This window comes from Dermacentor variabilis, chromosome 4 (genome assembly GCF_050947875.1).
Source record: "Dermacentor variabilis isolate Ectoservices chromosome 4, ASM5094787v1, whole genome shotgun sequence".
NCBI lineage: Eukaryota > Metazoa > Arthropoda > Arachnida > Ixodida > Ixodidae > Dermacentor > Dermacentor variabilis.
Window position 1 is genome coordinate 134,897,571 of NC_134571.1, and position 144,179 is coordinate 135,041,749.

General features: G+C 46.3%; 4 protein-coding genes and 1 long non-coding RNA gene across 12 annotated transcripts; 2 read left to right on the forward strand and 3 right to left on the reverse strand.

Annotated features, from left to right (window-relative positions):
- Positions 1–29,874: 29,874 nt before the first annotated feature.
- Positions 29,875–58,201, reverse strand: LOC142579805 (uncharacterized). 2 transcript variants are annotated; one of them, XM_075690382.1, is made up of 12 exons: positions 58,014–58,201; positions 57,784–57,839; positions 57,626–57,710; positions 55,188–55,295; positions 54,799–54,848; positions 52,931–53,054; positions 46,708–46,779; positions 43,967–44,036; positions 40,342–40,576; positions 38,521–38,594; positions 35,345–35,488; positions 29,875–30,134 (listed from the first exon to the last, which is right to left on the reverse strand). In XM_075690382.1, the coding sequence occupies exons 1-12, from the start codon at positions 58,068–58,070 to the stop codon at positions 29,965–29,967; spliced, it is 1,245 nt and encodes a 414-aa protein (XP_075546497.1). In that variant the 5' UTR covers positions 58,071–58,201; the 3' UTR covers positions 29,875–29,964. The 2 variants fall into 2 exon arrangements, with proteins under 2 accessions (XP_075546497.1, XP_075546496.1); XM_075690381.1 differs by having other exon boundaries at positions 43,967–44,039; positions 58,014–58,200.
- Positions 58,202–61,526: 3,325 nt separating this feature from the next.
- On the reverse strand, positions 61,527–89,347 carry LOC142579806 (calumenin-B-like). Of its 2 annotated transcripts, none has more exons than XM_075690383.1 (7): positions 89,291–89,347; positions 84,351–84,479; positions 80,400–80,579; positions 76,601–76,760; positions 74,922–75,170; positions 69,533–69,735; positions 61,527–66,666 (listed from the first exon to the last, which is right to left on the reverse strand). In XM_075690383.1, exons 2-7 carry the CDS (start codon positions 84,453–84,455, stop codon positions 66,562–66,564), a joined length of 1,002 nt encoding a protein of 333 aa, XP_075546498.1. In that variant the 5' UTR covers positions 84,456–84,479; positions 89,291–89,347; the 3' UTR covers positions 61,527–66,561. The 2 variants fall into 2 exon arrangements, with proteins under 2 accessions (XP_075546498.1, XP_075546499.1); XM_075690384.1 differs by having other exon boundaries at positions 89,220–89,296.
- Positions 89,348–92,787: 3,440 nt separating this feature from the next.
- Positions 92,788–94,144, reverse strand: LOC142577962 (uncharacterized). Its single transcript, XR_012827118.1, has 4 exons — positions 94,099–94,144; positions 93,736–93,827; positions 93,504–93,662; positions 92,788–92,947 (listed from the first exon to the last, which is right to left on the reverse strand). It is a non-coding gene; the product is annotated as an uncharacterized LOC142577962 (long non-coding RNA).
- Positions 94,145–109,291: 15,147 nt separating this feature from the next.
- LOC142577963 (uncharacterized) lies at positions 109,292–111,686 on the forward strand. Its single transcript, XM_075687391.1, has one exon. It carries the CDS (start codon positions 109,597–109,599, stop codon positions 111,127–111,129), a length of 1,533 nt encoding a protein of 510 aa, XP_075543506.1. The 5' UTR covers positions 109,292–109,596; the 3' UTR covers positions 111,130–111,686.
- Positions 111,687–136,137: 24,451 nt separating this feature from the next.
- LOC142579807 (uncharacterized) lies at positions 136,138–138,908 on the forward strand. Of its 6 annotated transcripts, none has more exons than XR_012827456.1 (4): positions 136,138–136,830; positions 137,603–137,637; positions 138,438–138,512; positions 138,582–138,908. XR_012827456.1 is itself a non-coding variant. In XM_075690385.1 (4 exons), the coding sequence occupies exons 1-4, from the start codon at positions 136,287–136,289 to the stop codon at positions 138,630–138,632; spliced, it is 324 nt and encodes a 107-aa protein (XP_075546500.1). In that variant the 5' UTR covers positions 136,138–136,286; the 3' UTR covers positions 138,633–138,908. The 6 variants fall into 6 exon arrangements, 1 of the variants encoding a protein (XP_075546500.1); XM_075690385.1 differs by having other exon boundaries at positions 136,138–136,449; XR_012827458.1 differs by having other exon boundaries at positions 136,138–137,637; positions 138,586–138,908.
- Positions 138,909–144,179: the final 5,271 nt, after the last annotated feature.

The following is a 144,179-nucleotide window of genomic DNA, read 5'->3' on the forward strand; positions in this document are numbered from 1 at the left end:
ACAGTGCGTCAAGCATTAGGCACGATGAAATAGCCAGAAACCTGCACGCGCATTCGCGGGAGTTTCAGGCTCACAACCGCAGTGTGCATCGCGTCCAGCAGGTGCGCAAACACTGCCGACAATAATTTAGCTTGCATGAAATCAGTGAGCGACTCGATCAGGGTAGGTGCGAAAAAGACGGGCCATTGTCAATCGCGTCGTCACTGCCGCTGCTGGCGTCGTCTCCGTCGCACAATGCCGCCGTCTGTCGAGACAACGATCGCCCCGTCGGAACGAGGCAGCGCTATCTACACTCAGAAACTCCTCCATTGAAGCCCCACCCGCTCCATCGTCAGTAGCGACATGTTCCCAAAGCTCGGTAGTGCCAGTTTCCACCGTGTTCACTCTGGCGTACAAAGTCCGTCGTTCCCGTAGATCGGCGTGGCCACCGGTTCCACCCTTCATGATTGCGGCGTTACCGGTTTTCAGAATCGTCGACATCGTCGACTGCTTGAGCTCGTAGCCTTTCATAATTTGCAGCTTCGTCTCAAGAAACTTTGTCGGCGCCACCTTCTACTAACAGGGTTGCCTGCTGCTTCCCGGCTACTTCCGCAGCGCATTTCAGCGCTCGCTGAGGAAGAACCATGTCGACGGGCCAATCTCGATTTGGTCCGGCAAGAGACACGTTAGGGTAAAGCAGAATGCGTTCGCGGTGCACGCTACGAACTCTGCCACCCGCATTCCTGAAGCTGAGCGCGTCGCAACAGCTGCGCAAGACACTTCGGAGTCGGACCAAACTGCACGTACCTTCGCCAAAGCGACTCGGTACCAGGACACCACTCGCCAACAGGACGTCGCACCCAGACTAATACAGCTATAAGACCACTTTTACAGCTTATAAGTGGTCCGAGTACAGCTCAGACCACTTATAACGTAACCACTTATTAGTGCGGGACTGGATATTACGCGGTCTCTTCTAAATCCCGTTTATCTCCCTATACAACTCAATGCGAACGCATGCATACCGCTTTAAGTGCAGCAGCACAAGACGAAATACTGGTTATGATGCAGTAGTCATGAAATATCGCAGGCAAGCAAGGCAGCGAGCGCACTTCTCAACGAGACGTGCTGGTCGAAGGGAGAGCAACGAGGGCAATGTGGAGAAGGAGGAGGAGATGCGGAGCCAGCGAACATGCAACGGACGAAGGAAAAAACACTCAAAAGCAAAGAGAGTTTCGGGAACTCTCTTCGAGGGAGTATCTGCTTGTCCCATATCTGTCTCCCTTTCCGACCTCATTTGAGAGAGAGTAGAATAACTTTGTTTGACAGAGTTTGATTACTCCACCGCAAGGTAGCGCTAGTACGCTTCTGCAAAGTGCTAATGCTCTTCCCATAAGGGTAATAGTACTCCCCCAGACCTTGTGCTTCTACTCCTCCAAACCGAACACTTGCACTCCGCCAGACCGAGTGTTTCTACTACCCCAAACAGAGTGCTTGTACTCCTAACAGAGGGATTGTACTCATTCAAAACAGACTGCTGATACACTTCCCAATGGTGTGAAAGCTCTCACGATGTAGAGCCATGGTCTAGCTAGAAGGGATTCGCAATACTTCCATGTGAGGAATATTTTATTCCTTCATGAGTAGCTCCTGCACTTATGCTTGGTGAATTGGATGTAATCTGTAGTCGCCGAGTTACTCAAATGAAACATTTTTCTCTTAACATATCAAAATCTTTATTAATCAGTCACAAGACAAACTGAATAATAATTTCAGAAACAAAGTGACACGCATAAAAAATTTGATTACAACGATGCCCATGAACGTTACAGATGTGTAATAAAACATTGATTGATGCAGTGTTTTTAGACTTCAGTAAAGCATTCGATAGGGTAATTCACAAAAAGCTAATTTTATAATTAAGGAACATTAACCTTCCGGACATCATAATTACTTGGATTACAGACTATCTGGATAATCGCCAGCAGTATGTTTCAGTTGACGATCACAACTCGGGATATCTACCAGTCACTTCAGGTGTTCCCCAGGGCAGCGTCCTGGGTCCATTGCTCTTTCTTTTATATATTAATGACATTGTTAGTGTCGTCAAACCAGGAACACAAATAAGGCTGTTTGCAGATGACTGCGTTGTATTTCGTACTATGAAGTTCGTGGATGATCAGGAGGAACTTAACTCTAGCTTGAATAATATATTTTTGTGGTGCGAAGAATGGGGCATGGCTGCAAACATGGATAAAACTATCTCTCTTCGCATAACGCATAAAAAGAATCCCCTGGAGTACGCTTATCAAATGGGATCTGTTTCATTAAAGCAAGTTGAGAGTTACGAGTACCTTGGCATAACGTTCACAAATAAATTTTCTTGGAACCTTCACATTGATAACACATGTTCTTCTGCCTTTCGTAAGCTAACCTATCTGCGACACAAACTAAGAAATGCCTCCTCAAACGTTGAGCTACTCACATACATAACCTATATCCGGCCAAAACTTGAATATGCTTGCGTTGCATGGGATCCCTATACTAAAGTTAATGTTAACAAACTTGAGAGAATACGGAGAAAATCTGTTCGTTTTATTTATTCCAAGTTTAAAAGTTCGGATTCGCCGTCAGAGTTGATGTTGGCTAACGACATTCCTTCGCTTGAACAGGGAAGACAGAAACAAAGGCTAGATTTTTTACATAATCTAATTAATCACAAATTGGCTCTGGACCTTTCACTATATGTAAGTCACCTCTCCACAAGGTATACACGACACTATCGTACGGATACACTGACACCTATCTATGCTAGGAGAGACAGCTCTCCTTCTTTCCCCGGACTATTTCTGAATGGAATTCACTGCCCGCCCCTTACAACATGTGACTGTGTTTTATGAAAGTTTTTATTGTCTTTTTTGTTTTTGCATACAATGTGTTCTCCTTGCTGTTGAATGAGCAAGGCAAATCCTCGACTCTCCCTTGCGTTTGATGTGCAATTACCTTGCTTTTTTTACATCGTTCTGTTTGCCCCATGGATTGATTTAGGTATTGTGCTTTGATCTTTTCACTAAGTGTGTCTGTGACGATTATATCCTTGTAAAATCTATATATTTTATGAATGTATACGGACGTATCTTGTATATGCCTTTTACTTATTGTCTGCCAGTCCTGCAAGGGCCACAATGTGGCCTGCAGTATGTACTAAATAAATAAATAAATAAATAAATAAAACACATCCCTGCCTCCACTAGCATACTTGGTTGGCAAGTAGATTGAGTCACCCTATTTAAAATCTCAAATACCTGCCAGAAGCACTTATATGATTATTTCAAAGAAGGAGAAACCACTATTTTGCATATGGCAAATTAATTTTCCAATTGAAAGTAACTCTGTGGCTTCTAATTGAGATGTAAGGGGCGCACCACGGTGCACACAGTTAGTCTTGCTCCCACTTCGGGAGCCGTGAGAAGTTCTGCTGAACCGGTTTCGTGAGCATACACGTAAGCGATAATGACTTCTTAAACCTGGGGTGCTCTGCCCCCAATGCTTCCCCTTTCTTGAATCTAAGAGGAAGCCATACTTCTAAAATTAGGTGTAGAATATATATATATAAGGGAAGACATGAAAATCTGCCTGCTTCATGTCAGCGTTTAAAATACAGACTGACAGTGGATTGTATTTGCACCCTTGCATTTACGTGCTGTCAACTTTTGTCAGCAGCTGTTGCTTTCTATAGTTAACACAGGTAGCGTGTTAACTGCAAGTATGTATTATGTCACTAAACAAATCTGCAATTTTATTGTACCGCTATTTTTTGTCACATGGATACATCTGTTGATAGGCAAGAAAAAGGTAGTCACTTCTCACAAAACTAATCAGCTTTTCTTTAAAACACATTTCTAACTTTTCAATTATACTTGCTCCTATGTGTTTGTGTCCATAGAGCATACTTAATCTTGACTTTCTCATCAGGGACATTACAAAAAATGCCATGTTGAGATGACTGCCTAGAGCCCGTGAGAATTTTCATCTTGGTGTGACATACTGTAGTTTCAAGTTTTGGTGACATTTAGTCAAATGGTACACCCAATATGGTTTTCTCGTCCAAATTGCATGGCAATGTGTTTTGATACTTTGAAGTGCGCTCCTCTGCACCATGTAGAGTCGTGCTGGGCTGACTCTTTGCGTTATATAAAGCGGGTGCCTGAAAATATCGTGTGTAGAAGTCAGCACGAGGACATGGTGTAAAAACATCAAGAAATTCAAGAAATAAGGTCCCTGCACTAAAAGAAAATCTTAGCTATTAGTCTTCTTACTAAAATACATGCAAAACATCTAAATGACTGCATAGTCAACTGCTAAACTTCAATGTTCAGATTTAAAGAAGAAAGAAATAACCGACAGTTCATCGTCGCTCAACACCAATGTTACAATACTCCTACTAATAAATAGAATATTGGTCATTGTCAAATGGCATGTCTGTCATTAGGCTAATGTGGCACGAACACCACTTGTGACACATCCTAAGCACGTGGCCAGTGCGCCATCCCCCCCCCTCCGCACCATCTCTGGTTGTGCCACTGCTCAAGGCATAATTTGAGGATTATACCTGCAAGCATGATGCTCAGTAGGAATAAAAATATGGTCCTCCAGTTCAACGGATATTACCAGATGTGCCTGTAAGAATGGGCAACAAGGCTTGTTATGGCAAGCTTACCTACATTTTAAGACTAACAAGAAACAGCTCAATGCGGCTTGCATCTAAGCTTACTAAAAGGTATGAGCTTATTTTAATTTTTGATGTACGCAATGGAGTCCATTTTTGACAGACTGGACTATTTCTGCAGTTTTAAATCTAGCATTTAAGATTTTTGAAGCTAGGTAAAAGTTGCAATTAGACCGCAATTATTAGTTTAATTGGCCAACTCTTTGTTTCGTGTGTGGCAGACGACTAGTTACACAGAATGAAGGCAACGTTCTATTTTCATAGTTTATTTCTCCGTTAAGAACATTAGAGCGATAAACACATTTTGATCTGCCATGCAGTAGCAAAATGCATAAATTACGCTTGTAACCCTCCGAGGAAGGGTGATTTAACTGTTCATACGCCATAACTCTAAAGCGCCAACTCATAATTCTCAAATGCACAGGCATGTCCAAAACAGTAAGCATATGCAAAACGCCCCTACAACTGTAATTCCACACAGTAGCCGCTATATTCGATTCCGATGCATAATTCGCCGCTTGACGCTTCGCCGAGTTCGTGCACATAAGCAATCTTTCATACTCGCACTGTACTCGAAAACCGCAACATGAAACATAAGATCAGCCATATAATCCCACCATTTCAATACAAGACCAAAAGCAGCTCAGTCTTATTCAGCATAAAATATGAATCCATCATGCGTTTTCACTAATTTCAAGATAACGCGCCCAAAAGCATGCAGCTGAATGCCTTTATTGCTCTTGAAAGAGTAATTCAGCGGTCAGGCCGGATGTGTTCATCTTCTATTGGTTGATGACGATCTCCGGCCCGCATGGTCGGCGCCCCTATTCCAGGGCACCACTGAGCGTGGCTGCTCATCGGGCATGATCCACCAGCCTCCGTTGGAGGCTAGGGTTGCCGCTGGAGAGCACGCTCTCCCACTGCTCCGCACTAGGATTTTCTATTTTGTGGAATGCCTTATTCGTATTGCACTCCCGTGTGACATGATAAAGTGTAGGTATTGCGCCACACCACGGGCATGTGTCCCTGTATTGACTTGACAACATTTTACTTAGTATATGTAAATTTGAGAAAGTTCCTGTCTGCAGCTTTCGCCAGTAAGCTGTCTGTCGCTTCCTCCGGAAGATTTCCCGTTCCTTACCGCGATGAAAGCTTCGGAAATCGCCGAGCATCAATGGGCCTACACAGAATGTCTCCCACTCATCAAATACCTCAAAGGATACGACGTCCAAGTCCCGCGTATATTTTTGAGAGGTTTATCGTCCTTTTGCCTTGGCGATTATGCCCTCCACAAGAGAGAGAGAGAGGGAGAGACAACTTTATTCCAGAGAGTGGGGAGCTAATTCATGGGCTCGTCAGGCAGGCCAGATGGCCAACAGGCGATGCGTGACGGCGACCTCTTCGGCTCGCTCTAGGGCTCGGAGTTGCACGTCCGGGCTGGAGCTAAGCAGCACTTCCTCCCACGATGAAGGTGAGGGTGGGACCAGGATATCAGGGGGACGGGTGTCCTCCTCACAGTCCCAGAGGATGTGACTGAGCATAGCTAGCTCGCAGCACAGGTGAAAGTACGGACTTACTATGTCCGGGTAAATGTGCAAGTATACGTAGGGGTTCTGGTATGAGTGTGTTTGTAACCTACGCCATATGATCTTCTGACGCTTGTTTAGTTGACTGTGTGGTGCGGGCCTAGTGTGTCGTGTAAGACAGTAACATTTGGTTATGTTGTTTATGAGTGCAGGGCTTCGTTTGAGGTCTACGGTTCCGGCAGGCCCTTCGCTCGGCTGACGAATCCTCGAGCATGTTAGTGGGCCGCTTCGTTCCCTGGATTCCCTGCGTGAGCCAGGACCCATATCAATGCTATTGAGCATGGTTATTATCTGTTGTATATTGACTGTAGGAGCTTTAGTGTGGTCGGTGCCATTATTCCTCACGCAAAGTTTGTTATGGCGGTTTTCGAGTCCCTCATAACTATACAGGTGTCTGTTGAGGCCACAGCCAACGCATTGCCGACTTCTGCTTCGGTGGGGGTGGCAGCGCGTAGAGAGCTCGAAGCTGTCTGCGCCTTGAATCCTGGGCCTGGAACGGCGCAAATGGCGTAGGTGTGGGGCCGATCAGAGTACTGGGCTTTGTCGACGTTCGCCACGGCGGAGTTGGTCCCGTACGTCTTGTGTAGGGCCTGGGCCTTCGCTCTTCTGCCGTGGCGCTGGCCGGCCAGGGTGTTTTGGGGCAGCGGTTTGATGACGAACATGCCCCTTATGTGTGGTGAGATGGTGGCGGGGTCGCTGCCCGTCGGGGATGCTCTGAGGCCCATTCGAGCAAGGATCCAGCGGCCGGTCTTGCTACCTCGGAGACGGTGAACCTGTGATGGGCGGTGTGCTTCAATCAGTTCATCGATGGTGTTGTGAACTCCCAGTTGAAGTTTCTCCGTGGATGTGTGTCTTGGTAAGCCGAGGTCTACCTTATATGCATGTCGGTTAATGCAGTCGAGGTGAGCTCGTTCTGTCTTCTGTAGCCGTATGTATGGTAGTGCATAGGTGAAACGGCCGACGAGAAAGGCCTGGCCTAGTTGGAGCAGGTCTTTCTCCTTCATGCCTTGCTTACGCGCGCTCACTCTGTGTAGCAGTCTTGTGGTCTGGTTCACCGTCATTTGGAGCCAGTCAATGGTGATGCCGTTCTAACGGTTCTGCTGTAGCACCATGCCCAGTACTCGCATGTGCTCGACAGGGGTGACTGGCTGCCGGTTTACGCGTATCGTGATGGGAGGTGACGGGAGGTAAAATTTTTACTCCTCGTGCTGCCAGCCATGCGACCGGAAATTTTGGAAGCTTACCATGATGAACCGTCGTCGGGTCATTTAGGTGCAAGCCGGCCATTCGTCTGAATTCGTCTCAGATACTCCTGGCCTAAATTGTTAGCATTGGTGCAGCATTATGTGAGGACATGCTGCGAATGTCAAAGGCGCAAAACACCACACGTGAAACCGGCCGGCCTTCTCCAACCCATAGACCTACCGAAGACTCCCTTTCAACAAGTTGGAATGGATCTTCTTGGACCATTCCTAACGTCATCGTCAGGGAAGAGATGGATCGTAGTAGCGACGCACTATTTAACACGATATGCTGAAACTCGCTGCCTTGAGCGAGAAACGGCAGTTAAAGTTGCCAAGTTCTTCGTTTGTAACATATTACAGCGACATCAAGGCATGGATGGAAACTCAGCTGGGTTACTGGCAGTCTTGCCTGTTGGCAAAGCGCTAGGAGATGTACAGGGCACTCTCGCTTTTCGAGGTGCAATCCGTGTTTCTTGTGCTTCTTATTGTTGCCAGCTTCTCCGTCGACTTCTTCTTAGCCGAGATCCAGGTAAATATACACCTTCTCAATTAACTATACAAGGTATTCCAGCTACATGTTTAGCCAAGCTCTGAAGATGTTCGGGTTCACTATAATAGGACATGACAGAAAGAAGGCTGTTGCCCGTTCTAAGGATTTTATAACGCAGTTCTTTTAGTTGTTTATGTACGCAATTAAACAAGGTTTCTGAACTTTTTTTGCAGTTCTTTGAGCCATAGGTCAAAGTATTCTATGACAAGATAGCAGAGTGCTTCAGAGTGCTTATTTCTACATCATGAAGAAAGGCCGCGATATGTGAAATAAACGCACAGCACTACACACTTGGTCGCTCTTATCGTAGTTGGCTCAAATGGGCCCCACATGAACGAAAACCACGTTTAACCTAGTAGACAGCCGCTAGTAAAAAGCTATACGAGGCATTGCTGCAGTCATTGGTTTCCAACTTCACGCCCGCGATTCATTTCGGCTGCACCTTTCGAAACCAATGGAAATCATAGGTGCACAATTGCAAATGCGCAAGTGGAAGTCCCACTGTTTTTACAGGATTTTGCTGGCTTTGCTTGTGACTCGAAAAACAGATTATTGCATCATAGGCAGGAATTTAAATATTCCAAAATGACAGGTTTTTTTAAGCGCACTGCAATTTTCTCATTGCAATATTTTTTTTCTTCTGAATTTTGGTCACGCAATGCTGATTGATAATTCTTGGCAGATTATTCAAAACGTCTGGCAGAAATAGTGTCAGGATAACTGTTGACGTTAATGTGATTAGCTACGTGATTAGCTATATGAAGTGGCATACCGTCCTGGCACCGCCAAAACGCGCCATGTATGAGGCGCGTACTACAGTTAGCAAGGCTCCCTTGTCGTGCTTCTTTTGATTGAAGAGTGACACGCACCGAGTGGTATATACGGCATACCCAGTCATCAAAGTTGGCTTCAAACAAAAAACGGTTACATCCGAACGTAGATAGACAGATAGATACAGCAGAGTACAGTAAGTATCCTAAGCATGCTAATCGCATTAATACAGAAAGCAGAAAGTTGAGAAATTTTTCCATAAGGTGGCCAAATCATGGCTTTAGTCACATCCTCTTTTAGTGTGCTCCTCTAGTGTGCTGCTGGATTAAGGGCGAGCTACCAACAGCCTGGAAACACTCGGAAGTAACCCTGGTACCCAAGTCAAACAAACCCATCTCGATCGCAAGTCTCTGCCCCATCTCCCTTACGTCCTGCACCGGGAAACTGATTGAACACATGGTGAACGAGCGGCTCACCACACATCTCGAGGAAAACGATCGCTATCCGCACACCATGTTCGGCTTCCGCCAGATGCTCTCCACGCAGGACGTCCTCTTCCAGCTAAAGGAAGATATTCTTGATTATTTGAGCAAATACACCAAGTCTTCCATTCTAGCTCTAGACGTAAAGGGCGCCTTTGATAACGTCAGCCATTGAGCCATTCTCCGTAACTTAGAAGATATCGGCTGCGGTGCCTAAACATGCGCCTACATGCGCGCTTTCCTCACCAACCGTGCAGCCATGGTGGGTATTGCCAACCTTCGGAGCAAGACATTTCACCTAACAGGGGCACGTCACAAGGTTTGGTAGTCTCGCCGCTCCTTTTCAACGTGGCACTCCTCAATCTTCCCCGCCTCCTAGACAACATCCCAGGGATATTCCATGCTCTATATGCAGACGATATCACACTGTGGATGAGAGGCGCGAGCACGGTCGAACAGGAGGCCCGTCTTCAGGAGGCGGTCAACATCATCGAATGGTACCCCAACACCTGCGGCCTCCACTGTGCCCCAGATAAATCCGAGCTGTTAGTACTCGGGACACGCACCCAGGGCCGGCCCCCAAGCCACGACGCATCGTACCCACAAGTCCTTCTTCAGGGAGTCCCGATACCAAAGCTGTAGACTCACTTCGAGTTCTCGGAGTCCATATACGCAAGGACGGGTCCGGCTCCGCCACACTCCCCAGGCTACACAACATCGTGGCACAGGTTACTCATCTGATACGACGGGTGGCCAATCGCCGCAATGGCCTCAAAGAACACGAAACTTTGCAAATGGTGCAAGCCCTCCTTTACAGCCGCATTACATACGGAACTCAGTACCTCAACCTGAAGACAGCCGAGAAACAGAAGCTAAACCTCCTAATACGAAAGACCACGAAGCTCGCCCTAGGACTGCTGACAACTGCCTCCACTGACCGATTGCTTCACATGGGAGTTCAGAACTCCTGGGAAGAACTCGCGGAAGCGCACCTCATTAACGGGATCGAGAGACCCAAGCTCACAACCACAGGCCGAGCAGTCCTCCGACGCACAGGATACGTAACCAAGTCAGAACACGATGGCGAACGTAAGGAAAAGATCCCGTCGAAGTTCCGAGAATGTCTACAAGTTCTTCAGATCCCTCGGAACATGCATCCTGTTGCGTTTCGCCTGCGACACGCGGTTTTGCCGGCGCGACTGCGGCGGGGCGGCAGACATTTTGGCCCGTTCGTCGTCGCCGCAACGCTCCCCGCCAGGTGTTTCCAGGCGTTTCCAGGCATGTTCCGATGCCACGTGTCTTCATGTGCGTGTGTGAGTGTATGTGCCATTGTGCCCGAACCAGGCGATGCGACAGCAGGGATCACCCTCTCATTCCAGTCATTGTGCCTGAACCAGGCGATGCGAAAGCAGGGATCACCCTCTCATTCCAGTCATTGTGCCTGAACCAGGCGATGCGAAAGCAGGGATCACCCTCTCATTCCAGTCATTGTGCCCGACCGGCAGCGCTACGACAGTGTGCGTCACCATTAGCCCATTGTACATTCACGTGCTCGTCTATTGAGGGGTTCCTTCTTGCCCTCAACTGCGAGAGTATAAAAACAGCTGCCCCCGGACGCCAAGAGGAGGGCTCCGATTTCTTCTGTTGAGTAAAGTGCTCTCCCGTCTCTCTACTTCGGTCAACCTGACCGCCAACTCTTTGCGATGTTAAAATAAACAAGTTGTTTTGTTGTTACCAGTCGACTCATGCTTTGCCGGGACCTTCGGATGCTTCCAGTTGCACCCCAGGCCGCCAGGCCAACGCTACCCTTGGGGCTTGCGACCCAGGTACAACCACGGGCGTCAGCGCCGAGTTCCCAACCGATCGCACCAGCGGTGCGATCCAAACATCTGGTTGGCAGCGGTGAGATCGCCTCCGACTTCAAACAACTGTCTGCCAGCGGTGAGATCGCGACAACGGAGGCCAGCAGCAAAGAGATGCAGTTGACGGTATGCTGAGCAGCTCAACGACGATCCGGGAGCAGTGCAACGAGCCCTGTGTGACGACTGGTTGCCTGCAGCGGAACGACTGCGCGGAATTCCTGCCTGCGAGGTTTGGTGAGTGCGGGACTTTCTTCTTCTGAGCTTTGCCAGGCTTTTGTTAGTGTCAGAAACAGAGCTGGTAATTGTGGTTGTCGTTGCTGCCGGGTTAGTTTGCGGCAAGACAATAGTAAGCAGTAGAGAAAGCAGCATTCAGAGCAGCCATGGATTTGAAGTCGTTGCGCAAACCGAAATTGTTGGAGCTTGCAAGAGAGTTGGGTCTCGATGTCTCGGACAAACTCAGAAAACCAGAACTGCTAAAGGCTATTCTTGAGTTAGAGGCTGAGGATGACGAGCTGTCGGAATGCCTTGAGACTATTGAGGAGAGGTCAAAAAGACAGGAGCGCGAACTTAAAGAGCAAAAAGAGAAACAGGAGCGCGAACTTAAAGAGCAAAAAGAGAAACAGGAGCGCGAACTTAAAGAGCAGAAAGAAAAAGAAGAGCGCGAACACGCTTTGGAAATGAAGCGTCTCGAGGTAGAGATGGAACGCGCTCGTAATGGAAGTCAGGCACACGGTGCAGGAGAACGAGTATTGTTCAAAATGACTGACCTGATGCGGCCGTTTAAGCTTGGAGAGGACATTGGTTTGTTCCTGGTTAACTTTGAGCGAATGTGCGAGAAGCAGGGGTTCTCTCGGGAAACGTGGCCACAGCGCTTGCTAACTTTGTTACCCGGCGAGGCGGCCGACGTAGTCGCTCGCTTGGATAGAGAGGAGGCAGAGGATTTCGACACAGTGAAATCGAGTCTTCTAAAAAAGTACCGGCTGTCTGCGGAGGCGTTCCGTCGGAAGTTTCGGGAAAATGAGAAAGGCAAAAGTGAGTCATATACAGAGTTTGCGTATAGGCTTATGTCGAACATGCAGGAGTGGCTCAAAGAAGAGAAAGCGTTTGGTGACCACGATAAAGTTCTGCAGTGCTTCGGGCTAGAACAGTTTTATAGTCGGTTACCGGAGAACGTGCGATACTGGGTCTTGGATAGGCCAGACGTTTGTACGGTGGCTAAAGCCGCTGAGCTAGCCGAGGAGTTTGTGACGCGTCGGGCTCGCGGAGCTAAGGACGGTCAAAAGGGTGAATTTGGCTCGAAGTTTGAGAGGCCAAAGTTCACACCCATGAGATTAAAGGGGGACACGCGTAGTGCGGATGCGAGCGAAAGCAGTCCGACCAAACGTAAAGAGACGGCGGCAGCCAAACGCAGAAAGCGGTTCGAGATGAGGCGAGCGCGCTTGTGTTATACGTGCCAGAAGCCGGGTCACTTTTCGGCGCAGTGTCCGGAAACAACACCAAAAGTTGTGTTTTTTTCAATAGGCAGCACTGACGAGAACATGAAGCTTCTCGAGCCTTACATGCGAGACCTCCTCGTGAACGGGAAAGAGTGCCGAGTGCTTCGCGATTCCGCAGCTACGATGGATGTAGTTGACCCGTCTTACGTAGAACCCCATATGTTCACGGGCGAGTGCGCGTGGATCAAGCAAGCCGTGGAAGCTCATAGCGTGTGTCTGCCGGTAGCAAAAGTGCTTATTGAAGGACCTTTCGGAGCGCTTGAGACGGAGGCGGCAGTGTCATCTATGCTGCCCCCCCAGTACCCATACCTATTTTCAAACAGGTCCGATCACCTCCTGCGCGAGAAGGGGCTTTTGTTTGGTGAAGCTAGTGTTCAGGCCTTAACCAGATCGAAGGTTCGGGAGCTCGCTGCAAAGGCGGTAGTTGCGGGACCGACGTTATCAAACAACGAAAAAGGGTCAGAGGCGCAGCAAGCTGATATTCAGAGCACGCCCGAACTGAATAAACTTGAGTCTGTAACGTTAAAGGCGCCAGATACTGGAGAGGAAACGCCCGACACGGGAAAGTTAGAAGAGCTATCTACTGATTTGCTCATCGCGCCTACGTCAGACGGACTGGATAGGTTGCTAAAAGTCAGCCGGTCGGCTTTGATAGCCGAGCAAAAGAAGGATGGTAGCCTAGAAAACATACGCTGCAATGTCAAGGAAGGTATCGCCAGGAAAAATGCGCGTTTTGTGGAAAGAGGTGGAGTCCTGTACCGGAAGTATCTAGACCGCAGAGGAGTGGAGTTCGATCAGCTGATCGTGCCTCAATGCTATCGTCAGGATCTGTTGCGCTTAACGCATGGGGGTTCGTGGTCCGGACACCTAGGAGTTAAGAAAACTAAGGACCGTCTCTTGCAAGAGTACTATTGGCCAGGGTGTTTTCGGGACGCAGACCACTTCGTGAGGTCATGTGACACCTGTCAGCGGGTGGGCAAACCAGGGGACAAATCGAGGGCGCCGTTGAAATTGGTACCTATCATTACGGAGCCTTTTAGACGGCTCGTTATTGATACAGTGGGACCTCTGCCGGTAACAGCCACGGGGTACAGACACATTTTGACTGTGATCTGCCCAGCGACAAAGTTCCCTGAAGCAGTGCCGCTTAAAGAACTCAGCTCAGTTGAGATAGTCAATGCACTACTGTCCATATTTGCGCGAGTTGGTTTTCCTGCAGAAATTCAATCAGATCAGGGCACAGTGTTTACTAGCGCTTTGACGACAACTTTTCTCGAAAGGTGTGGGGTAAAGCTACTACACAGCTCAGTGTACCACCCACAGTCGAATTCCGTTGAGAAGCTCCACTCCGTCATGAAGCGCGTGTTGAGAGCGTTGTGTTTTGAACATCGAACTGACTGGGAGCTGTGTCTGCCTGGGGTGATGTTTGCATTAAGGACCGCGCCGCATGCGGCTACGGGGTTTTCGCCAGCTGATCTGGTGTACGGTCGCTCGCTTCGGTCTCCGCTTCGCATGCTTCGAGAATCATGGGAAGGCAGGGGCGACGACCCAGTCGTGGTGGAGTACGTACTTAAGCTCCTCGAACGCTTAAGAAGGGCACAGGAGTTGTCAGGTGAAGCAATGACAAAGGCCCAGCAGAGGGCCAAGGTTTATTATGATCGGACAGCCAGGGCCCGTCGTTTTGAGGTGGGCGATGAGGTCATGATATTGCGCACATCGCTAAACAACAAACTAGACGTGCAGTGGGAGGGCCCAGCGCGAATTGTTCAGAAACTGTCGGACGTTAACTACGTGGTAAGTCTGCCAGGAAAGCGGAAAGCACAGCAAGTTTACCACTGTAATCTGCTCAAACCTTATAGACAAAGGGAAGCAGTGGTGTGCATGATGGTAAACGTTCCTGAAGAGCTTCCGGTCGAGCTTCCGGGACTAGGCTCAGTGACGAACAGGGAAGACACCGATCAAGTCATTAGTGACTTAATCAGTAAAGCATCGCTGTCGCCTGAGGAGAAAACCGAACTACACCAGCTCTTACAAGAGTTTCAAGGTCTGTTCTCTGAGAGGCCTGGTAGGACTTCTGTCCTTACTCATGACATAGAACTTACCTCCCCAGAGCCAGTACGATCCAAGGCGTACCGGGTGTCACCCCGCCAGCACGATATTATGGAGGCTGAGGTAAAGAAAATGCTACAGCTCGGTGTTATTGAGGCAGGTGAGAGTGATTATACCTCCCCTTTGATTTTAGTTGAGGTACCGGGCAAGGAACCTCGTCCTTGCGTCGACTACCGCAGGCTTAATTCCATCACTAAGGATCAAATTTATCCGATCCCTAACATCGAGGAGCGCCTTGAGAAAGTTAGTAGCGCTCAGTTTATTTCCACCCTAGATCTTGTCAGGGGTTATTGGCAGGTTCCACTTACAGAAGAGGCTAGTAGGTATGCGGCGTTCATTTCACCCATGGGAACATTCCGTCCTAAAGTGTTGAGTTTTGGTTTGAAGAACGCGCCATACTGTTTTTCAAGCCTCATGGATAAAGTGTTGCGGGGACAGCAAGGATTCGCTTTACCGTATCTAGACGACGTAGCGATATTCTCCGCATCCTGGTCTGAGCATATGGCACACTTGCGGGCAGTGCTAACCCGCCTGCGCGAAGCGGGCTTGACAGTAAAGGCTCCTAAGTGCCAGTTAGCACAGGCCGAGGTTGTCTACCTCGGTCACGTGATTGGTCAGGGTCGTCGCCGCCCCTCTGAAATAAAGGTGGCCGCTGTGCGAGACTTTCCGCAACCGCGCACAAAGACCGATATTCGGTCGTTCTTAGGTGTCGCCGGCTACTATCAGAGGTACATCCCCAGGTACTCTGATATCGCGGCTCCCCTGACGGATGCTCTAAGAAAGTCAGAGCCTCAAACAGTCGTCTGGGACGAGACAAAGGAAAGAGCTTTTAGCGCCCTAAAGAGTGCCCTAACAAACCAGCCTGTGCTACGATCGCCAGACTATACAAAAGGGTTCATTGTTCAGTGCGATGCTAGTGAGCGAGGCATGGGCGTTGTACTGTGCCAACGGGAAAAGGGAGAAGTAGAACACCCCGTCCTGTATGCTAGTCGTAAGCTGACCAGTCGTGAGCAGGCGTATAGCGCCACCGAGAAAGAGTGTGCGTGTCTCGTGTGGGCCGTTCAGAAATTGTCATGCTATCTAGCCGGCTCGAGGTTTATCATTGAGACGGATCACTGCCCTCTCCAATGGCTGCAGACCATCTCTCCCAAAAATGGCCGCCTCCTGCGCTGGAGCCTCGCTTTGCAACAATATTCCTTTGAGGTGCGTTACAAAAAGGGGAGTCTCAACGGTAACGCCGATGGCTTAAGTCGAAGCCCCTAACGTAGGAATCAGCCTCAAAATTGTTGGTTACTGATGTTTTTCTTCCTGAGGCAGGATTTTTTTTAACATATTGCTTTTGTTTAGTGTTTCAAAGTGATGATATGCTTTCTAGTGCAATTTTCCAATTTGTGGACGCGTTCTGAGTGATGCTAGACTACTGTAAGGAACTAGGCAGTGGTATAAAAAGGGGAAAGAGCCTGGCAGGGCTTAGTGAGGGTTGTGCCGTGCTTGCTGACTGAGCGGTTGAGTTTCAGCGTAGTTCTAACGCTTGCCGGGAACGAGAACAAAAATGTGAACTCTCCCGAAGTCACTTTGCAGTGTCCCGTGCGAACCTGAACGAGAGAACGAGGCCTTCTCTGTGCGCTGCGCTCAAGAAACGTCGAGGGACGCCCGACTTCGGTTATGAGCATCATCGAGCGACATCCCTCCGGACAGCGGATGCAGTCCCCTGTCCATCGGGATCTCCTTCCCCCGGCGGGGCGGTCTGTTGCGTTTCGCCTGCGACACGCGGTTTTGCCGGCGCGACTGCGGCGGGGCGGCAGACATTTTGGCCCGTTCGTCGTCGCCGCAACGCTCCCCGCCAGGTGTTTCCAGGCGTTTCCAGGCATGTTCCGATGCCACGTGTCTTTATGTGCGTGTGTGAGTGTATGTGCCATTGTGCCCGAACCAGGCGATGCGACAGCAGGGATCACCCTCTCATTCCAGTCATTGTGCCTGAACCAGGCGATGCGAAAGCAGGGATCACCCTCTCATTCCAGTCATTGTGCCTGAACCAGGCGATGCGAAAGCAGGGATCACCCTCTCATTCCAGTCATTGTGCCCGACCGGCAGCGCTACGACAGTGTGCGTCACCATTAGCCCATTGTACATTCACGTGCTCGTCTATTGAGGGGTTCCTTCTTGCCCTCAACTGCGAGAGTATAAAAACAGCTGCCCCCGGACGCCAAGAGGAGGGCTCCGATTTCTTCTGTTGAGTAAAGTGCTCTCCCGTCTCTCTACTTCGGTCAACCTGACCGCCAACTCTTTGCGATGTTAAAATAAACAAGTTGTCTTGTTGTTACCATCGACTCATGCTTTGCCGGGACCTTCGGATGCTTCCAGTTGCACCCCAGGCCGCCAGGCCAACGCTACCCTTGGGGCTTGCGACCCAGGTACAACCACGGGCGTCAGCGCCGAGTTCCCAACCGATCGCACCAGCGGTGCGATCCAAACATCTGGTTGGCAGCGGTGAGATCGCCTCCGACTTCAAACAATCCTGAACACCATCGAGGCAGACGGCTCGCCAGGGTAAACGCCATCAGACACAAGCACCGTAACGACCCGCAGGCGCGCTACGTAGACGCAGCCAAGTATCCGGGCCGAAACGTCTTCGCCATCAGCGTCACAGACTACAGGGGGACGACACTGGCGCTGGCGACAATTTTCGCCAGGGGCGCAGACACAGCTGAGGAGGCCGCTATAGCACTTGCCACCTATACAAGCGAGGATGCCATAGTGGTATTCACCGACTCTCAAACAGCGACACGCAAGTACATGAAGGGCAGGATATCCATCTAAGCGATCAACATACAGAAACGTGGCGAAACTCCTCCCCCCTAAACCTGCATCATGTGGGTTCCGGGACACGAGGGACTAGAGGGGAATGAAGCGGCACATACCGCGGCTCACGCAAGCACCAACCGGGCCTCCCCGCACGACATTCTAGACAGGTCCCACCCAGCCAAATCAGCGAAGGAAACGGAAACAATACCGTTAACTTACCAAGCACTACTGCAGCACTATCAGCTTGGACGCAGGTAATACCCTCCACCACATACAAAACTAACGAGAAACGAAGGCACCGACTACAGGTGACTCCAGAGCAATACCTTTACCCACGGAAGCTTACTGCACCATTTGCACCCGACGCTATACAGCTACACCTGTCCACACTGCAACGTGCCAGACACCCTGGCACACCTCCTCCTGCAATGCAAGAACACCCGAGCAAGCATCACAGCGACACCACTAATAACAGCAGACGCAGACCCAAAACTCCTCTCTGAAACGTGGGAGGCTTCGATCTCCAAGCCGGACCTGGTCGATCAGCGCGAACTCGTCGCCCAGGCCCAGAGGGCGATCCAAGCCAGAGGGTTCCTGGAATAAGGGACCCTCCCACCTCGACTGACAAGTCACTGCTTCAAATAAAGGTTTCATTCTCTCTCACAGCTGCATGTGTGTAGAAAGGGTGGAGGGGTATTTAAATAGATTTTTTTCTTTACTACTGCTGCTAGCCGGGGGGTGCTGTCACCCTTGCATTGTTTTCCTAAAGTTTTCCTAAGTGTGTCCTAAAACCTAGGCGTTCGTTTGATAATCATGTATGCAATACAAGTCATAACGGTGTTAAGCGGTGGGGTATCCCCTTTAAACTTCGTGCTATTTCTCTTCCTTGCCACGAGTAGCTTCCTCTTACTTCCTTGGTCAATTCACATTTTCGCACTCGATTTGCATCAACATTGTTAGTTTCTTCACGGAAAGTGTACAAATCTCCGAGACTTCAAATATCCTGCTTCAGTTAAGTACACTTATGAATCTTCATACAGAAAGGGAGAAGCAGGAGAAGGTTAACGACCAATTTTGGGAATCACAACGCTATCAAAATGTTGCAGCACACTGCAATACAGAAACGTCTCCAGAAATAGAAGTTTCCAAACAGATCTAAAGCTTTCACAACGAAAACTGGTTGTCTAATGATTGCAGAGATTAACCTATGAATACGTTTTATATTAGTATTAGGTAATGCCCTATGCTATATAAGGTGTCTCAGCTAATCTTAAACCAGCTGTTAAGAGTAAAAGAAGGAAAAAACAGTGCACAATACGATTATAAGACATCCAGAGTTCGGTGTCAGACCTCTGACAACCAAAAACCGGAGGTTTTGTAATCGTATATTGCACTGTAATTCTTTCTTCCTCTTTTTAACAGCTTAACAGTATTAACAGTATATTTTATTATTTCTTGTTTCCTTCAGGATGGAAGAACGCTGCTTCGGAAAGACATTGTATGCCCAAGTAATCCATGTGACCTCATCGTCCTCGACAACTAAGGGGCATACAAACGTGAGCCTCACAAACGACATAGTAAATTGTAACCGTGGGTATTGATCCTTCGATGCAAAGCAAATCGTATGAAGACAACTTGCAAAAAATTTGCACAATAATTGGGCAATCTTGCTTTACAATATTGCAGTGGTGGTCCAGCTAGTTTTGGATTTGGAGCAATTTTTGGAGCAGGAAAAATGTACTGCAGCAAGCAGTCTAGCAGCAGCCACACCAGCAGTTTCGGAGAAGAAAAAGTTGTCTTTTTGGGACACTCGGAGTAGAACGACAGTAATTTGTAGCTATCTTGCAAAGCTTCTTATTACTGTGCAATCAGCAAGTGCTGCTCAACCATGAAGCATGACTCAAAGGCAACAGCAACCAGTTAGACTTGCCTTGCACGGTATCTTGCAAACATTTTTATATAGGTAGGTGAGGAACTTGATTTTGTAATCAATGTAATAAAATTTTGTAGGCCAACGAGAACAAAGATATGTGACCGGGCGCCAGACAGACATAAAATTACAAGTGTGCTACAACAATTTGCGCCGTCAGGCACAAGACAAAAACTGATGTGCATGTGCAAACTGATGTCTTATGTGCATTCCAAATGACAGATGTGCTTTGATGTGCTTTACCGCACACTAAGACAAAATGTGTCTTACGCCCAACAATGCTAGAAGCTCGACAAGAGACTATGCTCCTATGAAAAGTGCCAATATGAGACGCCTCTGTACGGTGTGTCCCAAAGATGGTGTTGGCGGTGCAGAACAACGTTCATACCATCCCATACACTCGCTTTTGTTGTGAGGCGGTTTGTCGGCTTGCCCTGTGTCGTGTGGATTCTGAGGATACGAGCCGATTCGGCGTATCCTTTGTCGGCGTAATTTTGTCACCGATACTCGACCGACCTTTCGATGGATGGATGGAAAACTTTATTGAGGTCCACCGGAACGTACACTAGCACGTAGCGGGCCGCTCCTACGTCGGGACAGAAAGACCTAGCCTCTCTGCCGCGTGGCGCGCCCGTTGGACTGTCCATAGTTGGGCTGCAAAATCGGGACTGCGTAGGGCAGCCTCCCACTTGGACGACGTAACGTCTTCGTCGCCCCGTAACACGGGGCGCCGTCAGAGCATGTGATCTAATTTCGTAAAGTCTGACCGACCTCTCGAAGTATACAACTGATTAGGCCAAACGGCCAAGGCAGTGTGCCATGGAAAAAATTGTCTGTTGGCCGGTGTGACCGGCAAGCTTTCCACAAGCCTACGCGGAAAGCTTGCCGCTAATATATTCGTATGAGCGGCCAACTGGCGATCCGTTCTGAGATCATGCATACGGGTTTCTGACAACCGTCAAAGCCGACAGCTACAATCATACATACAAGTTCACAGACGGACACAAAGTTCCAAACTACATGCGCAAACGCGTGAATCTGCGTGCATGAACACGCGTATGCGATACCATTGCATGCCTTACAGTGGCTAATCGGTCTTGTATCTACGCACAGGCGCTCCTTTCGCGCCGGTCCGTTTGTTGGCGTCGGGTATAGGAATTGTTTCGATTGGAGTTGATGACCCGGACCACCCTTGTACCAATGCAGGCGTCCCCATAATCAGATTGTGCTTTTGCCCCGTAACAACTTCATAATTAAATTTTCTGTTGTCCCAAAAGCAAATGAGCACCCTGTTAAGGTATGCATGCAATGCATCGGCCTCAACCAAGCATTTCACCAAATATACAAAAAATATAGTAGTAAATAATCGAGTTGCCAATTATTTGAACGCTTACGAATCGATTCATACGGTTGAGAACACTCAACGTCCGATTTTTCGGAGTCCCTATGGGTCGCGAAAACGTCCGAAAAAATTAATGCATGCCTTCTACTGCCCCCAAGGTCTCAAATCGCCACAAGCACATCAGAGATAGGTCTAAAGGCCTGCCAGTACAATTACTAGGCGCATCGGTGCTCGCACTTTGACAGGGGACGGCGGGTCCACGCGTGTATATAATGTGTTTCGCGAGTCTTCCCACTATTGGTATGCTTCACCGCGTATCAATGCTGCATCGAGGCAAAGCTGACTTTAGGGAACCGGAATTGTGCAACGCATCGTGCTTTCCGAGCTTCGAAGCCATTGGCGAGAATTACAAAGGCAAAGTCGGCGCCATTGTTAACAGCGGCGAATTTTTTAAATGAGAAACACGGCACCAAGCAGCAAGAAGCTTGGTAGCGAACGTCGAATCAGCTAGGCCTAGCGTTACCACGGTGGTGGCTACGGCAGCCAGCGAATTTGCGTGCGAGAGCGCCTGTTCGAGGCGACGAGATAAACACAATGGCGGCGGTTGTGGCTACGATCGGTGCCGTTTCGGACTTGTGGTCATGGCAAGAAGTCCCGGAAATCGGACGGCGAAGTGGTTCTGCGTCCGAAATTTCACACGTTCTAATACATTGACTATAGGTGGTAACGTGGCTGTGCCGTGAAGGTGTCCGGAAAATCGGTCGATTACTGTAGTTATATAACCCTACTGAAAAACTGCATTGTCGTGAAAACGCGAAAACCGCACTTTTGCGCAGTTGGCACAAATGTGCTAGAGTGGGCGCAGCCAGGATAAGGTGACCCTAGCCAGGAGCAGGCAAGTTGAACTGTAGAAAAATGGCGCAGCTGCTGGTGAATATTCGTAAATACTGGTGAATGGGCGAGGAAATCTTCAAACACGACAGCGACTTTTAATAATGAGAAAGAAAAGCAACACGCAGAGGCAGTTTTGTCTGCTGCACCTTTGAAAAACATGCCAAACTCATCTCACGAAACCTTTCGATGGTAATGCAATTGGCATTAGAGCAATGTAGGGACACACATTTCTGAAGTCACATTTATATAGGACCTGTAGTAGTCATTCTATTTTTTTTATTCATTATTTATTATACCTCAAAGGTCCCAAAACGGGAAATTACACGAGGGGTGGGCACATATTGAAGAAATGTTGTGGCAGATTAGGTAGTGCGACTTGAAAGATGGTCTTTGATGGCAGCTTTGAAACGAGAAATGCCAGTGATGAGGGCGATGTCAACAGGAAGGGTATTCCATTCACGGACTGTGTGTAAAAAAAGAACATTGATATCTAGTGCAATGGGCACACGGTAGATACACAGCATTAGGATGCGTGTGGCGGGAGAAGCGATGGGCTGGAATGACGATTTGGTTGCCTGTGCGCTGTGAATGAAAAAACCTAAAAAATAAAAGGAGACGAGCACTTTTGAGGCAGAAGGTGAGCGAGGGAACACACAACCTGGATTTTAAGGCTGAAACATTTGTATTATAGGAGTAGTGAGAAAGAATGAATCTGACAGCTCAGTTCTGAACCGATTCAATGGTGTTAATCATATTAACCAGATGGTTCTCATAAATAGCACAAGTATATTCTAGTTCAATTCAGATTAAGGTTTTATATGCAAGTAGTTTGACTGAGGGAGATGCTGAAGACAAGTTCCAGCATAGATAACGTAGTACATAATTGGCTGCAGGAATTAGCTGATCGATATGATGGGCCCAAGATAAGTCACGATATATGCACTCCTAGGTATTTAAATGTTTCGCACTGTGTTAAAGTGCAGTTGTTAAGGTAGTAGGAAAGTACTACATAATTACGACGTTGATGAAAGCACATGTGAGAACACACCGACATTGAGGGACATGCACCATGCCTGGATTTGGAGGCCTTCCTGAAGAGCGGAGCAGTTTAAAGCATTTGTCAGTATAAAAGGCAATCGTCTGCCAAAAGGCATATGTTGGGAGATAAGTAGAAGGTCATTAATATGTGTAAGAGGACAGGCCCAAGGACAGAGCCTTGGGGCACATCTGGTAGTACAGGAGATAGGATTGAGGAGATCGAGTTAGCGGAAACAAACTGAAGGCGATCGGTTAGAAATTCATGGATCCAATTAAAGATGTCTGGTTAAAGATTAAGGTCCGAAAGTTTACACAAGAGAAGAATATATGACACTTTATCGAAGGCTTTTTCTAAATCCAGAAAGAGAGCGTCAGTGGGGATGTTGCAATCAAGATGAGAATGCAAATCGTGTAGGAACAGAGCAAGTTGAGTGTCGCAAGAATGAGCTTTGCAAAATTCGGGCTGGTTAGGATGAAAGAAATTGACAGATGACAGGGAAGTGGAAATGTGGGAATGTATAACATGCTCCATCAGTTTCAAGCAAACAATGACGATGGAAATTGGACGGTAGATGGTAGGATTTGTACGGTCGCCTTTTTTTAAAGACGGGAGTTATTTTAACAATTTTCCAGCCAGTGGGGACTGATCCAGTTGTGAGAGGCTGTTGAAATATTAGCGTTAGAAAAAGACTGCTGATGTGCTTAGTGCTTTTTAATACCTAGGTGTTAATAGCGTCAGTCCCACACAAGGACGAATTTTTTAAGAAATCAATTATTTTAATAATTTCGTTCACATTAAAAGTAATGTTTGCCATAGAGGCATAAGTAGATGGTGGTAATACGAGAAAATTTTCAGGGTAGTCATTAGTAAAAGCAGAACAGAATGCAGTGTTTGAAGCGTCAGCGATCTTTGTTTCGGGGACTGGTAAGCCAGAACTGTCACATAGAACAGGGTTGGACCACTGGGGATTAATACATTGCCAGAAACGTTATGGGTTATTGTGCAACATAGAGGGCAACGTGGTTGAAAAAAAGCCACGTTTGGCCTCTGCGACCTGCTTGTCATATTGTTTGAGCACAAGGTAATATTTCCCCACTTAAGTTCGGATTGAGAAGAGTTTGCAGAACGGAAGAGACGTTCTTTCTGTTTGGTCATTTTAGTGTGCTGTTAAGCCATGGGGATTGTTTCCATTCATTGATTGTTATGGCAGGAACATACAATTTAACCAGACGCGAGAATTCAGATTTAAACAGTAACCAGTTAGGCTCAAGTGAACAAAGATAGAAGTAAGCTGTGAATCTACATAAAAGGTTGGTAAATCTCGGGTCAATTGTTTGATTTGTGTTAGCTATGGTCTCCTGTTTTCGCTACATGTTGTTTCTCTTACCCCCCTCACGCAGTGCTCCAGTTGGAGCCTGTGAGGTACGTGTATAAATAAAAATTAAATAAAAACGTCATGCTGTCATAATCACCTCTGTCATAAAGCGCAAGTGTGTTTTTAGTTTTTGTTTGATTGGACATGTGGCATGAAAAAGAAGCATGCAGCATCTTGTGATCACTAAGGCCATTCAGATAACGAGATAGGGGAAAGATTTTCAGGGTGTGAAGTTATCACCAAAGTCAAGACGTTAGAAGAATGGTTTGTAGTGCGAGTGGGATGACTGACAACTTGGGTTAATCCAAATGTGAGACACGTGCTGGCAAACTCGCTAGCCGTGTTATTTTTTGATACCGAGGAAGCTAGATTTGACCAATCAATGGAAAGTTAAAATCATCTAATAGTAGTACAGGCATGAAGGGATACGAGGTAGCTATCCTGCATAAGGTGTCGTGGGAAATTCTGGAACGTTTGTTGCTTTGGCTGTATGCGACACACAATGGTACTCTTCTGTAGTAATATGCCTAACCTGAATGACATTGCTATAGAAAGAATAGCAGAATAAAGTCTATTCCTACAAGCATACTTCCCACATTACCACTACTTCTTCAAACACACACTGGATATTATTAAGAACAGTAGTATAACCAACTGCTGGGAAAGTGGTGCCCTATAGGAGGCTTGTGGTTTTGGTATCACTGGTGAGCAATAAGAGAAACACGCATACAGCTGGTTAACGTACCATGTATACTTCCGAGATGCAGGATTCAAGTGTCCTGCTTTGTAGAATCTAATACTAAGGTGCTCGCACAGCTATTTGTTTTCCTTAGTGTGGCAGGTTGAATGTACCAAAATACACGCTAGAAATGCAGATGACACACATTGTCTGGTTTTATAGTAATGCAAGGATTTACTGCTGCTGTGAGAGGCAAATGCTTGAAAACATTAGGAGGGCAAGGATAAAAGAAAATTGCAAGTTCAGACATTTTCAAACACCCTACATTGCATCCCCGAAAGAAGGCAGACGAGCAAGGAAGAAAGCACTGCACTAGGACTACATGTTCTCACATACATGGAGCTCAGTAAAAAAGCGTCTTCTCGATATCTGTGCTTGGGTATCCAGTGGGGAAGCCCAACTTTGGAGAGCATTTACCGGCTGGCTCTTAGTAACAGCTTCTCCGCCGGGGTGAAAAATATCCCTATAAACAAAGGTTATCAGCTACTGTCTAGAAAAATCCTTAGTAAAAATGATTGTGGCAGAACCCATCTCATGATGACTGTTGACAGTAATGTGTTAGCACTGAATCAATACAGCGCCACGACATACTGCCACCGTTAAATGAGGTATGACACATACACTGCAGCAAGACTCCTCTTTAGTACTTCCATAAAAACACTCAGCACCATCTAGCACCACCACCGCAAAATGTGCCTGTCGCCTCGAAAATGCATGGTACGCCGCTGCATGAGAACATTGAGAAACACACTATGCGGCAACCTCTCGTGCTTCTTTCTGGACATGCTGCACGATCTAGGGACACTGCCACAAAGTTTGTGCATGGCTTCAAAGATGAGAAGCATGACCTGCCAGTGCCTGCGAAAACCGACAATTGTTCTCAGCTGCCAAGTTGGCATGAGGTTCATTGAAGGGTGGCACACACCTAGTGCATTCATGGTGCAACTCGCTGAAGCATTAGTGTGAAAGCCGTTCTTTGAAAAGCAGCCCATACACAGTGCATTTTTGGCACAGCCTGCTAATGCGTCGGGTTGGTGTCCACGAGGATCCCTTGTTAGGTGGGTTCGATTCGGCTCAGCATTGGAAAATTTAAGTGATCTTTTGCATCATTCTAGAACAGCACATTCCCAGTGTGACATAGCTAGTTACCCAAACTGGTGTCAAAGAAGCTCACAGAAGAGCAGCACGCACCTACTGACCCAGTAACCCAAGTTCGCGTCAAAGATGTTCGCTGGAGACTAGCACACCCCGAGTGGCATATACCCAGTACTTTAAGTTGGTGCCAAAGAGTTTCTTCAAACAGTGGTACCTACCCAGTTTCGCGTCTACAGCGACCCATGTCGGCGCGAAAGAATTGTGTTGAAGAGTGACACACATGTACACATTGCCACATGCTCAGTGACCCAAGTTGGTCCGATGGCTAGTTTCAAACCCTGTTACCTCAGCACAGGAGCCCAATGCGCTACCCACTTCTCCAATGACTACCCAGTGACCCATGTAGGCGGGAATTCGGTTGAATAGAAACAAACATATATAGAATCATAGATTAAAACATACATACATAGACAGCCCCTGGAAAGGGCATAAAGTACCCTAAGAATGCTAATGCATTAAAATATTGTTACAGCAGGATGAAAGAGAGAAAAAGAAGATCGCGAGACGCTGGCTGCTGCGTGTTGTTGGTGGACAGCCATCTTAACTACTCTGACTCATCTTGTACATATATTGTAAATACAGTCTTTCTATACTCCCAACATCCCCGTAATATATCATGGCACTTCTCATCTCACGATGACTGTCGACAGCAATGCAATTAGCATTCGAGCTATGCAGCAACAAATCATACTTTTCAAGTCAGGTTTATTTACTATCTGTACTGGTCATTTCAAGCATTCCAGGCCGTTGCTTCGGCTATATGTGACATACTTCGCTAGCATCTTACTGAGCTATGGCACTCCCTGGCCAAGGTTGCCCATCAACATTGTGGGATGATGATGAAGAAGGAATGACTTCGACAGCACGACAAATGTGGTATGACAACTGCATAACGAGATGACGATTCTGAAATAATTATGATGGTATAACAATAGCATGATGACGACATGGGGACAACGGGATGACGACGGTACAGTCGCCGACTGATTTTTCGGACTCCAAAAATTCAGACATGCTCGATTATTCAGACTGCTTCGCGGCACCGCCATTCTCGCCATAGACAATAATGTATAACAACTGCCGAAAGTTCGAACACCTTACAACCTCTCGTCTAATTTTTAGGACACTCCTTGAGCCAACTCGATCGAGAGCACCATGCACCAACCCTGACCGGTGCATGGTTCGACTTGCTGAACGCCATTTTTGTTTTGAACGGAGCCTCCTTGCTGCCCCACGAAGTGGCGCTACTGCAAATCTTCACTCATCATCATCGTTTCTGCCTTGTTCGTGGCTACAGCCATTGCTATGGCATTTCCGGTCTCAGCTTAGTAAGCCGTGTCAAGACAATCCAGCAGCTGATTCGTTTGTTTCTTCGTGCACAACGCTGCGAGTAGGCGACGTTTTTCATTTGTGCGACTGGTGTCGGTGTGACAGCATGGTGATGTTTCCTTTGTGTGCTGTGTCGAGGTTGCGACGATCCAACGCAGCACACAGAAACATCACATCAGGTGTCTAACTGCGCCGACAGTGCCCGCGCAAACTGGGCTGGGGAATGCCAGCATGCGGGTGCCAGGCGGTCTAGGATTTGTCGCCTTCCAATGTGCTCCCTACTGACGTCGAAAATGTTCTTCCGAGCATTGCGATTCCGGACACCGTCTCATTTGACAGTTTCACAGGTGCTGACACTGTTGTACTGACATGTGCAGAACTCGACGACGGCGAGATCATTCGTCAAGTTTCTGCTGCGCCGCCAGACGATGCCTCCGAGTCGAAAGATGACGCACCATGTGCTACGCTGCCGCCGCATGCGGAGCGTGTACAAGCAGTGAATGTGCTTTCAGCCGCCTATAGTGACCGTATGACCTTCTCTGAGATTCAGGCTTATCTGACTGCGCGTAAACAGAACAGCGTGCAACGGCGCGTTCATGATTTCTTCAAGCCTACTGCCGAGCCTGAGTAAGTGCGTGGAAATAAAGGATTTAGTTTTCTTTTTTTCTTAATCTGCTTTTTCGAACACCTGTTTATTCGGACATTTCCGTAGTCCCCGGGAGGTCTGAATAAACGGTCAGTGACTGTATTACGACAAACGGATGACGAACCTGGAATGACGACAGCATGATGGCAACAGGATGGCAGTATTGAGGTGATAATGATGGCAAAATGACAGCGTGACAATGATGATAAACCAACGGTATGAAGGCAATGGTATGATGACGACAACATGTCAGAGTCTGACGTTGAAGTTAGAGTGACGACAATGGAATGCCACAACATCATAAGAATGGTATGACAACGAACGCATAATGATGACTGTATGACGATGGCATGACAACAATTGTATAACGGTGACTCTGTGATGACGATGACAGCCCGATGTTAAAGTTCGAATGATGGCGATAGAACGATTGTGACGGCATCAGGACGGTGGCATGGCAACGGATGTATGATGACGACAGTATGATGACAATGCAATGAAAACGATGGTGTGACAATGGTATGAGAACACTAGGATGACGAAATGACACAGCGACGATGCTATGACTACAGATGCGCTATAGAAAATGTCTGACAACAATGCAACGACGACAATGGCATGGCAATTATGGCATAATCTCCATGCACAACTACGGCATAACCGAATGACATCTTGATTATGATAGACTGACGAAGGACTGATGTAGATGGAATGACGAAGAAAGTGTCACGACTGTGACGATGGCGTGCCGATGACAGCATCACGAGATTTGGATGACTAAGTTGGAATGACGACAACAGAACGACTGCTTCAGGCTCACAACGATATGACAACGAATTCATTATGCCTGTTCGACGACGGCACAATGGCTTGTATCCCGCAGCCAGGCTGTATGGTGACGATGGAGTAATGACGACAGCATTATGAGAGTTGGATGACGATGATGAAGAACACTGTCGTGGAACAACTACGACAGCATCATGACAGTTGGTGTGAGGAAGAATGCACGACAACTGCATAACGACAATGGCTTGACAACTGCATGAAGGGAGCCAGATGACAAAGCTGGAATGACAAAGATGCAAAGACCACAACAGCACCACGATCACAAGGACGTACACCCATGAGCACAAGTATACAGACCACAGGGTCGCTGAAAAAACTGAATTTCTTCGTAATTAACACACACAAACGAAAGCTGATGAGTGCACTATTCGTAATGCAAAGTTTGGCCTGCAGTGTTTCATTTCAAGTTGCATTCCCAGAGAGAGGGTAAAATGAGTTTTACCGCGCAATCCCTGGTCCGTATACTTTTGCTCACGGGTGTACCTAGTGGCCCAAGCTATTAGACAAATTGGGCCACTAGGTTGGCATAGAAGGCATGACAATGATGGCATGATGTGAATCAGATGATGAAGCTGGAATGACAATGGTGGAACAACCATGACGGCATCACTACCACGTGCCCATACCACGTGCCCCAAGCTGTTAGGGCCACTGTGTCAGCGTAGGAGGATGGATGGATGGGCAGACAGACGGATGGACGGACGAACAGACAGACATGCAGACAGATAGGCTCAATATGCTTGAAGTAGGCAAAGAACACTAATCGCATTAATACTGCCGCTCTGTGCATTAATTATCAGGAGCCCAGGTTTTGCCATGGTTTAATGGTTTGCACACAAGTTTAAAGTTCAAATTTCAGTTGCACTGAATATTTTGCTGTTCCGAATCCCCTTGTGCTGTTTGACCACACTCTCGTTGGCGTCAAATGTGCAATCAGTTGATAGCAAAAGAACAAGCTTGCAACACTAACAGTTAGTGTGTCTTTATCAACAAAGAGGCTTAATGCTAAAAGGTCACACCACAATGAAGTGCCAGTCTTTTTCTCAGCTTCTTTTCCTATTTCTTTCCAAAGAATGATAGCAGCGACTGCTGCTTCTTGTCTCCCGACGCCACTGCCTTCTTCTTCCCAGCTGGTTTCTCTGGGGCAGTCTTTTCTCTCAAGGCCTTGGGAAGAGGATCTTCGTCGTCATCAGACTCGCTCACCAGCTCTTTTACCAGCTTGGTTACTGCATCAGATAAAACATAAAATATACCATGCGATAATGGTGCCTGTCAACACATGGCAATAGCTCACTTTTGGAGCTGCGAAAGTGCAGCTCCACTTGAACGTAGAAATGTCCACTGTTCAGAAAAAAGCCTTTCTTAAAATCACAAATACAATAAATATTTCTGAACACAAAACAATGTCATTTTCAACAGATGGCATTTGTTAGAAGCATCATTTGCTTGCTGGTTCAAAGAAATCTTCAATGTTATTTGATGAAAACAACATTCATGACCTATTGAGTTTGGGGAAGTCATTACCATTCATTTTGGTACACAGTGTGGAGTACTGACAACACAGCCACATATCGAATGAAGCATTTTGAAACAAGAGATATAAGGGAAAGGCAAATGTGCTTGAAAGCTAGCCTTCAACGAATCTAAATTTTTATATCCTAAAAACACCTCCTTCTTACCATTAAAACTACCTTGTGATGATACTAATAATAACCCATTGTGCAGTTCCAAACAACTGTCACACCATGCTGCTTTGGGCAACAAAGAAACAGGTACAAAAGTACAACGCTCCTATTCTACAATGTATTACTTGGTGCAGTGTCTGAAGTACGACCTTTCTCCCCCCCCCCCCCCCCCTACTATGATCATCTCCCATCTTTCCGACAGCTTTATGACATGTTCCCTCGCCTTGCTTCCTCCCAGCAAATAAATGTGCCACTGCGTTAGTACACATATTATTACTGTAAAAAGGGACACTTTTCCTATCCAGGAGCAGCCATCTATATGACTGCATGTAGCAATTTCCAGCGTATTTCACACAGCAACTTCACACATACCGTATTTACTCGCATAATGATTGCACTTGCGTAATGATCACAGTCCTGAATTTTGTTGTCAAAATTCGATTTTTTTAATTTCCCGTGTAATCATTGCACCCCAAACTTGTAGCAGCGATATGTCATAAGTCTGCGCCTACGTGCTGTCTCATGTCCCTTCTTCGTGTGTTGTTTTATTCGGCGCCGTCTTTGTAATCATGCTTAACCAACTAGCCCACCAACACATGCTCAAGTCTAGCTAATAATGATCGCACTTACCATCTGTCGAATGCTACGCGAACAACTCTTCAAGGCAAACCAAGTGGTCTGCATGCGCCAAACATTCTTAAGCAGATGCCCCCTTTCATTCCTTTCATCACTTTCCGCACTTCCATGACAAAAAAAAGCTACAACCAAACTTGCCTTTATTATGTGTAGGCTTTATAATGGTTGTGGTCAACAACAATAACAAAAAAGCTGCGCTTCAATTCTTCTCATCTGCACTCGTGGGCAAGCAACAAATCACGAGCGGAAACGATAGTAGCCACATTTACACTGATACGTTAGAAGTATACCCTATTCGTACACTGACGCTTGTAACACAGCTAAGATATTCGCCCACCCTTAGCAGAAACGTGCCATATTAGGATAGTAGTGAAGACAAATGCCGCAGTTTCCACAGCATGCCCGCCATGTGTTTCTATGTCCCTGGCAGCTAAGCGCGCCTATCTGTTTCTGTCCTCTCAAAGTGGACATGGCTAAGTTATTGCCACAAACTTGCAGTTATTAACGATATTATTCATTACTGATACAGAAGTAACTGTTTCAATGCACGTAATGTACTTACGAGAAAAAAAAAATATTGTGTTCCGCTTGCACCGCCGGCCCCCATTTCTGTTTTGGTTTCCCGGACTACATACAGTGGCAGCCACCTATATGTTGACCTGTTGTCATCCCGCAGCAAACGCGGGATGAAAAAACTAATTTTTTTTCTTTTCACGGGAAATCCCGCGTAATGATCGCACCCCTGAATTTGCGTCAACTCTTTTGACAAAAAAGTGCGATCATTATGCAATTAAATATGGTATATTAAAGTCAAACAGTGCCAATGAGCATGCCTAAAGCCACTACATTTCTGTCAATCTGCAACCAGCAACGCATAGAGTGAGGGTCTCTGGGTACAGCTCGGCAAAACCGTACATGCAAAACCGTTCATGCGCTCCTGGCAGAAATTACCTGTCCAAAATAGCTTTAGAAACAAAAAAATCCGAGAACACTCATAGCATACCATGGAAACACTGTTCTGCATTTGTTGAAACCAGTTCCGCAGTGTGGAGTTGTGGTAATTATATGACCCACAACAGACAGTCACACCCTGCATCCAGTGCTACTGGCTTGCAGCTCTGCCTTTTCGTAAAAGGTACATTATCTAATTGTACACAGGCTACGCTCGTTACAACGAACCCATGTACAAAAAACTTTTTGATATAACGGACCATAATTTAGCCTTAGTTTGTTGTAGCTATATTATTAATGCAACAAAGTTCACTTTAAAGGACCGGGCTACAACGGACTATCGGCTACAGCGAACAAAATTAGCGGCAATTTTTTTCAAAATCGGATGTATAAAACAGACTTTTGCCATGTCGACACGGGCTGCCAACTGACTTGCGAGGGTCAGCCGACAGTGATGGCTCAATATCTTGCACACGACGAACGGGGGGGGAGGTGAGGGAAAGAGGGGGAAGGTTCGACTCCGGTGGCTGCTACAAGATGGCACTACCGTATTTACACGATTGTAAGTGGACTCGAATGTAAGTTGAACCCCCCCCCCCCCCATCGCGTGTGACAGAAAAAAAAAAGAGCCTACCCGAGGGCACATTCCATAACGACAATTTATTAATAGCTGGCATGGTCACTGGACAACTCGTGTTCACTTGTGCCATCGTCCTCACTACTGCTGCCATCGTCATCACTGCTACGGTGCCACAGCGCATCGTCGTCCAGCGAAATTCCACATTTGGCAAACGACCGCACCATGACATCTTTTGGAACAGCAGCCCACGCCAAATGCACCCAACCACAGGCTCTTTTGACAGATCCGGTTGGCGTCAGGTCCTTAAAAGGCAACGATCCGGGCTTGTTTCGTGAACATGTCGCACTTCACTGGCAGGGACCAATCACGCATTTCAGCGACGTATGCTGCAAGCTTGGACTACAGCTCGGGAAAGCTTCGCTTGCTGTCACAGGGGAAAATTTTGCTTCGCTGCAGTCGCCACTCTCCCACCACCCATTCAGAAACATCGAACTTGTGGCCCGCTGCGCAGTGGTTTGTTTCTTCGGCATAAAGGATGGCAGCCCTCTTGAACGCTGCTGTGAATGAGCGCCGAATATTTAGTGGGCCTTTAGTCAGCCTCATGATGACTGAGGAAGCATGCAAGTAGCACATTGCCGGCAGTCAAGTCGAACATGTCAAACTAAGAACTACAGGGAAAGAGAAACATGTGAGCAGTGTCTGCTCTTCCATGAACTATCGTTACTCCCCGCAAGCGCCGACGTTCTGAGGGTGCCACCGCGAACGGAGCAGTGACACTTCCATCAACTATTGACACCCCCACCCCATGAATGTTGTGTGCACTGTAAAACTCTAAAAAATGTTGAAAAACCCTTTCGAAAAGCGAACAAATACACGAGATAGCGAAAAGCATAGAGCAAACACAAAATTGTAACTACGTTGTACCTCCCCTGATATCTCATTGGTCTCGCTTTTTTGGCGGTGCAATGTTTTGGTTTTGATTTAAGTCGACCCCTCCACTTCTCAAATTTTGAAAAATAGGTTGACTTACAGTCGTGTAAATACGGTATTTACTATTCCGCTGACGATGGTATTGTAGTAACATCATCACATCCCGCTGGATTACGCTACATAGGTCCAGCGCACTTCAGTGGTATCAGCTGTGCTGCCATTTAGCTGCATTGTGCTTTCAGGTGCATCCCACTGGTGAAGATAGTGTGTGGTTTTGTTTCTGAGGATGGAGTGGTGGTTCCAGCGGACCTCCAAGTAGTTGAGGAGATCATGACGAGATGGCGAAAGTGGTGCATGTGGGACTGTGTAGTGTAGACTGTAATTGCTGGACGCGGCACGAGGTGGCGGACTCGGACTGGCGGGGGCAGTGTCTGTTGTGTGAAGTGGACAGAGGGAGACATCAGCTATGGAGACATACATGGAGCTCAATAAATAAGAGTGGAAATCAAAGTGTAGGCTCGTAGTCAATCCTGTTGTCAAGAGTTTCAGCGTAAAGGGAACAGTATAAATGTATAATTGAAACAGAAGACCACCAGCTTTGGGAGGGCACCGCTGAGTCAAGCCCTTCAAATGATGAGGGCAGTGGAATCGATCAAGATGACAAGTCGGTTACCAGTGAATCTGTTATCCTGCATAGCAGCCTGAGCTCACTTCAAGGCTTCAGTGAGTAGGCTTAGGCCTCACGTAAGGCCCACACCCTGTAAGAAATTTTTTAAGTGCAGGCCTTCCGAAACTTAATTTAGTATGAATTCAGATTGCACGTTTTCCAAATTGGTAAGTTTTTCTTGCTTACTTACCAAAATGTATGAATGACGTTCTACTGGACTATATATTACACAGGTGCGAATAGTGGATTTCAGTTCAAAGCGAATTCGAAATTATGATATCAGACAAAAATTTTCTAATCCAATATCGAATAGCTGTTGTGCACAGAAGTGGCTGCAAACTTGTATGCATAGGAGCTACTGCATATTGGAATTATTGACTTGTTCTGCCAAAGAATGAGCCCAGAATTTTGTGCAATAGAACTTTTTAACTAAATGTCAAAGATGCAAAGAGCATGATGCCTGATGCAGCTGCCTTTGTGCAGGTAGGAAGTTAATAAAAGCACATAAGTAAAGCAACGAACAAATTAAATATGTAGAATATTGCAATGACTAGAGGAAGCGTAAACAGAACACAGTGCTGTACCAATGCTTTTATTTTGATTAGACATCTTAGTTACACTTATTAGGGCAACTAGGTGTTCATGCTGTGACCAAAGATGGTGCATACACAAGAGGCCAAGTACAAGCAATGTACACTTGGCCCCGTTACAGTGCCCCATTCCACTATTTGTATGCTTCACTGCATAGCAGATATGCTTCGCAGCTTAACACGACTATATTGCAGCGAAGCTGTAAACATCACTACACTTGAAAAAGAATAAACAAAATTTTTTTTTCTAAGCGAATATTGAATAGCATAATATTCAAAACAACAATTTGGAAATTAAATATTCACACAACACCATCTTCCACGATTGTTGCTAACTACATAACAGGGCAATACACACTGCATCGTTTTACCAGGCTGGTCGAGCTTGTGAACTCACCCAGAAATCCCTCCTCGTCCTTGAAAGTCTTCTTCACAGACTTCATCACTCGGCGGCGCTTCTTCTGACCCCCCTGGGTGCCCGAGTCTGGTGAAGACTTCACTGAAAACTTGTCACCCTCACTTGTGGCCACACTGGATGTAGCTGGAACAGCATCAATGAAAGCAGTTTACTTTACAGTAAACCACGTCTAGAAAGGCTAACTGCCATAAAATTTTGCTTTGTACAAAAGTTGTTACAGATGCATAGCACATGTCATCGCAGCACCTGTGGATAATTCGTGACCCTCGCATTTCCCTAGTTTTCTTTTTTTATTATTAGCATTTTAAAAGATCTTTAGCAGAGAAAACGCTCATGACTATGTGGTGCAACTCAGACGCGAAGTGAGCCCAGCACAGCCATGCTTGCCACAGCAGTCAAAACCACTCGCACCACAGCAGAAGCAATATTTGTTTACTACGAAAGTAATCAGCACTGGTGTTGCCAGAAGAGCGTTGAGCAGTGATTGCATTGCTCAAAATGTGAATGTGTCGACACTGCCCTTCACGGTGCATATTGAGATAATATACTATACCTACAGCATATGTAGTGTTGTTAAAATACAAAAAATATCACGTGTTTAAAATTGTGATGCACTCTACATCGTCCTGTGCCACCCAAAAGAGCAGCGTAGCGTTTTGTCTTTCTTTACTGCCTCTTCTCAGTTGTGATATGAAAACCAATAATATTTTCCAGCTTTTGTGATGCATCTGCTTGCATTTCAAGTGTGAAACTTTGTGCAGAATTTTGCCAGTCTCATTATGGCCACAACACCCATTTTAAAATTGGCCACAAAAACGTCACTTTGGATGCAAAAAAATGTGCACACAAATTTCATGCACACGTGACTTTTAAACAAGAAAAAAGCACTATATGTCACTTTCATGATATAAAAGAAAAGCCAAAAATGATCGAAAATGCAGAATTTCGTTTCACAGAATGGAAATTTATTCCTTATTTATTCAGTCATCCCTCTTGGACAGCTTTTTATCACTATCTATAGACCAAAACATGTTTTCCTCCAGATGGTCCTACGTATTACAGTAAAAATGTTAGCTTCTAGTTGGTTGGTATTTTTCGCAGCGGTGTCCTCAAGGAAAAAAATCTTCAGCAATTGATGCAAAACAGTGCATACATTTTTTGGCATTACACATACAACATACAGCACAGCAATCATTTCAATAAATTACAAGCATAAAACAAGTATCCAAACCACATATTTGATGATAAGGCGCTCCTGCTAACATTACAAAGCCCGTAGCGCTCCCCACATACCCTTCCCAGTTAAGATTACTGCTGCACAAGCTGCTGCGGCGACAGCAGCTCACGGTGTGGGAAGTAACATCACTAGCCTTTCATATATAAAAGAGCCAGCCTAGCAACTGATTTCATTGTTGTTGCAGCGCTGCTATGGGTAGGCAACACATAGTTAGGACTCCTGAGGAGCAGCATGAGTACAAGGAGCGGCAAAGAGAAAAGAAACAACAATACAACTAGCAGCTGCGTGCTGCCACTGGTAGTATTGCCATAAAATTCCAGCACAGGGGTAGTCCACATGTCCACATTTTCCTGTGGCTGAATAATGCATCGGAGGTGTAATTGAGCAATAAAGCATTGTATAGCTCCCTTAGCAGTTGTAGTGGTGGTTTTCAATCGCTTCGCTGGAAATCCACTTTTGCTTTTTTTTTTATTCCATATTTCTCAAATAACTCTTGAAACAGTTGTAAATGAGACGATAGCTCCCACCTCAACTTATCACCTAGCTGTTTGTCCTGTTTTGCACACACAAGTATCCGAAATGCCAAAAACATATGATGAAGCTTGATTGCAGCAGCCTAGACATGTAATGTAACTTTTAGAAGTTAGCTTTCATAATGAAAACAGCGCATCCGTTATTGTCACCAACTTACATAAAAAGTCGCAGTTTTGCCCTGAATGCGAAGCATCAATTGCGATAGCATATTAGTGGACATTTATATGAAGTAAGGACAGTAGTTTTATGGGCTGTATAAGCTTGTACACATAGGCATACTAATTAAGTTAACAAGCATGGTGTCAGGCACACACAAGCAAACATGAACGCATTCACTCGATGGCTGCACAAATTCACTGTCAAAACGAAGAAGTGAGGTAGTGCAGTAGCAGCAGCGAGCAAATTGACCTTCAAGCTGTCTTTCGCATCAACACGAACTAAGCCATGAAAACACAGCAGACGGCAGACTCTGTCCCCATCGCAGATGGCTTTCAAGATACAGCAGCCCGGGTGGGTGCAAGTGGCCGCCCAGGCCGCCCGGAGTAGAATGTGCCCTCCCTCTCTACCGTACCCCCGGAGCCTTGCACACGACGGAAGACGGCACACCTCCTCCCTGCTTTCCTCCCTTGTGTGCATGAGACTGTGCCATGATGACCAGCTCACTCTCACAAGCTTTCACTTGCACACACAGCAAACGATGCACGGTGGCGAATTTATCGTCCATCTACTTCATACAAAACCTCACGGCGACGGTGATGGCAGAAATGTGCCTGGAGTGTCCGTATAACTGCTACCGCAATAAAACTTTTTTGGCGCCATCTTTTGATGGCAATGGCGATGATGCTGGCTGCAATGGTAAGCTGTTGCAAACACTGCAATATCATTTTGGTTTCATTTTCAAATGTAATGTGCATGTAATTTTTTACTAATATATTTGAAGAAAAGTGCACATTTGAGACTGGTAAATATGATATACAACAGACGAACCTCCATGCCACATCCTAGGTGAAATTTCCAATTTGAGACAAGTCACGTTTACTACAGGTATGTACACGCTGTTTCCAGTTTACCATATAGCAGACGATTTTTTGGGCCTTACACTCCTTGAACATGCACATTATTTTACTGAAGTCATTGCTGTCTCAGACATTTCTTCTGCGCCTGCTCTAAACCTTTCACTCATTACATTTCTCAGTGTCCAAGAATAAATTCAAACAAACTGCATTTGTAACTTTTCATAGGCTAATAAGCAACAAAGCTTCCCATGCTCCTTGCTCAAAAAAAGACCGATAGAAAAACACATGGTACAACTGTGACTATTCTGTAGCAGCATCTGTCCACTGTTCATCACTTGAAAAAAATAAATAAGACAGATCCCACTTACCACTGCTCTTCAAAATTTCTGAGCTGGCTGGAGTGGTTGACTGTGTCGTTTCATCGTCCTCATCTTCAGAGTCACTAAAATTATTTTAAAGAAGCAGTTCATCTCATTCATTGCATGCTGATGGAGATCAGTATCACATTAAAAAATGTATCCTTGAAACCTATAATGCCCAAGCATGAGTACAGCTAAATCTCGATATAACAAAGTATTTAACTTTTTATAACTTCTCCACAGAACAGCATATATGTAGGACTTCAATATGAGGAAGTGTGTTTACATACAACTTCAATACCATGAAATTTACAGCTACCATGAAGGAACACCAAGACAATAAATGGAAACTTGCACAGACGGAGGTGGTCAAATGGTTGAATTACACACGGCTGCTTGCAACGATGCCTCTCGAATCGCATGCTGCACGACCACGAGCAACCATCAAAGCAGGGCAGTGTCATGTTCTACATAAAATACAAGTGCAATGTACAAATGTTTGTTTTACTGCAATGTGTTATACAGTGTGAACCTTATTTTCCAAATTTCTTGACACTATGAAAAAAAATTGATTCTCAAGTTTTTATTCAAAAAAATTTAGATATTGAGTCAAACTTTAATGTGTTTTCAAACTCAATATGAAAAACGATGCATGCTCTAAAATATAGAATGTGGTGGAAGAGCTCTATAAGTAGCCCTTTCATAACAATGTCTGTTCAGGTCGACTTCCATTAATTCAAGCCTGACAGGAGAGACGAATTTATCAAATTATCGTTCAGGTCAAATAAAACAACATACAGAAAAAAGGCCAAAACATACCGCTGGTTCATTAGGCAGTATATTCATCAATTCTAACAAGCCGCTGTGCAATGTGTCCAAAGAAGAAAACTAACATATAAATGACAATAAACCCACTAAATGTAGTAGAAATCTACCACACACCCGATTTGTTAGCACAAAAAATGGGAAACGTGTGTCAGACATGTGTTGCCCAATGGCGGCCGGTTTTCGAAAGTCGACTTTGCCGCACAGTTTTTTAGTCAGCTTCGCCGCAATGCTTGCTTCTTATGCGGGGAAGCATACGAACGTCGTGAAGACAATTTTGGTAACTGTGTCCGACTGCGCCATGCAGGCAATTTTCGACCCAATTTTCTTTAAAAACAAAGGCTCGTATTAGAATCGGGTAAATGCCATAGTCAGACATAATGAGCTATAGTAATTGCTTCAAAATCTTCCTAAAAAGGCCGAAAATTGCCATTCTTGATGGGACGTTTGATGCGGGTTCAATGCATTTGATGTGCCGTAAGCTCCACCAAGACAAACGCTGCCACTAAGGGGTCACTATTGAGGTCACCATAGGGGTCAGGTGCATATACGCTGACTGGTCACATTCGAAATATTCGGAGAAGGCCAATTTCAGTATCGAAATAATGAGTCTGTGCCCATAGAAATGCGTGGATGCCAGCTGGGACTTCTGGCTGGGACCAAATGGACCAAAGAATCGAATTAGCCGGAGATGAATTAGTGGAAGTCTACTGCATCATCAAAAACAGGTATGCAAATCATGATTGCCCTTCTAAAGCAGGAAATGCTTCAGAAACATGGAAAACTTGCTGGAATTCACTAAGTATTCTTGTGAACATGCTAACATGGACTGCAAAATATTTCACATGAAATCCCAAAAAAGCAAAAATTTGCTAAAGGCGCTCGCCAACAACCATGAAAAAAGTCCACTGGAAACGCCGCTAAAATGTCAACACAATGTCACCCGGACTGTGCTAAGCAATCGTAAAAACTCATTTAGCGGGGATGAAATTCAAGGCCACACACCTGATGACGTGTCGCCGTGATGGCTTCTTCCTCGTCGCAGAGGACACCTCGGGAGAAGTTGGCGGCTCAGTCTTCACTCGCTTCTTCTCTGGCGTGGCCTTCTCACTCGGACTCTTGTCGACACTCTTCCTCTTCGTTGCCTCGCCGCCAGAAGATGCAGCTTTGGGGGCCTTTTTGTTGTCATCTACATCCTTCTTCTCTGGAAGTGGTGTCGATTTAGCTGATGTGCTTGCAGCTGAAAGAGAAGGACACACTCACAGTATGCCACTCGGGGCTCACCATAAAAAAGGGGCAACAGAACTGAAGTCAGAGATGTTAACAGCATGATAAGATGCGAAATAATATGAAGAAGGAACTGGACCGGAAACTATTGTTATATTTATTTCTAGGCATTTACATGCCAAAACCACTGTCTGATTATGAGGCACGCCGTATTGGGTGACTCTGGATTAATTTTGACAACCTGGGGTTGTTTGACGTGCACCTGAATCTAAGGCACAAGAGTATTATTGAATTTCACCACCGTGGCCGAAATCAAACCAATAACATCAAGCTCAGTAGCGCAATGCCATATCCAAGAACATGACAGCGTAGAGGGCATCTCCTTACCTCTTCTTATGTCACGTTGTTTCACGGCCTGTTACACCATAACAACTATGAACCAACTAGCCCAGCAAGCAGTGATATGAGCTCAAAGTTTTCAAATGCTTCTTCAAAAACCTTAATATAATTCAACAGGTGGCACAATCAAGCTTGCTCGAAGGCTAATTAGATACCATGTCTCAAGAAAAAAAAAAGAAGTCCAAGCAATGCTGCCTAAAAACAAAGAAAGGAGGATGACAAGTGCGGTAAATATACACAAAAGCACATTTACTAAATATGCATAGGATTATGTAAAAACTAGGGACGTGCAAATACAGTAAAACCTTGCTATAACGAAGGTGAAGAGGCAGCCGCAATTTCGTTACATCCATTACTTCATTAAACGATGGTCCACTTTCATGGCTGACACCGGCTGCCATAAAAGGCGGGGGTAAGTCGATGCAAAAGCCCTCTGCGCACTGCCAACGGACCACAAAAGATTGCTTTCTGGCGCTTCTTAGTCAAGATTACTTTTTCTAACTGTCAATACTAATCAACATTTACTGTTACTATTGTATGCATAGCATCTCAGGGTTATACTAGCAGAGTGAGTCAAGACCATCAGTTCATACAACGCTTGTCGCTGTACGCAAGCAGAAGCTTATATAAACAGCACTGAAAAGCATTTCTTTCCACGCTGGCTTCCAGTTGCACTCAATTGGAGGTTGGCAGCACTCCGCCGGCACATTCAAGAAATGCTGATAAGCCAGGCGATTACGAAGAATGTGAGCAGCAGTCGTAACTTATAAAGATCCATTTCATTTTACAATGTCGTCGCACCGAGTGCCAAATCCCAACGGTAACGGCAGCACAGCTATGTCAGCTAATCGCGAAGGCCAGAAATACAGTTAAACCTCTATATAACGAACTATAATATAACGACATCCTCAATATAATGAAGTGTTTAACTTTTCAAAACCTCTTGTCTGTAGAACACCATGTATTTAGAACCTTGATATAATGAAGTGTGTTTGAATTTGATTTCAATAAAATGAAATTTCACTTCCACCAGAAAGGAATGCCATGACAATAAATGGAAACTTCCGCGAATGCAGATGGTAAAATGATGGAATTACAAGCGGCTGCTTGCAAACGCACCTCAAATCGCACGTGGCACAAAAAGAGCGACCACCGAGGAGCCGCATCATGTTCCGTATAAAGTCCAAGTGCGATAAGATGGTGTGGCACCTCGCGCGCTTCATGCTGTAGGTGCGAAAGTGTGCAAGGGAGAGACAAGAAATATGGTGGCTTCACGAGTGACACCTTTCCGCACTAGCAAAGGGAAAGAGGGGGAGAGGAGCAAGCTCGTGGTAACGTGATCAAGCGCACGCGAGGGCCCGGGGTCGGGAAGGGAGGTAGTTGGCTTGCGTCTCAATTTCTGACGTGCGTCTCGGCCATGGCTGCGCATGGCTGTAATTGCGGCAGAGCGCAAACGCAGCTGCGTACCCTTCTTTCGAAGTAACTGCTGCGTGTGCAAGGAGTGGGAGTTTTGAGACAGTGTGGCATCATGTAAACTATCTTCCCGTGCATTTAATATTCGAGGTTGCGTAATCTCGAGTTCCGGTGGCTCGTTGGAGTGAGAGGCAGATGAAGCTTTTGCTCCCTGCTGCTGGTGCTTCTCATGATAGCATCGTCCCAGTGCGGACAACACTATCAGCTGTGGAGGCGGAGTGCATGCAGAAGCGTGGCTGGCTTCGCTTGATTCATACCACCTATGTGAAGATATATATCGTCGATGCGGCACGAAACCGTATTATTCCTCGCCAACTCCCAAATTCATCAATTGCTTTCTCCTTCAAGTTTGCTTTCTTCGATTGCCCAATAATTTGGAAAATTCTGCGGCCCCTTTCCGTGTAAGAAAAATCGATCGCTGACTGTACTTATTTGAAAAAAAGGTCAAATTTCAGCACAACAAAATTTCACTATAACGAATTTTACCTACTTTGTTATATCAAGCGTTAACTGCAACAATAGAAATTAAAGTGAATCGTTATAAATGCTGTCCATTAACTTGCCTGTGAATGTGCAGCAAACTGCCATATAAGACTTCTGAACTTTTTATGACATCGCGTGAGCGCTGACGACACGGATTGTCAGTGCCTTATAATAGTGAGAACAGGCAAGATCCGCAATAGTATGGGCAAGTGCACAAGGTACTTTCCAGTGTGAGCATTATCTATATAGGCTGTTTACTTCACAGCTGCACGCACCCTGCTTTTGTTAACGGCAAAGCTTCATGGCTCACAGACAATCCCTCCTATGTGGTGACATATATGCCTTGCAAACTTGCCGACTACAATTTGTAAATTGCCATATGTGTCGTAGTTTAAAAACTTAATTAGTAAAATTATGTTAATTATCCTGTTATGCTTCTAAATTTCTTGTGCAAATAATGTTCACCTACCTCATCAGTAATCCAGTTCAGCCACAGATTATTAAAAAACATTTTTGGCAATCTTCACAAGACCACGCAGTACTATATAGTTGTAAGCACAATTTCGCAATGACATCGCAAACTTTACATGCTTACATATTTTTTTTCCATATCTGGTTCCCTCTTAGATTGCAGTAGTTCAAGGAAGTTGCTAAGCTGATGCTTTTCTAAATTTTTAATGCAATGTGTTCTTTTTTAACAGTTAACTACCACCATCGATGCTGCCAAAATTTGTGACCTGAAAGACAACTGAGCTAGAATTTAAAAGTGGCACCACCACTTGTCTGTCATTTCCTAGTTTTTTTTCTTTGTTTTTCTGGATAAGCAAGGCTCTACTCACAGTAAGTATTCGCAACCCCTGAAGTGCAAACTTTTCACCTAGGCCAACTTAATATGTTTGCGCATGCTGTCCCTTTAAGGCTGCGCAGCAAAGAAAGAAAAAGAAAGTCAGCTTCTGGGCATAATTAAAGCAGGTCATGTGCTGACGAAACATAGCATTCCATTAACACAGACAACACTAACACAACTGAATGTGAAAAGGAGTGTTACCTCCAGTTCGGGTCTTAGAGAATGCAGCTGCCAGGTCATTCTGCTTGGGCTTTGTTTTGGCTGAGGCCTTCTTCTAGTGGAATGGAGACAAAAGAACATTAGGGAAATGATGGCCTAGTACATCAGCAAAAACTCCCGATACGACATGCAGCAGTCATGAGCTACAAGTGGTAGAGAAAGAAATGGCTGTGACCGCGAGCCCCGGATAATGTGGTGCCCAGGTCACGAGGGCCTGGAAGGTAACGAGGGAGCGAACTCCATCGCTAAAGTTCTCACTAACCGGTCAATGGGGCGCGCTCTCATAGTGCCTCCGAAGGTCCCACTGCAAATCACATCTTCAAATTCACCACCCCCAAATCCATTTCTTTTCTACTGGCACCCATTTCATTGCTTTAATTGACTACTGGTGATTTATTCTGCACTGCTGTAATGTTGTAATCATCATGTCACTGTCTTGATATTGCATAGTCACTATATCACCAAGGACAATGTAATGCTATCATGGACAAGGAAGCTCATGAAGATGATAGCGTACAGTCAATGACTATTTTTCGGACACACGATTTTACGGACGTGCCTGATAATGCCGACACTTTCGCGGCACTGCCATGCACCCCATAACCCTAATGTGTAAGTACATTTAAAATTCAAACAGTGAAGCCCTTTGCCATCCAGTTTTGCAGACTATCTGCCATGACCACAGGTCCAAAACAGCATTACATGGGCATTGCATGGCGCACTTTTAATCGGGATCGAGGCCGATCAGGATCAAATTTTTTTATTGCGATTGGTTACTTTGTGCAAGCTGCGGGAGGGAGCCAATCGCAGTCAAAAATTTTTATTTTGATCAGGATTGATCACGACCGAAAATGTGCCATGCAATGGTATCGGTATTATTCAAAGCCACCACCGCCTCCATTTAGATTATCTCACAGCCTCGAATCAGCGCCCTCACACACCGATCTGCTGGCAGCCGTAGAAGTATACCCTGTTTCAGTAGTTACACGCAGCACAGTGGAAGCTACAGGTTTGTTTGCTCCATCAGGCAGACAACATCTTAAAGCTGCTGTTCCGTGCCAAGTCGTCTGCTAGTGGCGAACGCGGCAGTGGCAGCTACAGCATCTACTCAGACTGTAATTGTGCAGCGAGATCAGCTGTTGTAACAGCAGCAGTAGAAAATTCGTTTCATATGTGCTCCGACATCAAAAATGCATGTCTTCAAGATATTTCGAGATACAGAGGAGAAGGAGGGTTGCAGAGACAGCGAAAGCAGAGAGTTCAGAAAGAGCACTCAGCCAGCGTGTCACAGGGGACGGTGGCTCCATCTCTTGATACCTCTTGTAACATCCACTTGTAAAGCTGCAGTCGGTGACATATGTAAGTGCAGACATTTTCCTAATAAGAATTCATGCAGGTTTACTGCGCCCCTTCTGCCCTGTTACAAGCATGTTCAACGCCAACTTCTTCATTCCTTTCGCATAAAAGAGCAGCTTGGAGGGATGCCACTTTTGCAAAGGAAGAAAGCACTAACAAGGAGGGAGTCCTGCGCGGTGTTGTGGCCATTCCAACTACACGTATGAATTTAGCCATTGTCAAAGCAATTGATTGTTTTTACTCTTTGAATGCAAATTAATGTCTGTACGGCAGTGCTGCATTATTTTGTTGTTCATAGCCCATTTTCATTTGCACAAGTGAACAACTCTATTTTCAGTATCACAGAGCCTCAATAAATATTTTATTAAAGAAGAAAGAAAAATCGTGCAATAAACCGCTCTGCGACCTGCAGAGAAGCTTCCGAGTAAACACCTGCCAACACGACCACTTGTCAAGGCAATTTAGTCATATAAAGAGTTCCAAACTGTGGCACTACACCTCGGTACACTAGAATCTGCGCTCACGGGTCGCGTAGCCTTGGCTCTGCTGCACGGAACTACTGAAACAGAGTATAATTTGGTGCTGTCGTTAGGCCCAGCTGCTCTGAGGTTTGCTATCAAGTGTCCTGCTGCTCAGAGTTGAGTTTTCAATTTAAAGGATTCGCCGCTGTTGCTCGCGGCGCCGAACCCGCATTCGTCATTCTCACCAATGGCGTCGACGTGCAGAAAGCACAGCAAGGATATAAAACATTGCATAAAACGTTTCCTAAAGCCCGCTCTGCCACAGTACAGGGGGGTTACATGGTCAAGCATATGCACTTCATTGCAGTGAAGCATGCCGCATGAAAAGGGTGGGAAGGGCCCACAGCCACGGCACATAGTATGCGTTTCCTTAATCACACATTCATGCACCCGCCATCTCCTGTCGTAGCACAAGGACCGAGACACCTAATAAATGTACTGGCAGGCCATTAGAGCTATTTCTGACATAGCCATGGTGATTTGAGCCCTTGAGGGCAGGTAAAGACATGCATTCATATCTTTGGGCCACCTTATTTCTCTTACATTTTCTAGTCCCTAGGGAGTCCAAAAAATTTTACATTGACTGTACTTGAATATGAGGGCCACCCTTTCCTCTAACAAGCAGCAAAGACATGATGTGTCGAAGTTCATAAATGCCTGGTAGCAATGAAAGGCCACCTATGTGGCTTCAAATTGGCAATTCTCATGTGACATTATGTCTTCCTCAGCACATGCTTGATTGAACTGAATGAAATGTACAGGACAAAGCAATAAGAATCTGAGAATCCCCAAATTATGGGCCAATTATGTTTTAGAAGCAGAAGTTAGGAAAGATATTTCACTTACAGATGTGGGCGTAGGCTTATCTTTCTCTGCCTTGACTGGCTCACTTTTTGGTGGTGCCGGTGGCTTAGATTCCTGCAACAAATGGACAGCAGTGGAGGAAGTATGCTTGACAAACATGCTGCACTACACTACAATATGTGAATATAGAATAAGCATGGTATCAACCAATATACATTACAAGCATAATGAAAAACAGCACTGCAAATACACAGCTCAAGTAGTTATATGTTCGAAAGTCGATCACATCCATGTTTCATTCAAGGTTTATCAAAAAGCACGAAACAAACAAAACCACAAGGTAAGACAAGTGCTGACTTCAAAACTGTGCTCACTGCAGTAAAGAGGCACATTTAAATTGCTGCCAATAACATACACAGACAAAAGACCGTAAAAGTCAAAGAAATAGCAGTGGTCAACACATCAGGACAAGAAACTATAGGGACCAAGGTTAGGTTCATTACAACAATGTGTGAGTCAGCAAGCGAAAGGTCTCAGAACTGTCCGGACCAATGACAGGAGCCAAAGAAGCTTTTTTTTTAATTTATTCTCCTTCTTTTGACCTCGCAGCTCGTTGCACGAAGCACAAGACGCACGCGTCAGAGTGCGCCATATATAAAAGGTGGCCGAGGAAGATGACGATGGCCGCAAGAGGGCTCCAACAGTGCTGCCATTGGCCACACGTACGGCTCGTGTCATAGCAGGCGTGAGAACCTTTCTCAGTCGATGACGGAGGTTACAACTCATCGTGGACACCTGGGCTCCGGTATCTATTAAGGCCGTCAAAGGGACACCGTCGACGTGAACATCAAGTAAATTCTGGTTCGTTCAAAGCGTCAATGGAGGATTTCGACACGGCGAAGATAATGCAGCACTACCCCCAGGATCTGAAGTGAAGGCGCTAAAATGACGGAGGACAAAGAAGAAACAAACATCACCTAGAACACCTAGAATCAACATCAACATCACCTAGAGCACCTAGAAGCCCAACTGCACAGCTTGATGAGAGAAGATAGAGCGAAGCGGGCCTTCTGGGATTTTAATCGTTTAACCAGACGACCGAATTCCTCTGGCAGAGTACCCTGTCCCACCTACGTGGCCAGCCTCGTCCTAAGAAGAAAAAACAAGGCCCTGGGAGCTCAATTTTCACCGAGGGAAACGTCACGCTACCGGAGGACGTCAAAAAGTGTCTGGCTTTAGGGCCGAAGTTTGCCGTGAAGCCCCGGACCACCGCTCCAGAAAAGCTTTCCCTGGTGCGAAAAGTGTCCAGTTCAGCTCCCGTGAGTGAAATGGATCGGTGCGTTTCAAGTGGCGTGGACGTTCTTCTACGGGACCAGTGTGACCCCGGTCGTACCGCAATTAAACGTCTGGCATCTTATTTGAAGACGAACGCCTACTGCATAATCTCATCGGACAAAGAAGGCGGCTTTGCCATCTTTCCACGAGAGACTTACAAGGTGAAGGCATTGGAAGCTTTAAATTCTGTTTTTCATTGTCACCACAACGGATCGCTCAATAAGTTGAAAAGTGAAGCGAAGAAGCTGTGCGAAAAAATGAATCTGTCAAAATTAGCTAGGGACATTAGAAATAGCAAAGTCAGCACTCTTGAAGTCTTCTTCAGCGCCAAGACCCATAAAGATAACTGCCCTCTAAGGGTTATTGTGTCGGAGCGCAATATGTGGCAGCAATGTTTAGGTCCTTTTCTGTTAGAAAGGCTGAAGCTTCTAACAGTAGACGACCCTTACCTGGTAAAGGACTCTGCACAAGTAGTCGAATACTTGTCAAGACAGACAAAAACAGAATTAGAGGCCTTTTCTGTAAATCTGAAAGATCTATATTATAGCATGCCAAAAGCAGAATTGCTTCAGTGCGTCCAGGAAGGCATTGATAGTTTCGGCTCCCTAGCTTTTCAGAACGAATCTGGTATTCCGGAAGACAAATTCTTGGCTATGCTAGAACATTACCTGGCTTCCACCTATATTGAATGGGACAGTTGTTTGTACCTGCAAAAGAGTGGCGTCTGCATAGGGTCGTGTTCAGCTCCGATCCTGAGTGACTTATTTTTAGCTCGTGCTGGCAGAACCATTTCTAGCAGTCTTGAGGGTAGTAGCGTAGTCAAAGTTTTTAGATTTGTTGACGACTTCCTAATTTTGGTAGATAAAAATATCAGTGACGCCGACTTGGTCGTTAGTCAAACATTGACAACCTTCAGGCAGACTTTATTCCCCATTGAAGTGACCCACGAACTTTCGGTAGATTCTTCCATCAGGTTTTTAGATCTTAGATTGTTTTTAGCAAGTAACCACGTCTGTTGGCAGTATGAACCTCGGGCTACTAAACCTCTGCTACCTTTTAGTTCCTCTCACTCTAAGCTAGTTAAACGCAGCATTGCTAACATGTGCCTGCTGAATATTTTTAAGAAGTCTTGTCCACATCGAGCTGCGGCGAGTTTTCTTAAGCAGATTGACCGCCTGGAAGAGGCAGGCTATTCGCAACCTGTTTTAGTGTCCGTAGCGGAAACAATCCTGAAGAAGTCGCGAATCCGCCAAGCGCACCAGGAGTCACCCCGCGAAAAAGAAAAAGTTGCTGTCATACCTTACATACACCGCATGTCGCATAATTTGAAAAAGATTGCAAAGTGAGCTAACGTAAATGTCGTGTTTTCTGCCCCGTGCAAGCTCTCTAAGCTCTGTAGAATGACCAACCCTTATTCCCGCAAGGCACCGGCCTGTGCTACTAAACACGATAACAAATGCGTAGAATGTCAGGCAGGAGTTGTTTATGAGCTTCCTTTAGATTGTGGTAGAAAGTACGTGGGCCAAACAGAGCAGTGCCTGAATGATGGGCTGAGGCAACACAATAACAAAGTGAACAATGGGAGGGAGGGCCACCTGGCAATTCATTGTAGAAATTGCAAATGTAAGCCAGACTTACACGCCTGCGCTGTGGTTGCCAGAAGCCATGACAAATGGGTAAGATTAATAATTGAGGCCAAAAGAATCATTGAAGCAGCTGATAACTGCGTAAGTGTTGCATCCATATCACTGTCACGCAAAGAACTGCTTTACCTGAACGCAAATGCGCCCTGAGAAACTGTGATAGCGCTCCTAGTATAAATCAGTGGCGTTTTTTCCTGATTAAACGTTGTTGGAAGCGGCGCCCTGTGTGTATGTGTGTTTCTTCTTTGTCCTCCGTCATTTTAGCGCCTTCACTTCAGATCATGCTTAACCAACACGCCCAACTATCCATCCTAATGTAATACCCCCAGGAGCTGCATGGTCTAGTTTTCTGTCCGGGAGGGTCCATAATTCGTCGGCGACGAATGGCGGCATGGCTGGGGCGACGGGGACCGACACCGCTGAGATGACGGCGAGCGGGCAGGACGACTGTCATTGACGGATACGCCTGAGGTAGGAGGCATACAGCGAGGCGAGTAACGGCACGGGTCGGCATATGGGCGATGAAACGGGGAAAAGGAGCTCGAATACGGCGACATCCAATAGGTGTGGCAGTGGCGAGCGATGTGGCCAATGCGGAAGCAACGGAAGCAAATGGTCTTGTCATCCGGAGTTCTCCACTCGGAAGGATTGCAGTATCTGGGAGGGGAATACAGATCACTGTGAGGCGTAGCTGTCGGCACCGGTCGAGTGTCAGGTAGAGACACGGAGCAGGCAGCAGGAAAACTGAGGTTAGCAAATTCTTGCCGCACAACTGCCTGAATGAGAGATATCGCTGGGGCTGGTTGGTCAATGGTGGGGTCAAGTGGGTCTGGATAGAATGACGCAGGACTTGTCGCCTCGAGTTTGCAACGAATAATATGTGTGACGTGCTCATTTAATGGTGGTGAAGTGGTAAGGTCGACGCAAGACGACGTTGCAGCCGTGTTAGGGAGCCGGGAGAACTGTGGAATGACGCGGCGGCATTCCTTGACAATGACGTCGATGGTGGACACATTGCTTAGGACCAACAAGTTGAACGCCTTGCCGCGATCCCTTTGAGTATGTGCCCAACTTTGTCAACCTAGGCCATTTTGTTGTCGACTTTCCGGCAAAGAGCAAGCACATCTTGTATGTACGAGACGTACAATTCGGTAGAAGACTGAACTAAGGTAGCAAGCTCTTTTCTAGCAGCCAGCTGCTGACTGGTGGGATTTCCAAAGAGGTCGCTGAGCTTCTCCTTGAAAGCATCCCAGCTAGAGATCTTGTCCTCGTGTGCCTGGAACCATACACGAGGAGTTCCGCCCAAGTAGAATAAGACATTCGCTAGCATAATGGTAGGGTCCCAGCGGTTGTTTCGGCTAACACGCTTATACAGGCTGAGCCAGTCCTCAAAGTCGACATTATCTTTGCCGGAGAATATGCCAGGATCGCGGGGATTGGTAACAGTAACGTACGTTGTTGGCGGGGTCGCAGGAGTAGAAGCAGACGAGGTGTCGTCACTGGGAGCAATGGCGGAAAGCAGGATGGTGCGGCCGCTGCGGAGCTCCGTGGCGAGGACGGGGAACGGCACCTTCAACCAAAATGTTACGCGAACAAAGGATTAAGAAGTGGAGACTATTTACAAAGGATAACTGCAGCGCTGGCCAGTTCAGCCGACAGCTCGAGAGCCAGAGAGCGTTTGTCGTCTTCACTGGGGCGCCCGCGTGCATCGTCCACAAGAAACACGCAATGTGCAGGTATCAATATGAAGACTACTTGTCGCAGAACTATCAAGTCTGTTAAAAGCATGTTCTACTATATCAATTGAAATATCATAGACAAAACATTAGCCGTCACAAGGAAAGAATGCGAGAGTGCTCCCCTTACCACCGTCAGGTACCGAACAGTATCACCAGTATCAGCAATACAACTCAGACCAGTTATAACGCAACTGCTTATTAGCGCAGGACCGGATATAATGTGGTCTTTTCTCATTCCCATTTATTTTCCCATACAACCGAATGTATACACATGCATACCGCTTAAAGTGCAGCAGCGTGAGACAAAATACTGGTTATGATGCAGAAGTCAGGAAATCTCGCAGACAAGCGCGGCAGCAAGCATGCTTCTCAACGAGATGTGCTGGCTGGCTGAAGGGAGGAGGAGATGTGGAACAAGCGAACATACAAGGGACGAATGGAAAAAAGAAATGCAAGAAACACTGGCAACGTGCTGGCTCCGCTGGCCCGCGAGGGTTGCCTAGGTGACAGAAGCCTTTTACTCTGTATTTGTCTACGAGAATGAACTTATATCAAAGGCGAGCTTCCCGCAACCGCATGCTGCCCAACACCCCCACCAGATTGGCCAAACCAGAACTGTTTCATTGGGAGTCAGCAACCAAAGTTACGGTTCGGTGCAAGTCAATGAAATGCTTCGCAGTGGCTGTACGCCACTTGGAAAACAGAACAACCACCTTGCCCAACAAAAGCGAAAGCCCACCCTAGTCGTATGCTTCAATACCCGGACACACGCGACTGGTCTACATGTTTTGCATGTGCAAAGCCCATGAAAATGTTTGTTTCGGTTATAATGCAGTACCACTTAAGTCGCCAGAGTCACGAATTTCCGCACTATAATTATAGTGCGGGAATTCGCAACTTCGGCGACTTTACGTTATAAGCAGTCTATGTGGTACTACTGGCGCCACCGTGCAGTTTTTTTTTTTTTTTTCGCTGTCTTACACTGCACTATCATCAGGGTCGGCTAACGAAAACAGTTAGTCACAAGAAATTGCGTTCAATTCCCAAAGCATGCTGAAAGCCTTAAAATATAACAACACTTACGATACCTTCAGAACGAGCTCGCCTACAACGTCCGATTACCGTAGAGCTTGATGACCGATGCCCTTACCAAATGCCCCACCAAATGCCCCACCAAATGTGCCTGCTCTTGGGTGAACACAATGCAAACAATCATGGTGCTCTGCTCGGGGAATTTATCCTGCAACGCTTACCCAAGCCTGCTTGCCTCGTCAAAGCCGCCTCGTACAACATGACGCAAGACCACTGATGTGGAGATGCAAGACCACTGATGCGCTTGGCTAAGCTAACCGACAAGATCCGCGAGGCCACCACACTCCTTCGTATCTGACACACTCTTCTGCGTTCCCTTTCCTATTGCTCATGATAGTAAGTACCTGCCCACCAACAGTTGCACAGTAGATTATGTAATCATGCCGTTTCTGTGATTTTGTTCAGTTCCAGTTGACTATTCTGGATGTCTGAAGGCTGTGACACAACCTCGCTCACCTGTTTGCAAGGAGGGGGCTTTGCAGGTGAAACAGCTTTTCTCTCTGCTGCAGTTGAGACTCCGTTGAGACGCTTTCCAGTGCCTCGTGTCCTCTGCGCTGCTTCACAGTAAATGGGGCACACACTGCAAGTGCATAGTGAAAGGGTTACGTGAGAGCGAAGAAGATGGAGCGCAACTGCAAAAAGCCACCGGTGGCAGAACCACCAAACCTAGAATGTCAGGCTAGCAGATGGCATAGCTGCTCATGCTGTTTACCGTGCTTGTGGGTGCCATTCAGAGCTTCAAAATTTGCAATTTGAACTGCCCACCGTGAGCAGCAGCTTACCGCGATCCTTGAAACAAAATGAGTACAATCATTGCACTCTGCTGATACTACCATATAAGCAAGAAATTTGGAGGTTAACAAGGAAGCTGAAGAACCTAAGGACTATGCAACGAATAACGTAATGAGAAATTATAGGCACAACGTTAAGAGACAGGAAGGCAATGATGTAGATTACAGAGCAAACGGGGAACCGGAAACGGGGTAGCTGATATTTTAGTTGACATTAGGAGGGAGAGATGGAGTTGGGCAGGCCATGTAAAACATACAGCACATAACCAGTGGTCCGTTAGAAATGCTAAACGGGTGCCGAGGGAAGGGAAGCACAGCTGAGTATGGCCGAGAATTAGGTGGTGTGATGAAATTAAGAAATTTACAGGCGTTAGATGGGGTCAGCCGGGGCAAGGCAGGGGTACAAGGAGATCACTGGGAGAGGCCTTCATCCTGCAGTGGACAAATAATGTGCTACTGCTGATGATGAATCATGACGCCACTAAATAATTCAGTACAAAGCAGCTCCACGGATACAACTGGCACCAACACAGAGTTTTCATTTTGAACAAGACCTTTCTAAGTGCTGACTCAAATGGTGACACTTGCAGGTGTGGACACCTGTACTTGCAAATCATCAGGCAGCTTTAGAATAATATTTTCAAACAAATGTAAATGTCTCATGTACATAATGAAATTGTGTTGTCCTCAGTGCGCATGCTGCTAGGTTTCTGTGGCCTACCGGGGCAGTACTTCCCTAGCCGTAAGCACCAGCAACAGAGGCCTTGCAACAATGAGACACAATGTAATAATAACTAAACTTCGAAATAACATACGCACAGGCAAAAGATTCGAAGCAAGATTTCAGGCATCCGGCAGCTATCCTACATTTTATAGCAACACACAACTCGCGCACATGTCCCTATTGCAATGATCCACCAATGACTGCTGTGGTGCGTGCTGCCGTAAAGTCACACTTCAAGGCGGAAGTTGCGCTGCCATAAAGCCACACCTAAAAGAAAAATTTGTGTCTATGGCGGGGGGCTGACTTCGAAGCTAAAGATTCCAGGACAAAAAATTTGCCTTACATTCGAATAAATACATTAAGTCCCACCGACTTATCAAGTTTTGACCCCGCATGCTCCAAGATGCAACAAGACCACATGATGAAATTCCTCCTGTCGCAGTTGTAGCGTCGTGTAGCAGGGGGTCGCATGTCGATCGTTGTAGCGAGCAATCAACAGGACCTCGGCAAGCCCCAAAAGCTGGTTATTACTTGTTCACAAGTTATGATTAGTTTCATGACACCTGCCAATGCGAATACAGCTTCAACACTTAATGATATCAAATTATAGAACTCATAAACACCAAGGCCCATATCCCTTGCCCAAATGATTTTATATATCTGATGCTATGACAATATATCACTTGCATTCTTGATCAAAAAGTGCATGCGAATTGAAGCCAATAACAAAACTAAAAACAAGCATTCTTTGAACGAACATGGGTACTAAAGTATCACAGCCAGAGGCCAAGAATAAGCTGGAACTTTACCTCAGCTTGATGGTGGATGTCACCGCTTCTGTTAGTCTGTCTATGCAGTCCTGCAAGATAACAAAGACGTCTGCATTCTTTGATGTTCAGTGCTGATACTGAGATACTTTCATGCTAGATGCTGCATGCTTGTAAACTAAAAAAAATTCTATTACAAGTGATAAGAAAGCCAGAAACACAATGGTGTCAACACTCAATATCAAGGTAAGACCTGCTATAAAGGCAACCATACTTCAGATGCTTTAGAGGCTAATTAAAAGTGTCCCCACATCTTTTCAATTTTTATTATTTCGAAGAACTACAAGTGAGCTAGTGACTCAAATAAGCACAGAAAAAAACTTGAACTTAAAGGTTAAACTTAATGCGATGCAATATGTGCCTCGACTCACCTCCAAGTTTGAAGGCTGGGCACTGAATGCGTGAACTCCGGTCACAGTTGTCAGGTCCTTTCTGGTTTCAGGCACCGACTGGCTGGCTGTCAGGATGATGCGGTAGAGCTATGGCCATGGAAATGAGAGTTAATTCTTTGTGCAATCCCAGCAATACCTCTCAATGGCTACAAGTGAGCGAGAATTCTTCCTCGTTCTTTCAACAATTATCTTACTTTGTAACATGCAGAATAACTGACAGGTGAGGTTTAAAGGCCAAGTGCAACAAAATTTTGGACTGCATAGAAACCCTTGTTTCAGACAGCACAGACATAGAGCAGCCTCCATCCCAACTTTTATGTTTCAAACACAAATGGATGAATCATAAAAAGTTAGCAAAAATACATGCTTTTGAACCAAAAGTGAAAAAAAAAAGAGACCGCTGTCATTACTGTTCACCGGGAGTGACGCATGGCCTAGAACGCTGAAATCCAGCATAGCTCCATGGCATGAACTCCGAGATTAGTAACACCCATGGTGCCATTAAAATTTTCGAAAGTGACATGTTGAGCTCTTTACATCATATACGCTAACTACCACTTGCATGCGTCGTCTGGTTAAGTGCTATTTAGAGGCTGCTAAGAAGAAAACTAGAGGAAGTTCCAAATTTAATTGCAGTTGGCCTTTAACATCCCTGAATAACACAGGTGCTAGACACTTTAATGGGGGGGCTTCGCGGTTAATTTTGTCCGCATGGGGTTCTTTAAAACGCACCTAAACTTCGTACGCAAGCATTCTTGCATTCCATACCTGTCGAAACCCAGCCAGTGTAACCAGGTATCAAGCCCGCCAGGGCACATTCTGTGGCAGAGCACCGCAGCCTCTGAGCTGCCATGGCAAATACTTAAATAATGAGAAAATATTCCTACCCATTACAAAGCAACAACAGCATTGCAAATGGCTCCAGTGCAGCTTTATCCCTGCAATATTTCAAGCATACCTGTTAACCTGTGAATTTTGATATTCATAAGCATCTTGGAGACCCGACACCACAAGGGAGGAGAGGTGGAATAGCAGGCATTTTATTTTTAAGACAATGTCTTCTTTGACGAGTTACACCCCCATTTTCTGTATCGGGTATGCGTTTTTAGCCTCTTTCGTGGGTCGATCCCGAAGATAGTGCAATCAAAAGATATGGGCTGTTCTCGAATGCACTGTTGTCTAAAAATGTAGAATGATTCCGAAGATAGTGTAGTAAAAAAAAAAATTCAGCAGTCAACATCCCATGAAGAGTGACGCAATAGAGTGTTGTGTGCAGAGAGTCTGTCCCATTCTCAGGCCCAGCTCGCTCAGGAAGACATTGTCTAGAGGTTGAATTGCCTTCCAATTTCGTTTTAAGCTTACCCTGAGTACACACCTTTTGTGGCATAAATAGTATATACACACTTTATGAGCTATCACTTACACTTAGACGTAGCGCACAAGCAGCATCAAACTTATGCAAAGCAAAAAATGACAAGTAACACACTGTCTTTCCAACACAGTGACTTTTTCAGCAACTTTGTAGTTGCCAACTTTCACCTACTTCAGTAACTCATCTGAATAAACTAGCAGGAAGCAGGATCCCCTCTGGTGGCCTTTCACCATGAGAAGATCCCCGAGGGTATGGTTGGAGACTGATGTGAGAAACTTTTTCACAAAGAGAATTTAATTTTCGTAGAACTTGACGAAACATTAGTAAAATTATAGGATGAGCCCGAATTTGTAATCCTTGCATAAGATTCTGGTGAGTTGGCTTGTATGTTTCAACCCCCCCTAGAATGTTCTAGCAAGACCACTGACTGACACCCTCTCTGACAGACCACACAGTGTGCTATCAACAGCACAAGTTACATGCGACTGATCAGTACATCAGCAATGCAGGGCTGCTCTACCGTACATGAGAACAGGTACCAGGTGTACTGAAAGTAGGAGGAATTTCGCAATAAAACCAACACGCACTACCACTCGATTTTACTGACTTTAAAAGGGCACTAAAGGTAATTTCATACATGGTTTACTTGCTTCAAAAAATTTTTAATCTATATCTTTGTATTCACGTAGCGTGTTTCTTGAGAAACAAGAGTTGAAAAAATTTAATTTGTTTCAGATGTATCAGAATAGGAAAATCGGACTTGGCCTCGAGCTAGGTCTTTCTCTCAAAAAAGCACCGTCCTTGTCTCTATAAAACAGAACGCTTGCATGATTCATACCGAAGGGTTGATCTCTTACGTGACGTGGCTCAACAAATACGCACGCTAGATCACATGTTGGTCTGCCTTTAAGTGCGACGTCTTCACTGCGATAGGGTTCAAAATAAGGATAGCACAAGTTAAAATGTGCGCGTTCAGGGCAGTTGGACACAGGCACAGGGGCCACAACCGTTTCAAATACACTTTGACGGAGAAAAACTTACGAACCTTGTCTTGCTTGCCAGTAATAATACAATGTCCGGTAACATTGTTTCCATCGGCTTCTTGCTCGTTCGTAAACTCCTTCAGATACCTTCACAAAAACGAACGAATAGAGCGATCAGGTGACAGTCAGGCGTGCAACTAACGTAGCGAGGCCGACTCACCTTTTGGCAGTGTTTGTATGAAGATCAAACTTCGACGCAAGCCATTTGTACGTCGCCTGCAATGAATGACACGGTAGTTGCTGTATAACGGGCGTTTGACTTGACGTGCCACACTTTACAAGGTGCTAAACTTGTCACCAACGAAACTAACCGAATGGGTCGAAGGCTACCGGTACGCGACGTAGATCTTTTAGACAGAAAATAAGAAAAAAAATGTGCAAATGACTTACAACATGACGATCGTAGATGACTTCGCTTTCGAGCTGATCGCGCACGCTGGAATCCATCGCTTGTAATCTTTGCTAATCCTTTCCCACGTCTTTTTTGTATTTGCCAGCTTTCGGAAGACGCGTATCAAAGAATACGCACATCCGCATGTGTATTTGCAAACAAGCTTGAGAGCGCGCGAAAACGTATGAGCTATGACCGCTAGAGGCGCGCTACACAATTTGAACACGAGAAAGCACGTATGCAAAAATAATTTCATTCGACTTTTTTCATGTGAAGCAGTTAACATTTTCAAAATTTATTCTAATAATTGTAAAAAACGTAGAGCAATTTCTCTGCATACTGGGTGGGTGGGTCGATTATGTACTGTCATTACACTTTCAACTCATTTCATTTCACGTTAACTAACGGTTACAAATGTATAAACCCTAGATAACATGCCCGATATTAGCAGAGCATTGTAAATAATTTATTATAACACTTCTTTCTACGAAGCAGTTTCGGTTTCGGTACCGAGGAAGTAGTCACACGGAGGAATATCTCCATAGAAGTGAATCATGACGTCAAGGCAAATTGGTTAGCTCGGTTTCTGAAGTCACTGTGGTTGTAGCATACAAGCGCAGCCAGGCGAAGAGCACATAGCACTTTCTTAAAGCAAAGCTTTCTTTGCTGACCCTCCCAGATTTTCTCTATTCGCGGCTACTGGCTGGTGGACTGCTGCTGTCTTCCCGAATATATTTTTTTATATATGTAAAAAGGTTTCAGGATGGTGCCCACGAAGTGGATCAAATGAAACTTGTTTTCTGAACCCGTATTTCCAGCTCTGTTCTGCCTGAGCAGAAAAAAAGAAACATCGTCATAGAACCTGAACATATATAATGTCAACTCACAGGCGCACCGATCTGTTAATGCAATGGAGAATTATATTTGACGGATGTGTTAATTTACTTTCTTTTCTTTGATTTAGCCACTCTGCATGTCCCATCGGGTTTTTACCAATCCTCCAGACTGGGGCATGCCTACTAAGTTTGATTCCTATACATAAAACATCACACACAAAACATCCCGTTGGATGTCCCGGAAAGATCCGAACATTCTAGCTTTTGTAGTACCTACTGCAGAGAACATCCACAGCACCATGCTCACAATGAAATTTAAACACAACATCTACTGCGGGACTTACCACGAACCTACCTTGACATATATCTCGGAGTAACATCCTCAGCAGTACGTTCTCAGGACGCTACTTTCAGGTGTGTTGATTTGAGAGCTTCATGATTGCCCAAACGAATTTATGTATATAACCAAAAACGAACTACAAATGGCACACCGCAAGAAGATGCATATTTGTAGACTATTTCATTTTAAACAACTACTACTACTACTACTACTACATTATTAATATTGGTCGTGGTGTGCAAAGCGCGCCTTCCACGGACAGTTCTCTTGAAGTAACAAAAGCCGATCTCGAAGGCTATGCTTATGTAAGTGCATAGGTCGCGCTGCACCTGTAGCAGTTCGTTTGATACTGGACTGCTTTTTAATAGCGGCAAAAAGCAAAGACACGAACTTTCTTAAGATTTCAGAGCACATGAAAGAGCACAAATATCAAAACGGAGCTCTACAATATGGGAATTCTCATATCCAAGCTGAGTCATGCATATAATACCCCAATTTGTAAATTAATGAATTGCCCTCTAATTACAGTGTCAAGCAGCAGTGCCTGGGGACACATCCCGACATCATCCTAAAATGGTCCTCCAATTATGTACCTGGTGTATGTTCTCAGTATCTGCTTGGGACGGACAAATGGGCTCGATCAGAAGTCTCTTAGGATTCGTGCAGGACATCCTTAGCATATCCGAATGTCCCGATGCTGACATCCCAGAGACTTACTGAGGATCTCCTTGCATTGTCTGGGATTTCATAAATTCTTTGATTTACTTTACTTTCTTTGCTTTATAGACATTCATAATGTGCTCACGCTTGGCCAATCCTCCAGAAAAGGTAGGTCCCACTGTGACACAAGAGGCACACGTTCCCTAAATGTTGCTTGATGCACGTCATATTCGTCACATATACTCATCTTCGCATATGCTCGTCATCACCAAATTGTATGCACTGCTGTTAGCTGTAGAGCATGCATTTATTTACCACTTTCCTTATATTTCACTTCACATAGAGTCCAACATCTGCATAGGACATGCATTCTTTTTTGTGAGTAAGATCACCATATTCACAGCCTTCCTGCTACAGGACATCAGCAAATATTGTCCTCAATTAAGGTGTCACAACAATGACAATAATGTGAGGGCTGGTGGATTTTCTGTGTGTACATGTGTGTTGTGTAAGCTCTACCTTACTTAATAATTTTAAATTGTGCAGCCACAATCGAACAAAAGTTTTTAGCACAGAGCTTAAATTTCCAACCATGTGTGTTAGACACTGAAAAAAAAAAAAGACAAAAAAAGGAACTTTGTCTTCGTGGAGACAAGTTATTTTGTCTTACAAAGGTGAACCAATACACGAACTTTCCGGCTGACCGATTGATTTCCTGCATCGATAAGTTTACCATCCCAACATAAACCAAGGAGCTATCAAGGACCAGTATGTTGCAGACCAGTTTTGACAATATAGAATTCTTAACCGTATGCGTATACATCCAAATACACAAACGTTCTTCTATTATGTTTCCTTTAGAATGTGGCTGCCATAGTCAGTAATCTACAACTATGCAAGTTTATCAGCAGAACAAACTCTAACCACCAGACTTTCTGCACAGACCAAAATATATGCTAAAAAGTGCTTCCTCATCTATGAATATAAAGCCATGCCTGTAAAACTACAGTTCGTTTGAGATCGGCGCTTTGCGATTTCCCGTCTTTGTTTTGCCCCTTGGTTTATGTGGCATTTCGTGCCCACCACAAAAACTAACTGGCCCAAATTTCTGCTGCCGAGCATGCCTTGAACGAGTTTGTGAGCTAGATGCTAAAAGAACAAGTCAGGTCATCACTTTCCAGGCTACAAGCGGCTCGCAATGGCTCACTTCACTAGGTCTCGACCTTTCACAGGCTACGTTAACCACTGTACGTAGGATATTCATTACAGTGGAACCTTTTTTAAAACAAAGTAGCATTAGACACAAAAACACCTTTCCTATAACCGGTACTCATTATATGCATATATTTGTTGCACACTGCTATAGGCAACAAACATTTTACAATTACTTTGTATCAAGATCCGACTGTATCCGTTGTTCTGCTTATCCGTTGCTGGTCATTCAAACCACAAGAAGCGAGTTCAAGCAACAGGACCGATCTACATCATTAACTTTCAATATACACAGTGCAAGCTACGGTGAGCTATACTAACATTACCTTCACCGAGATCCTCTTCTGCTAGGACAAGCTTCTATGAAGCACGCAATTTGTTGCCTAACGTTTCAAATCAAGCAGAACAACAGTGCCCCATATTGTTACAAAAATTTATCCATGCAAATCAATACTCACTGATGGTGCTTTCATAGAAAGTCTTTATTCAAATTGTGTCATGCGAGATTGTGTCAGCCTTTTTTTTGTTGTTGTTGTTTTGTGTTTTTTTTACAAGATGTTCTGAAAGAGAACTTTTCCCTCCCAACACAACAGATCTCCACTCCACAAGCTGCAGACGACACTAAACCTGCACTGCAAAGTATTACAGGCACACCAATGAGGCAGCTTTGGCACACGGCTACGCGGCCATCTTTGGATTACTACGTCGGCAAGCTGGAAGCACACTACCGTCATGCAGAGGACGAGGTGTTTGCATATACACTGGCCACAGAAAAGAAAAGAGAAAAAAATATAATACTAAAACAAACTTGGCATGCAAACTAGCTAAGTAAAAAATAAATCCATGAGCAGTGTAGCCGCAACGTATCTTGCACTCAATGCAACAGTCAGCAAGGTGGACGTGGCAAGGAAATCAGTTTAAAGCTGCCTAGTATTCGTAAGTACTATGCATAAAACATACTGATAAGAGAGCCAGCTTTGCCTGTGACAATTTGTCACGTGAAAAGTTTGCAGTATACGAACGTCTGAATGGATAGCTGCTGCGTGACAACTCCTCGCCATGCAGCCTCGAATCCTTAACTACTAAAAGCTCGAGCCAATGGATACCACATGACTACTCCTTCATACAAGCCTAAACTTTCTCTGCTATCGATCTTTGTGCCTATGTTTTCCAAGTGGTCACACTTCAATACATAGTCGCATCTTTTTAGCTGTAATGGCATCTTTTTTGAACTGAATTTGGGTATGATAATTCGGGAAACAGCCTAAGCATCACCGTATTTACATTTTGCTTAGCCAATTTCACTCTTATGCAACCAGCCAATAGCATGTTGCTGGCTTTTTCTCTCACAGATGCACTTTTGTGACGACTTAGTGGGTCAAATCAGCAAAATTCACCATGGAAGACAACAGCAGCAGTGTTCCCAGACACTATATGGTATAAATCACCAAGTTCAATGAATTAGAAAATAAGGGGGGGAGAGGAATTATGCAGATTCCACGCACTGTGGGAATCGATGAAAGCGAAGCTTTCCGAGTGGGATGCTTTGATTGACGATAATTAGCAGTGATATTGACGGCTAAAGCTTAATTTCTTCAACGTTTAGGCTAACCCGAGAGTGGTGAGTGGATGTTAAACATTACCTTGCGTGCACCACTGCTGTTTGTGTGCGTAGTACACAGAACACACAGGGAAAGGTATTTGCTTGAGCCATTATTGTGCCCCATACTTCATAACCTCTGAGAGGGTTGAGCATTGTCATTGTTTCACATGGCACATTGCATCGCGGCAGAAGTATTAAACTTGAATTGGATTATGAGGCTGTGCATGCCAAAACCACAATCGGATTATGAGGCACACACCATAGTGGCAGACTCCGGATTACTTTTGGCACCGCGATGCTTTATAACGTGTCCCAAAAATCTAAGTGCACGTGCATTTTCGATTTCTCCACCGTCGAAATGCAGCTGCCACCGTCGGGATCAAATCCGTGACCTCGAGCAATGCCATAGGCACAAAGCTACCATGGAGGGCACAGAAGTGTCTATTTGATGGTCAACCACTTCCATAACGTCGCCTGGACCTTGGGGTACGCTTTAATTAATGCGGCTCTGCTTCTGCACGCCCTGCGTGATTTGTCCACTTGACATACTTGCATGGGGTTCATTTTTCAGGATTAGCAGGAACGTATCGTACCGTACCTTGAACCCTGTTCCCCTCTAAACTGCTGACATGTAGTAGAAGGGTTTCCTTGCCTTCTCACTTCACCTCCCCCCACCTGTATGGGAAGTGCCTCTTCTCCTATCTACAGTTCTCGCACGTTAGTAGAAAGGGAAGGCATGCGGTTCCTGCAGTGCTTTTGAGGGTGGTCATGGATAATTACAGCTGTCAAGAGGCTAATGTGGCAATGCCCAAGGAGCTCCAGACGGTGTTGTGTACATTCGACGCGGTGGGATCCAGACGAGTTCCTCGCGTTGCCTTTCCTCTATTCCACGCTCCTGTCATGTACACACACGCTCTGAACCACCCCCTCAACACGGTGTGCCAGACGGCAGCAGCCATAACAGCAGCAGCAGCAGCAGCAGCAGTGGAAAAGTCAAAGGAAGAGGTAAAGAAAGCTTCGCTTTAAAAGAAACCATGCACTGGCTACAACTTGTCTTATGAATATACTACTGCTTGAAAGAGACCACTATGGTTCGGCTCTAGCCACTGGGCTAAGCTGACTGCTCTGCATAGAAATTACAGACTGTTGCGAGTCATGTGCTTTGATCAATGAGTGCTAGGCTGCAAAAAAAAGAGAGAGAGCATCATGACTAGGTGCTGTAAAAGAGCACGACAGCCACTTGAAAAAAAGAGGAATTCATGCCTGTTTCTGCAGCAAGTTGCAAGTTGTGCTGAAAGAAAAATACCACAGAAAAAGAAAAAAAGGAACATAGGCTACCTATTAGAAAAGTGAACACCCCCTAGAATGAGGTCACTGCATGTAACTTCAGTTACTCAGGCAATCTGTAAGACGGTAGAATTTCTCACAAAGAAGCACCATGAAAGATAAAGAAAAGAGAGAACGCATCTCAGGCATTCGGATAAAGTTTGCAAAAGAGGAAAGAACATACTGTCTCGATCACTTTGGAAAAGCCTTAGCTGCTAACTGCTAATAACCAGCATATTTGGTACAAAAAAACATGGTGAAGCAACACTACCATCAAGTAAGCATCTAAAATTTTCTTTTTTTTCTTGCCCCACAATTTGAGTAAATAGATTTCGAACAGAGAAACAAAAAGAAAGTCTTAAATGCAATCCAAGCATTTTCACTTCTCAGTTTGACAGAAATGCACGATACTCAGAATAAAAGGTAAAGGTAGACATATGAGGCATTCCATTTGTGCACACGCTTATGACACTCTCAAAGAAAGTTTGTTCTCACAAAACAAATGTGACGGCTCTGTCAGCGCAGCGCAAAAGTAAAATTGGTACATGAAGTGTCTAAAAGGATGACGTACATGTATTTATGTCTTTGGAAGGTAGCACTACCACAAAGCAAATACTATAAAATGTGCACAGGTACAGCTCAATAGGCGAAGCAGAGAGCTGCAAATGCAAGTACGTATGGACATGTTAACAGTAGGGGTGTGCAAATAGTGAGTGGTCTTTGAGAACAAATCTAGTAATACGAATCAAATAATGCCAGAAGCAAATTGAATCATACTTTTCGAATAGTTTTTGAATATTGAACACCCATTATCACAATTAATATAACATGATGTTCACATCCTAGTATTCTTAGAGTTAGCAAATTCCTGTCATTACATAGAATGTTATGAAGCCTTGTTTATTAAATGCACAAATAGAGCATTATACTAGAAAACAAGTAGTTTCTTCGCATGCACAGGATTCTTCAGAAAGCCTGAATGATCGCTGTATAGCCTGTAAAGTATGGCTACCTAAGCGAGGTGGCCTGCTCCACTAGGCAAGTTCTCATGTTTTTTTGTCTGTATTATGCCTGCGAGGGACAAAAATTTACCATACTTTTGCTTCAACTTTATGTTTAATTGGGTGCAGTTGACGTTCTGAAATATTCAAAAAGTATTCAAAAATATTTACATTTACAAACAGTGATATCTGATTAAAAGATCAAATGAAATAGGTCGCTAGTCGAAAGGTTTGAATATTCACACACCCCTAGTTAACAGACTTACATTCTTTTATTTTTTGTTCCCATTTTCGGATCAACTTCTATGGTGACTGACTTCCAAAATATAAAGTGAACACAGCTTATAAAACTCTGCCAGTGCATTCTTTTGTTCAATATCTTTCGTTCAAGTTGATTACCCAGAGGAAACACTTTGAATCATGTCAAAAAATGTAATCCCAATTAATCCGAGATTATTATATTCTTCACTACCTCTCAACGTAGCACAGCAGACACTATCATCTTGGCAACGAGTGTGGGTCACAGAATACGTATATTGAAATACACAGCAGACTACTGTTGGCCCCCTAATTACTGGCAACAGAATGAAAAATAAAAAAAGAATGAAGGAAAAGCGCAAGCAGAAAGTGTGGGTATAGATGAAAATGGAGGTATTGGGTATAAGGTAAGGTATAAGGTAAGGTATAAGGTAAGGTATAGGTAAGGTATAAGGTATAAGGCACCCAGAGGTGCACTTTGTCATGTGCGTTGTACACAGGGCACTGTCTGTCAGCTCTGGTGCAATAAAAATTTAATTGTATAATTGGCCACAATCAAAACACAACGAAACTATGAAAAACGAGCATGAAATGAACGTAATGAACCAATGTAGAAATTTAGTTGATTGCACGTCAAACCAGTGTTTTGAGCACTCAAGTAGGCCTTCGCAGTAGGAAAACTAAGCCTTTATATATGTATATAAGGATATAGAAGCAGTCCTAAATTGTGGTGAAAGAATTTGGAAAAATATGATGAAAGATGTGACCGCAGTTCTTAATGTGCCACCATGAAGAGCATGATTTCCCTGTTTAACCCTCACAGTGCATTTTCTTACAAGGTCCAAGTGCTTCTGAGTGTGCTGTTGAACATGCAAAGTTGGTGCAGACTCGCAACAGACTTTTGCATATAAAGAAAAAATATGCATAGTGCTGGACATTTAAGGAACGGGGTAGTTTCCCACGAGGTCACATGAGTTAGTTCCTCTAACAGGAAAACAAGCATTGCATGAATGTGACAGAGCAACAACCAGAACTAGTATATTCACAAGGCAAAAAAAAAAAGATGAGAATGCACGCGCTGAAAGCCAGCAATGCCACAGGGAACAAGGAACACAGTCAAAATAATGAGTGAATGTGACAGCACAGACTTGCTCAATTTCAACAGACGACGAGCAAAGAAGAAACAAACACAGCAGAGATAACAGGTGAATGCCAGACGTAATTGCCCGTGCATCCAACACGTAGATGTGATGCTCGTGCAGTCAACAAAGTCCGGCACTGGCAACAAGTGGCGCGCAAGTTCCTCGATGCTCAGAACTCATCGTGTCGGGTCAGCGCCTCGCCATAGTCTGTCGCCTGGCTTCCCACAAAGACGTCATACTTGTCGATGATCTCATCTCTGGTAAGCTTGCCATCCTGCAAGTAGTACAACAGGGTGACCATGTTAGTAAAGTGCAAGATGGCTTGAATGAAAGCGGGAACGAGGTAGCTGGCATGAAATATGTGAAGAGTTATGGGATTTAATGTCCCCCAAAAGTAACATACGGGCTAAAGAAATGTCACAGCAGAGGGCTCTAGGTTAATTTCGGCCACGTGGTTCTTTAACATGCACTTATACAGCAGGCCTCCATTTATTCAACTCAGGTTAATTCGATTTTTCAGTTAATTTGATCTCGATCGAAGGTTCCGGTCGGCACCCATGCATTTCTATGGGCCAAAGCTTTCGTTATTTGGATCTTAAAATTGCCCTTCACAGGATAATCGGAACTTGACCTGGCAGCACGTTTGCACTTGACCTCTAAAGGGGCCCCAATTGCGACCCCTTTAGTGACTGCGCCTGCCTCAACGGAGCTTGGGGACAGTGAATGCAATGAGCACACGTCCCCTCCTGTCGAAAACGCCTGTTTTCGTCCTGCACTAGGAATTTTTTCAAGCAATAACTGCAGCTCACAATGTCTGATTACGGTATTACCTAATTCTATCTAATATGTGCCTTTCCTTTTTCATGAAAAAACTGGCTTCAAATTTCTTGCTCAGTGCAATCGGTTACCCTACCAAGCCAAAGCCGCTTTCAGGGCATTTGTATACTATACTGCATAAAACTTTTGTATTGCGGCAAAGCTGACGTTACGAATCCGGCCGTTATTGCGCAACACATTTTTCCTTGACAAAAAAAAATTGGGTGCGCGTTAGATTTCTGCTTCGTTTAGGAGCTTTAATGTAATTTATACGCTAGTTTTTTTTTTCTCTCTTAGGGAAAAAGGAAGTGCACGCATATTTAATTCGAGGGCATGCTAGAACTGGGCAAATACTGGCAAAGGAATCAGTGACCACACATGTTTTGGCGTTTGCCCTGCATCTTGTTTGATTAGACCCACCAAATAATTCGATCAACTTCATCGCTGCCATCAGGATTGAATTAACGGAAGTCGACAGTAGTGCGGCATGTGAGTATTTTCCGAATTCTGCGCTCCATAGGAGAATGAAGCTGTGACTTCACGGTTAGCGGCAGAACACCCCTGCCACCGAGTCACCATGGCAGGCAACATGCAGAAGGGGCAGCAAAGTCTCTACGGAGCCAACACTGGCAAAGACAAAAAAAAGATGCACTGCACAAAGAACAACACAAGTGGGGCTGCCTGGTACCCAACTCGAAATGCAGCCACAATTTGTCCAAGAGTAGCCAGACTGCGAATAATTCATCGGCTAAGCTATTCATATCGTCCTCATAATGGTATTAGTTACAGACATATCTAATGCCATGTATGGCATGGAGGAAGATTCTATCCATGTGTGCTGCCAAATTGAGCCTGAGCAACATGCAGTGACGATGGTGAGTACTAGAAGGGCACCCGGTGTGTGATGTGTAAGCATGAACAAATAATCGATTATGAAAACAATAGTGTTTGCTCTTTTCGTACAGAGATATTATGTGGATTATACACGGCTGGAAAAATGGTGCTGAAATGACCCACGACCTTGTAAGGGCTTGCCTCATCAAGACCGCAAACTAAAGTTTGTCCCTCGCGCAAGTGCATTCAATACTTGTTAATTTACAAACCTACTCAGAAACAATTTAAATGAATTTCAAGAGCAGCCAAAATATAACGAAGCTGTAGAGTAGGCAAAAAGGTAGCCAAACTAGCATAAGGTAAGAAAACTTGGCAACCCTAAACCACAGGTATGCCAAAGCTATAGATTTGACAGCAAAGATCTGATTGCACTGTATGCCAGGTGTAAGGCATCAGGGCTGCTCAGATGGGTTGAGTTCTCGGCAAGCCCAGCTAGCTTGGAGACCTCCTGCCAAGCACCCTTTCGTTCAATGGGCTGTTAAAGGTGAAATGTTTGATGAGGCTAGATTCTCTTCTAAAGCTCGGCTTATCTCCTTCAGGCGGTGCGCCTACAAGTGTGCACATCAGGGTTGTGCATCAGAATTACAAGCAGTAAATAAAATAACAATCATGAGCATATCAGGACCATTAAAGGACAAATTAAGGCCTCTCCCAGCAATCTGCAGTTACTCTCTGGTCTGGAATCAGCGCCCCCAACTACGTCCTATGCCCATAAAATCTCATCGTACCACCTGATCATTTACCATAGTTATCTGCACTATGCGCTACATAGCCTGGGCAGTTCCATTTCTTTCTCTTAATCTTTGCTAGAATACTAGCTACATGCATATTATAATCCACAGTGGCATCTTCCTGTTTCTTAGAGCTATGCCTATCATTTTCGGTTCCATCACTTGTCCAATCCGTAGCTCCTTCTCAAGTTTCTTTGTTATCCTACAGCTACTCCAGTGGAAGGCAGTCGTCTCCAAATTTAGTGATGGTAAATCAGTTCTGTGTAAGCCCGCAAGGTAGAGGAAGGTTTATGAAAAGGAAAATAGTCATCCACCCTACTGTATCACAAAGCTACGAAGGAAACCTATACGGATTTCTCAGAAAGAAAGCTTCGCAATTGAAGAAAAATTCCTTCTGGTCTGAGGATCGAACCTGGGACCAATGCCCTCCGTGGTGGCCACTCTAGCATCTGAGCTAACCCGGCACCTAGCAGATCACAGAGACCCCCCTTTCATAGATTCAGCGATGAAGACCATATGGAGTGGCAGCTCTGGTGATGCGAATGTGTTCTGTCCGTGACCTGAGTCTCGCCAGCTGAGCCACTTGCATAAGGAGCAACGACACAGCGTTCAGAAATGGCAATTTTCACTGATCAAGCTATCGCTACAGTCAATTCACCACCAATCTGAGAAACGTGTGAGAATGGCCTCACTACTCACATGGTCCTTGTCAGCCTCGTGGATTAAGTGGCGCGACTCGGAGACGCTGTGGTCGTAGTCGGCGGGCATGACCCAGTCGCGCACCTCGTCGGGGCCCATGAACCCATCCTTGTCCTTGTCACGGTAGTTCTTGAACTGATCCTTCTCATTCTGAACCCAGTCTGGCTCCACTTCACCTTCGGCTGCACCTTCGTACATGTCACCTGCAGCGCATGCAGAAACAAAAACGGTGGGAAAACGTGCCTGGTCAACATTGCTGCCGTCAACACATGAGCCAAATATTACTCCACTGCATGCTGCAGGGAGCCAGCAATCTCACGTAAAAGAGTGCCTGCTTTTTCTCCTGCAGCTTTAGAGGACCCCTTCTCTATTTCCACAGTCAATGTTGTCATAGCTAGCGCGAAAGCCCATGTAAGCCAGCCATTGGGCAATGGTTCAGACCATGGATTAACTCCCGAACAAAAGCTCATCACACACATGTACAACCCTTTAAATCTTGTAGCAGAGAAGCGGCAGTTGTTAACAAGCACCGCCCGTCCTGCCACCACTCCTTTGTCACTCTTTGGCACCTTTTTTCAGATGCCAGCCTTCAAGGGTTACCGTATAACTGTACTGCGTAAAGAAGCAAAAGTAAGAAAGGAGCCTTATGCTGGGCATTCCTGCCAGTGCCATCCAAGCTGAGAGAAAATGTATGTATATCAAGGAGGAATGGGGAAAGTAAACAGTGCACTCATTATGTTTGTGTTCATACAAGGTCCTTCTCAAAAATTTTGTCAGAAATACAATGATTAAAAGGTGTCGCACTCACTCCATCATGCTGAAAATGCCAGGACCCTTAGGGGAGCCTGAACAAGAACGCTTCGTCAGCTTAGAGTAATAAACCATTCTTTCACGACTGTTCTTTGCAAATACTAACCGAAAAAATAAAAAAGGTTATTGACAGGTAAAGAAAATGAAGGCTAGTTTCCTTTTTAAAATTTCATGCCCAAACTGTAGCACCAGTACATCAGTGTGATGCCACTGATTTCAATGTGTTCCTGCCTGTTTGGGCTGTGTACAGAGAAAGTTACAGAAGCTTTCTAGATTGAGCTTCCTGCCTTTGGAATGGCATCTGATCATTGTTTATAAGAAATTAAATTTGCCCTGAAATAGTACTGTTGAAATACGTGATGCTACAGGGAACAAGCCATAACCGTAACTCATAATGTCCAATTACAGTATTTACCCAATTCTGATGTGCGCTTCTTTTTAAAAAATTGGATCGAAAATTGCCTGCCCCACGCAACTGGATACAAAACCAAAACTGCCTCTGCAGCATCTGTCTGCTTGACTGCATAACAAACATATTTCAACGATGCTTAATTCAAAAACTTTGCAGCATAGCTGACTTTAAGAAACCAGTACCGGTCGCTATTTTGGAACATATATTACTAGACCCCTGGCAGCCTTTCTTGATAGAAAATTGGGTGAACATTAGATTTCTACTTTGTTTAGGAGCTTTAATGTCATTGCTTAATTCCTATGTTAGTTTTCTCTTTGGACACAGAAAGTGGGGGGAAAGTGTGATTCGGCTGTGTGTTAGACTCGAGCAAATACTGCTAAATAAATCAGCGGAGTGTTTTGCTGTTTTTTCTGGTTCTTGTTTAATTTGACCCACTGGATAATTCGAGCAACTTCGTCTGTACCGTCAGAGTCGAATTAATGGAAGTCAACTGCATGAAAATCTGAGCATGCGTTACAATCAAAGAGCGTGGCATTTTCCATTCCTGGACATGAAAAATTGGGCAAGTGTTATAATCCGGTAAATACAGTAACCTCAGAAGTACAGTGAACTCTCGTTAAGGCAAACTCCGTTAAGCCGTATTATTGCATATAACGAACAACATGGGAACGTTTCTTCGGTTTTTCCATAGACTCCCCCAATGCAAAAAAAATTCGCTAAGACAAACCGCATCACACGTGCTCTTCGGTTAAGACGAACATTCAGAGTGACTGCCACCGCTACAGATCCTGGAGGCTAGGTGCATCGATGTGCGACGCCCGGGGATGCGCACACCGAGGCACCCTACTCGAGGCTTGCAGCGCACATCGCCCGTGGACAGAGGCAAAAACAAGGAGGAAACAAAATGAGACAGTAACGTTTCACTTCGTGAACGCGGGTGACGTGCAAGCGTACGGGTGCTATAGCGCATATGAAGCTATCGGCCCTCGGTGCGCCTAGACTGTCCACATCGCAGATCGTATTCAAGACAGGGCTCGTGTGGCCGCACCATACGCAGCCACCGCCGAAGTAGAATGCCCCCTTCTAAACATTCACTTGCTAACTACATTAACAAGCATGGTGTCAGTGCGCACAGGCAAACATGAACACATCACACTCGATGACAACGGACGCTAGCTGTCAAAATGTTGCCGTGAGGAATGCAGCAGCAGCAGCAAGCAAAGTGACCTTTGCGCTGTCTATCGCCAATGCAATCAGTGCACGCAAAGCTACGGGTCATCAGCCCACCTAGACTGTGCCCCCAAAGCAGATCACGTTAAAGATAAAGCCAGCGCGACCACGCACAGCCTGTGTACAACACACCCCTTCCTGCCCTCCCCAGTGTCAGCCGCATGATGGAAGACGGTGCGCTTCCCCCTCCCCCTTTCCTCCTTTGTGCACGCGAGATTGAGCCACCATCATCGGCTTACCATTGCATGCTTTCACTCGCACACACAGTGTATGGTGCGCATGGACAATGTTATCACGAGATAACCCAGGTACATCCATATTGCTAATGAAACCTGTAGCAACTGCCAGAGGAGGTCAAACCAGCGCACTTCTGCCGACCTTCCTCCGTGACGCTTCACCTCGTTTCTCCTTCCCCACTTTGCTCAACGTCACCTAGGCTTTCCCCTAGGTTGCTTTGCTTTGCCGTGCACTCAGCACACTCCTTCATATTTTCGCTAGCTCAGAGCCAGCACCGATGACCTGTGAGGAGGCAGATACCTGCTTGAACTCCCTAGTGAACTTTTTCCGGCAGCATGAAGGCACGGAAGAATTTTTAAGGTCATTACGTGAGATAACATCGTTTGTGGCTGCTCACCGATTTGCACAGAAGCCCCAATCATCCATGGGGGACTGAATGCAACCAAGCAGGAGTACCACTTGAAAACAGTTTTCTGTTAAGTTTGGCTGAATAAATATTTTCTTTTTTCCGTGATTTCCCCCCACTGTAAGCCTACTTCATTTACTGTTTTGAAGGAAGATAGCTGGATGCACCTGATAATGTTGCCAATTTTTCTTCTGATAAAACGAGCTTCTGGTAAGACGAACAAATTTTCATGGTCCCTTTGAGTTCATTTAAAAGTGAGTCTACTGTATACTGAGTGTTGGATAAATAGGACAGCCAGGTACATACAACTCTTACAGCTATGATGCTGGCCGACTTCTGCTCATATTTCACCATTGTGTCAGAACGGGAAAAAAAAAAAAACAAGCACGAAAAACCAAAAAGAACTACATTTTTGACCGGAATGAAAATGTAACTGAAACATTATTTATTATTTTGTTTCCAAGAGAAACCGAAATATTTTGTATCGGTTTTCGATTTCGAAGTTGGCAATTGGCAAGTTTTCGAAGTCGGCAATCTGAAACCACCAACATCAGGCAATGGTAGCATTAGGGCGCATTTCAGGGTCCCGCATAAGCGCGTATCCCAGGCAGGGATAGTGTGAGCGATAACCGGTGGAACGCTCCCCTAATCTAAGCCTGCCGTTTGATGCACTACATAGCAGTTCTGCATCGTAGCAAAACCCAGAGCGTGCGACCTGCAGAGCTTATCTCGCTTTCGACATGTATAACTCTTTGTTTCTGAAATTTTATCATTTGTTTATGTTTGCATAAGTTCATTTTATTGGAACAGTGGCTTTACATTTCGACGTGTAGACTTGACGATGTCCTGCTTCCGAGGTTATGCCCAGTGTCTTGACTCAAGGCTCTGAGCATGACCTCAGAATTCATTATTCACTTATTGAGAAAAATAAATACTACGTTTTTATCGTTACTTTGCTTTGAAAATTTTTGCGTGCGAACCGAAACTGTTATGAGCCATTACGGATCATTTTTTTTTTTCACTACGGAGCAGAATCTGAACAAAACTAAAACCAGAACGAAAAACATTTCGTTCCGGCACCCTGTATTTCCCACAGAGGTAGCATTTCATGTTGGGTTCTGTTCAATATCCTGTCTGGGAGTATTCTTTGCCTGTTTCTTTAATAATAAAGCTCAGGTGCATGTAGTCTGCTGTGTCATCAGAAGTGCCCCCTTTGCATTCACTTGTGGTCTCGTTATATTTGTGAATACCCTTTGTTTTTGTGCAATGTTCCAGACTATTTAAAGCAGGCAAGAACAAAAATATGTTCTTGAAAGTGTCTTGAATGCATCTTGCTTGCTAATGCTCCACTGGCTGACTTGTATCATTACAGACAGTGACACATTCTTTGCTGCCCAGCTGACTGCAATTAGAGGCATGTGCTCATTTGTGTGCGCTTTTTGGCCATAATTGGCCTTTGTGCCAAAGGACACCTCACATCATCATCATAATTTTTCTGGACGGAGCATGCACTTGCAAAACCTGATTCGTCAAATCACCAACCTTCATGTGATTAGGTATGTGATGATGCAAGCACCCTGCTGTTTGGTTAACAAATTGGAAGGTCTCTGGATTTGTGCGAGACAACATCCATACACAATATTTTTTGTGCAAGCAGGAAAAAAAATTACAAGATGTTTCATAGAAAAAAAACAAACAAGTTAATCTACACAAGTAGTTAGTCACAAAGTAAAAGTGTGTTCATGCAGCAAACATTTCTCAATTATTTTCTTTGCCAACTACATAATAGGTGGTGTCCAAATCGAAGAGCTCCAGTGACAGCTTCCCTCGGCGTAACAGAAGTCCACCTCCAAGGCCATGCTTAAGCGTACAGCAGGTGCCAGAAATATGTAATGGCCGCCATATCTTGAACACCATCTATTCAACATCCAGGCAGTCTAAGCATCACAACTGGTCCTGGGTTTTGTAAAATCTCGGTCAATGAAATTTCACAAAGCCTCAGATATTACAAAGCAGACCTAACAAAGCATCTGTCCACAAATTTGGTCACTCATGCTAACTTCATGACCGTAAAAGCCAAACATTTTCTCAATAAGTCCTTTTCCCCACACTATTCCTACTATGCACCACCAAGTGTTTAGACTGATCTGTTCCCTGACTAAACCAGTGGCAAATGCTTCAATGTTGATTGTGAGTGGTGAGCATGACTGCATTTTGCGGCTCACATGAGCAAACAAACAAAAGCACAATTGGAGATTTTTTTAATAACGGGAAGAAAAGAGAAATGCACCTACCAATGTACTCTTCAAGGGAGATCTTGCCATCCTTGTCCTTGTCAATGTCTTCCATGGTCTCCTCGACGACAACACCCTTCATGTCCTCACTCTCCTCGGGATGCAAGAAGTCACCAAACTCATCCTTGTTAAGGTGGCCATCTCCGTCCTTGTCAGCACGGTCCCAGCGCCGCTTGTCCCGACGCACCATGTCCTGAAAGCTCATGGCGCCCCCATCCGAGTCCGAGTCCGAGTCATCAGCATCACTTCCTGCAAGAAAAGCACAAGAGTCTTGCACTTTTCGTAACACACCTTTAAAAGGAAGCCTAAGGTAGTGTAGCAGTACCCCTGTACTGCTGACAAAGCATAGCGGAGCAGTTCAAGCACAAGAACCCGTGAAGAGATTAAAGTTTAGTTGTTTCTTGTTATATCAAGTGGCAGCATTGCCTTCATGTAGTAGAACCCACTTATCGGATATAACAATGAACAGCCGCGGCACCGTGAACGTTTGTCTGTGTTCTACGATATAAAAGACCACTTACTACAATGTTCACATGCCGCATTGTTGGTTGTAGCAATTAAATCTGGCTACTGGGTGTCTCCACCCGCAAGATGGAGAGAAGTAATTATTTAAGAGAAAATGAGACCAGGGACAATTAGTCCTGGACCAGGGAAAATGAATCCCGGACCAGGACGAATTTTTCTTCAACTGAGGGGCTTTTCTTTCAGGGGACCCATACTGGTTTCCTTTGTAGCAAGTGCTACGATTGGGTGGATGTTTTATTTTCCCTTAATTAATTACTTCTCTCCACCTTGCGGGTTTCCGCAGAACTATTACATCAAACTTTTGCCTTTGCTTCGAGTTGTTAGCAAATTCGACTTCGCCCTGCCATCCGCTAGCTGCTTGGTTAGCTCAAATGGCAGAGTGGCTGCCCCGGAAATGCAGTCATCCCAGGTTCGAGTCCCAGACCAGGACGAATTTTTCTTCAACTGCGAGGCTTTTCTTTCGAGGAACCCGTATCGGTGTCCTTTGTAGCAATTGCTACAATTGGGTCGATGTCTCATTTTCCCTTAATTAATTACTTCTCTTCACCTTGGGAGTTTCTGCAGAACTATTACGTCAATAAACACTTCTTTTTTTTTTCACATTTTGTACTCGTTCATAATTGCTGATTGGTGCATGTTTCGACGGATGCCGCCACTGAAGGATCCTGCTTTCTCAGCACATGTAATAGGTTATTCCTATTCATTCAGAAGAAATCGAGTAACTACCACAGCTAGCATATACTTAGTTTGTAATAAGTGTTCCTCCAGTCTCCCTGGTAAAGCAGATTGACCATGATGGTCGATGATGATCGCTGGTGTCACGACAAGTTTGGTTCCTGCAAATCTGACGTGTCTTTCCCCAACAACCTCTGTTCGTTGCGTGAGAAAAACATCTGTATATATGAATGATATAGAATATGCAACAACTCTAGTGATGCACGGTTTGAGCCCGAATGCCAATACCATGCCTCGTGGATTGCGCAGTGCTTCGCACATGCTTGCATCGATACAACCATAGTTCAATTCCCACACATCACATCCATAGGATGAACCGTCACTGTTTCATTACAGCATCCAGAAAACTCATGCTGCCATCTCCACCCGCACATGTCTCACACCCTCCAATCTGCAAGCAACGGCTTATCTTTTCGTACCTTCGGCTCCATATGTAATGTTACGGTACTCCTCCCAGCTGACACGGCTGCTCTCCTGGGGATTGTACACCTTCCACTGCTTGTCGACGTCATCACGGATGTAGCGCTTCTGTGTGTGCCGGATCCACGCCTCTAGCTCCTGCTGCGTCACGTAGCCATCCTGAAAGTCATGAACAGTCACTGCTAAGCCGGCTGCCACAGATCCGAGTCCCAATGATGCTGGCAGGCAGGATCATGCTAAAACAATTTCGAATGATTAAAGAATAACGGCGATGATGAGTTCTTTACCTATTATTGACGGCACATAAAATACCCAGAAAAAGAATGCATAGTTGATTTTCTATTTCAATGTGCAAAACAAGTTGAGCATAAGCTTGGTCAGTGAAACGAAAATATATTTTGTGGAAACTTTTTGAGCAATAGAGGGGAAACTATTTGCACAAAACTGGGAGTGGGCTTCAATCCAAACCATTTAAGGCTTTGTTTGAAATTTTTACAGAAGTCGCTTGTCATATGTGAACCACAGATATACACTTAATTTCCTTTACATCACGTGTGTAAAACTACTGCGGCTGGAGACCTTGCATTGGTCTGTCTCCTCTGAGCATGCTTTCAAAAGAGAGCAAGCTGCGTGCCAAACTACTTCTTTCTCTTCCCATGTTCCTATTCTAAACCAACAAATGACGCTTGTCGCTCATCATTCATTATTGCCCCAAGATATTTAGCAAGAAACTTCTTACTAAATACCAAAACTCAGAAACAAAAAATTTTTTCCGGTGCATTGCACGTAGGGCAACATTTGGTCAATAAGTGTTCATTTTACTACTCCAATAGAGCACCACTATTGGAAGTATCGATATCTGCACATACATTCTGAATGTACATTTTATAAGGGGCTTTAGCGTGACATATACCTACTATTACTGTTGCAAAGGGGGTTTTTATACATTGAATAAGTACATTCAAAGTGTGATATAATAAATGCAGATATTACATTTATCAGACATAACACAGTAAATTTCAAATTTGCACCTTTTCTTCAGCCGTTATCAGTGTTCATGTTTAGAACAAATATTGAATCCAACGAAAACCCTTTCGTGTTAGATAAGACTTCATTTTACCGACATTCGAGCGTAGTATGTGCTGGAATATTGAAGGCGTAGAAGGAAAGTTCAGCGGTAATTGAATTGTGCGGTTTTACGCGCCAAAATCACAATATGATTATCAGGTACAACACCGTAGTGGGGGTACTCTGGTTTTTGAACACTAGGGGTTCTTTAAGGTGCCCCCAACGCATGGGACATGAGCGTTTTTGCATTTCACCCCAATCAAAATGTGGCCACTGTGGCCGGGATTTAATCCCGTGACCTCATGCTTAGCAGCCTAACACCATAGCCGCTAAGCCACCACGGCGGGTCAAAGTTCAACAATAGCGATAACACCTATTTATGATGTCTTCAACCAAGATGTGTTATGAATGTTCTCTTGTTGCACAAACTTTCTCTATGAAGGAAAACACGAATCCAAAATATAAAGATTGTGCTACTGCTAACGCCATAACATCATCGGCTAAGCGCTAGATAGTCATTCGCTGCAAGAAGAGTTCAAAGCAGTTTGATTGAAAGAAGTGTGAAATGATGTCACTGTGAAAAGATATCACCACCTGCATCAACATTGTTACCTAGGTATATCATGCTAGCTCCCTATTATGAGCTGAACTTGTTCGAACAAATCTTGAAATTTCAATATAACGAGATCAGGAAAGCGAAGTATGTATTTAAGAAGAAGCTTTAGCTCAAGACCGCAATCTAAATACATCGGAAGGGAGAAATGGTAGTTTTTCTTGGCAATCACTCCACCAAATATGATGAGATTTGTTGCATTTAAACAAAAAAGTTAAAATCAAGCGTTTGTTGTAAGTGAATTCATTATTTAGGTTGTTGACTTTTTAATAAATATTGTTTAAAATCGTACATTTTCAGAAAAATAAACTATCAAGTTTACAACTATGTAGCTCAGCAATAAGAAATAACATCAAAATTCTATGAATTACATCTAATAGTACACGAACGCATGTACGCTTCCTATGTATCTAAAGTAGAGCTAACATTAAAGCTCTTCAACAAACTATAAATATCACGCGGAGCCGATTTTTTAGCAAGAAAAATAGCCAAGGGTCTAATATGTATTGCACAGTGGCGGCTAGTTCCTAAAGTTTAGCTTCTCCGCAATATAGATATGTTACGCAGTAAAGCATACTAATGTGGCACATGCAATTTTTGGCCTAATTTTTTTGTAAAAAAAAATCTGTCATTTAGAATCATTTAAATACCGTAATAAGGCATTATCTACCGCTATTCCTTGAACATCTTCCTAGGGCAGGCCGAAAATATTTTCTACGGGAGATGACATGTGTTCGATGCATTCACTGTTCCCTAAGCTCTGCCAAGACAAATGCTACCACTAAAGGGGTCGCTATTGGGGTCACCATAAGGGTCAGGTGCGTGCGTGTTGACTGGTCAAGTTCGAATTATGCAGCGAAAGCTAATTTCAGGATCGAAATAATGAAAGCCTGGGTGCATAGAAATGCAAGGGTGCCAGCCGGGACCTTTGGCTGGGCTCAAATGAACCAAAAGAGCAAATTAACCGGAGTAAAATTAAAAGAAGTCTACTACACAACTCAAGCAACCTTGGAAAAGCTGCAAAATTTGTATTTACCTAACCTTTTCATAACCAGTCTTTAAGTAGCACATAAGCAGACTGCATATTCTCTTGATGGTTAGCTGATACGGCACAAATTGCAGACCTTCAAGATTTCTAGCATGCTTCAGGCACTACCCAATCTCAGAGGTCATGCTGAAGACCTGCATTTGACCTGAATGTTTCTTTTGTGCATAATTTCCAGTGCGCGGTAATCGCAGCTTTTTAAAATGTTCACTTTTTGCGGCTTTTTGTGATGCACCCATGCATACTTCAAATGTAAAACTCTGCAGAGAGGCTGCTTGGAATCCACACTATCTCAAAGTAGGCCTTTTATTCAGCCCAAAATTTCAATGCAGTTGGCCTTCTAACAATGCAACAGCCTAACAAGCCTCCATTCTCTTCTTTATTTCTTTTCTGATATTAGACCAAATTTTATCACCAATGCTTCAATGCAGACAGGTCAGTACAAGGTGTAAGCACTCCCAACTACCACATTCTTCCGTGGATAGTATGCATAAAGAATTCGGAAAATTTAACAGCAATGTCAGGGTGCGAATTAGATTTAAATTTTACCTCACGGTGTGGCTTCACGGCAGTGCATGTGGTCCTAATGTGAGCCGACACCTCAAGGCCAAGTTATTCACCATCTAAAGTTTTATTATCACCTAAGAAACCCCAATTTCGAGCGTTGATGGTCCCTCTTCTCTCTTTCGTGGTCAACCATTGCCGTCCTCTTTTCAGGCCGCCATATTGTGTTTTCACTGGGTTAGCAAATGGTGCATGGTGCCGGCAAACCAGAACTCTGATCATAAGAGCGGCGCTTGACAGCAGTCCTTTACAGCGCAGCAGAAGATTTCCAGCATCGCCAAAGAGGTAGAGAGCAGTACCGCTGGCCAAAGATACAATGTGGGAAAGTCGTGCATGTGCAAAACTGTTTTTATAAAGATTTGAGCATTGTTGGTGCAGCTATCTGTGAAGAATCATATGTATGTGCAGACTGCTTTTCTTTCGAGGTGTTGTAATTGGGTGTATGGGTTATATGCAGAAAAGTATGGTACTATCTGTGGCCACAGAAAAAAAAAGAAAGGCTACTCACGTTGTCTTTGTCGATCTTGTCGACAATCTTCAGCAGCCGCTCCTTGCTCTCGGCCGGCGAGAGCTGATCAAAGGTCTTGGCCGTGTCTTCCCCAAGAAAGGCCTCGTGGTCATACTCGGGGTTGTGCTCAGACTCACCACCCTCTGGGTCCTCTTTGTAGTGTGGTTCATCACTCAATGGCTGCATGTGTGTGCATGAGGAAAGAATCCATACAAACATGCCCACGTCTGATAACTATCACCAAGCACAACTTCACAATAAGCATGTATAGTGGTATGTGCATGCTCTGTGTACACTGAGCAACATATATTGGAAGCAAGACCAGTGTGCCCTGGCCAAGTATGTGATAAACATCTATATTTTAAGCACTTAGTAAATTACATATATTACGGTTAATTGCACCCGCATTGGGGATTTCACGTTACTGCATATAAACTTGCCACTACAGCTTCAGTGGCTACGCACTAGTGCGGTTCCACTGTGTTTTGGAATTTGTTTACATTCTATTTATTGTATGAAATGGACTGCTCTACCAAACAGTGCATCGACAACTGCACATTTGAGGAATATTAATAAAGGGTCTTTACCAAGTGCTACAGTAAAGCCCTCTTGTTACTTGGTAGCCTTCCTTCCCAAGTGAAAAGTTACGAATGTGCACAATATAAGATGGGCATTATCGTGCATATTCGCTGCTTTACAATCTATAAAGGTAACCCAAATACTCACAACAGTGACAGATTACATATTTTACACATTAATATATCCATATTGGTTATGTCATTAATCATCCTGTGTAAACCAATCAAAATTAAAATTCTGGGCTTTTACATGCCAAAACCAGATATGATTATGAGGCATGCTGTATGGAGAGTACGTATTAATTTTGACCACCTGCGGTTCTTTACTATGCACCGAATACATGGTACCACATGCATTTTTGCATTACGCCCCCATTGAAATGCGGCCACTGCGGCTGGGATCTGATCCCACAACCTCATGCTGAGCAGTGCAATGCCAAAGCCACTAAGCAACTATGGCAGGTCTCGTGTAAACCGATAACAATGATGCCACATATAACAGTGTATGGCACATAAATATCAGCCATTTCAGTACAATCATTTGCCTTAACTATATGCAAGGATAAATTTTTGCTTACAGTGACAGTGGAATCTTGTTAATTCGAACCTCCTTAATTTGAACTTCCGGTTATTCTGACACTGAAGTGCTATTGAAGTTATGAGTATTTCAATGCGAGAAAATGCCTGGTAATTGAAAGCGTAAGCACTAGTAGCGGTTCATTTGAACATACCGTGCCGCTGACCGTGCTGTCAGCAGTGTAAACTCATGCTGCAGCACCTCCGAGACCTGGAAGTGCGGCCGTGCACCGGCTGATGTTATCGTGGCACACCAAAAAATTCAAACAAATTAAAAATAATGTCCGGGTGCGGGTTACATGTGAATTTCGCCTTGAGGTACAGCTTCACAGCAGTGAACGTTTTGCCTAGAATAGTGGCTTCACGGCAGCGCGACGCGTACTGCGTTCAAAACTCGTCTCTCGTGTTTCTCTCGGTGCACATGAGCCGCCTAACCCCAACGCTGAATATAAGTCCTCCATTCAATGAGCTTCCTTAATTCGAACTTTGTTTAATTCTAATCATTTATTTTCTGGTCTCTTCGAGTTAGAATTATCGAGATTCGACTACAACCGTGATAGGATGCTGCATGCAACGATCAACTTCTTTCATTGGAAGAGTTATTTTTCAGGAGAATAGGGAATTAAAGAAATTTTTGCTAAACGAGCACTGTACCTAATAGGCTGGCATATCATCTCAGACAGGAACCCAATCAAGTGTGTTTCATGACTGGGTGAGTCCCAATGGCTGCCAATCACATGATGGGAAATGTGCAAGAAATGAGACAACAAAGGTGGGCAGGGTGCAACGTTCACTGCATTACTCACAGAATGAACTGCATCAATTTAGACCTAACTTGCGCACATTTTCGTTTCTATCGTCTCCAGTTTGTGTTACAACAGCATAGTTCTCGCTCTTATGCTTAGATCAGAATTTGTGTCACCTTTAGCGACCCGATTTGCAGCGGCGTGAAATTGGCTTTTGAGCAACTGCGATTATTGGGTGTTGTACTTTAAAATTTTCCTGTATGGTTTAATTGCATGAGTATGCATAGTGCACTAAAACAGAAAATGGAAAGGGTAAAGAAAAAGGAATGCAATAAAAATGTGACACAAGAGACTGAAAAAAATTCTCACACCGTGCATAAAAGATCTCTGTAATCGAGGGAAAGAACGTTGCTGCTATCATAAATCCCAGAGGTGTCTTTTGAGCTATTGCTACAATTCTTTTTAGGCTATTCTATGGCATTCTTAAGCTCTTTTTCTTCCTTTTCTACTTTCATAAAGGGGCCCTGAACCACCCCTCGGGTTTGGTGAAATAACATTTATTTCACCAATAGCATTTATTGTGTAAGCATTCTTGGGCAACTAACTCAGGAAATCTGTCTGTCAGGCAGTCTGTTTGTCTGTAACATGCAACAGAATGTGCTCCATAAAAAAAAAAAAAACCAGAATAGATCCGAAAGGCAAAAAGAAAGAAAAACGGTGGCAGTGGTGAGTTTCAAACCTACGACCCCACACTCAGAAGCCAAGTGTCTGGGCTATACCCACTGGGCTATACACCAACACTTGCAGAAGGTAAATATACCTGGACCTTATGAATGTGTTGTACCGGCGGTACAAAATAAATGTCAAAGAACAGTTTCTATGAAGGTTTGTTGCCCGATTTGGTGATGGTGGAACAAAAGCCATCTCTAGGACCACATGTAGAGTCAACTTAAAGCCTTGTAGACATCAGGAAACTTCCAGTTGTGCCAAAATTGAATGCCAAACATGCCATATCCCCAATGTGTTTTGGAGGTAACAGGATGTGTCATCCGTTGGAGGTCCCTTGACCGGCTTAAATGCCACCGACCTCTGAGGGCTCATGCGCTTCGCGTCATGCAAAGCAGATAGATAATCAATCAATGAGTGGATAAGGATGATAAGGAGTGATGAGTAGCTATAGGGCCTCATCATGATCGATAATGGCTTGACATGAATGTACAAGGTGCTAAAAGGCAGTAGGGGCTTATATTGATTGGAGCAATTCTGATAAGTACTGATAATGGTTGATAAGGGTCATATCAAGTCCGATAAGGTTAGTAAGGGCTGATAAGGGTCAGATCATGTCCGATAAAGTTCATAAGGGCAGATTAAAAAAAATATGGGGCTTTACATGCCAAAACCTCGATCTGATTATGGGGCACGCCGTAGTAGGGGACTCCGGAAATTTGAACCGCCTCGGGTTCTTTAACGTACACCTAAATAGAAGTACACGGGTGTTTTCGCATTTCGCCCCCATCGAGATGCGGCCGCCGTAGCCGGGATTCATAAGGACAGATAAGGGTTGATAATGGTCGGATCAAGTCCAATAAGGTTGATAACTGATTACGGCTGATAAAGGTCGGATCGAGTCCAATAAGGTTGATAATGACTGATAAGGGCTGATAAGTTTTTTACTGGTCAGATCAAGTTTGATAAGATTGATAACGACTCCTGGATGCGTGGAGATGAGCAAGTGGTACAATGCTTACACATACTTAGACAACTCTAATGGAGTTTTTGCATAATTTTTGGCTGTGTCTGAATGCCATTTTGGTGCCGGAAATAAAGATTTGAAACATCTGAAAACCCCAATTTGATTATGAGGCACGCCATAGTGGAGGACTCTGGATTAATTTTGACGACCTGGGGTTCTTTAACGTGCATCTAAATTTAAGTGCACATGATTATTTGCATTTCGCTCCCACCAAAATGCAGCTGCCATGCCCTGTGGTCAAACCTGCGACTTCAAGCTCAGCAGCGCAACACCTCAAGCAGGTTTGAAGAGCACGGACCTTGGGTGTGTGGATCTTGCGATGTTCCTCTCTTGGGATGGCAATGGTCAGCGAGAGATGGAGTAGACACAGACCTAGTGAGTAGCGCATCACCAGAGACGCCATGGCAGCACGCTTGCGACAGGTCACCTGCAGTGGGTGCATCAGAACAGTGACAAAGCAAGCAGTCAAGTTTAAAATGTATTATTCATCAGCCCACGAGCGCCTTACCCATAGTTGTTCTGACATGAACCTTCCACATAAATTAATCATCTTATTTCTATCTTATTTTAACATACAGACAGAGAAGTGGCAAATGAAAGCTCCCCTGCAGCAGCTCTTATCTGCCCTTCAACACAAGCCCGTGAGTATCTGCAATTTGCATCGACATGTTCTAAATGAGCATTTTCTCGCAATGTGCAGAGGTGGAGGTCTAAAAACTGCTCAAATATGATCGAATTTAACATCCTTGATCGAATTTAACAACATGATCGAATTTAACCGCTTTATGAGGTAGCATATTTGATGGGAAGGATGGGAGGGGGCTCTGGATTAATTTTGACCATCCTGATTTTTTTACTTGCAGACAAGGACTGACATACAAGTTTTTTTTTTTTACATTCTGCCTGCTTTTAAAGGCCAACTGCAACAAAATTTCACTTTGGCTAAATTTGTTATAATTGAGTATTTGTATCACTGACACAATCTTGGCAAAGCCACAGGGCTGGCAATTGCATAGTTTTCTTTTTAGCAGCCTTTAAACAGCACCTAAGACGACACATTCACCTTGTGGTTGTCAATATGACTGAAGTCCCAGCATGCCACCTACAAGATTTTTCAGCACATCATGAACGCCACCTTGTCTCAGAGCTCATGCATCACTTCTGGCAAGCAGTTGAGTGCCATTTTCCTTTTTCAGTTCCGGCGTCAAAATGAGCTATTTTTGCTGGCTTTTCATGTTGCTTGCGCCTGTCTATCAAATGTAACTTTTTGCATGGAGGCTCCTCTGCACCTAAACTATCTTAAGCTAGGCTTTTTAGGTGTTCTAAAACTTTGTTGTGGTTACCGTTACCAATGAAAATCAAAGCCACAACCTCGAGCTCATGCGGTGAACATTGCAGCCACTGAGCTATGACGTTGGGTCCAAATATATTTGAGCACAGATAGTCGCATGCAGCTGGCAACAATCTGCTTACACTGCCCTCAGTTGCACTTGGCAGCTCAAACAATGTCTAGAGCTCACTTTAGGAGGATCAATTCAGCACACTAGATGGACACAGAGGAGAAGAAACACACAGCACAAAAGTGCCGGCATTTGCAATCAACAAAGTTTATCATAGCTAAACCATACACGAGTTGTGCCTTGCAGGTGTGATTGCTTCGTGTTGTACATTTCTTCTTCTGCATATTATTTGTCTGATGCGTGGAATTCTTCCATTCAAAACGAATGTGAAGCAACTAGCAAATACTTCCGTACACTTTTTAGAGGTAGCACAATTTATGCGGAAGTTGTATGAACAGTCTACTAGGCAAAAATCAAATGTGACAAAGTATTTTAAAAGTTATGCGAAGTAACTCCCCTGTAATGGTGCAGTTCATAACTGGAACAACTTGCTGAAGATACTGAAGGCAGATTAGGAAAATCCCAAGCCCTTTACTACGGCCTTTCCCATAACCTACTTCACAGTTTTAGGATGTTAAACCTAGAAATTCTAACAAAACATTTGTGTTGTTCAAAAAAAATGTGCGGGTCCCATGCACTGTGGGAATTGACATAATTGAAGCTTTCTGTGCTGTTTGCACTGACTGGTGATAATTAGCAGTTATGTTGACAGTGAATATTCAATTTATTCAGCACTAGTGCAACATGAGAGTGGCGAGTTGATGGTAAATGTTAACATGCATGCACTACTGCTGTTTGTCTGCGTAGTACACAGAAAACATAGCGAGACGTGTTTCTTGAGGCATTGTTGTGCGCCATTGTTCATGACCTCTGAGAAGGTTAGCATTGTGATTGCCTCACAAGGCACATCATATCATGGCAGAAGTGTTAAACTTTACTTGAATTATGGGACTGTACGTGCCAAAACAACAATTGGATTATGAGGCATGCTGTAGTGGCAGACTACAGATTAATTTTGACCCCTGGGGCTCTCTAACAAGTACCTAAATCCAAGTACAAGAGCGTTTTGTATTTTGCCACCGTCAAAATGTGGTTGTTGCGGTTAGGATCGAACCCACGACATCGAGCAATGCCATATCTGCAAAGCTACCATGGCGGGCACAGAATTATTGAATTGAAGTGTGATGCCTATATTTTACGGTGCTAGGTTGACGCTTAGACACTGTAGAGGTGCTTTATTGCAGTTTTGAGGCTGCACGCCATGCATCAGTTGTCTGTTTGACAAATTTGCATTGTGCTTACTCTTCAGAAATATCAGAAATGTACCGTACCCTCAACCTAAATTTATTTGGTTTGTCCAACACAGCTGTCACGTCTAGTAGTAGCTAAGGTGCCTCGGGGGCACAGCACGCATCGGGGCACCCTAGTAGTAGCGTTTCCTTACCTTCTCACGTCACCTTTTCTCTCTCCCACCCTCCCCCCATGTATGCATGCTGCAAGCGAAGAGTGCCAAGGCTGTTATTTGCTCGTTTCGTGGCTATGTTAATTCTTCCCATTCTCTGCTTCCTTTCCCCCCTCCTCCCTACCATACCATACACTTCTCCTCTGGATGGTTGCACGTTAGCAGGAAGGCAAGCGCTGCAGTTTCTGCAATGCTATTGCAGGGGGGTCAAGGATAATTACAGCTGTCATGAGGCTATTTTGGCGACACGCTCAGAGGGCACTGTGCTCATTCGATGTGGTGCAAAGGTCCAAATTAGTTTCTTGCATCCCTTTTTCTCTGTGCCATGCACCTCTACACTCTGAACCACCCCCTAACATGGCGTGCCAGACAGGAGCAGCAGCAGAAGCAGCAGATGGAAGAGGCAAAGATAGCTTCACTTTAAAAAAAGAAGTTCAATTCAGTTAATACTACTTTTGCAGTCTTTTCAAGGAAGAAGAAACCACTTGAATCTGCAAATATGTGAATGTTTTGTGACAATTGGCAGTTAAAATGCAAATTATTAAGGTTCAATATCTCAAAGTAACATATAATCAATGAGATGCACGATAATAGGGAGCTCCAAATTAATTTTGACTTCCTGGGGTTCTTGCATCATCGCACAAGCAGTTTGAGCAAGTTCAGTTCAGGCCTTCAACCTTCTCTGCTAGTGATTCATCACTTGCCGTCAACAAACCCCAAGCGAGTTGCAAAAGTGCAATGTGTCACTCTCACCAGATGTAGTGTGTGCCCTCATGTACTTTTAATGCTTCCGTGACAGAAAAAGAAAATAGGTCAGACTGAAAGAAAAGCAAGGAGCATGCTGCTACACTGTGATATCAGAACAAGGTGACATGACAATAATGGTGAGAATATGAATGCATCCCACAAGACTGGGCCAAAAGAAAAAAAAACCTACATGTATGCTTATAATACCAAAGAAATAATAAAATCAGCATTGGAAAGCAATTAACATGTTTGGACACATCCCTACAGCTGTGAAAATGTTTTATCAGTTTATATTTAAGTGATTGGTTGATGGGTTTAATATACGAGCTATAGGAGATATTTCGTAGAGGGCAGCTTTGACCACCTTAACTTTGAGAGATTAGTTTTCACCACTTGGAGTCTTTCAATGTGCACAGAAACCTAGGTATACAAGTATTTTTGTGCGAACCTGTATCAACGCGACACCCTGTAAGATAACAAAATATAGCCATTGTAGCAATAGTCGTCCTTGCAACAAACTATTCAAACATACTGTACGTCACAATACTATTGCTATTCTATTTGAGTGAACAGTTGGGGCAATATTAACACCTTCTTCATTAGCTACCTTCACAGACATGCTTGAACGAAATAAACCGCGTTTTATTCATTGGCCGCGTTCTCAGTAAATTCTACAGACAGCACGAACAGCGAATGAGTACAAAGAACAATAGTACTAAAGAAAGAGGATCTAAGTAGGTATAAGTGGGCGAGAGAGAACGTCGGCGATCTAAATATAGAGAAGACGAGCTATAAACATGTCCCACGCGCAACTGTGATGGAACGATCGAGCTGGCGGTGTACCAAGACTTAATAAAAAAAAAAAAAAAAAGACGTGGGCCCTTCTAGTAACGCCACATCATCGCGAGCCGTTCGTCTCCCGACGAGTCAAGGCGAGCGGCGGAGTGACCCATCGCCCGCTCTCTATCAGGCCCGGCGTAAGGACACGTCAAAAGCCACAGCTATAGAGTGTTCTAGTACACTCTAGCCACATATACGTTGGCGAGAAGTCAAACAAGCGCGCAACTCAGACCGTGAAAATATGAGCGATATCGCACGAAAAGAAAAAGCCCGGTTCTCTCGGAGCGATATGTCATTGAACGCGCATGTCGAAGGAGGAATTCTTAAACGTCAAACCACGCCTCAAACTAAGCAAAAGCCCAGCGACGCGAACGGCGTTATTTTTAAAAGCGACGTCTACGACCTATCGAGACGGGCTGCTGCAACGGCACCGGCGTGGAGTTGCAACTGTCGACCTTCAGAGCCAAGAAGCTTCGTCACTTTCTGTTAAACAACATAGAGAGTTAAGAATTATACGACGCCTGTCTTATACAAATAAGGGGCTAAAACTGCTTGCTAAAGAGTTCTGTCGGCCTCCGGCCGTTTCCTTTTAGTGCGTGATCAAACGGTCTATTGAAAGGTGACGTGAAAGTGAACTCGGGAGGTAACGTGTGCGACGACGCGATTTGCCGATAAGAAGCAGAGCTTTAAAAACAAAATGCCACGCGATATGCGATACCTGCTAGCAAGGTAGAAGCAATGCAAACACTTTCTCTTTGCTCGCGTAGCAGACAGCAGCCGCAAACTTACCCGTTGGCACTTTTGACGAGCGCAAGCGTGGACTTACCGCTGTTGCCAGGCTGTCGGCTGCCTCGGAGCCTTCCTTGGAGAAACGCGAAGAAAGACGGGTGGGGCGCAGCGGTCAAGAGCGCCGTTTTTGAACGAAACAGTTGCAGCGCGTAGCTCTAGTTGTTGCTGGTGCCAAGAAATAATGATGTTGGCTCGTTGGCTCTCTGCTTGTTTCCACCACTTGAACAAGTGTTACTAAACCCTCATTTACACTATTTATTTAGTTTTATTTGATGGATACTGCGGACTCGGGGTTCATGTAGACTGAGCATGGAACAGCTAATACAAATTTCTCCCTTAAACTTCAAGCCGTTGCCAGGGAGAATGGATCCAAACTGGCACCGAGGACACCGCCGCCAACCATCCCTTGGCCACTGCCGATCCTTCGTATCGGATGTGACTCAAGAAGCCTAAAAGTGTCACCGGTAAACCGGGCACAAATTCCCAACAAGGGGTGTCGTGGCTGTTGTTAGGTGGCCGAGGCACGTGCCAATGTTGAGAGCATCGGAGCAGCGTGCGGTCTTGGTAGTGGATGCGGCCGGACGTCCTGCCAGCGCTCGCTGGTAGAGCTGCATCGAGAAGCCGGCTGGCCCGGGCTGAACCTAGGTGGCGTTGGTTTCTGGACGGCCTCGTGCCGCGCACGCCGCGGAAGGCATACTAGAGCTGCCGCCGAGCACCTACAGGTAAAGTAGACACAAGTGCGTTCCCGACCTGGTGTTCAGTCATTATGACGCATCAATGCTTGGAAAGGGGTGTTTCTCCCCAACTGGTGGGCGCCCCACTTAATAGGTGCTTACACCTATTATTACACCAAAGGTAAGATTACAAATTATTAGTCCATGTTAAATAGCACATTTTTTGGCAAATCGAGGTGTCATATAACTTATAATAAATGTCAGTATTTTTTTTATTTTAGAAATTGTTGGGTGTCAACAAATATGGATGTCACGCCAGCACTCGTAACCTAAATTTCGCTTGCCATAACAAAACAATATTGGGTAGCCACATAAGGGAGACATCGTTCATCTGTGCAATGAAGCAGAACTAACGAGGTCTGAAGAACCCTAAAAGCGTAACGACGAAATAATCGAGAAATGGTGCTCTTTAACAGGTGTATGCCTTTTGATAAATTGGAACCACACAAAAAAATTGTCGTAACATTTTAAGGCAAAAGCCTTAGATGGCTCATAAGTCGAAAAATCCGATGACCGGCGTTATGGCCGAACCATCGTTCTTTTGGTGCAAGTCGAACCCACGACGTTTGGTGTTAATTAAGGCGAATTAGGCGACCAATTTCTTTGTAAGAAAGCGTGAGGCTGAGGAGAAAAAGCGTCAGCGAAACCTTTGGTGTTAAAGGGACACTAAAGGTTACCAGAAAGTCAAGTTAAAGTGGTAGAGCAATGTTCTAGAACGTCTAAGGCGTCAATCTAATCGCGAACAGAGCTTTAGTAACCGAGAAATTGAGGCAAATGCATGACACGATTTGAGACCCCCCAGCGACATTTCGGTACTAGCCCGATGACGAAAGGTCTCCTCATAATTTGTGTTACTAATACTCAACTACTCGTATTAAAAATATCATTTCATTCGATTATAAGACGGAAGAAAATGCTACTTGTCTCGTCTATTCGATTCTAAGAAAAAATGACATTTTGACGTTACCCTTCAGTAGTATGGGTGGTCGAAAGGTTTCGTTTTCGCTCGATTCTGCGCCGCGCACGCTTTGGAGTTTCAGTAGTTTCGTTATCGCGTCGTGCTGCGCGGGTCTGCTGGCTCGCGAAACTTTCATTTCAAACAAACAGTGAGAATGCCACGTCCTTGTGATGTCGTGGGAAGCCCTCGCTGCTTTCCCGCTCCGGAGAACCGGTGTCGAGGCCGCCGTCGTAGTACGCAACCACGCCGGCAGCGCGAGCCCTCAGCAGCAGGTCCCCAAGCAACAAAAAGACCGTGGCAAAAAGTCGGCCCGACGTCTCCGGCCGACTGCAAAACGGTTGGCCCGACCTCGGCAACCAAGGGCGGCCCAACTTTGGGGATTGACATTGGCCTAACGTCGGCCGATCGTCGGCAATCGATGTAGGCCCGACCACTGTGGCCGACTTGGCCGACGGCGTCCCATACGAGGGCCTACCAAGGCTTTAGGTACGTAGTCAGTCGGCCAGCCGTAGGGCCATTCTATATGGCCAACGCAGCCGAGCACATGCCACACGCGGGCCAGCCATGGCCCTGACGACAATAATGGTCGGTATTGCACCGGCCCGGTGCTGAAAGCCGACGTTGCTTTTGACGCCCCGAATAATCGTAGCTTTTGCATCATGCATTTACAACAGCATGCGCATCATGCACCATGCTTGTGTGGTGGCCGGCATAGAAGTACCACACGAAAGCGAACGCTTTTTTGTACTTTTCATGCCACATAAATGCCAGGCAAAAGATTCTGATACAGGTCTTTATTTCTTGTAATTGTCTTAAATTGGATATGTACACCGACACGTTCACAAGTTTCAAACACTAGTTCATATTTGGTGGGTCTTCTTTCATTCCGGCCTCCATCCCTGTCAGCTGCTCCAACCAACCAGCGTTTTGCGACTCCAGCCACTGATGCTAGTGAAGCGTCAGGGAACGTGCTCCTCACAAATGCTGCAAAAAAGCGGCACATATAAGAAAGCTGCCCCCGCTTTATAGTTCAGTTGGTGAGTCGCATTCCATTTGAAGAAGTGAAACAATCAAAAAGATCATAAGTCAGATATTCACGAAACATTAAAGAAACGACAACAAAGCAATATTAGTGACGTGCAAATCAGTATCGAAGCTGTCAGGAAGACTGGCTGGACGACACAAATCGTGTAAGTACCGGATAGTTGGTAATTTATATGTCGTTAGCAATAGGGGGAACTGAACACGGAACCATAACAAAACACGCATACACAGTGGCTACTGTGTCTATAGGTAGCGCGGCTATTTACACCACGATAGGCCTTGTTGCTTCCCGTGAGCACTGTATGAAACAGCCAAGTTGAAACGCGGAGACAAAAAACGCGCCGGAGCTCGGAGCGCCAAGCGGCACAAGGAGGTGAATAGGTAAATGTCTGGAGAGGCAAGAGGGGAAGCTTATGGCATGATACATATACTTGCTGACATGATGGCAACGATTATAGGTTTATGTTTTGCAGAAAACAGTTAGCATACATGGGTTAAAGCAGAAACAGCATATACAGCATATATTATATGGCGAAGCAAATCAAACTCCTCAAAAGCAGTGGCAAAATATGGACGCCGCAAGTAGAACTCACTTATTACGGCATTATTTTATTAAAGAAAATGCTAATACTGGACGCAGCAAGATGCAATAAGCAGCAGCTTGTTTGAATGAAGAAAAAAAAAACTAAGCATGCAGTTGGTACCGATGTTCGCAACGTGCACTAGAAAGCTGATTGTTATGCCATATTTCTTACTTAGAATGACATTCGTGATGGCCATGAGCTTCACGAAGGCGTGCTTCGTCCCCTGCGACCCTTTCCAGCTGAACTGCAGTGCAGCTTCATTTGTAAGTATGCCCTGCAGAATAGTGCTCACGGCACGACCGGTGTCCGTTCCTCCGTATCTGGAAAAAAAGTTCACCTGCACGAACCAGCGCACGTAGAGTTAAACCAGACATCCAAATACGTGGTTATCGTGGTCTGTAAAACATAATGGCCAGGATAAGAAACGCTCTCGTTTTAAATGTTTTAACCACATAAAACAAATATATCTAGAAACAACGTTCTATGACAGAATGGCATATGGCTGCGGTATTGTATGAATGACAAAATGAAAATCAACCAAATATTAAACATGAATACATAGTTTCTCTAAAAAGAAAATACAGCATGTCATTCACCATCTGTTCCATGCGGGAATCTGAAGCTAAATATTCCTCTAAGATACGCTTTAGAGCCGCCCAAGGAAACATCAGGACAGGAAGGATAGGTTTACCGACTTTGGTCGGAATATCAGTGAAAAAAAAACCATCCAGGCAGCGCGATAAATGAATACAACACATAGTTGCACAAACAAAATAGCACGCAGACTGCCACGAGACAAATGTATAGGTATACATAACGTCGAGACCGCGGTGACAAAGTATTACACGTAAACTACGAAAATGCAACAAAAGAAAAATTGAGGAAGAACTTACATATGGGCTATCCGCAGGGTTTCACATACGTGTCTTCTTGTCTGATGTTCCTAGATCTACTCTAGTCCACATGCGGTGAAGCGCGCCACACACAATCCATTCTTACCTGCAATGCACCAGACGTATATCATACAGGTATTTACAGTTATGTTTTTTCATCTGTGGGAAGGAACGAAAGCAACTTCTAATTAATTATGACTTTTCCGCAATAACAACCAGACAAGCGTCTTACCCGATTTCTTCCCGAATGGTGATAACAGTTCCGAGCGTAGCAGGTCATTCGCACACTGTGCTTCAATTTAAGCAGTGTCGTTCCAGTGTTTCCTAGAGAAAAATTGACGAAAATACAAGACGAAAAAATAATATTAGAAATATATACATGAAAGTACGTCTCACAATTCCCTGTCCCAACTCTCGAACGCTTGATCCGTTCTCATGTAAAGCCTCTTTTTTTTCTTCCTGTCAGAAAAAATAAGCCCGAAAAACAAGGAGTTTACCATACGTTGCAAAACCATTTACACAATACAAAGCGACCTTTGTTCACTTGAAAAAGACAGTCATGCATTACACAACGTGAAATTAAAATGCCACTTACGAGTACGCATATCTTGAACGGCGAGATACGGCGGCTCCACTGCATGGCAAGGGCTTGCGCTGTTCTTGTCCATGTCACTTTTGTGTAGTTTGCGTTTATATGCGCAGTCCATGATAGCAGAAATGCACCAACTAGTCTACCAAGAGACGCGGAACGAGCTGGCATCCAGAGCTATTTGGCGGCAACTCACGCAACTGCGCCCCCGCGCCATTTGGCGGGAACTCGCCTGCGCCCCTGTGACCAGGCGGCGTTGGCCTGACGAAGAAAAAATAGACAACAAGGAAAGCCCCGTTTCGCTTTCTCGCCCCGTCCTCGCTGGTGGGAGCTGATGCTGACAGAGAGAATCGCCCGTCCCTGCTTTCCAAGAACCTCTTCATTCCTTCTGGGAGAGGGACAGGCGACAGCCCAAGACGACCTCGGTTCCCCACACTTTTCCTTTTTTTTCTTTTTTCAGGCGCTTCCTGTGAGCGCGTTGCCGTTTCCTTTTGGTGTGTGTGCTGTGCACGTGCGTGCGTGCGTGTGTGTAATGAAAATCTGCGTTCTATATTTTGCAGGGATTGGTAGCTCTATACGAATATGTATATACCTTATGTGAACAATAATTTTGACCTCTTCAACGCGTCGAACAGTACTTTGGGTGCTATGTACGTTAGCATGTAGGTACTGTTTTCTTGTTTGGGAGTATTGTACAAATATCGTATAATCTTGATTGGTTTCCTTTTGTACTTGCTCAGTATTGTATACCTGTTATTACCGGGTGCAATTGTCTTTGTTTTAAAAGTGTCGCTGTAAAGGCTCTGCCAAGCGAAAGGGGGCTGCGGCTTTGTCAATCTGTATCTGACAGCTTTTTCTGCGCCTCTGCTGTCTGTACCTTTACAAGGCAGAAATAAATAATTTGAATTTTAATAAGTATTTATCGTCAAAGCATCACGTCTATATGTGCACGAAGTTCGATAGGTGCATGCATGCATACACAGTCAATACGCTTTCCAGAGAGCTTTGCACGAAAATGGTAGATATGCTTCACAGGAGACGGCGCTTGAAAAAACACTCATGATATACCATGAATTTATTAATTCTTAACTGCTTGATTGTTGAACGTCATTAGTTAATTGAGCGAAAATTGGAAGAATTTGATCTAACTCTAGTTCTTCCCAATCAAATCCACGTCGACAGCAGAAATGCTCTATTTTATGATTTACATTGATTGGCATGCAGCCTTAATTATTCTTAGACGAATCGACAATAGCTAGAAAAATTGCAGATTTTGACATCTCTTCACAATTCGCCTTCGTATAATCGCTTCTTTCACCCTTCCCAGAGAAAACATCTAACTGAAATGTTTCCTAGAACTGTACAGTCCACGAGTCGCCTGCGCTTAGTTCGTTTGAAGATTTTTTCTGTGCTGCGACAGGGCCGTTTACAATTAACGCGCCGTTCGCGAACAATTTTGCTTGACTCTTTCTGCAGTTCAGATGACTATTACGAGAACTGTCTAATGCAATATCCACTTGATTAAATTTTGTTCCCCGTTAAATAGTTATTTTCTCGATAGTTTAACTACAAAAGAAGAAAGCAATAATGAACGACACAATAGTGTTGCAAACATATCCGTTTTTGAAGTATTGAAATCTTGTGCTTTTTGGTAAAGCAAATGTAATACTTACGCGATATGTCTTCTTCTTGCGACTTGCACACTGGTCTCCACGTACTCTTGCTCTCATAATAGTGGTCGTTGCATGCGCACCCGCATATATGGCGAAAATAAATTTGATTCTGATTTCATTATTCACTCTAATTACTAGAGTTCTATCAGTCCAGGACAAAACACAGAACCATCCTTTAGCCGGAAGGTGATCTAACTGCCAGATGAACTGTCACTAACGTCTGTATGTGATGGTTGCTGTTTTTCCCCGTGTGATGAACCGCCGTCATCGCTTTTGTATAGCTGGTATATATTCCGTCATTATATATATTCGTCCTTCAGCATTTGTTACGCAAAAGCAACAACAACAAAAAATTGCTGCCTCTCACTTCTTCAAAGCACTGCGCAGCCTGTCGGAACGCACTGGCGCGTGTGAACGCATGGCCTGAAGGTTCAATTTCAAAGTGTTGTTCAATTGCTGCCTGAACCACTTGTGAAGACCTTTCGTGCCCCGTTACTTTATTATGCTAGCTTTTCTTGTGACCGATGACAAGACATTAAATTTGGCGGCCTCTGCAAGACTAAGCTGCACCAACACAGCTTCTTAAATATACGAATTGGCTCCGCGGCTGTCGGACAGTGTGCATGGTCCCTTGTGGCACGTCCCTAAAAAAACAATTAAACGCTTAGCGTATATGCACAAAATGACGCGACCACTAATATAACATGAGAGGGGACTTTCGGTCTCACACAAAAAAAAACGATATATATATATATATATATATATATTACACGAAGTGCGCATGCGCACAAGCATGATGCATGATGCATGTGCATCATGCATCATGCTTCGGGTATCACGCTGTTCCACCAGCTTTTTTGACTTCCTTTTTGTTTTCCAACAAACGTTTTGCTTCTCCTTCCTAATTTCTCTCGTCATTACATTTAGAAGCTCACTGTATTCCCACTCCGTGCTCTCCTTCACAACTACATATCCCATTTTCAAAATGGTGCGTTTATGGCCAGTCCTTGTGTTACTACAGTCTTACTCGCCAATGGCTCAACTTATCTCAACTGATCTGAACTTATCATAAATATCTTCGGTCATCAGACAGTAACCAATAGTCGATTGCCTATTTCCAACTTCCCATCTGATCTGACCATCAGATTTACGGCCCGTAATTACGATAATGAGGTTACGTTGCTCACAAAGGTCCAGCAATAACTTCCTGTTGTTGTCGGTATAAACGTCTAGATCCTGTATGTGGGCATTCATGTCACCTAACAGGGTAATTTCGGCATTATTTCCGAAAACGCCTAATATCAGCACTTAGGCATTCCGCTAAGCCTTGGTTCTTCTCTCTGCAATGTTTTCTCGTTCATAAATACGTTAAGCCCAGCCAAGTTTTATTTCCACTCATTGTGTCTGAAAACCAAAGATGCCCTTGACACTGTGAATATGCTTTTTCCCATTTGAACATTCCGGCCCCCCTCCCTTTCCTTTCGATTTAGTTCTGTTGCAACCTTCCCAAACATAATTCTCAATGACTGGTGCATCTTTTAAGTCTCTAAGGTGCGTTCTTTATAATCGCATACACCCCGATTTGTTCTCTATTTAACTGCTCCTCAATTTAAAAGCGCTTTTCCTTTCTTCTGGCGCCCTGCATGTTTATGCAGCCTATTGCATGGCGAGCTCGCTTTTTTTTTCCGCCTTTCTCTGTGGTACTAATCTGAGGTACCGCCACCTACCGGCCGTGGCCACTCAGACAGACCTCAAATGGCAGCTAGAAAAGGGCTTTGTCTTTCAGTTTCCGCGTAACAGAATTATGTTTTCCCGCATACTCGATTTGCAATCCGAAGTTATCATGTCTGAAGCTTGTGCTTAAGTTGTATTTTACGCATTTTCTGACAATTTACCCTCAAACATTCATTTAGTTCCATAAGGCTCTTGCGCTTGGCGGGGGCCATGTATGCTGCACTTCCGTATACATGCGTGCCCGCGTTACGTACGTCGCTTGTGGTGTTAGTGGTGGTTGGTTTCTGAGTAACGTCGTCTAACGTCGGCAATCGTTTCGTTGTACATCCACTTTCACAGGGTGCAATGGAGGAGGGCTTTTTTTTTTTTTTTGCTAAGAATACTGCAGGGAACCTGCTGAGAAATATGCGCACAAAGCCACAAACGTGCGAAGCCCGCGCACAGCGTAGGCAGAATGTAGCTGTAATACCTTACGTTCACACACTATCCCACAATTTGGAAAAGGTGGCTCAGCGTTACGAGTGTTCGCTGCTCCCCATAAGCTGTCAAAGCTTTGTAGGATGACCGACCCGGAAGCAAGCCAGTAACGTGACTGCGGCATAAAGCACAGGCCGCCTTTTATTGAATGCGCATAAGGGGTAGTCTATGAAATTCTTTTAAGGTGCGGAATAGTGTACATTGGCCATACTGGGAGATGTGTTAATGATAGGTTAAGGAAGCACGCAAATAATGTAAAAAATCCGCGTGAAGGAAAAGATTTCGAAGGTTTTCTGGCAAGTCATTGTCTGACTTGCAGGGACTGTTCGCCCGACCTTGTAAACACTTTCGTTATTAAGAAGAGTAAAACTCGTGTTATACGGGAAATCGCAGAATCTGAACCGATTTCTAGAAGTGAACTTGAACTTTATTTCCATCATCGATGGAGGAGAGGAAAAAAGGCTGTGTAAGCATGGGGATGTGTCAACATGGCATCCATCACGCTGTCAGACAAATAGTTGGCATATTTACGAATGCGCAGATGATTACACCGGGCTCGGACAGCATGTATATATTCGTGACTCATTAACAATAAATGTTTTTGGAAGTTCAGCACCCGTCCTTGTCCTCTCGTCTCCGTCCGTGTCTTCTTGCGCTACCACCTTTTCAAATTCTTAGGATATATCACGCACTTTCCACTGTGTGTTTTCCGGGGCAAGGAGTTTTCCGGGGCATAACGCGCGCCGGCGCGTTTCGGCGGCAGGGAGCCCGCTCCTCTCCCCAGCCCCGCTGTAACATGATCGCCGCCTGCACGGCATGAATGGTCCCCGCCTGCTCTCGCGCGACGTGTTGGTGGGGGGAGTGAGGGGGCTGTGTTCGTCTTTACATTCGGGGTCGCGGAAACCAGGCGGTTCGCTTGCCGCCGAACTCACAACTTTCTTTACCAGTGATCCAAGAAGAAGCTGAAAAAGAAAGAAAAAAAAAAGGCCAGAACAAGTTTCGTCCCCTCAGGCTCCGGAGAAAAGCATTCCGTCCGCAAGCAGCAGCGCGAGTTCGAAAAGAAAGGAGACTTCACAGTCTCGAGCAGCGCCGCGCCGTCCGTCACGAATCACCCGAAGAAGATGGCACATGCTCAGTCTGAAGGATTAGACTGAATTGCGCGCAGCCAGTGGCACATAGCGAATGATAAATCATGAATCTGAACATAAAGCACTATTCCATTAAGAGGTCGGTGTGCTGTAGATATACATATGAGCCGAAATCATACGTGTTAGATTTTTTATGAAGGAACGTATTTTTTGTTGCACCGAAGAGAAACGCGCTTACTGCGAGGATACAGTTGTCTGTTATGTATGAGTGCCTAACAGAGCGCTTGCCAGCCCAACTGGAAAACCGGCAAGCGGCGTGCCGAGTGTCAAATCGGCAGCCCGCACCATGAGGGAAAACCTTGCATTGCTATTTGAAAATCGCCCACGCGGAAACTATACGAGAAAACCTGGGCGAGCGCGAAGTGCTGCTGCAGAAGCGTGCAACAGAGAAAGTCTTGCTGGGACGCACTCGTAAAAAGGGATCCTCGAGCCTTTGGCAAACCATTTCTTGAAAGAAGAAACAAAAATTTAGAGAATGGGTAGTGGGACTCGGTGCCGTAGCAGATGAATTGCGCCGTCGTAGCAGCCAAATCATTTCTACTAAAAGGAAGAAAAGATTGGCTGAGAAGATTTCGAGATTGTGTTGCTGTAGGTGCAACACCGAAGTTATACTATTGATGCATTTACGTTTCACAGTCCCGTAGCAAAGCAGGAACAGAAAACCCCTGGCGCTCCCCAGTCATCTCCTGCAAAATGAAGACATCAGCACTTTTATTAGGGGAAGTTAATACTTAGTATGTCGCATAACGTTTGCTTGGGCTATTTGGCTCATGGGAAACATCATGGCGTGAAAGACGAGGACACAGGGCTCATTCTGTTTCTAGTCCTCTTTTTTTCTTGCGCCACTGTTTTTTTGTTTCCAGCGGTTTCCACATAATATGCATTTTCCTAACCGTAGTTCTATTCTTGGTTCAATACAATTCGCGTTCGCCTTTTGGCAAATGCTCAGCGTGCGTTCAGTGTTATCACCTCGTCGCGCATGTTCTTCCGAAATTTTAAATTGTGAATTCATATCGGACCAATTCATTTTGAGTAAACAATATATCTGCGCCAGCTGTAGTAAATAGATGTTTAACTAGTTTTCTGACACTTTCCTTACGTCAAATATCCAAAAGAGGAGGATACGAATAGTCTTGCCGTGATAAATGAAATAGAAAAAATTCACTGTGGAGCAAGGCCTGCATTAGTTTTTTCTGTTTGGGAATGAAAGCATCACCGCTCGGTACTGCCTGCTGAGCGGAATTCAAGGACTCCTAGCCAGTGGCGTAGCTAGGTCATCTGGCACCCGGGGCCCATAGGTCTTCTGTCACCCCCCTCCCCGGGTGTAGCTGGCGGAAAGAGGGGTGTCTTCAGACGCATATGACACCCCCCCCCCCTCACTGGCCCCTTGCACCCGGGGCCCACGGCCCCCCGGCCCCCCCTGTTGCTACGCCACTGCTCCTAGCTCCACAGTCTGTAATAATTCGCATAAGTTAACTTCAGGCTGAGCATACGTATGTTCTGGTGCACTTGTCGTTCACACGAGTGAAAGCGCTATTAGTTGATGCAAAACGGAGCTTGAGGGAGGCAAAGAAAGATGCCAAGCATAGTAAAACGCGTCTCTTTTTAGTGGTGGCTGAATGCAGTGGGTGGGGAAGGCGCCTCTGTGTTGCAGCTCTTGGCGCGGAGGCGGAGAGTCCGGGTGGAAGAGGGGGGGTGACGTTTGTGGAGAGGAGACGCTTGTCGGAGGGAGTAGGAGGAAAACTAGCAGTGCAGCGAACGTGGCAGCGCGCCGAGGGCAGCGCTAACAGAGCGATGCGATGTCTGGTCGCACTAACCGCTTAAGCGCTCCGCCCCAGAGATTCGTCGGCGCTCTATGATGGCATCTCGGAGGCCATGTTTAGGGCGGTAGGTACAAGTTTAATTTAGTGACGTTTGCTTTGTTAAACCCCAAATATTTCTAGAAGTTTAGTGTTTAAATTACAGTAAAAAAGAATTAGCGAAAATTCATAATATATACCACAGCCCACGTGAAATTCCGCATGTTTACAGAATTAATCCTTGCAAGCATCCCGAGAATTTCCCTTAAAGAAGCATGGCAGGTTAATTCACATATTTACGCGTTCGACGAGTTTCATATTGCTTCAGAAAACGGTCCCACACACATATATCGCTGTTTCTGAACGCATTGCGCTATAATGCAGCTGTGTATATGTAATAGTCACGAAAAGTATAAATTCTGTAAGCATAACAATGTATTACATTCACCTATAATAAATTTCCCTAGTGAGAATTTTATAAGTATAGACTGACAGACAGGAATTGATATAAAAATTAAATTATGCTACTCATCGGCCTCGGGCGTTGGTCCGACGCGTTGCCATCGTACCGAGCCGGCGACCAACTGGCGGGTCGGGAGTCAGTCTGACAGAGAGGTTGGCAAGACGCCCTCTGCCGACTGCCCGCCGGTAAAGGCGGCGGCCGTTGTCATACCGACCTCTCGCCAACCTTCGCTGGCCAATATAGTCGTTTGACGATCATTTCCCGACGATCGGCCAAGCAGCGGCAGTTGGCCAAGGTTGCTTGGGTCGCGCTCGTCAGTGCACAAATTGCTGAAGTTGAGCCCAGCATCGCGAGCCAATCTGTCGTTGTCAGGGTCCATTGTGACGAGCGTCGAAGTTTGCGTCATAGAATAAAGTACCAGCTTATCATAGAGTTTCCTTATGGTCGCGCGTTTCTCCTTCCGCTAGCCACCATACTCTCGCTTTCGCTCTGCTGTCGGCTCTGTCTTGGCTCTGTTTCTGGCCGCGCGTTTGCGTTTTGCGCAGACAAGCGGTAGCGCCGTCTGCGGACGCCGTTCTACTTTCTACTCACCGATGGCGCAACGTCAATACGAGACCATGATGTCAGTACTCCTCGATCGGAGGGCGGGCGATTTGAACTGCGCTAGAGGTACGCGGACGCTTCAGAACGCATTTTCATTTAAAATAAGTCTCTCCTTGGCACGAAACAACCGTTTCGAGGTTTCTGGGATGGTGTTTCAACAGTCCACGTTCACTTAATTGTAACCTTTCGTGTCCCTTTAAGGCGAAGTGAATTAAGGCACGGTTAATTAAGGTACAGTTAAGTAAAGCACTCGAACCCGCTACCTTTGGTGTCAATTTAGGCAATTGAACCCGCAATCCCACATGGAGATACGGACGAAACTGCCTCTCCAAGTTAGATTCCAACTGACATCATGAAGGTCGAGAATCAAACCCACGACCTGTGGTGTTAATTAATGGGAAGTTAAGTAAGTCACACTTAATTAGAATTAATTAAGGTACTCGAACCCGCGGCCTTCGGTGGGAGCCGAACCTGCGACTTTTGGTGTTAATTAGGGCAAAGTTAATTAATGTACCGTTAATAAAGGTGGAGTTAAGCATGGCAGTAGAACCCACGACCTCTGGTGAGAGAAAACAAGTAATAGGAAGTAACAGAACAGTGGGAGAGGATGCTATCCAGCGACATCCTGAAAGTCCAACAAGAACTAGTAAGGCGTGCACGCAGGGCAGCTACGCTCAGCGGAGCCCTGGACTAGGGGAACCAACCCTGAAGAAAAAGAAGATGGAAAACTCCATCTGAAGCCGCAAAAACCACTGTAAAATAGAGCAAATAAACGTTTTTCACCACCGCCACCACAACGCATTCGAATGAAAATTTAAAGTGATGTAATGAATGTCTCGTGAGCGCGCAGGCTTTCGCATTTATCCTCTTTAGCGTAGATATGTTAAAGGGACTGCCAAATTTTAAAGCGAAAGCTTTTAAATTTGGCCGTTTGGTATGACGTCACACCGCGTTCCTCGTCGTTGCGCTCGCCTCCGCTCGCTTCGCCAGCTGCGTCGCATGCCTGATAACATGTCGGAGAATTGAAAAGGAGAGCGCGCGTGCGCCGCAACCACAGTTGAGGCGGCAGTATGGACGGCGACAATTCTGATAAGCAGGAGGAGGCCTGGAATCGACATCGGAACAAGATGAAGAGGAAACGAATCGCCCAGGAAAGAGACGAACAGCGCGCCGAACGACAGGCTAAACGCCGCAACATAGCTAGACAACCAGACTAACCTGGACTTGCAATCAAGATTAACCTAGGCTAACCGTGCTATGCCTTAGCTTTCGCTACGTATATCCTGGCGTAGCCGAGCTAAGCCGCTGCCAATATTTATTTTTGGAGGTTCACTTCACAGGCAACTATGTAAAGAATAAGTGTGGAAAGTACAACTGAAAATTCTTCATTAGACAAACAGTTACGCTTGTTGGCGTGTAAGAAGTGCGAAAAAAAGGGTTTTGAAAAAAATCGACAAAGAAGATTTGAAACAACCCCTGCAGCGCTCACACGGAACATTCAGGAGAGCTAAAATTTTCCCGAATTCGTACATCGTCCGCTACCGATTCCTGCTTTCGCCTAATCTTGCTTGTGGGGCACCTCATTTTGTCCCCTTTTTTCTAGCTTGTTTTACAGCATGAGTACTGTAACGGGAGGCCTTCACAATTAGCAGCAGGTGAATCGTAAGAAGTTTTTATTGCACAGAGGCCGTGTTCAACTCTAACTGTTTCGGCATATCAAGTGTGCTTCTCTTAACACTGATGAAGTGACAGAGAGCGTCAGGAAAAGTGTTTGGCATGCGCTTTGCCAACTCGTGCGTCTAAAATTTTGAAAGCTAGTAAACATCTTGTAAATAAGGCACGGTAATGGCTGATAAAGTCCGCATCCAGGCCCTCATTTGCTTAACTTGGTTCTCTGATAGTATGCAGCAACAGACAGCTATCAAACCGGTTCCGCTGCCAACAGGATTTATCGAAAACGTATACCAACTTTCTGTGCAGAATGCATGGCCAAACCACCGCATCACAAGCTGCAGACGTCGTGTCACGCTGGCCGGTGTACTGCGTCAAACGCGGATTCGCCTCCATTTACGATTGGTCATACCCGTTGTTGTGCCATACTACGAACGCCACGTGGAGACCGCGAGGCGACCACGGGGCGGCGGGAGCTCCCACTTCTCCGCGACGAATCAAGAATTCGACACCGGAGGCGACTTCAAGAAGCGTCCAGCCATTTCCGCGGCGCCCAGCCATCTCCGCGACGAATCAAGGATTCGACGCGGGCGAGGTCATCACCCTGCCCCGCCTGGTTCCTGCCAACGAGAACTCGCCCAAACCGGTTCCTGCCGACGAGGGGTCGCCGAAGGCATTTGAGGGAGAACTGGTCCATTGTGAGAGGAGAGAGTCGCTTCCAGCCGCCCTGATGCGCTCTTACTGCTACCTGTACGCTATCATCCACTATCTGTAAATATTGTATGAAGTTTTCCTTTCTTCTGCGTCTGCGGAAAGAGTCCGTCTTTCGCCCTCCACCCCGAAGTCACAACAGTGGTGGTAGCGGTGGGATTCGAACCCACGCCGAATGCGGGACGTGGATTAACGCCGCCTGTGGAAGCGCAGGGATTTGGTGGGCCGACTCCGGCTTCAAGTGAGGGAGTGCGGGACACCATCAAAGCTATACGCTTTCGTCCTCGAATCGGGCGTTGTCCACTTTCTTTAGAGGAGCCATGCAAGATGTCCTCAGTATCGGTCGCTGATTACTGCCGTAACCCTTGCATACCTTCTCTGGCCCTGTACCCAGGTTTTCGCGTTTTTAGAGGAAGTTTTAACTCAAGGCCAACTTCCATTTCCCTTTTGAAATACACGTAAAGCGCAGAACTGCTTGTATGAGACAACCGCTGGACCGACTTCCATGAAATTGCTTCCATTTGAGGGAAAAAGGTTACATTCTAGTAACGTTAACAAGCAAAGGCTGCAAAAAAAACTGTAGCACGAAGCTTGCAAATCCGTAAGTCTGCACCTAAAACAGACATCGCAGTTTTGTAAATTGCATCTGTTAGAGCATCTCAAGCGGATAAATGTGGTATATAGTTGGAGAAGCGACGAATACGCCGCGTCGAGCAAGAATGTCTCCGGTATAAGTCAAACCGCGTTACAGCGAAGCTAAAGGGGGAGCGAGCATTGCTTCGTTTTATCCATTGCTGTATGTACTGCGCTACGAATCCGTATGGGAATTTCAAGGGGAATTTCACTTAGTTCCTTATATCCATTATTTCGTTATATCCCGTTTCATTATAACGAGGCTTGACTTACTGCGAAACGCGGTCTCGAATGCAGACGTTCGCATTCGAGGCCACGTTTCGCATTTCGACCCGCTATTCGCTTACACTGACAATCATCTTCGATGTTCTTTCACTTTTGATTTCATTATTTGCTGTTCGGCTCCGTTCAATAGCTGTATACCTTCCTCCCCGTGGCGCCAACCCGTTTACTATTTATGCGGCTCACTTTCCGTGTCGCTATTACGTTAGCGTAGCATCAGTTTCCCGATTTTTTATAGTGTATGGCTTTTTTTTTTTTCACTCAGACAACTTTCTTTAAAGGGCCCGTCACCAGGTCACATAGCAAATTTTGGATATACGCTGTAAGTTGTTACGTGCCCTCTTGGGAGCGTTCTAGCGCAATAATTTTTCAAAGTGGTTTATTAATAACCGAAATATAGATATTTCAGTGCCGCGAACCCATGATTTCAGGAGGCGAGCATCACCGCCAACAAGGACAGTCTTTCCACTTGCTCCGTCAAGCCTCCGCAACAGAAATTCCTTCCCTGCGTTCTCCCATACCGGAGCTGGAGGATCACGTGACGCATACGTCACGGGCCCCGCCTTCTCTCCCTTTCTCTCTCCCTCGCTTTTCTTTCTTTTTTCTTTTTTTTTTTTGCTGCGCGGCGCATTTTTGCTGACGGTCGCAAGCGCGAGCTGTTGCGTTTGCCTTGTTTCGCGGAGCGCACGATTTTGCGCGCCGTGCGCGAAAAGAGCTGACTAGCGGTATAAGTCAGTGCTACACGAACACTGAGCCAGACGCAAGCGGATCACAGAGCATGATCGCGCGCTGGAACACGGCAGAAAATGACATAGTTTCGCTCTCAGCGGGCGCGACTGTACAACGTGGGAACAAGCAGATGAAACGGAAGTACGTATCTCTTGCTCCCGTGCGAAGTAAAATAAAAACACGCAGACATTCGGTTTGTGTTTTTTATTATTTCTCTAAACTTGAATTCTTCTATTGAAGCGACAGATTACACAAATAACAGATGTTGCCTTGAATAATTATCGAGTTGTCTTATATGGTTACAGCGCGGCCCGATAGATGGCGCTGTAAGCTGAGGGATAAAACAGCTCATCCACCAGGGTGCCTAATGCGAAAGAGCATCTTTGTTTATCAGGTACAATGAGGGAGAGAAAAAAAATTGCCTGGGCGTTACGTATTTGTGGACTGGAAATAACTGCGCAGAGAATAAAGAGCGAGTGGAATTACAGTGTACTAGAAGAGTTATTCTAGTACACCGTAAGTGGAATGCATAAATGCTGATATTAGAGGTTCCGGGAATGATGCCGAAATCATCCTATTAGGTGACATTAATGCCCACATACATGATTTAGATGGCTATACCGAAACAACTAGAAGTCAATGCTATAACTGTGTGAGCAACATAACCTCGTTATCGTGAATATTTGGGTCAATGTGTGAATGGCAGATCACGTGGGAAGTGGGAAACTGGTAATCAACCATTGATTACTGTCTGATGACAGAAGGAATTCATGATAAGTTGAGAGAAATGGTCATTGATGAGGAAGGGTATAGCAGCACAGGGAGTGACCATAAACGCATCATTTTGAAAATGGGATATGTAGTTGGGAAAGAGAGCAAGGAGCGCAAAATGGCCAGTCCAAATTTGAAGGCTGAATAAATAGCAAATATATTCACTAGAGTCGAGGAAGAAATTCCTCGGCAAATGGCCAAGTAAAGAGTGGGAATATAGTGAGCTTCTAAGTGTAATAACGACAGATATACGGAAAGAGAAACAACATGTTCGTTGGAAAGGAAAAAAGAAATGCTGGTGGAACAGGGAGATACGAGAAGAGATCGCCGAACGACAGAAAACATCCCGAGAGCACAGGCAGGCAAAGCAGGCGCAGTTGCCGCAAGATGAAGTAGCCAGTAAATAGAAAATATACCGGGAGAAAAAGTATATGGTTCAAATACTGGTGCAAGAAAAGATAAAAGGTGAAAGTGAACGTTGGTTGTCAGAAAGGCATTAGAAAAAGAAAGCTGCACCTAGGGTATTTTGGAACCACATAAAATTATTAGGCAGGAAGTTAACAACAATACAACAACATATCCTAGACGAAGATGGAAACAAATTGGAAAGGAAAGCGGCATTAAATTACATGCGAAAAATAACAGCCGAATCTTTCCAAGGCAATGACGAGGTTGTACTTGAAGAAAAAAAAGAGCATGAAAGATAACCAGATGGAAAAGGGAGCTGGTGCTGAATAATTTCAACTGGAAGAAAGCCGAAGAGAAAATTCCTAAGCGCACAGCAACAGGGCTAGACGAGGTTCCCGTTAAGCTGATTAATGAACTAGGACCGAAAAGTAAAGAGGCTCTGGTGAAAGCAGGGGAAAAAACTTTAAAAGATAGACGAATACCAGACAGTTGGCGACAAATTAGAATGAATTTAATTTATAAAGGTAAGGGAGACGAAGATAGAATTCACTCGTATAGACCGTTGACCACAACATCGGTAATAAACAGGCTAGCAATGCAGGCAATCAAATTAAAGCTGCAAGCATGGGCAGAGAATAATGGCAATTTGGGAGAACTTCAGAATGGCTTGAGAATAGGTAAGCGTTTGGATGATAACTTCTTTGTTCTTACTCAATGTATTGAAATACCTAGAGTAGAAAGCAGACCTTTATATGTGGCCTTTTTAGACATTGCAGGGGCGTATGACAACGCAGACCGCAAGATTTTGTGGGATATTCAGAAAGGGGAAGGCTTAGGTGACGATTGTCTACAGCTTTTGAGAGAGATTTACCTAGAAAATACCGTTTGCATTGAATGCGAAGGGATGAGGAGCGAGGAGAAAGTTGATATCAACAAGGCCGGGACTGAGGCAGGGGTGCCCTTTATCCTCACTGCTGTTTATGATGTACATGGTGAGGATGGAGAGGGCGCTAGAAGGAAGTAATATCGGGTTTAATCTCTTATACAGACAGGCGGGTACAGTAGTAGAGCAGCAGCTTTCAGTTTTATTTTATGCGGACGACATTGTGTTGCTAGCTAACAAGCAAAGTGATTTGCAACGTCTGACTAATATCTGTGGACAGGAAGGTAAGACTTTAGGTTTGAAATTTAGTGTTAGAAAATCAGGTGTTATGGTATTCAATGAAAACAGTGGACAGACAGTGGCAATACAGGGCCAGGAAATACTTCGGGTAAGAGAATATAAATACCTTGGTATATGATAAACGAAGGCAAGATATATATGGAAACACAGGAAAAAACAATAACAATAAAGGGGAAGAGAAATGCAGACATAATGGGCGCCTGGCGCTGGCTCCATGGCGGCCGCGCCGATACGACGTATATATGCGCGACAGCGTTAAGGGCCCCATGTCGCAGAAAATACGGCGTCGGCGCCCGGCATTGGACGTCGCTCGGGCAAAAAGAAGTTTGCCACGCGTATGGAAGAATTTTGCCAACCACGCATACCCAACCACTCTTCTACCACCAAAGTTGTTCATACCTTGTCTTTCATTATTTACAAAGTTATTCCTCGGTATTTTAAGAACGGCAGACCACAAACAAATGCAATGGAAAAACACGCCGACAGTGCACACTTTTTATGTTATCTCTTCTCAGACTGAAATATTATAGGTGCGAAACAATAATAGGAAATCGACCCACGCAAGAGGCCGCGTTTCTACCAGAAAGCTTGCCTTCGTGCACAGCGTGCGCCGCCAGCGTTTCCCGGTAGACGTTACGGTTACATAAGTTGCAGTTGACGGGAAGCATGAAAAGCAGTCAGGGGTCTTCGAACGCTGTCGCGCTTCATTCTTAGAGGCGAAACATAAGCGTCTTCCAAATTTTTAAAAGAAATATGATTAAGAACTGTGTTCGTCTTCTTTATTGGAAGCACCACGTTCTTGTTGTAGTCCTCGTTCTCGTTTCTCAACAATGGTTCGCACCCACTACGGTCGATTGGCCAAGAAGTCTTATTGTTGTGGTCTCAACTGTGCGTTCTCACCGGGGCGTCATCTTCGTCTGCCTTTATTAGACTAGCGGGCACTCGCTTATTCCCATTGCATTAGTGGTAGAACTCCGCACACAACGGATCATAAATGTTTGCTATACATCTAGATAAGCTGAAATGTCGCAACATTCATAGGTTCACGTGCGATCAATTCTCGCAGGTTTAGAACCTGGACTCTACCACCAGTGGGCGCCGCGTCGAGCTGACCTCTGCACCGCTGTGTTGCTGTGGCCGGCCGATGACCTCGTTGTGAATCACGGCGGGCGGGGGAATCGCAGAAGCTCAAAGAGGCACCTACAAGGTAAAATTGTCCATGGCCGCGACACCGCACTGGCTGCTCCTCCAGGGCAGCCTGCTTCTGATAGCCTTCGTCGCTCAGCAAAAAGCAGAAGCAGCGAGAATCGACGAACCCATCAACCCTAGAGAGTACCGCGCCCGAAGCGACGTCGGCGCCGCACAACCGCTCTTCAGAAGCGCCAGTCGGTGGATGTTCGGCGCCAGTAACGAAGCCAGGCCACGCCAGCGAGCGAATGAGGGCGGTAGCAGCGACACCCGAGCACACCAGCAACCGTCTGCAAGCGTAGAGAAAGGTGTGCCGCGGGTGGAGCCCCAGAACTCCTTCCATGCTGAACAGGACAGTGTACGTGTGAGTAACAGCGAACAGAGGCGCCCGCGACCAGGTCGGGCGTACGTCATAACAGACCAAGAGAGCGATGACAACACCAATGGCGTCGCCGTCGGGCACAGCTTACAGTTGCAGCAACAGCAGCCGCAGCAACAACGAGCGGACGACAGCTTCCTGGACGAGGTCATCAAGAGCGCCAAGGCGGGTAAACCCGGCGGCGGAAACGTTGCTGTAAGACCCGTCGTCTTGTCCGATCGCGGCGACCCTGTATTGAACGCAGCCGCCGCGCGGGTCTCCGCCAACGGGACGAAGCTGTACAACGTGAGCAACGCGCAGAAGGTGGTCGGCGACGAACACCCCATGGAGTTGGGCAAGGTCAAGATCCGGCCTGCGCACGTCGTGCTCTCCAACAACGACACGCTGCAGCTCGAGTGCTTCGTCGGCTACAACACGCACGCGTCGGTCTCGTGGACGCTCAACGACCGCGTCCTGCTCGAGGTGGATGAGTCCAAGATCCAGACCATAGACTACAAGGGCGTCAAGGTCATGGTCTCCTCCATCCTCATCCGCAACGTGCTCAAGCTGCCCACCTTCAAGGAGATCTACGTCTTCAAGTGCATCTACCTGTTCGACGACGAGATGCAGACGGCGCAGAGCGTCGTGCACGCCCGCGTCACCGACGACTGCCAGACGGACCAGGAGTGCGCGCCCAGAAACGCGCGCTGCGTCAACAGCCGCTGCACGTGCGCCAGTACCCAGTACCCGGTGAAGCTGCAGTCCGTGCACACCACGTGCCGCGTCGAGGCCTTCCTGGAGACGGAGTGCCTCTACGACGAGCAGTGCGAGAACGTCGAGCCCAAGAGCGAGTGCACGGTCCACCACTGGTGCGCCTGCATCCACGGCTACGCCAGGGACGCCTGGAGCAACTGCCTGCCCAAGAGCACGGGACTGAGGACCCGGTGCAACTCGGACCGCGACTGCGCCGACCTCGGCGCCAACTGCGTGCTTAGCCACTGCTCCTGCCTGGGTGACCTGGAAGAGCGCAGCGGCAAGTGCGTCGCCAGGAACAAGCCGACGGACGAGCTCCTCAGACGGAGTCTCGTGGCCAAGGTCACGCAGAACGTCGCGTCGCCGCAGTACGCCGCGGCATTCGCGCTGTCCTCGACGGTGGCGGCTACCGTAGCGCACTGTCTCCTCCTGAAGCTGCTCACTCCCGAGTAGACCATACAGACCATCTGCCGACGAGATCACCAGCTTTGTTCAGTAATGAATGCGGTGGTATATCGTGAGAAGTGTACCTTATGGTGCGTGTGTCTGTTTCTTGTTTCGTATGGGTTAGGGAAAAATGTTGCTTGAAATCCATATCAAGGGGAACGTCACCTGCCACGGTGGTTTAGTACCCGCTGAATGAGGCGCCACAAGGGCGGTCAGGGCCGTCGCTTTCTCACGGAAGGGGGCGATGGTGAATGCAAACAGAAAAAAGAAATGAATCTTATATGTGGAGAGCATAACGCTGGCACAGAAGTCAATAGGTTCTCTAGGTTATGTTGAAGCAGGAGGAGGAACGGGAGGAAAGCACATTTATTAAATTTTCCTGTTTCGCACCGTAATCGGTACCTGTGTTCACAAAGCAGTTTGGGTGTTAGGGCGGATAGTGAGAGCACACCCTTGTTAATCCTTACAGGGAGCAACGATAGGGACGTGTCATTGGGCTACTTGTTGATATTCAGAAATGAACATGTACGGCGCTGACCAGGCATCACTAATAAACGTTGCGCACGCGGAACGGACGTCACCGTAATGACGTTGTTGTCCGTCTCTTTTGAGGTGTCTCTTTGCGCGTCCGACATACATGTTCCATTCTGAGGGAGCATCAGTAGAAAATTCCTTCGAATGGAAATCTTTGCGAATACGGCCCCAAAAGTCACGCAGCCCCCCCCCCCCCCGCCCCCCGAAAAAATAAACGTGACGTGACGTGAGCATAGTACAAGAGCAGGCTAATGTCGTCCCCATAGTAAGGGGAAACCCTTCCCCCCATGGAAACGCGTCGCATAATCGCTGCACTAAATGGCTGTGTGCAATGACGGAGCAGTCAACGTGCGCAGCCAGGGGTCTTAAGCATCAACCACGAAGAACCAGGAAGCCCGAAGGATAATGCGCGACGGTTAAGTTCAGCGATGGCGGGCAAGAGTGCAGCGAGCAAAACTACTCGCACGCTGAGGCTTACACTGGCGTGGCAATGATAAGTCACGACGAGTCACGTCGGCGAAACGATGACACACAAGGCATCTACCCGGCCGTCTGTAATGACTGGGTCCTCCGACTATGCGTCTAACGACAATGTGGCCGTCATGTTCCAGGGTGGGAAGCTCGCCCAGTTCGCCAATGAAGGCGAGCTGGGCGACGACGGGATGCAGACGGCATCTATATCAGAGCGTTATGGCAGCCATGAGGCGGCCGAATCACATCTTTATAGGCCGCCCTGATAACGCTGGACGGTCTCGGCACAGGGGCGGGAATCAGCGGTGCAGAAAGCAAAGCTTTCGCTCAGCAAAGTGTAAGCCGGAGAAAATTCATAGCAGTGGCGGACATTTGCGGCGGTGCAAGAATTGCATAATAGGCTCTTTTGTTGACAAATATGTCAACTTTTTTGTTAACAATTTTAGCGAACGCGTTAGGACAGCGAAATTGAATCGGGTCGGTGCTGAATGCATTAATGCCCGCTTAGTATAGCATCCGGAGAAAGAAATTCAATCTCTTTCTCTATGGGAAGGCTACATATAGCCTTCCTCATGCACAGCTACATTATACTATGCAAAACACCAACGCACTTTGTCGCAGATATTGAGGACAAATATTTCGAAACTGATGCCATGACACTCGCTAAACGGACGTGCGTTAATTAGGTGCTGGCTGGTTTCAGCACCGCTACATGCAATGTACGCAGTAATGTTCCTAATGAGGGAATTTTAGTAAAGAAATTGTCTATGTTACAATTTCTAACGTCCTCTGGCTTGAAGGTGTTGCCTCAGAAGGTGCCCTTTTTATCTACTGTATTCTTTTTCAGATTTACTTAGTCGTTGCTTGGACGGCCGCGACAGTTAGTCCGTGGAACGCACGATGTGAGACGATAGGCGGTAGGGAAGGCTGTGCCGCGCCGTGATCCTTATCTAAATTATGTAAGAGATTATATAATCTGTGGAACAATCATTAAGGCGAAGAGCCGGCTTCAAATGCAATAGCAGAACAGTTCAATTTGCATTCGCAGTGTGAGCTTATAGCGTAAGCGTGTGAGGAAAAAGAAATAAAAGGCAAAGCTGTCCTTTTTTTAATGCGAAAGTTTGCCCTGTAGCCTAAAGTGTCTGAAGCATGCATGTTATATGTCTGATTTGCCGTGTTCGATTAAGTCAAACGGGAATCTATAATGGGAACAACATAACCACACATCGTAGTCGGGTGGTCGGCTTGGGCCGTAGCCCCGCTTTTTGCAGTTGTAGTGGCGCCTTGATGAGCGCAGTCCGGGACAACTTCGCAAGAGGTTCGCGGAAGGGACAAGTCGAGACGAAGGTTAGCTGGCCGATGGTTCAGAGCCCAAAGACAGGTCGCAGCTGGCGTCACTGCGCACCCTCACGGATCTTTCTTAAGGGGCCTCTACCAGGCTCCACTGCAAATTTTGTTTCTATGCACTGGAAGTTATAAAACGCCGTTTAAGGAGCCTTTTACTCAATGAACTTTTCAAATCGGGTCGTTACAGGAGGAGATGGGAGAAATTAACTGCGCTGTTGCCATGCCACCAGGAGAGCAGCGTCAATGTCTCCCTTTGCCAATGACTCTCTCCCTTTACCTCGACTAGCCGCTTACAGGCGTAGTTTTATCGCTGCCTTCTCGCATACCGGAGCTGGGGGACCATGTCATGTTCAGCCGTCGAGCATGCATCGCCGCCTTTCTTTTTTTTTTTCCTTTTTCTTCCTGCGCGGCGTATCTTTAGCAGGGACGTTGCGCTTCCGCATTGGATGATCAACCGAAGTCAAGGAAGGAAGGAAATCAACGTTATTCAAGGTCCTGCAGGCCCCGAGAGCTTTGGGCTCTCATGGAGTGGATGTCTCCCACGACGAAACCGGGAGGTTGAGTTTCCTGGCGGCGTCGTGGACCTGCTGGACGGCCCAAGTTGGGAGCGAATTCTTTGCTATAGATTGCTTCTTCAAACTTGCGCTTGTCTGGTTCGGAGTTTATGTGAGCTTGTGAGCACGGCCAGAGTAAATGATAGACGTTAAGGGATGTATTACAATCGGTGCAATAAGACGTGTCGTAGAGCCCAGACATGTTATGGTGTAGTCTGTTTTGCTTGGGGTATGTTTGTAGCATTCTGAGTGTAACCGCTTGAGCTCGAGTGAGCATGCGGTGTGGCGTGCTATACTCTCTACGTTGTAGGTAGTAGTGTTTAGTGATTTAATTGTATGTAGTGGGGGCGTCCTTGTTCTCCGATTGGTCGGGTGAAAACGCGCGGTCTGTAAGCGCGCGCGCAACCTCGTGTGCCTCCTCGTTAAGGATGGGGACGTCGCCGATCTTTAGTCCTAAGTGTGCCGGATACTGTATATGACGTGGTTCTTAATCTCTTTCTTTGTCACAATTCTGAGAGCCTGTGCGCAGACCGTGCCCTTTTGGAAAGCTCTGATAGCGGCTATGGAGTCGCTGTAGATATGGGAAAGATTGTCGTCGGTGAGCGCAACAGCGATCGCAACCTGTTCGGCCTGTTCAGGCTTCCTTGAAATTACCGTGGCTGCATATCTTGTGGATCCACGGTCGTCCACAACCGCCACTGCGAAAGCTTTGTTTCCTGCGTATGCCGCCGCGTCCACAAAAGCTGAGCGTTCGCGGTTCGCCAAGGCTTGGTTAAGGAGGAATTGTCCTCTCGCTTGTCGTGTGCCCCTGTTGTTTTCGGGGTGCACGTTTCTGGGTATAGGTCGGACCGTGTTCTTGGCACGGATGTCCCGTGGGAGGTCCGCAAAGTCTTTTTCTATGTCTCCTTGAGCAAAGCCTAGCTTCTCTAGGATTGTGCGCCCCGGAGGCGTCGTCGAAAGCCTAGCAAGCTGGGTGCGCTGCTGGGCTTCGGCAATTTCTACATGCTCGCTACGTCACTTACGACGACGCTTGACTTCGGTTGTGCTGGGCATGCACAACCGAAGTCAAGCGTCGTAGTAAGTGACGTAGCGAGCATGCAGTGCATTTTACGTCGCGGAATGTGTGAGCGCGACATTGACTCTGTAGCTGGGTCCGCATCTTCCTCGAGAAGGAGGGCCCGCGCTGTAAACGGGCTGTGCACAGCGATTCTTTGTGTAAAATGGTCAAACCTGGTGACGGACGCTTTAGCACAGCCTCCTCGCGGTGGGAGACATGCACTAGACGGAAGTAGAGATGTAAGGGCCGGAAAAAAAAAAAGAGAAAGTCGGGGAGATTGAGAAAGAGAAAAGAGCTTTTTTTCCCTTTCAGCACAGAGAAAGTGTGGAAAAAAGTCATTAAAATTTCCACATACCGTAATACTTGTCATTTCCTACTGCGCAGCATACGATTCTATGGAAGCGACGACGACGACCACAAAAAAAAAAAGAAAAAAATACGGCAGCACAGTAACTGTTTCATTATTAGCTATTAACTGAACTTAAAACACAGCGGTTTTTTAGGCCCATCCTCCATTGTGGATGCGTGCCATTTTTGAAGGAACAACAACAACTACGACGACGACGACGACGACGACAACAACAACAACAACAACAACGCGTAGCTTTCAAACGTAGCGGAATACAAGACGCCTTCCGAGTTCAGGACTGGCGTCCGGAACTCCGCGACGCCCATGGAACCATCAACCTGGTGGCAAGGCATTTGCACTAAATCATCCGCTGGCTTCTAGGCTGCTGCAGATACCTTCGTCATCTGCCAGTTGCGAGCGAAAGTGGACTTCGTTTGCAGATGTTCGTAACGAGCTTCGCAACGGACTCAAGAGTAAACAGGTTCTTAAAGCTCGTCTATGCGTACAATGAAATTTGACTGCGTGGGAGTAGCCGCGACCAATATTATAGCGGGTGTGTCCAGCGAGAGTGACTCGGACGCTGAGCGAGCTTTTATATCAGTGATCAAATTAGCTATATTTCTTAGAATCGCACGTGTTTAAGGATAACTATATCTTATTGCTGGAATATTAAACATAAGCTATTTCTATGGAGTTTCCATCTTTTTTCAAGATTTCCGAAGTTTCCCCCCCCCCAAAAAAAAAACTGGTAAACAAGCGGCTTTCCTTTTTTTACTTCCCACTCAAAATTTTCAGGAATGTTGCCTCCCTGTATGCGGAAGGTCTGACAGGCGCGGAGTTATCAATGCGCACGTGGAGTGGCGAAGCTCGCAGCTTTCTCTAGAACGAGTTTCGAATAATTCAGGGCGCCGGCCGGAAAGATGAGCGAGAGTACAGCGATTGCGTCTCGGATATTTCCGCGGTGAATATTTCCTCCTGCTGCTATACCTTCGAGTATTCGACAATGTGCGCTTTGGAAAGGTGCTCGTCTGTATTTCGTTCGAATGTGCGCGCGACAAAGCCTTCGCTTCTTTGCGATTTCTTTTTGAGAAACCGCATTCATCATGCGGTTTCTAATCAAGACTCGAACAACATGCACCAGGTCTTATTGACTTAGAAAGATTTGCTCATCTTTCTTTCTTGTCTTCTTTCTTTTCTTTAAAAAAAAAGCTGGGTGAATGATAGCTGGGACGCTCTGTATACCAGTATAGAGCTGATCCTTTGATGTGTTGCGTATCACCGGGTGTCTCGTCACTTCTCATATGTTCTATGGGCCTCCTGGTCCTATGCAGTGTGCATATCTATACTAGTATGTTCTGTTACAGTCCCGTCGCAGCACTTCATTCTTTCGTACTCCTTCAATTGAATTCTCGGGTTTTACGTCAAACCCACGATTTCATTTTGAGGCACGCCGCAGTGGCGGACTACGGATTAATTTTGACCGCCACGGGATCTTTTAACGTGCCTCCAGTGCACGGCACACGTTCGTTGTTTGCATGTCGCCCCATCGAAACTCGGATGCCGCGGCCGGGATTCGATTCGCGACCTCGTGCTTAGCAGCGCAACGCCGTAGCCGCTAAGCCACCGCGGCGGTTATACGTAGTCCTTGAAAAGTGCAGCCAGGACGGGAGTGAAAGTTACGCTCATAAAGGAGTAAGTGTGGAAAAAAAAATTCTGTAAAATGACAAAAAAAAAGACCGTCAACAGAAAATTTCAGCGAAACTACAGTACATATAAGAAACCAGAAAAAAACCGGAAACGTATTTCAGTGAAATCGCTAGACGTTTCTTTTCTTTTTCTTTTTTTGACACTGTAGGCCAAGTCACATCCTAATCAAGCCGCATCACTTATGTCCCGACATTTTCGTGAAGTCGGTACGCCGTTTAAGAAACACGGTGCCGCCAGATTACAACACCGCCCAAGCTATATACGGCGAAGCCTATGCGGTTCGTGTTTCAAAAATTAGGACATTCGCTCCCGCATAGCGTATGCATAAAGTGCGCACGAATCGGACGCTGCGCAGCAACGCGATTGGGCGGCTCCACGCAGCGTGGCCACCGAGCGACATCGCACGTTCCACGCCTGCAGCTGACTGCTCGATGGAGACGAGCGCGCCCACTGCAAAAGAAAGAGCAACTGCCGAGCATCTCAATGGCGTCCGCGATGTCGCGTCCCTGCTTGCAGCGGTCGCGCCGAGAGCGCTAATGGAAACCTCGTGTCCCGACGGCGTGACATCGTATTTCGAGCACGCGTTGATCTGGAAACAGTTAACGATGGTCGCTTGTGGTGTTAGCGACCGGACGTTCCAACGCGGTCGACAAAGAAAGCGCCAAAAAGGCGGCGCCGTTCTTTCCCTCGTGAGCAGCCCTGTACACGCTTACCCGTGAGCTGTTTTCGGCCGCGCTATGCTCGCTCTACTGTTGGGTCCCGTGTGCGCGTGCGGGGATGATGTGATGCTCTGTATGGCAAAGCTTTTTTTTTTTCTTTTGATTGTTTCGTTCTCTGCCAGAAGAACGCAGTTACAACGCGCACGCGCGTATGTGTGTTTGTGTATGTGTGCATGTGATAGTGTGTGTGGGGGTGTGTGTGAGGGAAAGAGTATGTTTGCGCAAGTGTGTGTGTGCTGCAGATCTGTGGCATGTTTACTTTTTTTTATTTTCTCTGCAACGTCCTGCCTTGTCCATGCACTGTGTAAATGCTACACAGAGCACGCTGCAGCCTGTTTTGGCAGTTGGAGGCCTACAGCAGATGCACCGAAACTTATAGATGAAAAAAGAAAGAAAGAAAAGAAAATCGCCGATCCAATCAATATTGTTATGTGAAGCATCTTGCAGGCAGCTGGCTATCGGCTTCGCTTGGGATTGATCAAAGTGATAACAACACAGTGGCGCAACCAGCCACTCAATTGGGGAGGGGGGGGGGAGGAGCGATTGCTCGAAGTGAGACCACAGAAGGGTGGAAGGCCGTCTAATTTTTTTGTTTTAATGTGTTACTGCTATCACACAACTCCCACCTTAATATAATTGCTGTTTAACTTTTTTAACATTCATCCCACGCATTTGTTCTAATCTGTTTTCACGGTAGTAAAGAATTCTAGGAATTATAACTTTACGGGCGACCACGCTCCAGGTATATCCGTAATTTATTGCGCTAAATTTCTAAATCACGAAGATTGACTCGGGGCGTACTAAGGGGAAAACAAACGCAACCCCATTGTTAGAACGAGCGAGTACTGATCTTGGTGCCTTAATAGGTGCGACTTTAAAGTGATAATTATACGCTGCAGCTCGTAGAGTGCTCAATTATTACATAACGGACGTAGAGTGACGCAGTTATGATGGCTGTTTCATTTTTGCTCAATAAATAAAGTCCACGCAATTTCTTTCAAATGACCATTGTTCTACATTTACTGTAAGACGTAATAATGAGGCGAAAACTTACTTGTACGTATAAGAATGTCATTCTAAAACCTGAAGGCGAAAGAAAGCGCGGCAACGTCGCGCTATACCGCTTGCAGAGCTGTACAGCGGCAAAATAACATTAATCAAATCATGCCCGTCGAACGAAGACTAGTGTACTCAACACAACCATGGTAACATTTTCATGCAGAAAGTTGCGAACGCAAGATGCGTTCGAAGTCTCAAATGCGAAGTACAGCGTCTAGCAGCGACATGATTACAGAACGTTCATTCCGCTTTAGTACTTGCTATAAATGCTACGGAATCAACGTGATGGCAGAGCAGAGAGACCTCCCCCCCCCCCCAAAAAAAAAAAGAAATCTCGACAATATAATTAAAATAGTGATTATACATTTCCCTAACTGCAGCTCGGGGAACGAAACGCATGTGTAATTATAGCTACGCCACGTTGGCATGAAGACGACAAAAATATAGTACTCCCAGATCGTCCTTCGTCCGCGGTTGTACAGCGTTTCACACTTTCTACTTCTTCCAGTCCCAATTGGGCGCAACAATAGGCGGGGGAGCGCGCTCTAGCTAACACAGCGGCACACACACACACAAAAATAAAAAATAGAGACTAACGCAATTCGGCACACAAGACGTCGTTGCCGTGCTGCGAGATCTGCGGCACAGCACACACTCCTGAGCACCACATCGCCGTAACAACGCCGCCATTGTGCCACGACAGCGTGGCCGCTAAATCGAAAAATATACCACGTGATTCCCTCCACACTCTTCTCTTACAGCGCGCAGACTGGGTAGGGCCTTTCAGTTTTTTGCCTTTATCCGTGGGCTGCTCAGCCTGCAGAGCGCCGACGGATCGCGTGATCGAGCACTAAAACATACCGCGCGCTCGATTGGCTTGAATATGAATCGCATGAATCGAATGAAGCGCAATACTGTCTCCTAGTTCGTTATTTCCTCCATGACCACCGCCTTCCGTTTCCCAGCAGCCGCAAACTCTGCTCAACACACACAGTATTGGTTACGTTAGTTACGTCAACGAGGATATATATAGCTGCCGCGTCCAGGGATTGCACACTTATGCGTTCGTACAGAAAGCAAACTTAGTTCGTTTATTTTTGAGCATTTTTCGATTCATTCCACCATGATGAAAGTAGTCTCGCTGTTCAATAACATGTATTTCCCCAATGTGACAGTACATATGTGGCAATGCGAATATATATTCTGAACTTCTTTCGCGCACTTTACGAAAACCGCCCAATTCTTGGCCAATCTATACCACGCTAGCTATCTATAACTTGTACAGAGGAATGTAGTAATAATCGAATAGTAACCTAACAATGTTCTCGCTGTTTCATGTGAGGCACATTATACGATTTACGTCCTTCTTTCGCCTTTCTTTTTAAGGGGAGGTGAGCAGTATTTGTATCGAAATAACGTTGTGGCCAATATACCGCCCTCGGTGTGCTTTATGTCGGATGGCGCAAAGAAGAAGATAACGAAGAAGAAGACGTCGCCATTGCTGCTGTAGTTTGTGCAATCGCCTCGTCTACGAGATACTCGAGCCGCCAAGTAGCGATTCTTTGTCTCACGTCCAAGCCAATGTCCAAGAAAGGGAAGAAGAGTCGCGGAGGGAGCCACATAAAGCCCCCGCCGTCGAAGAACAGAGACCTGAAGGTCTCCGCACGAGCGAACACCCCAGCAAATTCGAAGAAGAGCTCCCTCAGCGAAGCCGAACCGAAGAAACCGAGCATCGAGAAGAACGCTGTCCCGACGGTCACTAACTCCACCAACAAGAAGGTCTTCATCGACGCAGTCTCTTCTCCCCAGTCGAAAACTCAAGATCCAAAGGAGGGAGAATCTCCGCTCGACTCTATCCCCATCGATGCCGCCGATAAGGACGCTCCGTTGGATGGGGAAGTGGCCAACCGCGAAGAGGCTCGCCAGGAAAGAAGGCGACGAAGACGCAAGAGCAAGCAGGGTCGCCGCTCCAGAAGAAAATCCATCGCACCTCCCGACTCCGAAGACTCAGAAACAGAGAACGTGGCTGCCGAAGCGAAGAGTTCCGATGACAACGACGATAGCGAGGAAGACGACGGTCAGTCGACTGAGCGCAGAAGGACCCGCCGTTCGCCCTTGCCGCACGCCGGACGTAAACGTGAACGGGTGAAACTGGTGGACGCTTCGACAAACACTCCGCCCGCTTCGATGATGGACCTTGTCAGCTCCGAAGCGACCGCTGCAAAGAGCGTCCAAACAAGCACCAAGGCCACTCAGACGGGAGACGTCATTATAACACCGCGAGTCGCCAAAGGCAGTCGCGCGCAGCGTTCTTCTAATTGGCCCGCCAAGAAAACTACCAAGGAAAAGTGGAGCCCAGCAACAAGACGACCGAAGCCACGGATCGCAGTGTCAGACACGACCGTCGTGACTACGGAGCTCCGCGCGCCCAAGGCCACAGTTTCAGAGCGTTTTTACGAGCAGACCATTTCAACCGAAGACGAGAGCACGGACGACCGGTCATCGTTCAGCAGCGATTTCTTAAGCGAAGATGCATTCACGTTTTCCCGTCCAACGAATATGTTAACACGGCGCCCGCGGAAAAGTGGGAAGTCGAAATACCATAGAAGCACATTTGACCCCCATCAGGCCTACGCAACAGACCCAGCTAAAGATGAAGGAACAATAACGTCAGAGTTGCTGGAAGACACAGACATACCTTGTTCTTACTGGCCAACGACAAGAGGAACAGATTATGTTGGTGCGGTCGAGATGCGAGATCCGCGGTACCTGAAAATCGACGACGATGCCAAGCTGGAAGAGTATTACAAAGAAGTGAGAGAAGAGCTCGTCGAAGCTAGCAGTAGCAACGACTTGGAAGGTGATCAAGCCAGCCGAGTAGGACGTGACACAACGATAATAGAGCATTACAACTGCATCGACACGCCTGAGTACACGGGCGGACTTCCACGGCAGTCAAGTGCTTTTGACGACCCGCGAACGAAAGGAAAGAGCGCTGTCTCGCCCTCGTGGAATTTTCCCAGCCGCCTCGACGTAGATGCACCGCCCACGCGATACGCATTCCAGGTGGCTGAAACAAGCGCAAAGGGACAAGACCAGCCCCCGCCAAATATGTGGCCTGATAGCCAGGGTGCCACACAGAGTACCAGCGCTAATCCACTATTTCAGCCTTGTCGAACGAACGCTGCCGAAACATACTCCAGCGAGCCTCACGTATCTGTGCCCGCAGATGACACTGTGATGGGCACGTCAGCGGCTTCAACGCCGGCGGTGCGTCAAAGCGCAAGTTTCCAACACAACAGCGCTCCAACTTGGAACCCCATGAATCGATACCCCCCCAATGCTGAACCATGTGTCATTCATAAAGCCATGCTTCAAGGCGGCCAGATATTACAGCTGGCCCTACCACCCCTGGTGGGCGTCCCGACAGCGGTTCATTCGACGAGTAGTTTCCCGGGGGCATACCACAGTTGGATGCACAGCAGCCACCCGAGCCAATTTTGTCAGTTTCCCCAGCAGGGGACCCACTGCTGCTGCTGTTCGTCGGTCCTCCACGGAATGGCCAGTTGCCTAGGCTGCCGACATATCCCGGCGAACCCTGTCAATCAGCGTCAGACCACGTGTCGCTCTGAAGGAAGCTCGCGTTCACGACCATCCGCGGAAACCTGCAAAGCCCTCGAGGACGAAGGAATGGGTAGCGTCGGCCGTCACGGAAGACAAGAGCAGCGTGGCGTCTCTCCAGCAGTATACTCGAAGCATCCAGAGACTGGCGGAATGCCCCGCCGACAAAAGAACAGAGCACCCCGCAAATATTTTCCCAAAAAACAGCGCAGCACGGCCGGGACGCCGTCTTCGGGTGCCCTCCGTCAAAAGAACGGGGCAAAAGGGAGGTCGTCTTCTAAGCAGTCTTTGGCAGGCTCACCGTCGCGACAGCTTCACGGCAGTGAGCAGGAAGAACGAGTTGCTCGTGCCAAACAACCCGTAGGAATGCCACCTAGGAAGAGCAATGAGAGGGCTGCAACTTCCTCAAGTTCGCGTCGTCAGCTGCGGGACCGTGCAAATCCGGCGAAGCCGCCCTGCTCGAGCACAGAGTGTCGTCCTGAGCGATCTCCTATGCCGCCAGATGATCTCCAGTAGATTCGCCTACACCAGTTCGCCAAAGCTGTTAAACCACCAATATTTTCACATGAGAACGCCACCGAGTTCAGCGATAACCATTTGACGAGCAACTCCCATCACCTTTCTGTTAAGAACTGATTTTAGAATCCGCTGTTACGAACGGTACACAATAACTTAACTTTACGTACACTACCGATATTCGCTGGTAAATGTGATGATCACGGGTAGTAAATTTATTATGGCGTCTTGCGTTTTTACCCAGCGCTTATATTGAGTCTCGTGTGCTATATCCGTTTAAGCGTTCTGCTAAGCCACTGAACATGGTCTCAATATGAATAGTAAACTGTCGATTCATTTGAGAATGCCGCGCGATGCGCTACCTGAATCGTCAATTAAAACGCTTTGGTACTATCTTGCTCATTTAGATCTGTTCACGCACGGATGCATGAGTGTATACCGAGCTGATAAAATGGCTTCTTGTATAAACTTTTAAGGTTCAGGCTTGTCGAGGTGGTGTTTTTGTTAAGTGTAACACACCTGACTATGGTAACTTTCCTCACACTGGCGGGCATACAATTAAAAGAACATACAAACGCTTGGTGGTCCTCTGAAGTACATTCCAAAAATTGACGTTTTCTGAACAATGTAGAAATGAGTGATCCATAATTTCTGGTCTCTTATAAATAAAGCAGTGCGACCTCCAAGGTAACAACAAAATTGACAGTCACTTTAGCACACGCCAAAGAGGGTGAAGCCGAAATCTTGCGCGCTCGAGACGGCCATTAAATTACTTGACATACTCATTCGAATGCGTTGTTACTTCTTATTGTTTTCTCCCACTAAAGGTCGTGAGTTCGAGAGCCCTAATTAAGCTTACCTTAATTAACTATGCCCTAATCAAATTCACCCTAATTAACACCAACTGTCGTGGGTTAGAGTGCCTTAATTAACCCTATATAATTAACTGTGACTTAACCAACTTCGCCTTAACACCAAAAGTGAGTTCGAGTGTCTTAATTAAGTCTATATTAATTAACTACTTCTTTTTGGCATGATTAGCGCCGTCGGTGTGGTATCGATGTGAAAGAAGACGACGGACTAGCGCTCCGATTTTCTGTACCTCACACCGCAACCTTGAAACATGGAGATCTAAGGCTTTCACCTTTAAAAAGTTGGAAGTGTGAGAGCCGCGCTGGAGCGACAACGTTTGATCGACGTCGACTAGAGGTTGAATCGCCTTTCAATGTTTTTATCAGTTATCATCATCACACTCATCATTATCATCATCATACTCCTAGTCATCACAAACCCAGCGGACCCAGTCGCACATACGTAGTGGCACATATCCAAGTTGGTGTCAAAGAAGAGCGACACATAACTAGTGGCGGATGCCCAGTGGCAGATATCCAGTGGAACACACACACTTGTGCATACTCAGTGGCCCATACCTATAGTGGCACATATCCAGCGACCCCAGGTGCAGTTATATTTAGACTGCAGATGTTTTCACAAAAAAACTGGGAGAAGACTGCGGAAGAAAATTTGAAAGCAAATATTGCGAAAGTAAACGTGTAAATGGCTGCGGAGGACCCATTAAAAGAGGCAGACCAGCTCGTTCTATTTACTATTTACAATGTTAATACAAGTACGGATGGAAGTAACATTAATGTAATTGGTTACATTTTGGTAATTGCGCAACTACTTTTGTGGAGCCGTAATTAGAAACAGTAACAATCACATTTTACAAAGAAGTAATTGTAATCGGTAACCTTTTTTCTGTAATATGCGCAAGTCTACTCCCATTCTATAGATGTGCGCTGATTTCTCTGTTAGGCAGCACACATCAGGCCGCGCAACGGGGTTTCTCGGCGAGCGAGGAAGTGAGCAAAGCTCGTTTTCCTGCATCCCCTGGTGTCCCGGTACTCACTCCAGGATGACGTACAGCACTAGGCTTCATGTGTGATGTGAGGAGGTGAAGCGTTGTGTGCGAAAACGCGAAGGACCCCTCGGCTGTCTGAGTGAATAGCGATGATGGGTGTGGTATGCGAGGGAAGGGAGATAATGGCCAGGATTTCCGCATCAATAGGTGTAGGCACTATGCGTTCGACCGGATTCGCCGCACTGGCCGACAAAGTCATAGATATATAATATAATAATATATATGGGGTTTTACGTGCCAAAACCACTTTCTGATTATGAGGCACGCCGTAGTGGAGGACTCCGGAAATTTTGACCACCTGGGGTTCTTTAACGTGCACCTAAATCTAAGCACACGGGTGTTTTCGCATTTCGCCCCCATCCAAATGCGGCCGCCGTGGCCGGGATTCGATCCCGCGACCTCGTGCTCAGCAGCCCAACACCATAGCCACTGAACAACCACGGCGGGGACAAAGTCATAGAATTAAGTATCCACTCAAACCATCGCAACTGCCGTGTCAAGGTGACAATTCGACCTTGCAGCGTACCATTGCTTACTCTTGGCCAGCACGATCTCTTCTCAACTCCCGGCCACGGCGGCCGCATTTCGATGGGGGCGAAATGCGAAAACACCCGTGTACTTAGATTTAGGTGCACGTTAAAGAACCCCAGGTGGTCGAAATTTCCGGAGTCCTCCACTACGGCGTGCCTCATAATCAGAAAGTGGTTTTGGCACGTAAAACCCCATAATTTTTTTTTTCTTCTCAACTCCCTGTGTGACCGCCTCGAGCGCATTGTCTGTGCAGTGGATCGCCGTCGCACGCCATCTCGTCGTCCTCGCAGCCGTAGTTCCAGCAGATCCCGACGCCAAGACATGATCCGTTCAATCTCACCAGCGACGTCTGGCATGTGCGTCTATGATCGCCGTTTTGGGAACTGCGCTCGCCACTGCCTTCGCCCCTGTGCGTGGCAGGGAAACAGGGCGGCCGACATCTAGCGGCGACGAGTGGTCCGGCCCAAACTACAAGTCACTTTTTCTGCGTAACGGAGAGTCACAGGAAATCGGTTTCTCGTCGACACAGGTGCCGATGTAAGCACAATTCCTGTTCAACGTTTCGACTGCAAAGCGACGCCTGTGTCGTTTTTGCAAGCCGTCCACGGCACTAGGATTCCAGCGTTCTACTCATGCTCCATCACGCTAAACCTTTGCCTTCGGCGAGCGTCCCACTGGATTTTCCTGGTTGCGTACGTCCGACGCGCCCTTGCTGGAACACACTTCCTGCACAACTACAGCCACCAAGTCGACGTAAAGAGTCGCCATCTCATCGACTATGTTACACAGCTGACCGTTCCCGGTGTTACTGCACCCGCCACATCACCGATCGCGACCACTCCTACCATGTGGAAGCGTCGTTTCCTGAGCTGCTCCGCGAGTTTCCCAGCTTGACGCGACTGCCGCATTGGACACAATTCCAGTACAACATGACGTATGCCACCACATCGTCACCTCCGGCCATCCGGTCCAATGCTGTACCCGTCGCTTGTCTCCAAACTCAAGATCGCTCGCGAGTTTCAACATATGCTGACACTCGGCATCATCCGCCCTTGCTCTAGTAATTGGGCATCACCACTTCACATGGTGCCCAAGACTGGGGAGGAGCCCATGTGGTATAATTACCGCGCTCGTCCCCAGTCTAACATAACAGTTTCCGATTGACCCACCCCCGAACATTAAAGATTTCATTGTAGCGCTGTACGGCGCGACGATCTTTTCTAAGGTCGGTCTGGCTCGCGCCATCGCCACTATACATTTGGTCTTTTTTAATTTCTACGGATGCCCTTCGGCCTAGGCGTAACGCTAGCCAATTGTTCCAGCGTTTCAGTGATTCCGTGACCCGAGGCTTGCCTTTCGCTTTTGCATACATTGACGACCTCCTCGTCGCAAGTTCTTCCGTTCTTGCAAGAACATCTGGTACACTTGTGGTTGTTGTTTTCTCGCCTTGCTAGTCGAGCAGTCATCAACGCCACCTAGAGCCAATTCGGTCGTCCGGCCTTCGAACTCCTTGGACAGCTGGTAGACGCCAATGGCATTCTACCACTGCGGTCCAAGATTCGCGTCACTGAAGACTTTCCACGGCCGACCACAGTGACCAAGCTTTGGCAGTTCTTCGGGTCCGTCTATTTATACCTACGGTTTGGTCCCGACTGTGCCTGAATTGCGGTTCCGGTAGACGCTTTGCTTGGCTCCAAGTGCAACCTGGTGTTTCGGTGGACTTGCAGATCAAGGTTTCACAAGTGTCGAATCCTCCCTCGCCGCTATCACGCTGCACAGAGACCCAAAACCTGATACGCCTACTGCTATCATCATGACTGACGCCTCGTTATTTATTTATTTATTTATTTATTTATTTATTTATTTATTTATTTATTTATTAGGTCCTCAAAGGTCCCATTTCAGGGGTATTACTTGAGGGGTGGGCGGGGAGTACGGCAGTTTTGAACTGTTGAAGATCTGTTAGGGAAGCGATGTGGCCGGCAAGGTCGTTCCAGTCCAGGACAGTACGGATAAAAAATGATTTTTGGAATGTTGCGGTATGGGCGCGATGAAAGTAGACGGCATTTGGACGGCTGTGACGGGATAAACGATGGGCTGAGCGGGTGAATACGTTGTCGGGTGGCAAGCTTTGAAAAAAATGTGATAAAGAGAAATGCGAGCAAGTTTACGGCGCGATGCAAGAGCACTAAGTTCAAGTTGGTATTTTAGTTGGGTTACATAGTAGAGCGATAAGAGTAATTTGAAAGAATTAATCGTGTAGCCCGATTTTGAATAGATTCGAGTAAATTATACAGGTTAGATTGGTGAGGATCGTATACTGAATGTGTGTTGTCGGCGGCCGTTCCGGAACAGTTCATGAGTGGTACGTGGAAGCCACTCGCTTTCTTCCCCAAGATACTGAAGCCTATTGTTTGGATCCCACCGATGGCATCGGTTGTTGGGAACTCGGCGCTGACGCCCGTGGTTGTACCTGGGTCGCAAGCCCCAAGGGTAGCGTTGGCCTGGCGGCCTGGGGTACAACTGGAAGCATCCGAAGGTCCCGGCAAAGCATGAGTCGACTGGTAACAACAAAACAACTTGTTTATTTTAACATCGCAAAGAGTTGGCGGTCAGGTTGACCGAAGTAGAGAGACGGGAGAGCACTTTACTCAACAGAAGAAATCGGAGCCCTCCTTTTTGGCGTCCGGGGGCAGCTGTTTTTATACTCTCGCAGTTGAGGGCAAGAAGGAACCCCTCAATAGACGAGCACGTGATTGTACAATGGGCTAAGGTGACGCACACTGCCGCCGGTCGGGCACAAAGACTGGGAGGAGAGGGTGACCCCCTGCTGTCGCATCGCCTGGTTCGGGCACAATGACTGGAAGGAGAGGGTGACCCCCTGCTGTCGCATCGCCTGGTTCGGGCACAATGGCACATACACTCACACACGCACATGAAGACACGTGGCATCGGAACATGCCTGGAAACGCCAGGCGGGGAGCGTTGCGGCGACGCCGAACGGGCCAAAATGTCTGCCGCCCCGCCGCAGTCGCGCCGGCAAAACCGTGCGTCGCAGGCGAAACGCAACAGACCACGCCCGGCGGGGAGCGTTGCGGCGACGCCGAACGGGCCAAAATGTCTGCCGCCTCGCCGCAGTCGCGCCGGCAAAACCGAGCGTCGCAGGCGAAACGCAAGACCGCCCCGCCGGGGGAAGGAGATCCCGATGGACAGGGGACTGCATCCGCTGTCCGGAGGGATGTCGCTCGATGATGCTCATAACCGAAGTCGCGCGTCCCTCGACGTTTCTTGAGCGCAGCGCAGAGGGAAGGCCTCGTTCTCTCGTTCAGGTTCGCACGGGACACTGCAAAGTGACTTCGGGAGAGTTCACATTTTTGTTCTCGTTCCCGGCAAGCGTTAGAACTACGCTGAAACTCAACCGCTCAGTCAGCAAGCACGGCACAACCCTCACTAAGACCTGCCAGGCTCTTTCCCCTTTTTATACCACTGCCTAGTTCCTTACAGTAGTCTAGCATCACTCAGAACGCGTCCACAAATTGAAAAATTGCACTAGAAAGCATATCATCACTTTGAAACACTAAACAAAAGCAATATGTTGAAAAAAATCCTGCCTCAGGAAGAAAAACATCAGTAACAAACAATTTTTAGGCTGATTCCTACGTTAGGGGCTTCGACTTAAGCCATCGGCGTTACCGTTGAGACTCCCCTTTTTGTAACGCACCTCAAAGGAATATTGTTGTAAAGCGAGGCTCCAGCGCAGGAGGCGGCCATTTTTGGGAGAGATGGTCTGCAGCCATTGGAGAGGGCAGTGATCCGTCTCAATGATAAACCTCGAGCCGGCTAGATAGCAAGACAATTTCTGAACGGCCCACACGAGACACGCACACTCTTTCTCGGTGGCGCTATACGCCTGCTCACGACTGGTCAGCTTACGACTAGCATACAGGACGGGGTGTTCTACTTCTCCATTTTCCCGTTGGCACAGTACAACGCCCATGCCTCGCTCACTAGCATCGCACTGAACAACGAACCCTTTTGTATAGTCTGGCGATCGTAGCACAGGCTGGCTTGTTAGGGCACTCTTTAGGGCGCTAAAAGCTCTTTCCTTTGTCTCGTCCCAGACGACTGTTTGAGGCTCTGTCTTTCTTAGAGCATCCGTCAGGGGAGCTGCGATATCAGAGTACCTGGGGATGTACCTCTGATAGCAGCCGGCGACACCTAAGAACGACCGAATATCGGTCTTTGTGCGCGGTTGCGGAAAGTCTCGCACAGCGGCCACTTTTATTTCAGAGGGGCGGCGACGACCCTGACCAATCACGTGACCGAGGTAGACAACCTCGGCCTGTGCTAACTGGCACTTAGGAGCCTTTACTGTCAAGCCCGCTTCGCGCAGGCGGGTTAGCACTGCCCGCAAGTGTGCCATATGCTCAGACCAGGATGCGGAGAATATCGCTACGTCGTCTAGATACGGTAAAGCGAATTCTTGCTGTCCCCGCAACACCTTATCCATGAGGCTTGAAAAACAGTATGGCGCGTTCTTCAAACCAAAACTCAACACTTTAGGACGGAATGTTCCCATTGGTGAAATGAACGCCGCATACCTACTAGCCTCTTCTGTAAGTGGAACCTGCCAATAACCCCTGACAAGATCTAGGGTGGAAATAAACTGAGCGCTACTAACTTTCTCAAGGCGCTCCTCGATGTTAGGGATCGGATAAATTTGATCCTTAGTGATGGAATTAAGCCTGCGGTAGTCGACGCAAGGACGAGGTTCCTTGCCCGGTACCTCAACTAAAATCAAAGGGGAGGTATAATCACTCTCACCTGCCTCAATAACACCGAGCTGTAGCATTTTCTTTACCTCAGCCTCCATAATATCGCTCTGGCGGGGTGACACCCGATACGCCTTGGATCGTACTGGCTCTGGGGAGGTAAGTTCTATATCATGAGTAAGTACAGAAGTCCTACCAGGCCTCTCAGAGAACAGACCTTGAAACTCTTGTAATAGCTGGTGTAGTTCGGTTTTCGGCTCGGGCGACAGCGGTGCTTTACTGATAAGGTCACTAATGACTTGACCGGTGTCTTCCCTGTTCGTCACTGAGCCTAGTCCCGGAAGCTCGACCGGAAGCTCTTCAGGAACGTTTACCATCATGCACACCACTGCTTCCCTTTGTCTATAAGGTTTGAGCAGATTACAGTGGTAAACTTGCTGTGCTTTCCGCTTTCCTGGCAGACTTACCACGTAGTTAACGTCCGACAGTTTCTGAACAATTCGTGCGGGGCCCTCCCACTGCACGTCTAGTTTGTTGTTTAGCGATGTGCGCAATATCATGACCTCATCGCCCACCTCAAAACGACGGGCCCTGGCGGTCCGATCATAATAAACCTTGGCCCTCTGCTGGGCCTTTGCCATTGCTTCACCTGACAACTCCTGTGCCCTTCTTAAGCGTTCGAGGAGCTTAAGCACGTATTCCATCACGACTGGGTCGTCGCCCCTGCCTTCCCATGATTCTCGAAGCATGCGAAGCGGAGACCGAAGCGAGCGACCGTACACCAGTTCAGCTGGCGAAAACCCCGTAGCCGCATGCGGCGCGGTCCTTAAAGCAAACATCACCCCAGGCAGACACAGCTCCCAGTCAGTTCGATGTTCAAAACACAACGCTCTCAACACGCGCTTCATGACGGAGTGGAGCTTCTCAACGGAATTCGACTGTGGGTGGTACACTGAGCTGTGTAGCAGCTTTACCCCACACCTTTCGAGAAAAGTTGTCGTCAAAGCGCTAGTAAACACTGTGCCCTGATCTGATTGGATTTCCGCAGGAAAACCAACTCGCGCAAATATGGACAGTAGTGCATTGACTATCTCAACTGAGCTGAGTTCTTTAAGCGGCACTGCTTCAGGGAACTTTGTCGCTGGGCAGATCACAGTCAAAATGTGTCTGTACCCCGTGGCTGTTACCGGCAGAGGTCCCACTGTATCAATAACGAGCCGTCTAAAAGGCTCCGTAATGATAGGTACCAATTTCAACGGCGCCCTCGATTTGTCCCCTGGTTTGCCCACCCGCTGACAGGTGTCACATGACCTCACGAAGTGGTCTGCGTCCCGAAAACACCCTGGCCAATAGTACTCTTGCAAGAGACGGTCCTTAGTTTTCTTAACTCCTAGGTGTCCGGACCACGAACCCCCGTGTGACAAGCGCAACAGATCCTGACGATAGCATTGAGGCACGATCAGCTGATCGAACTCCACTCCTCGGCGGTCTAGATACTTCCGGTACAGGACTCCACCTCTTTCCACAAAACGCGCAGTTTTCCTGGCGATACCTTCTTTGACATTGCAGCGTATGTTTTCTAGGCTACCATCCTTCTTTTGCTCGGCTATCAAAGCCGACCGGCTGACTTTTAGCAACCTATCAAGTCCGTCTGACGTAGGCGCGATGAGCAAATCAGTAGATAGCTCTTCTAACTTTCCCGTGTCGGGCGTTTCCTCTCCAGTATCTGGCGCCTTTAACGTTACAGACTCAAGTTTATTCACTTCGGGCGTGCTCTGAATATCAGCTTGCTGCGCCTCTGACCCTTTTTCGTTGTTTGATAACGTCGGCCCCGCAACTACCGCCTTTGCAGCGAGCTCCCGAACCTTCGATCTGGTTAAGGCCTGAACACTAGCTTCACCAAACAAAAGCCCCTTCTCGCGCAGGAGGTGATCGGACCTGTTTGAAAATAGGTACGGGTACTGGGGGGGCAGCATAGATGACACTGCCGCCTCCGTCTCAAGCGCTCCGAAAGGTCCTTCAATAAGCACTTTTGCTACCGGCAGACACACGCTATGAGCTTCCACGGCTTGCTTGATCCATGCGCACTCGCCCGTGAACATATGGGGTTCTACATAAGACGGGTGAACTACATCCATCGTAGCTGCGGAATCGCGAAGCACTCGGCACTCTTTCCCGTTCACGAGGAGGTCTCGCATGTAAGGCTCGAGAAGCTTCATGTTCTCGTCAGTGCTGCCTATTGAAAAAAACACAACTTTTGGTGTTGTTTCCGGACACTGCGCCGAAAAGTGACCCGGCTTCTGGCACGTATAACAAACGCGCGCTTGCCTCATCTCGAACCGCTTTCTGCGTTCGGCTTCGGCTGCCGCCGTCTCCTTAGGTTCGGTCGCACTGCTTCCACTCGCATCCGCACTACGCGTGTTCCCCTTTGCTCTCATGGGTGTGAACTTCGGCCTCTCAAACTTCGAGCCAAATTCACCCTTTTGACCGTCCTTAGCTCCGCGAGCCCGACGCGTCACAAACTCCTCGGCTAGCTCAGCGGCTTTAGCCACCGTACAAACGTCTGGCCTATCCAAGACCCAGTATCGCACGTTCTCCGGTAACCGACTATAAAACTGTTCCAGCCCGAAGCACTGCAGAACTTTATCGTGGTCACCAAACGCTTTCTCTTCTTTGAGCCACTCCTGCATGTTTGACATAAGCCTATACGCAAACTCTGTATATGACTCACTTCTGCCTTTCTCATTTTCCCGAAACTTCCGACGGAACGCCTCCGCAGACAGCCGGTACTTTTTTAGCAGACTCGATTTCACTTTGTCGAAATCCTCTGCCTCCTCTCTATCCAAGCGAGCGACTACGTCGGCCGCCTCGCCGGGTAACAAAGTGAGCAAGCGCTGTGGCCACGTTTCCCGAGAGAACCCCTGCTTCTCGCACGTTCGCTCAAAGTTAACCAGGAACAAACCAATGTCCTCTCCAAGCTTAAACGGCCGCATCAGGTCAGTCATTTTGAACAATACGCGTTCTCCTGCACCGTGTGCCTGACTTCCATTACGAGCGCGTTCCATCTCTACCTCAAGGCGCTTCATTTCCAAAGCGTGTTGACGGTCACGCTCTTGCTGCTCTCGCTCTTTCTGTTCTTTACGTTCACGCTCTTCTTTTTCTTTCTGTTCTTTAAGTTCGCGCTCCTGTCTTTTTGCAGTCTCCCTCTCTTCAATGGTCTCAAGGCATTCCGACAGCTCGTCATCCTCAGCTTCTAACTCAAGAATAGCCTTTAGCAGTTCAGGTTTTCTTAGTTTGTCTGAGACATCCAGACCCAACTCTCTTGCAAGCTCCAACAATTTCGGTTTGCGCAACGACTTCAAATCCATGGCTGCTCTGAATGCTGCTTTCTCTACTGCTTACTATTGTCTTGCCGCAAACTAACCCGGCAGCAACAACCACAATTACCAGCTCTGTTTCAGACACTAACAAAAGCCTGGCAAAGCTCAGAAGAAGAAAGTCCCGCACTCACCAAACCTCGCAGGCAGGAATTCCGCGCAGTCGTTCCGCTGCAGGCAACCAGTCGTCACACAGGGCTCGTTGCACTGCTCCCGGATCGTCGTTGAGCTGCTCAGCATACAGTCAACTGCGTCTCTTCGCTGCTGGCCTCCGTTGTCGCGATCTCACCGCTGGCAGACAGTTGTTTGGAGTCGGAGGCGATCTCACCGCTGCCAACCAGATGTTTGGATCCCACCGATGGCATCGGTTGTTGGGAACTCGGCGCTGACGCCCGTGGTTGTACCTGGGTCGCAAGCCCCAAGGGTAGCGTTGGCCTGGCGGCCTGGGGTACAACTGGAAGCATCCGAAGGTCCCGGCAAAGCATGACTCGACTGGTAACAACAAAACAACTTGTTTATTTTAACATCGCAAAGAGTTGGCGGTCAGGTTGACCGAAGTAGAGAGACGGGAGAGCACTTTACTCAACAGAAGAAATCGGAGCCCTCCTTTTTGGCGTCCGGGGGCAGCTGTTTTTATACTCTCGCAGTTGAGGGCAAGAAGGAACCCCTCAATAGACGAGCACGTGATTGTACAATGGGCTAAGGTGACGCACACTGCCGCCGGTTGGGCACAAAGACTGGGAGGAGAGGGTGACCCCCTGCTGTCGCATCGCCTGGTTCGGGCACAATGACTGGAAGGAGAGGGTGACCCCCTGCTGTCGCATCGCCTGGTTCGGGCACAATGGCACATACACTCACACACGCACATGAAGACACGTGGCATCGGAACATGCCTGGAAACGCCAGGCGGGGAGCGTTGCGGCGACGCCGAACGGGCCAAAATGTCTGCCGCCCCGCCGCAGTCGCGCCGGCAAAACCGTGCGTCGCAGGCGAAACGCAACAGACCACGCCCGGCGGGGAGCGTTGCGGCGACGCCGAACGGGCCAAAATGTCTGCCGCCCCGCCGCAGTCGCGCCGGCAAAACCGAGCGTCGCAGGCGAAACGCAACACTATGCAGACCCACTACAGCGTGTTTGGCCGTGAATTACTCAATATTTAGCTCTCTGTGCGCCACTTTGGTCATTTCCTGGAGGGCCGCCCATTTACAGTCTTACAGCCCCTTGTGCACGCCATGAACCACTCCGCGTCCTGTTACACACCGCGAGAGAGCCGTCATCTTTTCTACATCTAGGAATTCAGAACCACATTCAGTCCCGTCAAGGGCACTGAGAACATCCCAGCCGGTGTCCTCAGTCTCGTCGATGCAGTTTCCAACCCACTGGAAGAGCCTTTTGTTGTCGACGTCGACCTCCTTGCCAGTCACCGGCACGACGACGTTGAACTTCGTATCCTCTGGAGTTCGTCAACATCCTTGAGATTAGAAGACGTCGTTCTGACTGCAGGTGGTTCATCGGTTGTCTGCAACATTTCTACCGGCACACCTCGACCATTCATTCCGCCATCATTTCGCGGACATGTGTCCGAGGCAGTCCAAAATCTGTCGCATTCTGGAATTCGCGCAACGCCCAAACTTCTTTCCAGTCGCTTTGTGTGGCCCAGGATAAACACACAAGTTGGCGGCTGGGTTCGCTGCTGCTTGCCGTGTCAACTTTCCAAGGTTTAGCGTCACGCCGTACCTCGATCCTCCCAAGCCTTTTCTTCAACCGGATGCCCGTTTTGACACTGTGAACTTGGTCCTCGTCAGCCCTCTTCTACCTTCGACGGGCTACTGTTACATACTTGCGTGCATCAACCGCTGCACACGATGGCCAGAGGCTACGCCCACCTCCGACATCCTGGCGCCCACAGTTGCAGCAGCCTTTGTGTCCACATGGATTGCCCGTTTCGGCTGTCCCTCAACGAGTGCTACGGATCGCGTTCGGTAGTTTGGTTTTACCCTTTTCCAAGAGCTGCTGAAGCACCTCGGAACTACGCGTCTCTGCACTACGGCTTACTACCCGCGGTCCAATGGACTTGTTGAGCATTTTCACAGCCATCTCAAGTCCTCGCTGATGGCACATGAATCGCTTGAGAAGTAGGCGCTCTAACTGCGTCTCGTCTTTCTTGGCATCAGAACTGCACTCAAGAGCGACCTGGGTTGCTCCTGTGCTGAGTTAGTTTACGGCACCCAGCTACGACTTCCGTGCGATTTCTTCGCAACCATTGACAAAACTTCCTTGTGGACAGCTGTAGATTACGTTTCGAACCTAACGCTAGTGCCAGGTCTAAGTGACCACCATAGAGTTAGTAGAACAACTCTAGAGGAAAAGCTGGGCCGGAAAAGTGGGAACCTCTAGGGCGCCGCCCTGTTATGGTAGCCACCATAGCCCTGTTGCTACTGGTCAATGTGGCCAGCGCAATTACTATTGAAAGAGCTGAAAGCAAGTACAGGTCACCTTATGCTTTCTCATATAAAAACGCATACCTGATGGCTTTATGAAGGTGGTACGTTAATATTAAGTTTACAGAAAGCGATCGCTAAGTCCGCGACTTATGTAAATCACGATGTACGCATTCTTGCAATAAAGGATGACGCGAATTTCGGTTTCGAATCTGTTTTTTGGATGCGTAGTAGTTTCGTACAGTTTAGGTTTGACATGCGATCGCGCGTCGACATCGGACGCTATGGCACACACACTCGTGCCTTGTGTGCCACCGAAGCCCCGAAGTGCTCTGGCATATACCTTCACATGTAAGTAAACAAATGTATCTCCTTGTTGAGAATATCACGCGAGTAGGCAGCTCTTGTGGTGCATCACAATCGTTTGAGAAGCGTCACAGTAGAGCATTTTTCTACATGCGGAGCGGTGTTTTTATTTGCAGGTTTCCCTTCAGTAGGAAATTGCTGGACAGGCGGACCAGCGCACCGGAATTGTACTGGCGAAGCCGCAAGCAACTCAAAGAATCTGTTTAATTGTTGCACTTTGAACAATCATGCTTCTACAAAGGCCACAGCAGACAAACAGCCTGATGCCGAGTATTTCTGTGCCACGAAGTAATCAAGAGGCGAGTGCCTAATGCGGACGAAATCGAGTGCATCGAGACTTAGAACGGCAGAAAGCTCAGCTACTTGGTAAGGATTCATTATGCAAAACAGAGGTGAGGCGTGCAGACAGGACACAAGAGTAGAGAAGTGGGCGGCGCTCGTGTTGTTTGCTTGTAAATACTCTACTCTTGTGTCCTGTCTGCACGCCTCACCTCCGTTTTGCATAACGAGTGCATCAACCCACATATTAATAGCGTAGGCGTTTTATTAACTGTGCAATATTTTCAACACCTCCTTGCATGCCATTTCATATGGAATATCTTTTCTGGTCACAAATTTGTGCAGCGAATCTATTTGCATGATTGACTCCGGGCCTGCGGGAACGTTCACTTGCACTTGATGCTGAGTCTTTTACATGTATTCATAAACTGCAGATATGCACATCAGATCCCTGCGAGCATTTTCAAAATTCAATTATTTTAGACAACAGGCACATATGCAATACTGACATAATCCCGAGTACCACTAAGCAGCTGGGACACATTTTTGTTGACCATACTCGCAGGTAAAATAAGTAGATCATGTGGACAGCTCCAGCTCATTCTCCTTAAATCAGTGTATACAAGGGGTATGCAAAGATAATTTTTTCTCGCGCACCGATTATTTTGCTGTATAAGCAAGAGAACCCACCACGTTAGTGTAACGTATCTTGCACATCACACTAATATGTGCTTTAATTTACCAAGTGAGATGAGTTACTTTTATGGCTCATTCAGTCATATCACACTGCAAGCTGCATTCATCAATCTTCAATTGGATTTTGCAAATGTTTAATGAAACATGTTTCCCTTTTATGCAGATATGCAATGGCAAGCCCTTCCGTGTGTTCCAAAGGTAAAATTTAAGCTCTAAATTAAAGAAGACATTTTTAGTCAGAAACAAGCAAAAATGGTGAATGCAGAGTATCGAAGCCCAAGGTACAGAAATTATGAGAAGTGTCGAATGATTTTAAGGAAAGAGTCATATTTGAAAATGCAAGACTCTTTAGTGGAGGTCAAGTAAGTCAATATAGGTAGAATACTCTGCAAAATTATGCGAGTGAGGGGATGTCAAACAATGGGTCAGGAAATGCGTTGTTTTTCTGCAAAACAAAAGCTGATTGCCATTACATAAGTCATTTTAGCATCATGAGACTGGTGCTTGATAAATTCAGAAATAAACCAAAAAACAAGACAAGCAAAAATAAAAAAAACTATTTAATGATGCTCTCTCCACAGTGGGAAATAAAAACAAACACATCACATCTAATGTGGACATATCAGACGTCTTGTGAAACACTAAAGGAAAAATTCAGTTTCGAGCTATGGAACTTGCCGCATAGTTGTGGGGGGCCTTGCACTAATAGTGATAGTTACCACTGCATTTAGAAATTGAAAGCATTCGTGCAGACAAGGATGAGTCTTTATATTTTTGGCTACCACTTCAAATGCCTCCACCAAGTGTTACAATGCTGCACGCAGCCATACTAAGGATCTCGCAGCAACACCTGCAGGTAAAAAGCAGAAGCAGTCAAAGTCCTGGTGTGTACTGGACACTATGTTTGAAAATTTTTGGGCAAGAAGAGTGCAAGAAGCAGACATAACTGCATTGATTTCAATAATTTCCCATTTGAATGGCCTTTTCTTTTAGCTTAGACAATGCCTACGCCTAGTCACAGCAGCTCCCTCATACAGACTCCGCAAGCCAAGAGGCCGTGGAGGCAAATGCAGGTAAGAGGCAAGAAGCAATAGCACTGGTATCGACATTCATCTAATTTTTTTTCTTTCTCTTTCGTTTAGGCAGCCAGCACACCTCGAACAGCCACCTTGACTGGCGGTGTGTCACCCTAGTCGCCAAGGAAACATTTGAGGGAAAGCGGCAGGCAACGTGAACAGCCACTTCTCCATGTAAACGATACCCTTTCTCTTGGATGACTCCTTCGCCACGCCAGCACACTTGTGCACAAAGATGCCGTGGAGGCACGTGCAGGTCAGAGGCAAGAAGCAGTGGCACTGGTGTCGACATTCACCCAATTTCTTTTTCTTACACTGAGGCAGCCAGCACACCTCGAACAGCCACCTTGACTACGGGTGTGTCAGTAGATTCCTGTTGTACATATGCTCATAATAAACTTGAGTAAACTTGAACTTGATAATAAACTTGAAGGCAAATGGGACATTGATGCATTGTATTTTTGAACATTTGTTGTACACATGATGATGATGTGTGGTATTTTGTGGCGCAAGGGCCAGGTTTGGCCAAAGAGCGCCATGACAAGTGGTAGTGCTAACGATGTATTATGGAAGATGTGACTTGGCTGTAAAGTGGCCTAAAAATAGTCGCTGTAAAGTGCGTAAAATCTACGTGCTATAAAATTATGGCGATGACTATGAACATTAAAATCCATCGTAAAAGAATGATGCATTGTTTAAAATATGCGAGATGTTAAATTGCTTACAGCACTACTGCCTCACCCGAGCCCTTGAACCACAAGGGCCTAGAGGCATGTGCTATTCAAAATAATTATCGCAGCGGCATCCTCTGGAGAGAGGAAGCGCTACGAACGTGTGGGGCTATAACATGCAACACAACATCTTTCAAAAAACCTAGGACGGCGCTGGTGTCAAAGAGTGGTTCTGGACCAAGTAACATAACAGGATGAAGGGGGATGTGGTGGCGGTATGCTAAGAGAAAATGTTTTTTCTTTCGGATTCGGCTTCCCGACACTCCAGTAGGACGTGGAGGACGGTCAGCCTTTCCCCGCATCTACCACAGGTTGGAGGCTCGTTTCCCGTGAGTAAAAAGTTATGTGTGCCAAAAGTGTGTCCTATTCTTAGACGGCAGAATAGGACATCTGTCCGGCGGGATTTTGTTACAGGAGGCCAGAAACCTAATTGTGGCTTTATTACATGCAATTTATTATTTATTTCTTCGTCCCACATGCGTTGCCAGTGGTTTCGTAGTTTCCTTCTTAAGAAAGGCTTCAGGTCTGTGACAGGGACCGAAGCAGTAGAGTTAACTGCATGCAATGAGATTGATGTGGCCATCTGGTCGGCTAGAACGTTTCCCTCGATGCCCCTATGTCCAGGCACCCAGCATATGATCACATGTTGGTTAGATATATATGATTTGCACAGTGCGGAGTAGAGTTCATTAAATACTGGATTTTTGTGATTACAGAAAGACATCAAGGCCTTCACAACACTGAGGGAGTCCGTATATATAACTGATTTCGGGAGTTGTGATTTATTTATATGTTTTACGGTCGACAGCAGTGCATAGGCCTCAGCCGTAAAGATGCTAGTTTCCGGATGCAATACGTCGGATTCCGAGAAGGATGGACCGACGGCTGCATAGGACACCCCGTCGTGTGACTTTGATGCGTCTGTGTAGAACTCCGTGCAGGAGTATTTGTGCTGGAGTTCCCGGAAATGCGTTAGGATTTCAATCTCTGGAGCATGCTTTGTGACTTCCACGAAAGATATATCACATTGTATGAGCTGCCACTCCCAAGGAGGTAGCAGCTTGGCTGGATGCATTAGGCGAAGCTCGAGGAGTGGAACGTGCATTTCTTCACTAAGCTCCCTCACACGCAGCGAGAAAGGCTGTCTTACGGAGGGACGATTGCGAAAGAGTGTAGCATATGTCATGTCATTAATGGTATTAAAACAGGGATGTTGAGGATTTGAGTGGACTTTCAGAAAATATGTATGGCTGATGTATGTTCTCTGCAGATGAAGTGACCACTCATTTGATTCTACATATAAACTTTGTATGGGACTCGTTCTGAAAGCGCCAGTGGCCAGTCGGATTCCTAGATGGTGCACTGGGTCTAGCATCTTTAGTGCGCTCGGGGCGGCAGAGTGATAAATCACGGCACCATAGTCTAGTCGCGATCGAATGAGGCTTTTATATAGATTCATTAAACACTTCCTGTCACTACCCCACGTAGTCTGGGACAGAAGTTTCATTATGTTCATTGTTTTCAGACATTTTTCTTTAAGATGTTTAATGTGGGGGACGAAAGTGAGTCTGTAGTCAAGTATGACACCTAGAAATTTGTGCTCTTTGTTTACAGGTATCTGTTGTCCACACACTTCTAAGCAGGGATCCGGAACCAGGCCTCTCTTCCTTGTAAACAAAACACAAGAACTCTTATGAGGATTGATTTTGAATCCATTTTTCTCTGCCCACCCTGACACCTTGTTCAAACCATGCTGTACCTGTCTCTCGCACACTGCGAGGTTACAGGATTTGAAACCCATTTGAATGTCGTCCACATAGACGGAATACAAAATGGCCGGTGGTAAGGAAGCACGAAGTGTTGTCATCTTAACAATAAAGAGTGTGCAACTGAGCACGCCACCCTGGGGTACACCGGTTTCTTGTGCAAAAGGACGTGACAGTACGTTGCCTACTTTCACCCAGAAGGTACGATTGGACAAGTAGTTTTTTATTACGTTTAGCATATTACCATGAATGCCCATTTCTGACAAATCTCTCAAGATTCCGCAGCGCCAGGTCGTATCATACGCCTTCTCCATATCGAGGAATATCGATAAGAAGAACTGTTTGTGTACAAACGCGTCACGAATATGTCCTTCAATACGTACAAGATGGTCGGTTGCGCAGCGCCCTTCTCGGAAGCCACACTGAGAGGGATCAAGCATTTTGTTTTGTTCAAGGAAATGGATGAGTCGCCAATTTATCATTTTTTCAAATACCTTACACATGCAGCTTGTGAGGGCTATCGGGCGGTAATTTGCCACTGAAGAAGGGTCTTTCCCTTGTTTCAGAACAGGGACCACAATGGCTTCTTTCCATGCCGTTGGAAGGTACCCTGCGTCCCAGATAGTGTTGAAAAGTGTAAGTAGTGTTACTTGCGTGTCATTGTGTAAGTTTTTGAGCATTTCATACATGATTCTATCGGATCCCGGTGCAGAGCTCTTGCATGCGCTCAAGGCAGCTTTCAACTCGGCAGCACTAAAAGGGCAATTGTACGGTTCATTCTGTCGGCATTTATTGATGAGTGGCTTGCATTCTTCTATTTGTTTATATTTTAGGAAGGATTGCGAATAATGATTTGAGCTTGATACACTCTCAAAGTGCTCCCCAAGTGAGTCGGCCTGATCTTTCAGTGTATCGCCCTTTGTGTTTACCAGGGGGAGTGAATGTGTTTGCCGCCCTCTAATCCTATTTACTCTGTTCCAGGCTTTGGCCTCATCCCTAAACGAGTTAATACTCGATAGATACTTTTGCCAGCTTTCTCTTCTGGCCTGCCGGCGGGTTCTCCTACCTTGGGATTTTATTTTTTTAATGTTGACAAGATTCTCAGCGATGGGAGAAGCTCGCAGCAACCCCCACGCCTTGTTCTGATTCTTACGGGCGGTCTGACATTCGCTGTTCCACCACGGTACACGTGGTTTGCATTCGAAACCACTTACTTCGGATATGCATTTTGATGCGGCATCTATTATGAATGCTGTAAGATAATCCAAAGCAGCATCAATTTCTAAAGAAGACAGGTCAGCCCATGAGATGCAAGAGAGAGTTCGAAATTTCTGCCAGTCGGCTGTGTCTATCTTCCACCGAGGAGCTTGTGGAGGATATTCGTTTTCTTTAGATGTTTTTATCAGTATGGGGAAGTGGTCGCTCCCGTAAGGATTGTTCATAACTTCCCATTCGAGTTCAGGCAGTATAGACGGGGAAACTAGGCTGAGGTCAATTGATGAAAATGTTCTGTTGGCGAGAGAATAATATGTGGGTGCCTTCTTATTCAGCAGGCATGCACCAGAAGAGAAGAGGAGCTGTTCAACAAGACGACCTCGCGCATCTATTCGAGAGTCGCCGCACTGGCTGTTGTGCGCATTGAAATCCCCAAGTACAACGTAAGGTTCTGGCAATTCATCTATGAAGGACTGAAATTCATGTTTGCTTAGTTTGTAGTGTGGGGGTATATAAATCGAGCAAATAGTGATAAGTTTGTTTAGCAAAACAATTCGAACCGCCACTGCTTCAAGGGCCGTTTGTAGCTGTAAATATTGACAGGCTATGCTTTTATGAATGAGAATCGCAACACCACCGGATGATGAGACGGCATCATCGCGATCTTTGCGAAACGTAACATACGTTTGGAGGAAGTTTGTGTGTTTCGATTTTAGGTGTGTTTCCTGTAAACACAGCACCTTTGGATTATGTTTGTGGATGAGTTCTTGCAAGTCATCAAGGTTTCTAAGGAGTCCTCTGATGTTCCATTGAATAATTTGTGTATTCATATTTAATGTAAATAAGTGCTGTGTGTACGGAAATGGAAATTATGCCTTAGATTACAGAGCTCTTTCTAGGCCCTGTAATCGGGGTTTTGCCCTTTCTGGAGCGTTCGAGGGAGCCTCGCCGCTCCTTAGGCGCTTGGCGCGCCGTGAGGACAGGTGAAGTGTCCATTGCCTCTTGCGAGGCGCCGGACACATGCTCTTGCGAGCGAGAAGTTTTCTGTGAGGGTCCTGCCTCAGAAGGCAAGACCCCTGCGCCCGCCAGCCCGGAGGTCGATGGGGCTCCTTGAGGGATCTGGCTGCGCCGGCTGTTGCCAGCGCTGGATGGGGCCGGGGAGGTTAGGGTAGCCTCGGCTGCGCCCACCTTCGGGGTCGTTGGCCCCGCCTGCTGTGTTGGCGTAGCAGCGTTAGCTGCAGTCGCCGAGGGGGCGGATGGCGTCACTGCCGCCTCACTGGGTGTGGGTCGGACAGCCGCCGGAGGCCGTTGTGGAGCTGCCCCCTGACGCACCACTTCGGCAAATGTGTTCTTAGGCAGGTATGCCACCCGCCTACGTGCCTCCTTGAATGATATATTTTCTTTCACTTTGATCGTGACAATATCTTTTTCTTTTTTCCAAGATGGGCACGACCGCGAGTACGCGGCGTGCTCTCCATCACAGTTTACACAATGCAAAGAGTTCGCGCAAGCTTCAGACGTGTGTTCATGGGCACTGCATTTTGCACATGTTTGGTGGCCTCGGCAGCTCTGCGAGCTGTGGCCAAAACGTTGGCATTTGAAACATCTCAGGGGATTTGGCACATACGGTCTTACTCGGAGCTTGATGTACCCGGCCTCGATTGACTGGGGCAGGACACTTGAATGGAAGGTGAGTATTAAGTGTTTGGTCGCGATTTCTTTACCATCTCGCCTCATCTTGATTCTTTTGACATTTATAACATTCTGTTCACTGAAGTCCTCCAAGAGTTCAGCCTCAGAGAGCTCCAGCAAATCATCGTCCGAGACAACGCCGCGGGTGGTATTCATCGTACGGTGCGGGGTTACTACGATTTGGGTCTCCCCAAATGATACTAGTTTAGGCAGTTTTTCAAATTGTTTCTGATCGCGGAGCTCCAAGAGGAGGTCACCGC

Excerpts from the sequence above, each read along its gene's own strand:
- LOC142579805 (XM_075690381.1), bottom strand. The coding sequence starts at position 58,070 with ATGGATTCCAGCGTGCGCGATCAGCTCGAAAGCGAAGTCATCTACGAT. Across the intron at positions 53,055-54,798 it reads ACATCCACCATCAAGCTGAG|TGTGTGCCCCATTTACTGTG; the intron begins GTAAAGTTCCAG and ends ATGCACTTGCAG. Across the intron at positions 46,780-52,930 it reads AGCCCCCTCCTTGCAAACAG|GAATCTAAGCCACCGGCACC; the intron begins GTGAGCGAGGTT and ends CATTTGTTGCAG.
- LOC142579806 (XM_075690383.1), bottom strand. The coding sequence starts at position 84,455 with ATGGCGTCTCTGGTGATGCGCTACTCACTAGGTCTGTGTCTACTCCAT. Across the intron at positions 76,761-80,399 it reads ACAAGATCGACAAAGACAAC|GATGGCTACGTGACGCAGCA; the intron begins GTGAGTAGCCTT and ends CATGACTTTCAG. Across the intron at positions 75,171-76,600 it reads CATTACATATGGAGCCGAAG|GAAGTGATGCTGATGACTCG; the intron begins GTACGAAAAGAT and ends CTTTTCTTGCAG.
- LOC142577963 (XM_075687391.1), top strand. The coding sequence starts at position 109,597 with ATGGCCGCGACACCGCACTGGCTGCTCCTCCAGGGCAGCCTGCTTCTG.
- LOC142579807 (XM_075690385.1), top strand. The coding sequence starts at position 136,287 with ATGACGCGAATTTCGGTTTCGAATCTGTTTTTTGGATGCGTAGTAGTT. Across the intron at positions 137,638-138,437 it reads CCCTTCCGTGTGTTCCAAAG|ACAATGCCTACGCCTAGTCA; the intron begins GTAAAATTTAAG and ends CTTTTAGCTTAG. Across the intron at positions 138,513-138,581 it reads GGCCGTGGAGGCAAATGCAG|GCAGCCAGCACACCTCGAAC; the intron begins GTAAGAGGCAAG and ends TCTTTCGTTTAG.